This window comes from Bombina bombina, chromosome 6, assembly GCF_027579735.1.
Source record: "Bombina bombina isolate aBomBom1 chromosome 6, aBomBom1.pri, whole genome shotgun sequence".
NCBI lineage: Eukaryota > Metazoa > Chordata > Amphibia > Anura > Bombinatoridae > Bombina > Bombina bombina.
The window spans coordinates 510,802,613-510,946,791 of NC_069504.1; the positions used below are offsets into that span (position 1 = coordinate 510,802,613).

Here is a 144,179-nt window from a genome sequence, read left to right on the forward strand (position 1 = left end):
ATATGAGTGGTGGCACTAGGCAAGTGGGCCCAGAATAAGCTGTGAGCCTGAAACAAAAAAGCAGACTTATGTTTCACAGTCCAAAAAGTTGTTTTTTTTTTTTTTTAAATGTACACTTACACTACTATTAAACAAGATATGAGTGGTGGCACTGGGCAAGCAAGTGGGCACAATATATGCTGTGAGCCTTACACAAAAAAGCAGACTGATGTTTCACAGTCCAAAAAGTTTTTTGTTTTTAAATTTACACTACTGTTACACCAGATATGAGTGGGGGCACTGGGCAAGTGGGCACAGTATACGCTGAGAGCCTGGAACACATGCTGGCAGGCAGGCAACTGCAATTAGATTACACTAGCAGACTGATGTTTCACAGTCCAAAAAGTTTTTATTTTTTTAAATGTACACTTACACTACTATTAAACAAGATATGAGTGGTGGCACTGGGCAAGTGGGCACAATATACGCTGTGAGTCTGACACAAAAAAGCAGACTGATGTTTCACAGTCCAAAAAGTTTTTATTTTTTTAAATGTACACTTACACTACTATTAAACAAGATATGAGTGGTGGCACTGGGCAAGTGGGCCCAGTATAAGCTGTGAGCCTGACAGAAAAAAGCAGACTGATGTTTCACAGTCCAAAAAGTTTTTATTTTTTTAAATGTACACTTAGACTACTATTAAACAAGATATGAGTGGTGGCACTGGGCAAGTGGGCACAGTATACGCTGTGAGCCTGACACAAAAAAGCAGACTGATGTTTCACAGTCCAAATTTTTTTTTTTTTTTAAATGTACACTTACTCTACTATTAAACAAGATATGAGTGGTGGCACTGGGCAAGTGGGAACAGTATACGCTGTGAGCCTGACACAAAAAAGCAGACTGATGTTTCACAGTCCAAAAAGTTTTTATTTTTTTAAATGTACACTTACACTACTATTAAACAAGATATGAGTGGTGGCACTGGGCAAGTGGGCCCAGTATAAGCTGTGAGCCTGAAACAAAAAAGCAGACTGATGTTTCACAGTCCAAAAAGTTTTTTTTGTTTTTAAATGTACACGTACACTACTATTAAACAAGATATGAGTGGTGGCACTGGGCAAGTGGGCACAGTATACGCTGTGAGCCTGACACAAAAAAGCAGACTGATGTTTCAAAGTCCAAAAAGTTTTTTTTTTTTTTAAATGTACACGTACACTACTATTAAACAAGATATGAGTGGTGGCACTGGGCAAGTGGGCACAGTATACGCTGTGAGCCTGACACAAAAAAGCAGACTGATGTTTCACAGTCCAAAAAGTAGTTTGCTTTTTTTAAATGTACACTTACACTACTATTAAACAAGATATGAGTGGTGGCACTGGGCAAGTGGGCCCAGTATACGCTGTGAGCCTGAAACAAAAAAGCAGACTGATGTTTCACAGTCCAAATTTTTTTTTTTTTTTAAATGTACACTTACTCTACTATTAAACAAGATATGAGTGGTGGCACTGGGCAAGTGGGAACAGTATACGCTGTGAGCCTGACACAAAAAAGCAGACTGATGTTTCACAGTCCAAAAAGTTTTTATTTTTTTAAATGTACACTTACACTACTATTAAACAAGATATGAGTGGTGGCACTGGGCAAGTGGGCCCAGTATAAGCTGTGAGCCTGAAACAAAAAAGCAGACTGATGTTTCACAGTCCAAAAAGTTTTTTTTGTTTTTAAATGTACACGTACACTACTATTAAACAAGGTATGAGTGGTGGCACTGGGCAAGTGGGCACAGTATACGCTGTGAGCCTGACACAAAAAAGCAGACTGATGTTTCAAAGTCCAAAAAGTTTTTTTTTTTTTTAAATGTACACGTACACTACTATTAAACAAGATATGAGTGGTGGCACTGGGCAAGTGGGCACAGTATACGCTGTGAGCCTGACACAAAAAAGCAGACTGATGTTTCACAGTCCAAAAAGTAGTTTGCTTTTTTTAAATGTACACTTACACTACTATTAAACAAGATATGAGTGGTGGCACTGGGCAAGTGGGCCCAGTATAAGCTGTGAGCCTGAAACAAAAAAGCAGACTGATGTTTCAAAGTCCAAAAAGTTTTTTTTGTTTTTAAATGTACACTTACTCTACTATTAAACAAGATATGAGTGGTGGCACTGGGCAAGTGGGCTTAGTATAAGCTGTGAGCCTGACATAAAAAAGCAGACTGATGTTTCACAGTCCAAAAAGTTTTTTTTGTTTTTAAATGTACACTTACACTACTATTAAACAAGATATGAGTGGTGGCACTGGGCAAGTGGGCCCAGTATAAGCTGTGAGCCTGACACAAAAAAAGCAGACTGATGTTTCACAGTGCAAAAAGTTTTTTTTGTTTTTAAATGTACACTTACACTACTATTAAACAAGATATGAGTGGTGGCACTGGGCAAGTGGGCACAGTATACGCTGTGAGCCTGACACAAAAAAGCAGACTGATGTTTCACAGTCCAAAAAGTTTTTATTTTTTTAAATGTACACTTACACTACTATTAAACAAGATATGAGTGGTGGCACTGGGCAAGTGGGCACAGTATAAGCTGTGAGCCTGACACAAAAAAGCAGACTGATGTTTCACAGTCCAAAAAGTTTTTTTTGTTTTTAAATGTACACTTACACTACTATTAAACAAGATATGAGTGGTGGCACTGGGCAAGTGGGCCCAGTATAAGCTGTGAGCCTGACACAAAAAAAGCAGACTGATGTTTCACAGTGCAAAAAGTTTTTTTTTGTTTTTAAATGTACACTTGCACTACTATTAAACAAGATATGAGTGGTGGCACTGGGCAAGTGGGCACAGTATACGCTGTGAGTCTGACACAAAAAAGCACACTGATGTTTCACAGTCCAAAAAGTTTTTATTTTTTTAAATGTACACTTACACTACTATTAAACAAGATATGAGTGGTGGCACTGGGCAAGTGGGCACAGTATATGCTGTGAGCCTGACACAAAAAAGCAGACTGATGTTTCACAGTCCAAAAAGTTTTTATTTTTTTAAATGTACACTTACACTACTATTAAACAAGATATGAGTGGTGGCACTAGGCAAGTGGGCCCAGAATAAGCTGTGAGCCTGAAACAAAAAAGCAGACTTATGTTTCACAGTGCAAAAAGTTTTTTTTGTTTTTAAATGTACACTTACACTACTATTAAACAAGATATGAGTGGTGGCACTGGGCAAGTGGGCACAGTATAAGCTGTGAGCCTGACACAAAAAAGCAGACTGATGTTTCACAGTCCAAAAAGTTTTTATTTTTTTAAATGTACACTTACACTACTATTAAACAAGATATGAGTGGTGGCACTGGGCAAGTGGGCACAGTATATGCTGTGAGCCTGACACAAAAAAGCAGACTGATGTTTCACAGTCCAAAAAGTTTTTTTTGTTTTTAAATGTACACTTACACTACTATTAAACAAGATATGAGTGGTGGCACTGGGCAAGTGGGCCCAGTATAAGCTGTGAGCCTGACACAAAAAAAGCAGACTGATGTTTCACAGTGCAAAAAGTTTTTTTTGTTTTTAAATGTACACTTGCACTACTATTAAACAAGATATGAGTGGTGGCACTGGGCAAGTGGGCACAGTATACGCTGTGAGCCTGACACAAAAAAGCACACTGATGTTTCACAGTCCAAAAAGTTTTTATTTTTTTAAATGTACACTTACACTACTATTAAACAAGATATGAGTGGTGGCACTGGGCAAGTGGGCACAGTATATGCTGTGAGCCTGACACAAAAAAGCAGACTGATGTTTCACAGTCCAAAAAGTTTTTATTTTTTTAAATGTACACTTACACTACTATTAAACAAGATATGAGTGGTGGCACTAGGCAAGTGGGCCCAGAATAAGCTGTGAGCCTGAAACAAAAAAGCAGACTTATGTTTCACAGTCCAAATTTTTTTTTTTTTAAATGTACACTTACACTACTATTAAACAAGATATGAGTGGTGGCACTGGGCAAGTGGGCACAGTATATGCTGTGAGCCTGACACAAAAAAGCAGACTGATGTTTCACAGTCCAAAAAGTTTTTTGTTTTTAAATTTACACTACTGTTACACCAGATATGAGTGGTGGCACTGGGCAAGTGGGCACAGTATACGCTGTGGGCCTGGCACACACGCTGGCAGGCAGGCAACTGCAATTAGATTACACTAGCAGACTGATGTTTCACAGTCAAAAAAGTTTTTTTTTTTTTATTTACTCTAGTGTTACACCAGATATGAGTGGTGGCACTGGGCAAGTGGGCCTGGCACACACGCTGGCCCGCAGGCAACTGCAATTAGATTACACAAGCAGACTGATGTTTCAGTCAAAAAGTTTTTTTTTTTTAAATTTACACTACTGTTACACCAGATATGAGTGGTGTGGCACTGGGCAAGTGGGCCTGGCACACACGCTGGCAGGCAACTGCAATTAGATTACACTAGCAGACTGATGTTTCAGTCAAAAAAGTTTTTTTTTTTTAAATTTACACTACTGTTACACCAGATATGAGTGGTGGCACTGGGCAAGTAGGCCTTGCACACACACTGACAGGCAACTGCAATTAGATTACACTAGCAGACTGATGTTTCAGTCAAAAAAGTTTTTTTTTTTAAATTTACACTACTGTTACACCAGATATGAGTGGTGTGGCACTGGGCAAGTGGGCCTGGCACACACGCTGGCAGGCAGGCAACTGCAATTAGATTACACTAGCAGACTGATGTTTCACAGTCAAAAAAGTTTTTTTTTTTTTAAATTTACACTACTGTTACACCAGATATGAGTGGTGGCACTGGGCAAGTGGCTTGGCAGGCAGGCAACTGCAATTAGATTACACAGGAAAAATTAAAATTAAAAAAAAATGACGTTCTAGCCCTAAAAAGGGCTTTTTGGGGTGCTGTCCTTACAGCAGAGATCAGATGAGTCCTTCAGGACTGTAGTGGACACTGAATACACTAGCCTAGCTATCAATTTCCCTATTAAATCACCAGCAGCTACACTGTCCCTCCTCTCACTAACAATGCAGCTTCCGAATGAATCTAAAATGGCTGCTGTCCAGGAGCTGGAAGGGTCTGGGAGGGAGGGTCTGCTGCTGATTGGCTGTAATGTGTCTGCAGACTGTGAGATACAGGGTCAAAGTTTACTCAATGATGACGAATAGGGGGCGGATCAAACATCGCATATGTTCGCCCTCTGCGGCGAACGCGAACATGCTATGTTCGCCGGGAACTATTCGCCGGTGTGTACTTTCTTAATTTAGGTTCTAATGGTATCTTCATCTATATCACAATAAATAAATTCCCACTTTAAGGAGATGTAACTAAGATTAGAATATCAGGCAGAAAAAAAATGTAAATTAGGAGCGCCAAGGCTAAAAGTGTGTGTTAGATGCAGGGTTTATAAAGGAGTAAATCCCTTCAGAAAATTAGAAGTACTCGTTATGGACAAGATAAAAATAGCTATGCAAATTTAATAAGGTAAAAGATATGACAGATAATTTATAGCAGAAAATATTTACCTAAAAAATAAAAATATAAAAATCGGATGTCTCCAATGTATACAAATAGGATAAAAACTCCTAAATATTGCCACCACATAAAAGGAGAAAGGGCCAGTAATGAGCCACTAGTTACGAATAGTCCCAAAAACATAAGCATCCAAGGTTGGTTAATATATTGCCAAACAGTCCCAGATAAATGGATATCTATTATCTTATTCCGTCAGGGTAAAGTCCCGGTGTAATAGACTCACAAGTCCCTCCACTTCCGTGGGGATACTGGTGTGTAGCCATTAAGGTCACGTGTGTGGGAGCTGTCCTGATGCTTCAATCCTATTGGTTAGAAAAGTTTTCACAGCCAAAGTGATTTCCCAGATGATTTAAACTTTATATTCTTACTGTAATGAAGTGACGTATCCGCTCTTAAGTGCACTTAGCACGCAGGATACCTTGTGATACTTGTAAAGATTTCTTTTGACAGGGAGTCTATTTGGCCGGCTGTGCCACAGTCCATATCAGTTGCAAGACAGCAGTGTGTAGATACAGCCACTGGCTCCAGGTGTCTGTGCTGATTTGCCAGTCTCTTGGCTTACCTGCATCAAGGTTCCAACACACTGCTGCGCTCTCTATATTAGAGATATTGGATCCTCATAAAGTATAAATAATTAATACTGCAACTTCTTAGTAGACCATCAATGCATTTCTTCCTTAGTAAGGGCTTTTTCAAGATGAAGTTGTTGCAGTCACAGGCTTCTTTTAAAAGCTGTTCCAGGTTCCTTATTGGTTGGGCAATTTTAATTAGTATTAAAGGTGGTATTAAGAATCTTCAATTCAAAAAGATAAAGTGGTATTGGCAACATATTTTTATGGGCTGCCTAATGTGGGGGATACTTAGGTAGATTTAGGAGCTTGGTGTAGTACTCAGCGCACACTCCTCCATCTGCTTGTTTACTTAAGATTAGAATATCCTCTTGTTGAGGAGAAAAGTCAGTACCATGGGGATATGGATTTGAAACCCTTACTAGACATATTAATCCAAGAGTCCAATTTATCCCAGTTCCGATCCCAGCCGTGTAAAGAAGTAATTTTATTGATGTAATGCCTTAATTGTAGATATGCAGAAAAGTCATTATTTTCAAGCAACAAATTTTCTTTAAAATCTTAAAAAGTACTTACGCTCATAGTATCTGTACAGACACATTGAGTTAGTTTATTTTGCCCTAAGGATGCCCAATATAAATGTTATTATAAAATATTATCATTTGAAGTTAAGTTTTTGGGAATTTGTTTTGGATGACAGTGAGGAAGTGAGTTCAGTGAATAAGGATGTATTATATTTGTTTCCAAATCTAGTGGTGAGAAATAATCTGAATTTGCTAACCATCCTATCACAACTTTCCCCAAAGAGATGAAGCTATATATGTGGAGGTCTGGCAAAGGCAACCCACCATACTTTTTAGGTAGAAAAAGTTTCTTTAACCCCTTGAGTGCTAACGACGGCTCTGAGCCATCGCAGAGTTTCCCACTCAGGTGCTAACGACGGCTCAGAGCCATCCCTAGCACTTTCCCACCTTGGGGGAGATCTGTAGGCTCCCACCCACTCCTACCCCGGCGATCGGGGCTTCACGTTATGTGTGGTGTATCGTCACGCACAATGATGTGATGACATCAGCGCGCAACTTTATTTAAACTTAACAATGTTAAGTATAGGAAAAGGGGACATGCTGCTTAGAAGCCTGTATCTCAGGCATCTGAGCAGCTACAGACCCCCAAGACCAACCATTGGAAAGGCAATCGCCTATCCTAGTGTAAGTCTTGGGGATCTGGAAAAAGAAAAAAGTTACAAAAATAAAAAATCCCTTTGAACAGCTTAGCAACTAGGTGGGAAAGTGCTTAGCACTCAAATGGTTAAAGCTATTCTAGGTTATCTCCCCTGCCAAATGAAATGTAGCATGGTCAATTGCAAAGTTTGGAGATCTTTCCCTCTGAAAAAAATAGGGATATTATGTATTATATAAAGGATCTTAGGAAAGGAAATCATTTTAAAAAGAGATATACGCATAGAGAGAGATAATGGAAAATTATGCCATCGTTTCAAATCCTCCTTAATTTTAGTCAATAAAGGAATAATATTTAAGTTATACCAGTCCTTGGGGTCTAGTAAAATAGTTATCCCAAGATATTTAAAAGAGATTGTCACAGTTTTTAAGGGGTACGAAAGAGAAGGATTAGAGTTTTTGCTTAACCAAAAAAAGTCTGATTTAGTTGTGTTAACCCTATAACCTGAGAATGCACTAAAGATGTCAATAATTTGCATAAGGTGTGGAATATTTTTAGCCGGGTTAGAAATGTAAACTAAGAGATTGTCAGCATATAGTGCAACTTTGACTACTTTTTTTATTTATGGTGATACCATCTATAGGTTGGCATATAAAATTAGCAAGTGATTCTATGGCAATAATGAATAAAACAGGTGAAAAGCGGGCATCCTTGATTCGTGCCTTGATCAAGCCATATATTCTGAGTTAGTTGGCCATTGATCAAAAGTGAAGTTTTATGAAAATGTATATATGTGTGTAAATATATATATATATATATATATCTTTTCATATTTTAAAAAAAATAATGTTATTTCCGATCTTAAAGGGACATCAAAATCATATCAGAAATAATATTAATAATAGAAGACCATCTCAAGCAACATTACAACCAGCTACATATTTTATCTGCATATGCTCTTCACCCAAATATATTTAAAAGATGAAGAGAAATTAAATATAGATAAAATATATATATATATATATATATATATATATATATATATATATATATATAAAAAACCAAAGAATAATTTACCAAATTGCATGCTATTTATACATTATTCAACATATATTCTGCTTTCATGTCACTTCAAAATAATATTTAAATCAATACAGCTACACTATAATTTAGATTCAATATATATTTATTATACTTTAAAAAAAAAAAAAAAAAGAAATAAAAACATTTAAACAAAGTTTCTCATGGCCATCCCCTCCGCCAGCTGGCTAAATATATGGGCAAGGAAGGGCTCTGTCTGGGTCCCCTGATCTTGATCTATAAAAAGACAAAATAAAATATGTTATACAAATTCATTATCAAGATACAATTGTTAAAACCTAATATTAAGTTTTCTTACATTCGACTCCAGCCACCTCCTCATCTGGCAGCACCGGCAAAAAGGCTGGGGCAGGATCCTCCCTCGGTACTTGGTCGTCTGTCAGAGATGAAGCACAAACACAAATCATTGTTAGTATGAGGAATATATATAATATACAAGGCCTATATTATACACAAAATTGTTGGTGAAAAACTCGTACAAATATTTTAATTCTAAAACACAATCCATTACATTAACCTGCACCGTGAATGAACCTGTATAAAAAAAATTTTTAATTTTAAATACTGCAAACATTATATTATACTTGAAAATTACCTTGGATATCAGGGACTTCCACAACTGTCCCTGACTCATCTGCTGGACGACCCTCAAGCAGTGTCAATGGCAGCGGTGGAGAAGAGCGGTTGCTCCTAGGGGTAACCATTGACACTGGCCTGACGTACCGGGGGGATTCTTTCTCTTGGCTGCCTCAGATCTGTGAAAAGATAAAGTTGTATGTCAACATTAGATGCATGTGATATTTTTCTTTTGATTAATGTATCTGCAACTATATGCATGTAATCTTTATTTCCTCTGATGAAAATATCAACCTATTTAAAATTATATATATATATATATATACATGCAGTATTTATATATATATATATATATATATATATTATATATATATATATATATATATATATATCTAAATATATATATCTAAATATATATATATATATTTTTTTTTTTTTTCATGATTCAGATAGAGTATGAATTTTTAATTAACCAAATTTACTCGTATTATCAAATTTTTCTTCTTTCTATCTTTTTTTTAAAAATGTGTTTATTTATAATTGATTTATTTCTAAAATATTTTACCAAGAAGGATACATTGAGATTTCTCTTGTTTTCAAGTATGTCCTGGGCCCACAAAACATTGCATTGATACAATAGGGTACAAAAAAAATACAAAAAACAATAATAATGCACAAAATATGCAAAAATTTAACACAGAACAGGTAGGAAATATATAATAAACCATGACAGGTGCATTCTGTTTTGAGATATGTAGAGAGAGTTCTCTTAAAGGATTTTAGGCTTGGGGTAGGTTTGAAAGTGTGCGGGAGGTTGTTCCATAATTGTGGTGCTCTGTAGGAAAAGGAGGGTCGAGCTGCTTTCTTTTTTTATTGAGACAAGCTAAATAATGTGCTGGTACTGGATCAGAGATTATATGATGTGAGAATAGCCAGGGAGAGCATTCTGCTCAGGTAGGGTGGGAGCCTATATAATGTATATAAGCTAAGGAGGCAGCAAATTTTAGTTTAATCACCCTGTTGTCAGAGTATATGAATATTATGATGAATATTACATATGTATACATATATATGTATATTTTATACACTGTATATGTTAGATGAGACCTCAGGATTAATTGAACATGAGTTTGTTTAACACCACAGGGGGTCCCAACCCCCTTACCAGATGGGTTAGCTGGATGAATACACGTTTATCAGGATTGAAAATCAGCATAGCTTTTGAAGTACCACCTCCTATGGTGTAAAACACACAAACATTTTTTTTTTCCTACTCATTTGACTATATATGCAGAGTTTTATAACTCCCAAAACATTTGGTGTGAGAAAAGAATGTGTTCAAGGACCCCTCTGGAATTTCTCACCTAAGTTTTGTGATTTCAAAGGAAGATGTGTTGCAAATACACAGCTAGTGGGAAGGTGACACAGATAGAGTTGGATGCATTTTGCAAGGGGAACAATGCCAGTTTTCCATGTATGTTTGGAATTATTCATGATATATATATATTAAAATTAAGCACATTGTATTAGGTGGATGATTGCTGCAGGGGATATTTATATAGGAAATAAATTCAGAATTAGTATAGATTGAATGACCATTTTGGTAATCCCTTATTTGAAGTGTATATATATATATATATATATATATATATATATATATATATATATATATATATATATATATATATATATATATATATATAGAAAACATAAAAGATCTTACTTAGCCTCTGTGTGTTTAAGAACATGAATAGATGTTTATGGACCTGAAGAGAAGTGATTATTAACATTTATTTTTATTTCAGATCTACATAGACAGGATTCACTTGGAATACAGTACAATACTGAATTAAAAATAAGCTATTATTCACATATAAATGCCAGGATACCGATAAAATTGTAATGCATTTTAAGCTAATAATTAACAGTATTAAATTGCCTTAATATAATAAAATGTTAATAATATAACATATTTGGTATCAGAATAATCAGAAAATTCATTAAGATATAACTTATCCAAAACAAATATTGTGAATATACATGCAAACAGGTGTATAATATGTATTAATACTTTCCCCTTCTGGTGAACCGCAGCCGTCCCACAGTCTCTCCCAAGGTCTGTGTGAATATATCAGGTGTGCTAGCTGGAGGCGCTGGTTCAGCTTGTATCAGTCGTTGGTATCTTCCTTTCCTTTCCTTCCTCAGTTGTATAAGTCTAGGTGCAAAATAGTGGTGCTGAAATATCATACAATACACCATACAGAGGTGAATATCTACTCACAGTGTATATTGCAGGTTACCGGCTCCTTCCCAATATGAAAAGACAATATCACAGATTCAGTAAAAAAGTTTGTCTTTATTTGGCTCAACGCAAAAGCGTTTCAACGGTCCCAGCCGTCTTTCTCAAGAGCAATAAAAGTGCTTTACAAACCAAAGCATACCTTTCCGCTTCACAGGCGGCCTTTAAATACATGTCAGTTACGCTACCTGCTTCCCCATTGGAGGAGAGCAGGTTTACACCCGATTCAAAATTTCAATTGTAAATTTAAAATAAACATCTAAAAAAACATAAAAAACAATATTAATTATATTAGAAACTATAAGTTTGTTTTAAAATATAAAATTTCTGTAGATATCATCATTTTTGCCGGTTTTGTAGTTCCCTTTCAGGTAGTTTTCTGTTTCAAGTTCCCTTTCAGGTCTGGTATGTCAGTGAAGATCACATGTTATAGGTTGTCCAATGAAATTCAGTTTCTGGTATAGTGATGTTTTGTAGTTCCCTTTCAGGTAGTTCTCTATTTTAGGTTCCCATTCAGGTCTGATATGTCAGTGGGTATCACATGTTATCGAATGTCCAATGAAAAACAGTTTCTGATTTTCTCAAAATAAAAAGACATAAGTGTTATTCACAGATACAAAGTTTCTTATATGAATTCTGCTTATCCAAATATTTAGAGGAGGTAGAATAAATTGCCACTTAGAAGTATATTACAAGTTGGAATAGATACTTTTCATAATTAAACATTCATATTATAGATAGACTTCTATATTTATTGAATGTTAAATATTGACTCAGCGACTTGTGTGTTGCATATAATTTCTTGAAATTAAGTGTGAGAATTATATTCTTTTGTACAATATGTGTATATATAAACATTAAGTGTGATGATATGACATGAACTGTCTGTGTAAATACATATTTATTTTGCCCCCCTTTTTTTTTTTTTTTTTTTCTCTGTGTGTGTCCTTATAATCGTATTCACCTCAACAAGAACAAAAAATGTTACTGATTTGTTTAGGCCCCATATTTTCATCTTTTGAATTTATCATTTATTTTGTCCCCCCTTTCCTATGTTAAGAGTTTTTTAGACAAAGGCAGCAATTTTTGTGTCCTTATTTAGACCCCATTGGGCATATGTTCTAAGTGTATGTATCCATTTTAATTCTCTTTGGTCTAGTTGTTTTGCCAGATTACCACCCCTCCAATGAAGTTCAACCTTCTCAATTCCTATCCATAGAAAGGATTCTTTTGTGAAATGTTCACAATTGTTGCAGTGTAGCGGCACTCCGTGGTCATCATGATTCTTTTCTATTTTATTTTGATGTTCCATGATTCTTGTTTTTAAAAATCTGGATGTTTGTCCTAAATACTGGATTTTGCAGCCACATTGCAACAAATATATCACATTTTTACTTTTGCAAGTAATGAATTCTTTTATTTCAAATTTTTTTCCCGTAACTGTGGAGTCAAATGTTTTGTGTGTTCTTCTGGTGTAGTTACAACCTTTGCATTTGCCGCAAGTGAAGAAACCTGTCATGTTACTTATTTGTAAAGGTTTTTTGGGGGCTATGCCTTTTATGAGTGAGGGAGCTAATTTTTGTTTCAAATTTTGTCCTTTTCTGAAGATAACTGTGGGCTTAGCTGGAATTATAGGTCCTAGATATTCATCCTCTTTTATAATGTGCCAGTGCTTTTGTATAATTTTTTTGATTGTATGATGTTCTACATTAAATGTGGTCACAAATTTAGGGAAATTATTGTTAAATGAGGTCTCATTTTTGTGTTTGTTTTCTAACAGGGTTGATCTTATTTTATTTCCAACTTCATTTCTTTCTTTTTCTAAAGCTCTATGGTCATATCCCTTTTGTATGAATCTTTCTTTGAGTATTCTTGATTGTTGTTCGTAATCATCTATATTGCTGCAGTTCCTGCGTATTCGTAGGAATTGGCTTTTTGGTACTGACTTTAGCCAGTTAGGATGGTGGCAGCTATCATGTCTAATGTAGGTGTTAGTGTCACACTTCTTAAAGTATGTTTTGCTATGGATTTTTTCATCTATAGTGTAAAGAGTTAAATCTAAAAAATGTATTTCTTTTTTGTCATATTCTACTGATAATGTGACTTGCTGATTATTGTTATTAAGTATTTGTACAAATTCTATGAGTTTGGACTCACCCCCCTTCCATATGCACAGAATGTCATCTATATATCTATGCCAGGACACCAGGTCTGCACCAAATTCTTGATTATGCCATATATGAGTCGTCTCAAAAAAGTCCATGTAAATATTGGCATAACTTGGTGCAAACCTGGTGCCCATGGCAGTCCCACAAATCTGTAAATAGTAGTTCCCATTGAACCAAAAAAAGTTGTGATATAGAATAAATTCTATGGCTCTAAGTATGAAATCTAGTAATTTTGGTGATAAATCTTTATCTTCTGATAGTTTCCATTTAACTGCCTCAATCCCTTTTTTGTGATCAATTATGGTATACAAAGAAGTCACGTCCATGGTGACCCAAAAGTAATTTTCTTGCCAGGGTATATTTTGTATGATTTGTAAAACATGTTTGGTATCTTTTAAATGAGATTTTGCCTTCTGTGCATAGGGTTGGAGAAAAAAATCTATGAATGCTGACAAGTTTGAACTTAAAGAATCTATCCCACTGATAATCGGCCTTCCTGGTGGCCTTGTTGCATGCTTATGTAATTTGGGTAAAAAATAAAAGATTGGGGTCTTAGAATCTGTTTTATAAAGAAAATCAAATTCCTCTTCTGTTATTATATTTTGGTTAAATGCTTCCATAAGTAGTTTTTGAAGAGTGGAGGTGTATTCTTTTTTAGGATTCTTTGTTAAAATAATATATGTATTAGAGTCTCCTAGGATTCTGTTAGCTTCTTCCATATAATGTTCTTTATCTAGAATGACCACACCTCCACCCTTGTCCGCCTCCTTTATCACTATATCTTCTCTCTTGTTTAGATTTGTAAGAATATCCTTTTCTTGTTTTGTAAGATTGTGATAACTCTTATTTACTTTGTTGGTTAAATTGTCTATATCTTTCATTATCAATTTATTAAATACCTCTATATTGGGACCCTTTATGTGACTTGGGTAAAATCTTGAGGGGTTTTTAAATTTACTTCTTAGACTATCTTGAGGTGGTATATATTGTACAGATGGCTGTTTGGCAAAGAATCTTTTTACCGTTAAATTTCTCACAAATTTTTGTGCATCTACAAAGAGTTGAAAAGAATTAACTTTTTGTGTGGGGATAAATTTTAATCCCCTGGATAAAACTGATTTTTCATTGTCACTTATGGTTTTGGATGAAAGATTAAAGATCTCCTGTGTTACTGTCTCCTCTTTCTTTGATTTCCCTCTTCCTCCTCTATTTCCTCTATGTTTGGAGTTCTTCCCCTCTTTTTCTGAGGATGATCTATCCTGATTGGTGAATATTTTAAAACAAAGTGGGCCATACTCTCCTATTCCATTGCAATTACACTTATTTTATATGAGGTGTGAAAAATCTTGAAGTTGGATCTCATTTTGGTAACGTATATATATATATAGAGTATAAGAAAAGGGCTGCTAATTACATGTGATATTTTAAAGTCACTGCAGTTTAAAGATACAGTTTTCTGGGTTTTGTAAGATGAGTCATATGCATAGCCTTTACAGTTAATAGATTTAAAGAGCAGATTATACTTTTAAATCTGTATCTGATTTGCTAGGTAAATCATCTGTGCAAGTTCTGATATTGTAAGTTAATTCTGTATTAGGATAAATTGCAGTTAAATAGCAGAATATATATATTATCCTATTGTTTTATAAACACTGTTTAGAATTGTATTGCTTGGATGTTAAAGGTTTTTAGTCCCATTGTGTTAAATAAATAAAAGGCTGAATTGTGAAGGTATATCTTTCTGGGTTTTGTAAGAAGAATAGCATATCTTAAGAGTTGGTTTTAACGCATATAGATTTTGTTTCATTTCCTTTTATTGCGAATATACTTCAATATGTTTATGAATATTAACTAAATAAAAGAATTCAGATATTTATATTAATTGTATGGTCTAGTAGATGCATGGTTGATTAGGGTTTCAATTTTTAAGGAAAATTATTTTAAGATTGTGTTTATAACCCTGCCATAAACTTATATATTATTTGGATAGCACTACTAAGATTTTCATAAATATACTGACACTGTAAAGAACTTTTTTATTGGTGGCTGCTATTAAATTGGTGGTTGCCATTAAGCCACCAATCAGCAAAAAACAACAACCATGTTTTGAAATTAAAATGGGTCTGCAACAAAACTTATATTCTTGGAATGTCAAATAAAGATATTAACAGAATGAAATAAAATGAATAGGATTACATTACAAAGTCAATTAAAATGTAATGCTCTATCATGAAATAAAATTTGTGTTTTCTGTGTCATTGAAATATACATAATTTATAGGTATAATATACAATATAATAAATGCTACTTACAGGCTCTAATGACCGATTGGAGCCCCCTGTAGCAATCTTTTTCGCATCTCCGAAGGTCTGAAAACCTCCGGAGGCAACTCTGACGTGACCTTCTTATCCCGGACACCCTTCGCATCCGCCACATCATCTCATAGACAATGCTGTCCCTGTCCTCGTGTTGGATGCCCCGGACTTCTATCCTCTGCGGGAAATAGTAGTCCATCCTGTAGACTAGGATAACAAATTCACCATCGCTGAAACTTGGAGGTCGCGCCATCTTGAACTCCAATTTAAATCTAAAGTAATTTTTAAGTGCGACACAACTATCCCAAGTAGAGAGCTATTTGATGGTTATTGACAGTGGAAAAAAAATATTAATGTTTGATAGGCAGATTATAGTCATCATGTGTTCATGACCATTGCTATGCAATCCACATTGAAACTGTAATCATATTATAAAATAAGTGTCACCACTGACTAAGTTATGAAAACTATATCCTGTAACATCTTTTTTTTTCTCCTTTGCTAATTATTCCTTTATAAAACAAATATAAATGTATATTTACTTACATAGGTATATTGAATCAATGTTAACTAATTTGATTGAAGAAGTTATTGATTATATAACAATATTAATTTTATTAAAAAAACAAGTTCATTTTCTAAATCACTTATCTGAACATTTAATATTATATGCGTCGCCAATGACGGCCTTATGAATAGGATGTGCTAAAAGAATTGAATAAATGCGGCAATAAAGCTAATACTCTAACACATTTTAATTGATGATTGTGTAATTGTTAACGGCTGATTGTTAACATATTGACTAACTATAAAAGGGGAATGAAAATGGAGTCTTATAAGTGTTTCCTACAAAGCTTGAATGATAGAGCTGAGTAGTACTTATTGTTATTTTTTTCCGACTTTTTGGTATTATCTTTTTTGAACTGTATATGGCGTCTGGGAAGACAAAATCTGGGCGAAATATACTGTTTGATTTTAACTAAAATAGGATTTTAGTGACTATGGTTTTAGAGCATTATGATTTTATTTTTGGTTCCAAAGCCCAACAGACCTCTGCAGAAAACAAGAGACCTGGAGAGAAAAAGTTGACAGTGTCTCCACCAAAGGCGTTCATGTGAAATCGGTGGAGCACTGTAAGAAAAGATTCTCTGACATTAAGAGAATCTTGAAGGCCAAGCTGGTCAGGGAGAAACAGTCTGCACGCACTACAGATGATGGTGTGCCATATACAGCTGAGCTATCTTCATACAAGACTCAGCTGATGGAGAAGCTGGGGGCAAATATGACGCTCATTCTGGATTTGGTTGGGCATGATACTGACGAGGTGACAGGTAATTAAAGTTCTATATCATGCGTTCTTCATATCGCAAATGATTTTGTTTGAAATTATAGGCATTTTGTTTTATTGACATTATGATTGACAATTATATTAGAACTCATTTTTTTTATCTGTTTTACAGCATCTACCAGTGCTGATGCTGCCACTGATGGGGATGACATAGTCCCATTGGCCAATGGCCATCAGTATCCATGCTGAATCCAGCCACACCTTCTCCTCGACCTCCACACAGCCTGACATTATGTGCAGCTGAAGGAGCAAGAATTCGCCGAACAGCAGGTATGTTTTTTAATGTTAGATTTTGTTTAATTAAAATGCTCTTACTCGTATGATTGTAAATTGATTTTTAACTCTGTATATACACATTTGTTTTTTTCAGCTGAGGTACGAAGGGCTTTGGGACACCCTCCAACATCTTCAATCTCCTCCACAGGTAACAAAAACAGTCAATGCCATAATTTTATAATTTTAAAGTTAAAATGGTATTCCTGAAGAATATCACAGTATCTCTAAGAATAGTATAGTCAAAAGATAATATTCCTCATTTATATAGACCATGAATTTTATATATACATAAAAAAATTGTCCTATTGTTGAATATTCTTCTTTCTATTATTATCTTTATTTGAAAAATAATTTAAGCTTAGAAGGAATCACCTGTGTATTGCTTGATGATTGTTTGGCTACATTTAAACACCAATCATCAAGTGCTACCTATGTGCTTAACATTTAAAACAATTTAAACAGAGAAAAAAGTTAATTGGATTTATTTAGAAAGTTCCTTCAAATTGCATGCTCTATCACAATCTTTAACCTTCTATTTTAATAGAATATCCCTTTAACCTCTATAAACATCACCATTATCGCATATATATATATATATATATATATATATATATCTAGAGAGAGAGAGAGAGAGAGAGAGTGAGAGAGAGAGAGAGAGAGAGAGAGAGAGAGAGAGAGAGAGAGAGAGAGAGAGAGAGAGAGAGAGAGAAAGAGAAACTAACCCATTGTGTAGTTCATTAACAAATCTAGACAGGCCAGAAGACTTGTTTTTCCCACAGACAACTACTGAATTACATTGTTTCCAATGCAGAAAAGGATTCTGGGCTGGGTAAGATATACACAATAAGTTATTTTCTCTATATTTTGTGCATAGTGGAGGATTTAAAACTCACTTTTTGCCTCCCCCTAATTTTAAATGTTGTTGTATTTTGCCCAGAAATCAACTTCACCCAGCAGTGATTCAAACCTTCTCCCAGCTGATTAGTGGCAAACACCCCGAAACAGTCTGTCTGGGATGGTTCTGAATCACTGCAGTAACCCTAGCTAAGCTTATAAGCTGTGTGAACAGCGATGCTTTGGCATAAATGGAATCTGCATAAAAGCAGACTTGAAGGAAGTAAAAAAGTGTGTCATTGTGAACCTCATTTGCATATCTTACCCAGAATCCTTTGCTGTCTTGGAAACAATGTAATTCAGAGGTTTTCTGTGGGAAAAACAAGCCTTCTGGCTTGTCTAGATTTGTTAATGAACTACACAATTAGTTATTTTCTCTATATTTTGTGCATAGTGGAGGATTTTAAACTCACTTTTTGCCTCCCCCTCCAGGCGGCATCTTCTATCTTCATCCATCCGGCGCGGAGCGGGTCCATTTTAAGACATCCGGCACAGAGCATCCTCTTCCAGAATGAAGGTTCCTTTAAGGGACCTCATTCAAGATGGCGTCCCTTGAATTCCGATTGGCTGATAGACTTCTATCAGCCAATCGGAATTAAAGGGTAAAAAATCCTATTGGCTGATGCATTCTTGCATAGCTTGCATTCTATTGGCTGTTCCAATCTTGAAGAGCCGTCGATTAAAGAGGATTCTCCGCACCGGATGTCTTGAAGATGGAGCCGCTAGGCTCTGGATGGATGAAGATAGAAGATGCCGTCTGGATGAAGACTTCTGCCGGCTTGGATGAAGACTTCGGCCCGCTTGGATGAAGACTTCTTCTGCCGGCTTCCATGAGGACTTCTGCCGCTTCATTGAGGATGGATGTCGGGTCTTCAATTAACTGTCCCTTAAATAATCCATAAGTTTGTTGTGTTTAATAAAGATGTGTTAGGTTAGGAATAGTCGAAACAGAAATGTAGAAGAGTCAAGAAGGAAGGGCCGGGGGTAAGGGAAAGGGAACCTCTCTGTGAAAAAATCTAATTGCTTATTGTTAGTTTTAGATTTACCTGGTGATTCTATTTCTTGTCGGAGCGACTAGTTTCATATTGAGGTTACAGTTACCTAGGGTAAGTCATTTATTGTAACCTCCTTTGTTCCCAAATGAAGATAACATCAAGTATAAAGTCTTTTTTGCCCGCAAAGCAGGAATGTCTTTTCTCCAAGGACAGGACATAGCTCACCTCGGATTCCCATTGTTGAAGTGTGGGTGGCTGTTGCTGTTTCCATAGTCTAGGGATAATGCGTTTGGCACATGTAAGCTGAATTTGTAATAATTTTTTACGAAATGCGCAGCCCACATTGGGAATATGGTTAAGTAGAATCATAGGGGCCGAGAGGACTAATTGTGTGTTTAGTGTGCGATTAATGCAGCTTTCGAGCTCAGACCAGAATGCTAAGAGCACTGGGCAGGACCACCATATATGAGAAGGAGTACCAACCTCACCACATCGTCTCCAGCAGCCAGAGTTTGCCCCCGGGAATATCTCATACAGTCTATGTGGGGTCAAATACCATCGTGAGAGAATTTTATAATTTGATTCAGCCATAGTTAGAGAGATAGAGGCTGTATGAGTTAGGCGGAAAGCTCTCTTCCAGGCCTCTCTTGTGAATTGGGTTTGAAGTTCGCGTTCCCATAGCTGGGTAAATGTTGGAAGCCCATGGGTGAGACTGGGGTAGAGAGTTTATTAGGTCGCTGAATAAGTTTGTCCCAAATCATTAATGTCGTTTTAATGCATTCGTTATCAGCGATTAAGGGGGTTCTATGCAGCTTGGGTATCCAACAAACGTCTCTCATATTTTGTTGTTGAATTAGATTAGCCTCCATTTGGATCCACAACTTAAATGGTGAGCCGTGATTCCAGGCGATTATTCGTGTAAGATGTATCGCTTGATGGAACAGGAGTAGATTTGGCATATTTAATCCCCCTTCGTCTTTATCTAGGTACAAGGTATTACGAGATACTCTCGGTTTCTTATATGCCCAGATAAATGATTCCAACATACGTTGTTGGGTAAATAAATAATTTTTCGGGACTAAGATAGGCAGTGCTTGGAAAAAATACAAATATTTGGGAATCACCATCATTTTTATCGTATTAATTCTGCCCATCCATGATAGGTGACCTTGTTTATTCCAATTATGTAATAAGGAAAATATGTTAGTTTGAAGCTTTACAAAGTTTTCATGAAATAGGTTTCGGGATTCTTTGGAATGGTTAGTCCCAAATATCTGAGATAATTTGAAATTTGGAAAGGAGTATTGCATGTGAGGTATTCCGCATCTACATTTTTAAGGTGGGTATGTACTATACTCGACTTATTCATGTTTATTGAGTAATTGGAGAATTGTTTATATGTTTCTAATTCATGCAGGAGGGCCGGCATGGAGGTTGATGGTGACTGTAACGTAAAGATAATGTCATCTGCGAATAGGAGGCATTTCTGTGTTATATTACCAAACGGTATACCCAATATCTTCTCATTTTCCCTTATCTTGACTGCTAAGATCTCCACAGTAATGGCAAATAACAGAAGGGATTGAGGGCAACCCTGGCGAGTTCCATTCGAAATCTGGAAAGGCTGGGATAACGTGTTGTTCACTTTGACCTTGGCTAGTGGATTGTTGTAAAGGGCCTGAACTCTGTTTATAAATTTGTCAGAGAAACCAAATTTCGACAGGGTCGACCACATGAAGTGCCAGTCGACCCTGTCGAACGCCTTCTCAACATCCGTGGAAAGGAGAACTAGGGGATTTTTATTGTTATGTGAAGTATATAGTGTATGGAGTACTCTGGTAGTATTGTCTTTGGCTTCGCGCCCTTCTACAAACCCGACTTGGTCCGGATGGATAATTTTTTGGGAGTATGAGACTTAGACAATTAGCAAATTTTTTGGCGTAGATCTTGATATCTACATTTAGTAATTATATGGGTCTGTAATTACTATCGGCTAGATTTAGAGTTTTGCGTTAGAAGGGGTGCGTTAGCTACGCATGCTTTTTTCCCCCCGCAACTTTTAAATACCGCTGGTATTTAGAGTTCACAGAATGGCTGCGTTAGGCTCCAAAAAGGGAGCGTAGAGCATAATTTACCACCACTGCAACTCTCAATACCAGCGGTGCTTACGGATGCGGCCAGCTTAAAAAACGTGCTCGTGCACGATTTCCCCATAGGAAACAATGGGGCAGTTTGAGCTGAAAAAAAACCTTACACCTGCAAAAAAGCAGCGTTCAGCTCCTAACGCAGCCCCATTGTTTCCTATGGGGAAACACTTCCGAAGTCTGCACCTAACACCCTAACATGAACCCTGAGTCTAAACACCCCTAACCTTACACTTATTAACCCCTAATCTGCCGCCCCCGCTATCGCTGACCCCTGCACTATATTATTAACCCCTAATCTTCCGCTCCGTACACCGCCGCAACCTACATTATCCCTATGTACCCCTAATCTGCTGCCCCTAACACCGCCGACCTCTATATTATATTTATTAACCCCTAATAAGCCGCCCCCAACGTCGCCGCCACCTACCTACAATTATTAACCCCTAATCTGCCGACCGGACCTCACCGCTACTATAATAAAGTTATTAACTGCTAATCCGCCTCACTCCCGCCTCAATAAACCTATAATAAATAGTATTAACCCCTAATCTGCCCTCCCTAACATCGCCGACACCTAACTTCAATTATTAACCCCTAATCTGCCGACCGGACCTCACCGCTACTATAATAAAGTTATTAACCGCTAATCCGCCTCACTCCCGCCTCAATAACCCTATAATAAATAGTATTAACCCCTAATCTGCCCTCCCTAACATCGCCGACACCTAACTTCAATTATTAACCCCTAATCTGCCTACCGGACCTTGCCGCTACTCTAATAAATGGATTAACCCCTAAAGCTAAATCTAACCCTAACACTAACACCCCCCTAAATAAATCAACTCTTATAAAATAAATTAATCCTATTTAAAGCTAAATACTTACCTGTAAAATAAACCCTAATATAGCTACAATGTAACGAATAATTATATTGTAGCTATTTTAGGATTAATATTTATTTTACAGGCAACTTTGTATTTATTTTAACCAGGTACAATAGCTATTAAATAGTTAATAACTATTTAATAGCTACCTAGTTAAAATAATTACAAAATTACCTGTCAAATAAATCCGAACCTAAGTTACAATTAAACCTACTACACTATCAATAAATTAATTAAATAAAATACCTACAATTATCTACAATTAAACCTAACACTACACTATCAAAAAATTAATTACATAAAATACCTACAAATAAATACAGTTAAATAAACTAACTAAAGTACAAAAAATAAAAATAGAACTAAGTTACAAAAAAATAAAAAAATAATTTACAAACATTATAAAAATATTACAACAATTTTAAGCTAATTACACCTACTCTAAGCCCCCTAATAAAATAACAAAGCCCCCCAAAATAAAAAAATGCCCTACCCTATTCTAAAATAAAAATAGAATAGCTCTTTTACCTTAACAGCCCTTAAAAGGGCCTTTTGCGGGGCATGCCCCAAAGAAAACAGCTCTTTTGCCTGTAAAAAAAAACATACAATACCCCCCCAACATTACAACCCACCACCCACATAACCCTAATCTAACCCAAACCCCCCTTAAATAAACCTAACACTAAGCCCCTGAAGATCTCCCTACCTTGTCTTCACCACACCGGGTCCCGATCTGTCCAGAAGAGCCTCCGAAATCTTCATCCAAGCCCAAGCGGGGCTGAAGAGTGACGTCCATCCTCCGGCTGAAGTCTGGATCCAAGCCAATCGGATTGGACTTGAATCTGATTGTAGGTGTAATTAGCTTAAAATTGTTGTAATATTTTTATAATGTTTGTAAATTATTTTTTTATTTTTTGTAACTTAGTTCTTTATTTATTTTTTGTACTTTTTTGTTAGTTTATTTAACTGTATTTATTTGTAGGTATTTTACGTAATTAATTTATTGATAGTGTAGTGTTAGGTTTAATTGTAGATAATTGTAGGTATTTTATTTAATTAATTTATTGATAGTGTAGTGTTAGGTTTAATTGTAACTTAGGTTAGGATTTATTTTACAGGTAATTTTGTAATTATTTTAACTAGGTAGCTATTCAATAGTTATTAACTATTTAATAGCTATTGCACCTGGTTAAAATAAATACAAAGTTGCCTGTAAAATAAATATTAATCCTAAAATAGCTACAATATAATTATAATTTATATTGTAGCTATATTAGGGGCTATTTTACAGGTAAGTATTTAGCTTTAAATAGGAATAATTTATTTAATAAGAGTTAATTTTTTTCTTTAGATAAAAATTATATTTAACTTAGGGGGGTGTTAGTGTTAGGGTTAGACTTAGCTTTAGGGGTTAATAAATTTATTAGAGTAGCGGTGAGGTCCAGTCGGCAGATTAGGGGTTAATACTTGAAGTTAGGTGTCAGCGATGTTAGGGAGGGCAGATTAGGGGTTAATACTATTTATTATAGGGTTATTGAGGCGGGAGTGAGGCGGATTAGGGGTTAATAACTTTATTATAGTAGCGGTGAGGTCTGGTCGGCAGATTAGGGGTTAATAATTGTAGGTAGGTGGCGGCGATGTTGGGGGAGGCAGATTAGTGGTTAATAAATATAATATAGGGGTCGGCGGTGTTAGGGGCAGCAGATTAGGGGTACATAGGGATAATGTAGGTTGCGGCGGTGTGCGGTTGGCAGATTAGGGGTTAAAAAAATGTATTAGAGTGGCGGCGATGTGGGGGGACCTCGGTTTAGGGGTACATAGGTAGTTTAGGGGTGTTAGTGTACTTTAGAGCACAGTAGTTAAGAGCTTTATGAACCGGCGTTAGCCCAAAAAGCTCTTAACTCCTGGCTTTTCTCTGCGGCTAGAGTTTTGTCTTTAGAGCTATAACTCTCACTTCAGACAAGACTCTAAATACTGGCGTTTAAAGATCCCATTGAAAAGATAGGATACGCAAATGGCGTAGGGGGATCTGCGGTATGGAAAAGTCGCGGCTGGAAAGTGAGCGTTAGACCCTTACCTACACGACTCTAAATACCAGCGGTAGCCCAAAACCAGCGTTAGGAGCCCCTAACGCTGGTTTTGACGGCTAACGCAAAACTCTAAATCTAGGCGTATATCTTTAGGCTTGTCAGGTTTGTGCAAAACCGTAATTATTGCGTCTAATAGGGGTTGGGAGTAAGAATGCCCCTGGTCGATATATTGAAATAACTCTAATAAATGCGGGCAGATGTTTCCTATGAGTAGTTGGTAAAATTTTGTTGTAAGACCATCCAGGCCAGGTGACTTGCCAGAAGGAAGAGATTTGTTGGTTTTAATTATCTCCTGTGACGTTATCGGGGAGTCTAATATTTTCAAGTCATCCTCTTGAATTGTGGGGACCTCTATGGAATCTAGATAAGCTTTCATTTTAGTGTGCCTCCCTTTGTCATTTATAGTATTAAGATTATATAATGAGGAATAGTATAAGGCAAAGTCATTGGCTATGTCTTCATTTTTGGTATGGATTACCCCGGAGTGGTGTTTAATGTAATGAGTTTAAGAGCTAAGCCTCTGTTTTTTTAGAGATCTGGCCAACATATGGCCAGCTTTGTTAGAGTCAGCAAAAAATTTGGTTCTAGAGGTCATAGCCCTTAAGTTAGCATTTTCTATCAAAAATTTATTAAGGTTTTCTCTGGCTTCTTTTAATTTGGTGAGTAATTGAGTGGATTGTGGGTTTTGTTTATGTGAGTGCTCTATATTTGAGAGGGTAGTGGTTAAAGAAGTATATAATGCTGATCTTTGCTTGTTAAGCTTTGCTGAGAGCTGTATTATAATTCCTCTGACATAGCACTTATACGATTCCCAATTGTTCAAAACTGTAGTGTCACTAGGTTTGTTAAAGGTGAAGTATTCGTCAGTATATTTGGCTATTTGGTCTAGAATGTCATTGTCCATGAGTATACGTTCATTAATTCTCCAGTTTAGTCTGTGTCTGGGTTTAGTTGACCAACTAAAGGTAGATTTGACTAGGCTATGATCTGACCATGGTGTGTGTGAGATTTTGGAATCTACTAGACTAGTAAGGAATGTTTGATCACAAAATATATAATCCAACCTTAAATAGGTATGTTGTGGATGGGAGAAAAAAGTATAATCCCTAGTGGAAGGGTGGGCTGTTCTCCATGTGTCCATCAGTGTAAGTGATTGCAACAACTCAGCGTTACTCTTAATCTGGGCGGTTCTGATAAATGACTTGCCCGTCGATGTGTCAAGGGCTGGATTAAGTGGGAAGTTAAAATCTCCTCCAACTACAATCAGGCCTTTAGCTATATCTAGAAGTTTATTAATAACCTTGCGGAAGAAGTTATGGGTAGGCTTGATCGGTGCATAGATATTCGCCAAAGTAATGGGCCTGCCATAGTAGAGCCCTACTAGTATTAAGATCCTGCCTTCCGTGTCACTATATTGTTGCAGTAGGTCAAATGGTGTATTGCGTCTGAATAGTGTACAAACTCCATTATGCTTAGTAGGGCCTGAATTCAAATAATATTGATCATAATGTCTAGAGGGAAGTTTTGGTTCGTGAGCTTTCTTGAAATGGGTCTCCTGGATCATTACAATGTCCAAGTTTTTTTTATAAAAGTCATGCAGTGCGATAGACCGCTTTTCTGCCGACAGGAACCCTTTAACATTCTGTGTTGCAATATGTATAGTGCCTTCATGCGGCGGGGAAATCATTTTGACAGCTGCAAATGAGTGTTCAGTCAGGGTAAAATTAAATAGTAAAACACAGAGAGGTTAATGAGAAGAATTGGGGTGGGGGAGGGTTAGAAGGGTATTAGGTGGAAAAAGGTTCTTGAATAGAGCTAGTGAATAGAGGAATGTAGAATATGTTTGTTATCTAGAGATAGAAAGTTGAAAGTAGTGTAATATAATATAGGAGGCTGTTAGGAGAGCTGGATACAAGGTCGGCAACAGACTGACAGTAAAGTAAAAGGTACTTATATAGATAAGTGTAGATGCAGGTACTTCTAAACGGAGGATAATCTGAGACTTAATCTGAGACTTTGCCCCAGTTGTTATAGGGCCATAAGAGTGCTGCATGGGGTCTTCTACAACACTAAGGTAAGTGTGTGAGAAAAAATGAGAGAAACAGACCATTATGTATGGAGAGGGGTGTTGGCATACAAGACAATTTTGCTAACTAGGCATACCTTAAATTTTGGATAATATGAGGGACATCAAAGTCTAGCCTGCTCAACAAACCCACTAACTAATGCGGATTGATATTTTCCAGGTGACTAAATACTGCCACCAACTCGTCAAAGGTGGGTGGAACGTTAATTGAGCAGGACAGACCAAGCCATCATTTAGAACATTATATAGGGCACAAAACATATATAGCTAGAGCATTAATTTCAACATCAATAACCACATTATGTATAAACAGTTAAAAGTAAGTGTTTTGGGACATGAACTCTTCCCCAGCTGTAATGTGGACCTGCATATCAAATAATTAGTGCTCAGTAGAGGCTAATTGATGGCTATGAACGTTATGTAGGTTGTTTAGGGGTCAATACGAGTTACATATATTCATTCAATCTATAGAGAGCAAAACATAAACATGAAATCAATTCAAAAACAAGTCTAGAATGCATAACTATATTATATGTTAACAAGAATGTGCATCTATTGGAGGCTATAAGTCTCTTTAACAATTTCGTGAGGATTAATTAACTATGGGCCTTCAGCCCAAATTGAGAAACATATTATAATGTCCACAGCTAAACTTAGTACATTAGCTGCACAAGGTAAAATGACAAATGATATCAATATATTTATGTGTCCCTGGTCAAGGTGGAATGATATCTTCGTTAGTCTGGTTGATTTGTCTTCTCTTGTTTTGTTTCATCGACGGCTCCAAGGTCGTCTTTGAGGCTTGGGGATGTCTTGTCTTGCTGAAGATGAGGGCTGTGGCGGAGTGTCCTGTATTTCAGGTGTTGAAATATTCATAGACTGACAAAATTGTCCAATGTCCAAGGGAGAGGAGCACTCAATTTTCTTTCCATTTTTAACTGCTATCACAGATGTCAGGAAACCCCAATGATATGGAATCCGCATCGTGCGAAGATGAGAGGTGAGCATAGAAAATTCTCTACGTTTCTGAAGGGTCCGCACTGACAGATCTTGGAACACTTGTATTCGTTGACCTTGAAACATAGTTGTTTGTTGTTTCCTAGAATAGTTATATATTGCCTCTCTATGCTTGAAGCACTGGAAATGGAGGATGATATCCCTGGGTGGTAATCCGTCAGCAGGTTTGGGTCGTAGAGATCTATGGGCTCTGTCCAGGATTATTTCCTGGGGAGCTGATGAGTTATTCTTCGCCAGTTCTATAAAGAAAGCCTGCAGGTATTCTTGTATCTCATTGTTGAGAACCGATTCGGGGATCCCCCTAAGCCTTAGATTGCTCCTTCTTGAGCGATTTTCCAAGTCGTCTAACTTGTCTTCTAGTTCTGTTAGGTTTTGCTGGTGTTGGGAAGTTTTGGCGGCTAAGCCTGCTAGTTTTTGTGACGTGACATACTTGTGCTCTTCTAGGGAATCTACCCTATGGCATAATTCAGAAATGTCTTTTTTGAGGTCTGTACACTCATCCTTGATGCAAGATTTAACCTGCTCAATGAGAGCCTCCATTGCGCCGTAAGTGATAGGGTCTTCTTTGCCTGCTTCTAATGGAACTATTGGTGGATTTGACATGGTATCAGCTGCATCACATGAGCTATCATCTTGTGAAACTTGGGTAAAATCAGAGTCTGTACTGGGCTTGTTTTTCCCAGCGTGTTTAAAGAAGGAATTTACAGCCCCCAGATTCACTGGGGATATTTTCAGTGACTTGTATTTTCTTGTTAACTTCCTTTGCGACATGTTGAGAGGTTAGGAAGGCTGTTCAGTGTGCAAGATATAGCCGCTGGTATGTTATATACAACACTCAGTGGCGTAGCGTGGGTTATCAGCGCCCAGGGCAAGGCAAGTATTGCACCCCCTAACCCATTAGCACTGACTGAGTCTCTTTCACCAGTACAGTAGGGATTGACTATAGAACCTCCCTGTACCAACTCACTATAGTACCTCACTGTACCACCTCTGTATTGTACCTCACTGTACCACCTCACTATTGTACCCCCCAGCCCCCCCAATTCAGAATTCCTCAGTGCTCTGATTATGAAATAGTTGAAAATGTTATCACAAAAAGTATGGGAGAAAAAAAATACACATATAAATAAAGAAGACAAGATGAACCTTGCATGAATGAATATATATTACCATCTTAAAGCTATAAAGTATGGGAGTCTGCACAATATAGAGTATGGGAGTCTGCACAATATAGAGTATGTGAGTCTGCACAATACAAAGTATGGGAGTCTGCACAATATAAAGCATTTTGCGCCCCTAAGAATTATGCGCCCGGGGCAACCGCCCCTGTAGCCCCCCCCACGCTACGCCACTGACAACACTCCCCAGGGTCTTTTGCTCTCACAGAGCGATCATGGTAAAAGGAGATTGGATATGACCCACTGCTACAGGGAGTAGTGGGAAAGGGAGGGGGAGTGTGTGTCCTGTTCAGAAACTGCTTATAATATTTTCAATGAGAGCATTTGATTATTGTGAGCATGCACAAAAGTCCTGTTTCCCACAGCTCTAGATATGGTTCAGCAATTTGGCTGGGTGTTTAAAACCGATGCAGATGAAGAGAAGCCTGTATATTGGCAGCTTGAATGCTTTAGGGAGCGTGGTTAATTATAGTGGTTATCGTGTCTTGCTTGTCCTGGGGTTTGTGTCAGCCACAGCGTGTCTTAGTTAGGGCTAAATTAGTGAGAATGTTCACAAATAAGCTGCTTATAGTCATGTACGGTATACTCACATAAGTCCCTGTGATTCTGCCCCAGTTTGTCAGCAGCCGCCGCAGTTTGTATAACTCCGGAAGAAGCCGTTCTCTGAACCAGCAAGAGAGAGAAGCAGACTGCTGTGTCGTATCTAATTGCGCTGCTGTTCTATGCCCCTTCTATCACCTTCTGTTAGCGGTATACAAGCAGCCTTAGGGGATCAAAAGTTGTCCTATCCGTCCCACGTGGCCTGCGTGGCGCAGTTACCGAGAGTTCAAATTGCCTGCATTTGGCCTTAAAGTTGTATCCGGAGTTAAGGCAAACTGTAAATAAGCAGATGAAAATGTTCCTCTAATGTTCCGGGCTCAAGTTAGCTGCCCTGCATCTGTCTGTCACGATTTTAACAATCCTTAGCCTCCCTCATATCCAGCTCTCTCACAGAGCTTCAGTGTGTTGCAGCCATCTTAGTCGGCTGCTCGCCCCGCCTCCTCCTACACCATATATTTTTGTGTTTAAATTTAAAAAAAAAAAAAATATTATATAATCACGACTTTGGCATAAACAACTCACTTTTATTAAAAGGTAAATGAATCAATCATTTTAATTTCAGGAGTCATAAATAGCATGTGATAGTAAAGTAATTTGAAATTTAATTAGATTGTGTAAATGTATTCATTCTCATGTTGCCTTATTTTTAAAATATATGGCTTTTTCATTAAAGGGACACTGAACACCAACAAATAATTTTAAAACTCGGATAGAGCATGCAATAGTAAGAAAATATATAATTTTCTAATATTATGAATTTATATTTGCTCTCTAGCTATCTTTATTTGAAAAATAAAGCATCTAAGCTAAGGAGAGCTTTCATTTTTGGTTCTTAAAGGGACATTCTAGCCCAAAACTTTATTTCATGCTTTAGAAAGAGCATGCTATTTTAAACACTTTTCTAATTTACTTCTGTTATCTAATTTGCTTCATTCTCGTGATATACTTGGTTGGAAAGCATATCTAGATATGCTCAGTATCTGCTGATTGGTGACTGCACATAGATGCCTCTTGCTATTGGCTCACCCATGTGCATTGCTATTTCTTCAACAAGGGATATCTAAAGAGTGAAGCAAATTAGATAAAAGAAGTAAATTGGAATGTTGTTTAAAATTGTATTCTCTATCTGAATCGTGAAAGAAATATTTTGGGTTTCATGACCCTTTAATCATGGACAGCACTTGTTTAATGGTGGATGCATTTTTCAACAAATCATAAAAAAAAAAACAGGTTGAGAACAAAAAAAGTTACATCTTGTTTTTCAAATCCAGATAGCAAAATAATTATTATGAATTGCCGATATTAGAAAATCTCTCTCTCTCTCTCTCTCTCTCTCTCTCTCTCTCTCTCTCTCTCTCTCGTTCTCTCTCGTTCTCTTTCTATCTATCTCTCTCTCTCTCTCTCGCTCTCTCTCTTGTAATCTTAAACAACTTTCAAATTTACTTTTATCACCGATTTTGCTTTGTTCTCTTGGTATTCTTTGTTGAAAGCTAAACCTAGGAAGGCTCATATGATAATTTCTAAGCTCTTGAATGCCACCTCTTCTAACATGTTTTTTATTTGCTCATCACAACAGGGGAGAGCCAGTTCATGAAATCCATGAAGATAACATTGTGCTCACACCCGTGGATTGTGGTAGACATTCCACCAATTGGCTAAAATGAAAGTCAATATTTAATAAAGAAAATGTCATGTGATCAGGGGGCTGTCAGAATATGCTTAGATAATAGTTAATCACAGAGGTAAAAAGTATATCAATATATCAGTCTTGGTAATGCTAAACTGGGGAATGGGTAATAAAAGGAATTATCTATCTTTTATAACAACTAAAAATCTGGTGTTGACTGTCCCTTTAAGCACAGACAGGCCTGGGTGCAAGGATAATAGTGAAAATTAATTAAGAAATTAAAAAAAACCCCACAGAGTAAGTACATAACTCACACAGAATCTCTCAGCTAAGATTAAAATAAAAAATTGAAGGGTTAGTTACCGCAATTTGACAAATAGTACCTCGTCAATGTCCCTTCCAAAACATGTGTCCCCCTAAAGCTGCCACACAATGTAAACTCTCAATCCAACAAACTGTGAAGAAGTGAAGGGTGCACAGGTAAATAAACCTTCTATTTAAAAAAAAAAAAATTTTAGATGAGAGATTGTAAATGAGTGCAGGAGCTTCTCTGTGTATTATAAAATATATATATATATACAATAAAGAATATTAAAAACAGAGAGTGCCTTCCCTGCTATTTTTGAATATTAATATAATTAGAAGTGCACCCCGGAGGCTGATTCATATGGAGTGCTGGTTCCCTTCTACTATTTTTTTTTTTTTTTTAAATATATTTTTTATTTTAGATAAATGACCATGATAACAGCAAGAACAAGCAGGTGAATAACATCATTACATAACATAGTAATTTCAATGTATCACAATTTACAAAGTGGATACATCTAGAGGAGAGAGTGCTGAGTAGTATAATCCATTGTCCGTGAGTCTCCAAACTTCCCCCACCTATCCAGGTGGGAGTGCTACAAACCAATCTTCCATGGAAAGACAATTTCAGTTCCGTTTGTCTGGATGAATCAGCATTTTACATATATTACATAAGACTATAACATAACTGTTCTTACCAACATAATAATTTAACCATTGTATGTTTAAAGATATTAAATTGACCCCTTGAGATCTGTGCCGAGTTTAAAAAAAAAAAAAGGGGGGGGGAGATGGAAATGGGGGGGAAGAAGGAGGGCAGGGGGCGGTTTCATATCAGGGAAAGGATAGGGATAAGCAGGGTTATTCATATAATCCTAGAGTATTACAGTGTGAAGGTACTACAAGGACGTAACGGGAATCGCAACTAGATTTATTCTGGACCATAAGCCCAGATCATAATCTGGAGGTCTTCCGATTCATGCATGTGGGAGACATATGATTCCATTGTCTTTACAAACCTTAGAATGTCAACGACCTGTTCCCAAGAGGGTGAGACCTGCTGGAGCCACATTCGGGCTATGGCCAATTTTATTGCTAAAAATAGGTAAATACAAAATAGTTTCTGTGGTAAAGTCAGGTGCATGGGCAGAATGTGAAATAGGCAGATGCTTGGTGATATAAGTGTTTGAATGCCTTTTAAGGTGCAATACTGGAGTGCCTTTTGCCAGAGCGGCTGAATCTGCGGGCAAGACCACCATATATTTTGAGAAGAAAGAGAAAGATTTTTAATCATAGGATTAAAAAAGGTGTACACTTTTCTAGCACTCCTTCCTAAGATATAGTGGCTTAGGGTTAGAACAATAAATTGCAGGGAGAGGAAACGGTTTTTACCGTAACTAATTTAAAATATAACCTTTATTAGGAATAAGGATAAAACGGTGTCCACAAACAAACATACAAATGTGAACTAAAAACACAAAATGTTTATGAGGATGTAGTATTCAGCTTGTATATTGGAGTATAGGGATTGCTATAGGGGTTTATTCTTGACCTAGGATGACAAATCCATAGCCAGATAAGGACTCCCAGATAACAAGTTATAAATAAATGTTGGTACGTGTTTTCACAAGTGCTTGGTGTAATTGAACATAGGTAATCCACTTAAAGCAATCAATAGTACTTTTATATAACGTTATTGATTGAGCTTAGCATTACCAGTCTCTGCTTTAATACACTTATATACTCATGACACTCAATAGGGTTCTTATATAGCGTTATTAGCTGAGCATAGTACTGCTTGTCTTTGTTTTAATATACATTTAGCTGAAATTGATTGTTAAGTAGAGTATAGGTAATGAGGTTGCTGCCCAAGTGCTTGGTGTAACTGAACATAGGTAATCCACTTATAACAATCAATGGTACTTTTATACAACGTTGTAGATTGACCTTAGCAATACCAGTCTCAACTTTAATACACTTATATACTTATGACACTCAATAGTATTCATATATAGCGTTATTAGCTGAGCACAGTACTGCTTGTCTTTGTTTTAATATACCTTTAACTAGAATAGATTGTTAAGTAGAGTATAGGTAATAAGGTTGCTACCCATTAATTATTATAAACCTCTTGAATTCACAATTAACCGTTGGTATTCGTAACCAGTATTCTAAATTATCTTAATCCTACAAGTTTAGGAGTCACTAGATAAAATTAGTTTGCGCTAATATCCTCTTCTTATTATATATTTATCTGTATGCATTAGCTTCGCTATAATATGCATTTTATATTTTGAGCAAGTTTGTATTCCTGTGTTGACATGAGGGAATTGTGTTCCCCTCGTTTTAGTAGCTAGTATGTTTAGTAAATAGTTGTCAATGGATTAAAGTTCGTATAAGCGCAAACAATCTATACTGGTATATCTGAAATTATATGGTTACCCTCTCAGGTCTGCAGATAACTATTCCAATATTTAAACTATGTTCAATTGTATACATTAGAAAACCAACATTCGATGACAATATTGTAGTTTAAGTCAAAGATTTCCCATAAGATACCGCTGAATGAATAACTAACCCGACAGCTTTAATTTAAACTACAGCCCACATTAATGCTACATTATCGGCTATGTGCCGTTATTCTATGTGGGTCTGAGTAGTTATAAGCTGCTGTTAGGTATTTAAATTCCTCACAACATCTGCTAATTAAAATTTACAGCTAGGCGTCCCCAACGCCTCACATCCTCTCCAACATTTGGGGGAGTTGGCAGGCGAGATTTTAAATAGGCGGATAGGCATCATATGCCATTGTAGCAAAACTTTAAGAAACAATTCGTTCAAGGTTGTACAATGTATGGCTTTTTTAGTAAGCTGTGTTGCGGCCCTCCATTGCTGTAGTTCATGCGTGAGAGCTAGGGAGGTTTCCCAGTGTTTTATTGGAGGGGATTTATAAAAAAACGGAGGATTTAGGAGAACAAGATATGAAAGAGACAGCAACCTTGTAGGAGGAGACGGTGAATCCCACCTCGTCTCCCACCCGGTCTTGGCCCTCAGGGGTCCTCCATCAAAGCCCCATGATATGAGAAAACTGTGTAATCTCCAGAAATCAAAATGTAGGATAGGAGGTGAACTGTACTTCCGAAGGAAGCCTTGGAAGGTGAGCAACTTGTCTCCTATGTAAAGATCTGTTATCTTAGTTAAGCCCAAACTGAACCAGAGATTCGGATGAGTGTCAGGCAGAGATAGTAGCAACCTTCTCAGCGAATGGGATGGCAAGGGGTGAGGTGCAATATTGGGAAGATTATGAATCTTGTCCCAAAATTTCAGATTCGATTTTATGATAGGGTTATCAAAGAGGGCAGGTGGTCTAGAATGCTTGGGGATCCACAGCAGATCCCTCAGAACATAACCCACCAGAATAGATGCCTGCTCAATTTCGGCCCATCTGCTCTTTAAAGTCGAGCCCCATAGGGTCACTTGGGATAATCTAGCAGCTTCATGGTATCATAAAATGTTGGGAGCAGCCGCCCCTCCTGCCAATAACGGTTGCTGTAAGACACTAGTAGCAACTCTCGGGGCCTTATTATGCCAGATAAATCTATTGCAAAGCTGTTGGAATTTATGGATCGTGGATCTGGGAATTGGGACAGGTAATGAACGGAACAGATATGTTAATTTGGGGAGAAGGCTCATTTTAATGCTGCTATCCGCCCCAGCCAGGACAATGAGGGGACATTCCATGTTTCAGTGGATTTCTCAATGTTTGATAGCAAGGGAGTAAAGTTTAAATCAATCATAGTCGGTATGTTGTGAGATAAGCAAACACCAAGATGCTTAATGTGCGAAGTGGACCACAGGAACTTATATTGGTTTTTAAGAGTGTTGAGAGTTTCATCCGGGATATTTATTGTATAAGCTTCTGTTTTAAGAACATTAAGCTTATAGTAGCTAACTAAGGCAAATCTCTCCAACAAAGAAAATAGATGAGGCAGGGAGGTGAGAGGGTCAGAAATAAGTACTGTCAGATCATCAGCGAACAGTGCTATTTTCTGTTCTGTATGGTGTATATCAACCCCTCTGATCCGAGGGCTAGATCGAATAGCCTCAGCCAGCGGTTCCATTATAAGGGCGAATATGAGCGGAGACAGCGAGCACCCCTGCCTCGTGCCATTAGTTATTGAAAAGGGTTCAGAACAAAATCCCAGACACTTGACCACTGCTGACGGATTAGAGTAGAGCGCTGTAATAGATGTGATAAAAGGTCCCGGGGGACCAAATATCCGCAACACAGCAAACATATATCCCCAGTCCACCCTGTTGAAGGCTTTTTCAGCATCTAAAGACAGGGTGGCACAGGGCAGTTCCATTCTATGGACCTCAAAATAGACATTCAGGAGTCTTCTGGTGTTATCAGGCCCCTGACGTCTCAAAACAAAACCCACCTGATCAGAGTCGATTAGTACAGGTAACAGAGAGTTGAGGCGTGATGCTTGTATTTTAGCATATAGCTTGACATCGAGATTCAACAGCGATATAGGCCTATAGCTCTTGCAGAGCGTCGGGTCTTTACCTTGTTTCGGGAGGGTGATAATAGTAGCTTGTAAAAATTCAGCCGGAAAGGCCCCTTGGGAACTTGCCAGCGTGAAGAAGTGCAATAGAATGGGATTTAGTTGTGTTTGAAACTTTTTGTAAAATAGATCTGAAAAGCCATCAGGCCCTTGTGATTTGAAAGCTTTGAGAGATTTAATAGCCGCCTTAATCTCTAATGCAGAGATGGGATTTTGTAGGAGGTCTATTCGGTCTTGAGGTACTGTGGGAAGGTTTAAGGTGGTAAGAAAGGCGTCAATGACATCGGGAGTTGGGGGGGAGCATATCGTCCTGTTTTAGATTATAAAGGGAAGCATAGTATGTCGCAAAAGCGTTCCCAATGTCCTTTGGCATGGTAACATGTTGTCTTCCCACTTTCAACATAGGGATACGTGCCGCAGCCGTCTTTTGCCGTAGCCTGTTGGCAAGCAACCTATCGGCCTTATTGCCTTTATGGTAGTAAATTTCTTTAAGTCTAAGGAGCCTCGCTGCTGACCTCTCGTTTTCTAACCTGACTATCCGCGCCTTGAGGTCTGTTAATTGTTCAGATAGTGTAATAGTGGGGTTAGCATTATGCTCGTCTGATATCTTATAAAGGATCGCAAGGAGCCGTGCCATAGTTTCCCCTTTACGTTTCTTCTCATATGCTGCTATTTTTATGAATGAACCCCGAATATACGCCTTCAACGCAGCCCATAAAGTGAAATCATCCACTTCACTGGTGTCGTTCAGCAACAAGAACTCCGTAAGATCCTTGGCAATGGAAGCCTCAGTCCCAGGAGATGTAAATAAGTGGGGGAGTAACCGCCACGTTGAGGAGCGTTGTAATTCCATCGAAGAATGTAAAGTAATATGAACAGGATCATGGTCTGACCATGAACATTGGGGAATCCAGGCAGGAATTACACTATCTAGGAGACCTGGGTCACAGAAAAAGAAATCTATCCACGAGTACGAACGGTGTACCGAGGAGAAGTAGGTATACTCTCGGGCAGAGTTATTAAGGGCACACCAAATATCAAACAGATTGAATTGATATATCAAGTTCCGGAATTTATGTGAAAGTTCAGTTGCAGGTTTAAGTACTTTACGAGCCATATCTGACCGCCTATCCAGATGGGGATCCCAAACAATATTGAAGTCTCCGGCGAGTAGCAAGAGACCCTGGCGCAAAGCCTCCAATTTCTGGAGAAATTTACGCAATGATCGGATATGCTGTTTGTTAGGCCCATAATAAGAAGCCAATGTATAAATGACACCATCCAGCTTACAGATAAGAATTAAGTATCTACCTTGAGGATCTGCCTCAACAAGGATGTTCTCATAGGAGACGTCCTTATTAGTGATGTCGCGAATATAAAAATTTGGGTTCGCGAACTGCGAAACCCACAGGGACTCTTTCTGGCCACAATAGTGATGGAAACGTTGTTTCAATGGGACTAACACCTGGACTGTGGCATGCCGGAGGGGGATCCATGGCAAAACTCCCATGGAAAATTACATAGTTGATGCAGAGTCTGGTTTTAATCTATAAAGGGCATAAATTACCTAACATTCCTAAATTGTTTGGAATAACGTGATTTAAAACATCAGGTATGATGTTGTATCGATCAGGTAGTGTAAGGGTTACGCCCGCTTCACAGTGACAGACCAAACTCCCCGTTTAAAGGGACAGTCTACACCAGAATTTTTATTGTTTTAAAAGATAGATAATCCCTTTATTACCCATTTCTCAGTTTTGCGTAACTAACACATTTATAATAATATACTTTTAACCTCTGTGATTATCTTGTATCTAAGCCTCTGCAAACTGCCCATTTTTTCAGTTCTTTTGACAGACTTGCAGTCTAGCCAATCAGTGCCTGCTCCCAGATAACTTCTCGTGCACGAGCACAGTGACTGCTGCTATTATTTAACACAGTCAAAAAAGTTTTTTTTTTTTTTTTAAATCTACACTACTGTTACAACAGATATAAGTTGCACTGGGGTGACACTGTGCCCTGGCAGGCAGGCACTGAAATGCACATGTGTGAAGGAAACTGACTGCTATTATTTAACACAGTCAAAAAAGTGTTGTTTTTTTTAAATCTACACTACTGTTACACCAGATATGAGTTGCACTGGGGTGACACTGTGCCCTGGCAGGCAGGCACTGAAACGCATATGTGTGAAGGAAACTGACTGCTATTATTTAACACAGTCAAAAAAGTGTTGTTTTTTTTTAAATCTACACTACTGTTACACCAGATATGAGTTGCACTGGGGTGACACTGTGCCCTGGCAGGCAGGCACTGAAACGCACACGTGTGAAGGAAACTGACTGCTATTATTTAACACAGTCAAAAAAGTGTTTTTTTTTTTTTTTAAATCTACACTACTGTTACAACAGATATGAGTTGCACTGGGGTGACACTGTGCCCTGGCAGGCAGGCACTGAAACGCACACGTGTGAAGGAAACTGACTGCTATTATTTAACACAGTCAAAAAAGTGTTGTTTTTTTTAAATCTACACTACTGTTACACCAGATATGAGTTGCACTGGGGTGACACTGTGCCCTGGCAGGCAGGCACTGAAACGCACATGTGTGAAGGAAACTGACTGCTATTATTTAACACAGTCAAAAAAGTGTTGTTTTTTTTAAATCTACACTACTGTTACAACAGATATGAGTTGCATTGGGGTGACACTGTGCCCTGGCAGGCAGGCACTGAAACGCACACGTGTGAAGGAAACAGTCAAAAAAGTGTTGTTATTTTAAATCTACACAACTGTTACACCAGATATGAGTGGTGGCACTGGGCAAGTGGGCACAGTATACGCTGTGAGCCTGACACACACGCTTCCGAATGAATCTAAAATGGATGCTGTCCAGGAGGTAGGAGGGTCTGGGAGGTAGGTATTACTCAATGATGATGAATAGGGGGCGGATCGCTCGCCGCGGCGAATACGAACATGCTATGTTCACCGGGAACTATTCGCCGGAGAACTATTTGCGACATCACTAGTCCTTATGTATGAGAATAGCCGTTCCTCTAGATTTCTGGGAGAAGCTAGCGGCCTCAACCACTGGGAACAATTTAGATTGAATAGGTATCTTTGTACCCTTTATCCAATGAGTTTCCTGGATAAAAGCCAGATGGGCTCTAGATTTAGCTAAGGATCAAAGAAAAATGCTGCGTTTGGTCGGGGAATTGAGCCCCCTTACATTATGGGTTACGCAATAATATGGCATGGTTTTCCTGTGTCACCTTCTCCTGCTGGAAGGTTTTAGAAGGGGGGAAGGAGGATTAACGGGTAAGGAGAGGAACACAAAGGGGAGGGAGCTTGATGGGAATGGAAGAAATGGAGAGAGAAAAAAAAAAATCAAAAGCACTCAGCACAGCCTCAAAAACAATGGTATGAACAATACAGGAGATAAATAAATGCGGTATGTGTGAAAGGTAAACCGCGTATGTAGCCCCTGAAACACAATTTCAGAGTACTTTAAATGGGGGGGGTAGCCAACGCCAACAAGCAGTAGTAACTGTCAGTTAAGCAGTGAGAGAGTAGAATGAAAGAGGAATGGAGGAGAAGGGAGAGAGTTAGCGAAAAGAGCAAAGGAAGAAGGATAAGGAGGAACAACGAGAAAGAAAGAGATAGAAGGGAGGAGGGGAGAAGCATAATCCCTGGACCCGGAAAAAAAAAAAAAAGGGAATTAAACTGGTTGTAAGAGTTGTGTTAGTGATAAGAAAGGGTACAGTGCATCACTATAACAATAATAATTGGGGCAGGAATAGCAAATTAACTTTTAAAACAAAATTATACCTCAACCCTGTAGATCACTGTGTACTGCATATGAACCCATTTTGGAACAGACAGGATTAGCAGTACAATAGAGTAAATTACATCATACCTTACCAAGGTGACATATACATTATAATTCACAGTGTACAGCATATGAACCAATTATGAAACGAGTAAAACTAACAATATATATAATTTTGTAATTGAGGTTAAAAAACCAGTAACAAGCAACAGTAGTAAACTTGCCAACATGTATATCACTAAACCAGAAGCTTAAAATAAAAAAAATAAAAAAAAAAAGGGGGAGGGGGGAGGGACTGAGCTGGCTGTAAGAGTTGTGCCATTGACCAAAATGGTTACAATGCATCAATATGGTAGTGATAACTGGAACAGGAACAACAATTAAACTTCTCAAGAGAAATGTATACCATAATATTATAGTTCACGTTGTACAATATATGAATCAGTTGTTGAACAGATAAAGCCCGCAATATAACATTGGGAGTGAGGAAAGGAGAAAAAAAAAAAAAATTCAATTACAAACCACAATAGTTAAATTCAAACATACATCTTCTCCACATTAAGTTCAAAGTTTTATGCATATCACTAAACCATAAGTTGGGCATAAGAAGACATAATGGAGAAAAAAGAAAAAAAAAAAAGAAAAAGGGGGGAAGGAAATACATTTACACTGACTCATGTAGTTATTACATTAAGGAACAGGGAGCCAGAGGACTCCGTTTGTTAAAAAATGACTTGTAGTCTGAATTTCAATTTAGAGGAAAGATGGGTGTGAATACCCCACACTCCTTACCCTCCATGTTCATCCATCATCCTCCCCTTGAGCTTGGCTCAAATTAGCTGAGTCTTTGGAGTGTCTTTGTGGAAGTGGGTCCCATTGTGGAACCAGCGGATTCAACAAGCTTTGAGGTGGGGTACGGTGTGGTGGAACAGAGCTCCATATCTTCAAATTCCCTGACTCTGCTCTAATGTGGTGACAATATACTGTTGATTGTCCTTTAGAACAAAAAGTCTGGTTGGATGACCCCATCTATACTTTATGTTATGAGCTCTAAGAAAATTAGTAAAGTCTCCAAATGACTTCTGTTGCTGCAGAGTATGGTGGGACAAGTCTGCAAAGATGTTGATGTCTTTAAACTGATCTTGCAATGCAGGTTTGGCTAAGGAAGCTCTAACCAACCTCTCCTTGTAGGTGTAGAAATGTAACCTCACAATAATGTCCCTTGGCTTATCAGTAGCTAAGCTTCTAGGGCGTAGAGCTCTGTGTGCTTTGTCAATGAGCCCCTCATTTGGATTAGAAGGTGGTGCAAGGTGGTTGAAGAATTCAGACAGATATGTAACCAGGTCACCTGGGGCTACACTCTCGGGGATCCCCCGCAGGCGTAAATTATTATGGCGGGATCGGTCCTCAGCATCCGCCACTTTGTTTTCTAGCATAGCTAGTTGCTCTGCCAGACTTTGGGCATACGTAAGAACATTTGCTTGCTCCACTACCATGTCTTCTTGCTTCCTTTCTACAGTATCCAAGCATTCTGATGTAGAGGTTAGATCTCGCCGCAGATCTGCCAGTGAGGCAGTTATCTGGGTTTGAAAGGAGGAATGGTGCGCCTCGAGCAGAGATTGCAATGATGTTAGTATAAACGTGGGTGTCACAGTTGCTGGGGCAGAATCTTGGAGGGCCCAGAGAGTAGTGGCCACCATGTCTGTCATAGGTGCAGAGATGATAGAGCTGTCTTGCGAATCTTCATTAGTGGACGGTAAGACAGGGTTGAAGTGGTCCGCCACTGTCCTTTTGGGACCTGTAGGTAGCTTAGGTTTCCTTTTATTTGACTGCACCATTGATATAAATTTGAGGGACACAATGGATGAATAAAGCTAAAAAAGAGAACAGCCTAGATTGAAGTAATAAGTCAGTGCAATATGTACATATTAGGGTCCAGAGACCTGCGATCCTCCCCTCCCCACAGGTAGTGCAATTAGCAGTTCATTAGTAAATTAGATTGCAAACTCAATCTAATAAGTTTAGGTCCAGTATAATGGAAGGGCTAGTAGTTATTGATAGGCCCCAAATATAACTAATAGTGATAACAGAGACTCCAAAAGTCAGAGGTTAGAGTGAATGAAATTCCCCAGTCTGATAGCCAAGCAGCAAGGTAGTTAGAGGTAGGGCTGCAAATATATGTCTACATTCTGCCGTATGTGATAGAGCAGGCAGTGGCTTGTGGATTGTGGCCGGGTAGTATAAGAGTAGTGATAGGGCCGTCAAGTAGCGAAGCAGGGCCCTAGGCTACAGGGAGACCTGTATTTACAGGTTGACCTTCTGTGTTTTTTTTCCTTCCTTTTAACATGCAGTGGATGTTAGAACAATGTTCATATTGTGTAGTTGTACCTCACAGCGCCAAAACAGTTGCAGCAAAGCAGTACACTTTACATAAAAATGTTCCCCAGTGTCAGTAGGTAGTGGCTGCCTGGAATCTCTCACAAAGGCAAGAGGAAAGAACACACAGGTGTAAGGCCCTTTCACCAGCCCCTAATGGAAGATGGATGAGACCAAAAGAGGTCTGTGCTTAGATCTGTAGGACTGTGGAATAAAACAAAGAAAAGTGCAGTCTCTGTGACCTTTTAATGTGTAGGAGAAATCCGGATCAGGAGGGGTTAATATTGAAAAGGATTTGCTTTTGGTTGTCTTGTCCTATATATTTGTAAGGATTGCCTTTAACTTAAATGTGCCCTAGGAATGTGTCCCAGGACCTCCAGCTCCACGCCTCCAACCTGCAAACCGCAGACATCCAGGCTAGTAAGGTAATATAGGTGTGTTCAGTGTCAGGGTGTGAGTTTGCCTGAAGGGCAGAAAATATCTCTTAACACTGTACTGGCAGAAGAAAAACTTATAATGTAGGTCTAATGAACCTGCAGGGGAGCCTACAGTAGCCCTAGCAACACCGGGCAGTAGTACAGCATGTTTAGGCAGGCTCCAAAGATAAATGTACCTGTTTGTTAAAGGGCCCGGAGGAAGCCAAATGGGCCTGGACAGCGTAAGTTTCTCTTACCATTGTGCTCCGGACTGAGCACTCTTCGGTTGGGGCTCACTTCACCCAGTCAGACCGTGCCTCTGGTTGTGTGCGCCAGCTTCCGCTCCAATGATACCGGCTGTTCTGTGCAGATTGAGGAGCCGCAAATAGGTTAGCACCACCAGATGTACCCACGACACTCAGGAAGAAGAAGGCCTTAGGCAAAATGGCGGGTCTTCGCGCCAAAACCTGTAGACGACCGTTGAGAGCCAGACAGGCCTATATGGGCACAACTTGTGAGGGTAAGCTTGGGACTGGATCCGTGGGTGGCCAAAAACACTGCACACTCCTGTGTATCACGCCGACAATAGGCGCTTCCCTGGTCAGGAGGGGGTAAGCCTGAACTCCCCGGAACAAACTGTAGGTAGATATTCGGCCCCTTAGCTTGGAAGTTGGTGATTGTTTTCGGCTCTGGAGCGGATCCCCGACCCTCCGGAGCAAATGCAGGTAACTTTTTGCAGGCTGGGCTAGAGCTAGGTGAAAAGCAGGGTTAAGGTGTAGCCTTATGACTCTTTTTCCCCTCACTGGCTATGCAGGGTCACTTCCACCGGTGTTAACAAGCCAGATAGCCCTCAGATGACCAGACAGATAGGGTTAAAAAGTCACCTTAATTGTCCCAAATCAGAGAGCTCTCACAGCACACGTCTACTCTCGTACTTCTACTATTTTGGATACTTTTTCTTGGTTCTTCAGCACCTAGTAAAGGATTGTTCCTCACCCTGGGAGTTAATCTGGGACAATAAAGAATATTAAAAACGGAGAGTGCCTTCCCTGCTATCTTTGAATATTAATATAATATTAATATAATTAGAAGTGCACCCCGGAGGTTGATTCATATGGAGTGCTGGTTCCCTTCTACTATTTTACACACACATATATACATATAAACACACATATATACATATATATATATATATATATATATATATATATATATATATATTCCTCCAAACAAATGCACTCACAGAACTTCTTTAAAGTGAACAAAAACTTGTTTTTATTGGAACGTTTTCGAGGAGAGGTTCCCCTTCATCAGCCCTGATGAAGGGGAACCTCTCCTCGAAAACGTTCCAATAAAAACAAGTTTTTGTTCACTTTATAGAAGTCCTGTGAGTGCATTTGTTAGGAGGAATATTCATTACATTTTTTGCACCCAGGCAGATGACTCCAGGAGGGTAACACTGTGACTTGGATTGTGTTATATATATAAAGTTGTTTAAAGGGACAGTGAAGTACCCAAAAATGTTTTAATGATGTAAATAGGGAATGTAATTTTAAACAACTTTCAAATTTACTTTTATCACCAATTTGGATTTGTTCTTTTGGTATTCTTAGTTGAAAGCTAAGCCTAGGAGGTTGATATGCTAATTTCTTATATCTTGAAGACTGCCTCTAATCTGAATGCATTTTGACCACTAGAGGGCATTAGTTCATGTGTTTCATATAGATAACATTGAGCTCATGCACGTAAAGTTACCCTGGAGTGAGCACTGATTGGCTAAAATGCAAGTCTGTCAAAAGAACTGAAATAAGGGGGCAGTTTGCAGAAGCATAGATAGAAGGTAAACACAGAGGTAAAAAGTGTATTTCTATAACTTTAAAAAGAAACACAGAGTCAAGTATAGACAAAAAATGTTTTAATTTGAAGATATTCTTTTTAAAGATCTGTTTTTCAAAAACTTTACATTTGCAAGATCAACAAAATTAACCACTTTCAATCAATGGCAAGACAGTGATATACAATTTAATTTTGTAGATATTTAATTGGCAATTATTTCAAAAACATAATCCAAAATATATCATCTTTTGGATTAAAAACTATATTGTAAAGTAATAATGAATAAATAAAAATACTGTATGTTGCACTGTCAGTACTGACAACATTATTGCCCCCAAAAAAACGCCTGTATATAGTCTGCTCAAGCTTGGACTCTCCTAGCATCATTGTCCTCTAATTGAGGTAGATGTTCACCATATTTGGGGACATCTAAGCTCTCCAGCTCTATATCAGGGATTGTAAGGGCAATGTTGTGCAACATACAGCATATATGGAAAATCAAGGAGACTTTGGAGGGGGCGTACTGAAGAACCACACCGGAGATGTCCAAGCAGGGGAAATGGCTCTTCAATGCACCAAAGCTGCGCTTAATCACCAATTGGGTGGCGATGTATGCCTCATTTTTGCGCACCTCTTCCACTCCGTTGGGGTTGTGGACGGGTGTGAACAGCCACGGAAGACACAAATATCCAGAATCACCTGCGTAAAAGAAATAGAACATTGACATTTGCAATCAGAATGACTAAAATACGTAATATACATATGTTTGAGTATTAAGTGATATTTACCTATGAGGATTCCCTCTGGCATTTGTCCCTCCTGGAACTGATGGTAGATGGCAGAATTCCAGAGGATGAAGGTATTGTGGTTGGAGCCAGGGAGTCCAGAGCGTATGCTCATTATCCTCAACCTGGCGTCACAGATGACCTGGATATTCAGTGAGTGGTTATGCTTCCTTTCCCGGTATGGCTCCTCTCTACCCCTGGGAGGCTGCACCAATATATGCATGCAATCTATGGCCCCCAATACTCTTGGCAACCCAGCAAGATGATAAAACTGGAGCTTGACAGCATGCCACTCCTCAGGTGTATTGGGGAAGTGGACATGATGGACTAGGCGTTGGTGCAAGGCATTCCTGACAACCTTCAGATGACGTGAGAAGGTTGCCTGGCTCATACCTAGACCTGCCACAGCCTGGAATGACCCAGTTGCCAAAAAATAGAGGACCAATAGTAATTTTGCCATCCAGGGATTTCCCTAGTTCTTGCAGTGAGTGGTTTGAGAGAGTCCTTGATTTCAACATAGAGCCTCTCAATGGAAGCCTTATTGAGTCGAAATCGACGGATCACCTCTCGATCACTGAGGCCATGGAGACCAACCCTAGGCCGTAACACCCTTGGCACCCGCTGGCGTCTTCGTTGTCGCACAACCGCTGCCATCAACACCCGTCTTTCCCTGAGTCTCCTTAAAAACAGGACAAACTGTAATACGTTAAGTATGTCCATTGTCAAAATAATAATGAAATGAAGTGATTGAAAGCCCTTTTAATTTTTGCCAAGTTCTACAGCTGTGAATGATTGCAGTAATTGATTGAATAATTTATGCACCACACATGACGATTGACAGAATTTCGGTATTATTGCGTCATTTGATGAGCAAATTGATTGAATAATTTATGCACCACACATGACGATTGACAGAATTTCGGTATTATTGTGTCATTTGACGAACAAATTGATTGAATAATTTATGCACCACACATGACGGTTGACAGAATTTTTTGGTATTATTGCGTCATGGGACGAGCACAATGTTGTTTTTAAATGAATATTTATAGAATTAGATCATCCAGGTGAGTTCACCAGCTGTAATAAATGCAGGTGTATTGTTTGTGTAATTAAATAAATTACTTATGCACGACACATGAGTATTTAGCTATGGTTGGAATCATAACTCTGATTTTCTGTGTTTGGATGGCAGTGTTGTGGAGGCTTAAAAAGTCAGTGATTATGGTGTTTTTAGAATACCATATTAAAGAACAATGTGGTGTATTAACATTGACAGACATAACTTAGAAACAGAATGCAATGTAGAACAATATGAAATGCAATTAGTGTGCAACCGTTTCAAATCTCTTGCTATCCTTTGTGGCATTGAGAATGCCATTTTTAATTAATTTCAATGTATTTTGCATGCACAAAGGAAAACAGTGGCATGCAAAATAAATTGAAATTACTTTAAAATGGCATTCTACTTCACACAAAGGATAGCAACAGACTGAAAACAGTGGTAATATTTTATTCAGAAAAAAACATGATCACTGACCTTTTAAGCCTCCACGACGCTGCCATCCAAACACAAAAAATCAGAGTTCTGATTTCATCCATAGCTAAATACTCATGTGTTGTGCATTAGTAATTTACTGAATTGCACAAACAATATACCTGCATTTATTACAGCTGGTTAAGCTGCACAAAGTAGAATGCCATTTTAAATTAATTTCAATGTACTTAAGCAGCGCTGGTATTGGAGTGTGGTATGGAGCACAAGTTTGCTCTACGCTCACTTCTTGTCTTTTAACGCCGGGTTTATGAAAACCTGTAATACCAGCGCTGTAGGTAAGTGAGCGGTGACAATAACGTGCAAGTTAGCAACGCACCCCTCATAATGCAAAACTCGTAATCTAGCCGTTAAGTAGTAATTTTTATGCCATGATGACTATGACAGCCCCTAAGTACCTTTAGGTAATTAGGCAATTTCCTCTCTTCCTAAATGTTCATCACCATCCAGCAGTTGCAGGTTACTTCTCTACACTAGAACATGGTCTCTCCAGTTCTTAGAGCTTCCACATAGCAGCCCACAGGAGCTATTTTTAAACACTCAGCTGTCTACTACAAGAAGCTTCAATCCCCAACAGACTGATGCAACACACTCTGCAGAAGCACCACACAAATCTTGAACACAGCAAGAAATTATTCAACTCTCCCATACATAATATTTCCTACTCATCCAGGATGAGTGGATTTTTCAGTATATATATATATATATATATATATATATGTATATATATATATATGTGTGTGTGTGTGTGTGTGTGAAAAGAGTACAATAATACAGCACTTGGTAGTTAAATACCCCTGAAGCCTAATAATTAGATCCTCTAAAAGACCTAGACCGCTGCCCAGATACCAAACAACAGACCTACAGGGGGCCCCGCCCATGCACGCCTATTGGAAAATTAAGTAAAATTGGGGTGCAAAGATAGGAAATAAGCGTGGAAAGAAATCACTCAGAGGTATAAGGTTATGAAATAAATATAGATTTAAAGATGTAAATAATTATATACAATATGCACTAAAAGCAGCAAATCTCAAATAATTAATAAAACAATGGATAGTTAAAAGTCTGTTTAAACAAACTAGTATGTATAAAAGCACATACAATTCTAAAAACCATAAAATGCAGTGCATAAATTAATATTTAAAAGTTGTTAAACTTCTAGAAAGATGAATAAATGCAATATAAAAAATCAAATAAATTGAGTTAGAAGTGAGTAGGTATTCTCATACAAAAAGACGCTCCAATATATAGGTTTTCCAAAATTATAAATGATAATGATGATAATAAAAGTCTTGCACAGATATTAGTTCACAAGAACAAGAACATGCATAATAGTGCGATTGTCCTTAAAATGGTGAATAGGAGCCAAGATAAACAGTTCCCAGATTCCCAAGTGCAAGGAAACGTCTTTCCAAAACAAGATCAGCTGATGTGCTCAAACCCGTGATAATAAGTAATTTCCTACTTCCTAGAAATTACCCCAATCATATGAGGTAAGTGCCGCATAAAACAAACAGTCAGAGAGCTTTCCAGCTGAGTAGTGATTCACTTTCAGAAGCGCTATCAGGCTCAGATCCACTCCCCTCTCTTTCTCCACGTTACCAGGATCCAAGGAACAAGCAGAGGAAAACAAAACACATATAGGATAGTGCAACACAGTTTAGATAAAATAGCCGATTTTTATTATAACCTTAGTATAACATGACACATGAATGCTCTGACAAAGAAGGCATAAAAAGAATGTTAGACGCCTTTGAAATGTGTAAGGAGCAATCCAGAGTCATCCGGTGAGGTTATCTACGCTACTGGGGTTAATATTGATCCTTGTCACACTATTTGCACACCAGACTGTTTTGTTTATGAGAAGATCTGCTTCTATGTTTTTATTGATGTTTTATTAATTCCTCACATGCAAATTGAGGTTCGAACGTGTAAGTATGTTTTATTAAGGTTATAATAAAAATCGGCTATTTTATCTAAACAGTGTTGCACTATCCTTTATGTGTTTTTTTTCCCCTGCTTGTTCTATGGATCCTGGTAACGTGGAAAGAGAGAGAGAGAGAGGGGAGTGGATCTGAGCCTGATAGCGCTTCTGAAAGTGGATCACTACTCAGCTGGACAGCACACTGACTTTTTGTTTCATGCGGCACTTACCTCATATGATTGGGGTAATTTCTACTAAGTAGGAATTCTACTTATTATCACGGGTTTGAGCACATCAGCTGGTCTTGTTTTAGAATGAAGTTTCCTTGCACTTGGGAATCTGGGAACTGTTTATCTTGGCTCCTATTCACCATTTTAAGGACAATCACACTATTATACATGTACTTGTTCTTGTGAACTAATATCTGTGCAAGACTTTTATTATCATCATTATTATTTATAATTTTGGAAAACCTATATATTGGAGCCTCATTTTGTATGAGAATACCTACTCACTACTAACTCAATTTATTTGATTTTTTTATATTGCATTTATTCATCTTTCTAGAAGTTTAACAACTTTTAAATATTAATTTATGCACTGCATTTTATGGTTTTTAGAATTGTATTTGCTTTTATACATACTAGTTTGTTTAAACAGACTTTTATTCATCCATTGTTTTATTAATTATTTGAGATTATCTGTATTAGTGCATATTGTATATAATTATATACATCTTTATATCTTTATTTCATAGCCTTATACCTCTGAGTGATCTCTTTCTGGGCCTATTTCCTATCTTTGCATCTCTCTCTCTCTCTCTCTCTCTCTCTCTCTCTCTCTCTCTCTATATATATATATATATATATATATATATATATATATATATATATATACAGACTTTTTAAGTAATACTTTTTTTCCCACCTTTAAGTCACAATCTTCTCTGCTTATGTATTTCATTTTATTTGTTCTAAATTCCAAGTAGCGGTCTACATTTATTTAAAACAGGTTTTTTTTAAATCTTAGGAAGTGGGCCTTCGCTTTGATAAAATTTGCAAGACTGAGCCCCCAATAATAGATAGTTAAAAAAAATGGAAATGAAATTCAAAATTTTTCTATTAATGATTCAAATAGGGAATACAATTTTAAACAACTTTCCAATTTACTTCTATTATCTAATTAGCTTCTTAATTTACGTTTCCTTTTTTGAACAAATAGCAATGCACATGGGTTAGCCAATCAGAGGAGGCATCCATGTGCAGTCACCAATCAGGAGCTACGGGATATATTTAGATATGTTTTTCAACAAAGGGTATCAAGAGAATGAAGCACATGAGATAATAGAAGTAAATTGCAAAGTTGTTTAAAATTTCATTCTCTTTCTGAATCATGAAAGAAAAAAAATTGGGTTTCATGTCCCTTCTTTTTTCTCTCTAAAGAAAATTATAATTTCTATTTTTAGTTTTAATTTTGGACATTTACACGTGGTCCAAGGTTCACACACAGCTCTCAAGAATGTTTTATCTTGTACTCTGTTAATCCTGTGTTAAATGCAAGTTACAGTTCAAAACAACAAATGCAATGCAGTGTATGAGTGATTTTCAACCTCAATGCCTTTCTGCAACCTAAATCCCGCCCTTTGTTTTATTCCACCATGGCATGGCAAGTGTCATTATTGGCTCTTAAAAAATCTTCTGTGTTTTGCCAAATCAGCTGTTGCTTGTGGTTTCCATACGATAGTGTGAAGTATTATTGCTTCTGCGCCTCCCCTTATATGCTTTAGAGCCCCCCTGGGGAGGCTGCCTCACACTTTGAAAACAACTGTTTACATAAATTACATAAAACTATATTTAGATTGCACGTGCAAGCTGTATTATGACATGTAAATACTTCCTAAATTAAGAAATTGTTTAATTTGAAATACAAACCTTTTCCAGTCCCAAGCAGTTTGGTTAAAATGTTTTCTACCTGTGTATGTATACATACACACACACATACATATATATATATATCTCTGATGTGGATACAGCACTCTCTTTTTCCACAGTCAACCTCCGGGGTGCACTCCAAACAAATGTCATATGCATAAATAAAGCAAGGCACTCTCTGTTGTCAAACATAAACTCAAAGTTTACTTAGCGCATGTTTTTGGGGTCTCCCCCGTCCTCAGAGGGGAGATCCCGAAAATGTTCACTAAGTAAACTTTGAGTTTATGTTTGACAACGGAGAGTGCCTTTCTTTATTCATACATACATATATACACTCACCGGCCACTTTATTAGGTACACCTGTTAAATTGCTTGGTAACACAAATTGCTAATCAGCCAATTACTTGGCAGCAACTCAATGCATTTAGATATCTGGACATGGTGAAGACAACTTGCTGTAGTTCAAACCATGCATCAGAATGGGGAAGAAAGGCAATTTAAGTGACTTTGAACGTGGCATGGTTGTTGATGCCAGACAGGCTGGTCTGAGTATTTAAAAAACTGCAAATCTAATGGAATTTTCACACACAACTATCTCTAGGGGTTTACAGAAAATGGTCAGAAAAAGAGAAAACATCCAGTGAGCGGCAGGTGAGTGGACGAAAATGCCTTGTTTATGTCTACTCTCTACTGGAATTTTGGACCACTCTTCTTTCACCAACTGCTCCAGGTCTCTCAGATTGTAAGTGTTCCTTTTTCCAACTGCTGTTTTGAGATCTCTCCCCAGGTGCTCTATAGGATTGAGATCTGGACTCATTGCTGTCCAGTTCAGTACTCTCCAGCGCTTTGTCTTAAACCATTTCTGGGTGCTTTTTGACATGTGCTTTGGGTCATTGTCCTGCTGTAAGACCCATGGCCTCTGACGGAGATCCAACTTTCTGACACTGGTCCCTATATTGCACCACAGAATTATCTGGTAGTCTTCAGATTTCATAATGCCATGCACACAGTCAAGACATCCAGTGTCTGAAGCAGTAAAACAACCCCAAAACATCAGTGAACCTTCACCATGTTTGACTGTATTCTTTTCTTTAAAAGTCTCATTTCTTTTTCTGAAAACAGTAGAATGATGGGCTTTACCAAAAAGCTGTAATTTTGTTTCGTCTGTCCACAGCACATTCTCCCAAAAGGATTTTGGCTTCCTCAGGTACGTTTTGGCAAACTCCAATCTGGCTTTTTTATGTTTCTGTGTCAGCAGTGGGGTCCTCCTGGGTCTCCTATCATAGTGTGTCTTTTCATTCAGATGGCGACTTATAGTACAAGGTGACACATTTGTACCCTGTGCCTGAAGGTCAGATTGAATTTGTCTGGAAGTTGATCAAGGTTCTTTATCCACTATTCAAACAATCCTTTGTTGCAATCTTTGATCAATTTTTCTCTTTAGTCCATGTTCAGGTATATTAGCTACAGTGCCATGGGCTGTAAACTTCTTGACAATGTTGCACACAGTGGACACAGGAACATTAAGATCTCTGGAGATGGACTTGTAAAATTGAGATTGTCCATGCTTTTCCACAATTTTTGTTCTCAAATCCTCACAGGGTCTTGCATAAAATACACATGTGTATTATTGAAGTGCACCCAGGGCAAGGTGAGCTTAACAAGCTACTTATAGCTGGAGTGCTTCTACACCATTTGCAAATATATATATATATATATATATATATATATATTTATTTATTTATACATACACACACACACAGGAGCATGTGTGTATGTATATATATGAGTGCCAGACTTCCTCTGTGTGCTGTGTTAATTTGTTTTGTAATTTTCCCTATGGGCTTTGCACCCAGACTAGTCTGGGGTTAACTGACTGGGTCTCTGGGGATTGGGCAGCTGTCTGTGAGTGTTATTAAGCACCCAGGGCTGTGCATTTTGCAGGGTCATACGATGCGTACCCAGTCCAGTTTGAGAGAGCAGTCCTTGTCCATGTTTTGTATATGTCTAGGAAGATTACATAAGGCCTGTCCACTCTTGGTTAGTTGCCAGTTTGTTTGATTGAGAGCATGCATTGTATGGCTGTATCAAGGACCCAGGATGGGAGATACCTTGACGTGGTTCCTGGGCTTGACCCATTTGGCCAGATGCATTAGCTAACTCTTTAATTTTTGCTTTTAATCTTAGCTATATAGTTTGTATTTTTCCCTATGGGCTTTGCACCAGACTGGTCTGGGGTTAACTGCCTGGGTCTTTGGGGGTGGGGGGGCAGCTTCCTGTGAGTGCTATTGAGCACCCTGGGCTTTGCATTTTGCAGGGTCATAGGATGTGTACTAGGTCCAGTTCAAGAGTGCAATCCATTTCCATGTTTTTATATATATATTTCTAAAGGATTGTTATTGACCGCTATATTTTCTTTTTTTAAACACATCAAATGCATGTTTTTATTCAACTAAAAGTAAAAATGCATTTGGACAGTGCTTAGAGTATCATGAAATATATATATAACTATGAGAAGCTTCAGCAACAGTTATGAAAGAAGAATTGATCAATAAAATGACTAATAAATGCATAATAAAAAGACAATTCAAAAGCACTTACTTTGAATTTTAAATGAGTGGTACATTTTTTTCTAACTAATGGCAAATGGCAAAATTACAAGTTGTGCGGTATGGTGCGGTACAGCATACCACTGAAAAAATTGGCCATTTTGCGTGGAATATGCAGGTCTCCCGTATTACAAGTACAGCTATACCGCTAGAGTTTTAACCTTTACAGAAATCTCCATTTTGCACTCAAAAAATGACCTTGAGTGTAGGATTTTCATTGGGTCTGTATTACAGGTTGTGAGGTCCGGATATAACGCTAGCATTATAGTCTATACCACTGCGATCCATTCCACGATCTGAGACCAGTAGTTATGGATTTTGCAAAATAAAAATGTTTCACAAAACTCATAACTAAAATGTTACAAAGTATACTAACATCCATGAACTACCTATTAACCCCTAAACTGCCACCCGCATTGCAAATACTATATTAAACCTATTAACCCCTAAACCGCCGGCCTCCCACAACGCTACTACTATAATAAACCTATTAACCCCTAAATCGCCGCCCCACATCACTACTACTAAAATAAAACTATTAACCCTTAAACTGCCGCCCCCCACATTGCTACTAATAAAATAAACCTACTAACCCCTAAACTACCATACCCCACAACGCAATAAAGCTAATTAAACTATTAACCCCTAAACCGCCATCCCCCACAACGTAAATAACTAATTTAATCACTAAGCCTCCTAACCTAAGACCCCCTAAATTAACCCCAATTACATAAAATACAATAATACTAAGTTAAAATTAAAATAAAAAATCCTAACATTACTTAAAAAAAACAACTAAGATTAAATTAAAATAAATAAATATAAAATTACAAAAAATGTAAATATCTAAAATTACAAAAAAAATAAAGCAAATGATCAAAAATAAAAAAATCAACCTAATTTTATACCCCTTTAAAAATAAAAAGCTTCTCCAAAATAAAAACACCCCCTAATCTAACACTAAGCTACCAATAGCCCTTAAAATGGCATTTTGCAGGGCATTGCTATTTTAATTTAAAAATACAAATTAACCCCTAACAGTAAAGCCCCAAAACCCACCAAACCCCCTAAAATAAAAAAGCTATCACTAAAAAAAAAATAAGCTACCTATATGGGCATTGCCCTTAAAAGGGTCAATCAGCTCTTTTGTAACCCATTAAAATAAAAAAATCCCTAATCTAACCCCCCCAAAAAAAGCCTAAGTCTAACCCCCCCGAAATAGGTACTCACCATTCCTGAAGTCCAGCGATGAAGGTCTTCTTCCAGGCGGCAACATCTTCATCCAGCGCGGTGACCTCTTCGATATTCATCCAATAGGTTTTCAGTAGCTCTCATCCTTTCGGCTGATTTGAAATTTTCAGCCAATAGGAATGTAAGGTACCCCAAATATAAAACAGGTACCTTACATTCAAACTTCAGTGTGCGGCATCAATCGCATGAAGAGGATCCTCCATGCTGGATGGCTTTGTGGCCGCCCATCCTGTTCCGCGGCCCCCTCCACTCCGCCATCAACCTGGATGAAGATAGAAGAGGTCCCCTGCTGGATAAAGATGTTGCCGCCTAGAAGAAGACTTTCACCGCCGGACTTCAGGAATTTTGAGTACCTATTTCGGGGTTAGACTTAGGCTTTTTTATTTTTCTGGGTGTTTTTTTTCTTTAGATTAGGGATTTTTTTATTTGAATGGGCTGCAAAAGAGCTGATTTCCCTTTTAAGGGCAATGCCCAAACAAATGCCCCTTTAGGGGCAATGGGTAGCTTAGGTTTTTGAAGTGTTATTTTTTTTTATCTTGGGGGGTTGTGTGGGTGGAAGTGTTTACTTTTAAAGGGTGACATACTTTATTTTGGTAGAAGAGCTGATCGCTTTAGGGCAATGCCCTACAAAAGGCCCCTTTAATGGCTATTGGTATCTTAGTGTTAGATTAGGGGGTGTTTTTATTTTGGGGGGGGGTTATTTTTATTGGGGTATTAGATTAGGTTTTATTTTTTTGGTTTTGATAATTTGGTTTATTTTTTTTCTGTAATGTTAGACTTTTTTTATTTTTTGTCCTTTTAGATTTATTTATTTTAATTCAACCCCTTAGTGACCAGAGCACTTTTCAATCTTCTTACCGTTATGGACCAGGGCTATTTTTACTTTTCTGCTGTGTTTGTGTTTAGCTGTAATTTTCCTCTTACTCATTTATGGTACCCACACATATTTTTTATCATTTTTCTCACCATTAAATGGACTTTCTAAAGATACAATTATCTTCATCATATCTTATAATTTACTATAAAAAAATAAATAAAATATTAGGAAAAAACTGAAAAAACACACTTTTTTTAACTTTGACCCCCAAAATCTTTAACACATCTACAACCACCAAAAAAACACCCATTTTAAATAGTTTCTAAATTTTGTCCTGAAATTAGAAATACCCAATGTTTACATATTCTTTGCTTTTTTTTGCAAGTTATGGGGCAATAAGTACAAGTAGCCCTTTGCTATTTCCAAACCATTTTTTTCAAAATTAGCGATAGTTACATTGTAACACTGATATCTGTCAGAAATCCCTGAATAACCCTTCACATATATACATATATATATATTTTTAGTAGACAACCCAAAGTATCGATCTAGGCCCATTTTGGTATATTTCATGCCACCATTTCACCGCCAAATATGATCAAATCAAAAAAATCATTAACTTTTTCACTAACTTTTTCACAAACTTTAGGTTTCTCACTGAAATTATTTACAAACAGCGTGTGCAATTATGGCACAAATGGTTATAAATGCTTCTCTGGGATCCTCTTTGTTCAGAAATAGCAGACATATATGGCTTTGGCGTTGCTTTTTGATAATTAGAAGGGCGCTAAATGCCGCTGCGCACCACACTTGTATTATGCCCAGCAGTGAAGGGGTTAATAAGGTAGCTTGTAGGGTTAATTTTAGTTTTAGTATAGAGATCAGCCTCCCACCTGACACATCCCACCCCCTGATCCCTCCCTCACCCCTCTCAAACAGCTCTCTTCCCTCCCCCACCCCACAATTGTCACCGCCATCTTAAGTACTGGCTGAAAGTCTGCCAGTACTAAAATAAAAAGTCGCCAAGGGGTTAATCTTAGGGGTTTTTTTTAAGTAATGTTAGGATTTTTTATTTTAATTTTAACTTAGTATTTTTTTATTGTATGTAATTGGGGTTAATTTAGGGAGTGTTAGGTTAGGGGGCTTAGTGATTAAATTAATTATTTGCATTGTGGGAGAATGGTGGTTTAGGGGATAATAGGTTTATTTAGGTGTTAGCGATGCGGGGGCGGGCAGTTTTAGGGTTAATAGGTTTATTTTATTAGTAGCAAATGGGGGGCCGGCACTTTAGGGGTTAATAGTTTTTATAGTAGTTGCGATGTGGGGGCCGGTGGTTTAGGAGTTAATAAGTTTATTATAGTATTAGCGATGTGGGGGGGGGGGGGCAGTTTAAGGGTTAATAGGCTTATTTAGGTGTTAGCTATGCGGGGGGGGGCGAGTGTTTTTGGGGTTAATAGGTTTATTTTATTAGAAGTGATGGGGGGGGCAGGCAGTTTAGGGGTTAATAGTTTTATTATAGTAGTAGCGATTTGGGGGGCCAACGGTTTAGGGGTTAATACGTTTATTATAGTGGTAGCGATGTGGGGGGCCAACGGTTTAGAGGTTAATATGTTTATTATAGTAGTAGTGATGTGGGGGCCAGTGGTTTAGGGGTTAATAACTTTATTTAGTGTCTGCGAAGTCTGGGGGCGGTGGATTATTGGTATTTAGACTAGGGGTTTATGTTAGGGTGTTAGGTTTTAACGTAACTTTCTTTTCCCCATAGACATCAATGGGGATTGTGTTACGGCGATCGCCGTTCTGCGATCGCAGGTGTTAGTTTTTTTCTAACACTTTCTCTATATTGTTGTCTATGGGGGAAAACGTGCGCAAGCATGTCAAGTCAGGCCTTGGGTTTTGTGCGGAAGGGAGCTTATCGCACCATATCGGACAACCAAAGAAGGTTTTTCAATAACTTGTAATGGCAGAGTGCGATACCGCTAATTTTTTTGCGTTATTTACGCATTCGGTTTAGAACACAACTTGTAATCTCAGTGAAAGTTAGTACCATTTTTCTTCCTAATGCATCATGTGACAGCCTAAAGTCTGCTGCTTTTTAACTTGCCTTAAGGGCTCTAAAGTAACCTGCAGATTCATAAATGGGGCACATGTGCACTTGTTTTAAGATTGTGACATTATAAATATATCCTATATATATTTGGATTCTTGTTCCTTTTCCCCTCTCCATTGATCTAATTATGGTAGATTGGAAGGACAGCGTGTAATTTCCCAAAAAAATAAACTCTTCACTATTTAAATGATCTGAATGCAAACTTCATATGCTTTTAAACCGGGCAAGATATTTTGCTGCAAATGCACCAGCTTTGGTGCAAATACTTACTTGTTTATATTACTCATATAGGTAAGATGAATATGTGTTTTTTTTGCTTTATAAGTGGCAATGTCTTCCAGTTATTGACATGCAAACAAACATTGTCATCTAAACATTACAGCATCTATACCTGTTCAATAGTTCACATAGGTTTATTACAATGGTGCTTATTCTTACATAGATTACCAAAATATTAAAATTTTCAATGTAATTCACATGTATTGATATGCAACTGTTTATTCATTACGTTTTTATACTTATTTTAGTCAACTGGCAGTGTTCAAATATATATATATATTTTTTATAGTTTTAAATGTTCTATCAAGTGATGCAATTATCTATAACTAGTCCTAAAGCCCGTGTACACGGGCCAATTTTTTAGGTACCGCGGTTCCCCCCTCTTTTGCGCTCTCTCTCTTTCCCCCCCTCTTTTTTGAGTTCTCTCTCTCCCCCTTATTTTGCACTCTCCCCCCTCTTTTGCTCTCTCTCTCTCCCCTCTTGTGCTCTCTCTCCCCCCTCTTTTGCTCTCTCTCTCCCACCTCTTTTGCTCTCTCTCCCCTCTTTTGCTCGCTCTCTCTTCCCCCCTCATCTGCTCTCTCCCCCTCTTGCTCTCTCTCGCCCTCTTTTGCTCTCTCTCTCTCCCCTATTTTGCTCTCTCCCCCCCTCTTTTGCTCTCTCTCTCCCCCCTCTTTTGCTCTCTCTCTCCCCCCTCTTTTGCGCTCTCTCTTTCCCCCCCTCTCTTTTGCTCTCTCTCCCCCTCTATTTTGCTCTCTCTCCTGCCTCTCTTTTGCTCTCTCTTCCCCTCTCTTTTGCTCTCTCTCTCCCCCTCTCTTTTGCTCTCTCTTCCCCTCTTTTGCACTCTCTCTTCCCCTCTTTTGCGCTCTCTCCCCCTTCTCTTTTGCACTCTCTCCCCCTCTCTTTTGCACTCTCTCTCCCCCTCTTTTGTGCACTCTCTCTCCCCCCTCTCTTTTAAACTCTCTCTCCCCCCTCTCTTTTGAGCTCTCTCTCCCCCCCTCTCTTTTGAGCTCTCTCTCCCCCCCTCTCTTTTGAGCTCTCTCCCCCCTCTTTTTTGCGCTCTCTCCCCTCTCTTTTTTGCTTTCTCCCCCTTGCGCTCTCTCCCCCTCTTTTTTGCGCTCTCTCCACCTCTTTTTTGCGCTCTCTCCCCCTCTCTTTTGTGCTCTCTCCCCCTCTCTTTTGCGCTCTCTCTCTCCCTCTTTTGCTCTCTCTCTCCCTCTTTTGAACTCTGTCTCCCCCCTCTTTTGCGCTCTCTTTTAAACTCTCCCCCCTCTCTTTTGTGCTCTCCCCCCTCTCTTTTGAGCTCTCTCTCTCCCCCTCTTTTGTGCGCTCTCTCTCCCCCTCTTTTTTGCTCTCCCTCTCTCTTGCGCTCTCTCCCCCTCTCTTGCGCTCTCTCCCCCTCTCTTGCGCTCTCTCCCCCTCTCTTTTGCACTCTCTCTCTCTTTTGTGCTCTCTCTCCCACCTCTCTTTTAAGCTTTCTCTCCCCCCTCTCTTTTGAGCTCTCTCTCTCCCCCCTCTCTTTTGAGATCTCTCTCCCCCTCTTTCTCTCCCACTCTTTTGCGCTCTCTCTCTCCCTCTTTTGCTCTTCCCCCCTCTTCTGCTTGATTTCTTTCTTTCCTTCCTTCCTCTGTTTTGGTCTCTCCCGCCGGCCACGCCCCTCCCGCGCGCTCCCGCGAGGCCACGCCCCATCTTCACGCCCGCCGGTCACGCCCCCTCGTTGCGCCCGCCGGCCAGGCCCCCTCGTCATGCCTGCCATGCCCGCCAGCCACGCCCCCTTCACGGCACGCCTGACGCCAGTCACGCCCCCACCAGGCAGCTTCCGAAGTGCGCACTACTCTGCAGCTGAAGGCCAGGTATGTTTGTCACGTGCAGTCTCTACTGCGCATGACTGCATCTGACAAACATACTTGGCCAATTATTATATAGGATGTTTAAACAATAATAAAAATGTTAAACTTATTTTTCTCACTGTTCTATAAAATAACAACCCATTTTCTCTATTTATTTATTATTGTTATGTACAGTTTATTACATTTTCCTACAGTAGTGCTGAATATCTTCCCATTATTATTATTATTATTATTATACTTTATTTATGAAGTGCCAACATATTCCGCAGCGCTGTCCATGGATACAATTCATTTAAATAAAACAATACAAGACTTGTAAAAGACAGGACAAAATTTACAAACACATACAGGAGGGATTGAGGGCCCTATTCCCGTGGGAACTTACAATCTAGAAGGGTAGGAGGTTGAGAAACAGGAGGTGAGGACTGCAAGATTGAGAAGGATGTTAATACAGAGTTAGATAAGGGAAATGTTAGGTAAGTGAAGTTAATTTATTATTGAGTTGGGTGGTAGGCTTCCCTGAACAGAAAAGTCTTCAGGGAACATTTAAAGGAAGACAGATTAGGGCAAAGCCTGACAGCACAAGGGAGAGTGTTCCAGAGGGTAGGTGCTGCATGACAGAAGTCCTGCAGTCTAGCATGAGAAGAGGTGATAGTTGCGGATGCAAGGAGCAGGTCATTGTTGGCTCTTAGTGGATGGGCTGGAGTATACTTTTGTATTAGAGAGGATAGGTAGAGGGGAGCGGCGTTGGTGAGAGCTTTGTATGTAAGGGTGAGAATTTTGAAATTAATTCTACTGTGAATGGGGAGCCAATGAAGGGACTCGCAGAGAGGTGCAGCAGATCGACGGGAAAGGTGGATCAGCCTGGCGGAGGTATTTAGGATGGATTGAAGGGGGGAGAGGTGGGAAAGAGGAAGGCCAGCGAGTAGGTTATTGCAGTAGTCAAGGTGGGAGATAACAAGGGAGTGGATTATTGGCTTTGTGGTGTCGGCACTCAGAAAAGGGTGAATTTTGGAAATATTGCGTAGATGGTTGCGGCAGGATGTAGAAAGCGATTGGATATGGGGGAAGAAGGATAGATTTGAGTCAAGTGTGACTCCGAGGCAGCGGACTTGGGGCGATGGGGAAATGGTGATGCCGTCAACAGGGATAGAGAAGTCAGAAGTCGGCGTAGAACTTGAGGAGGGGATAAGAAGGAGCTCAGTCTTGGACATGTTAATCTTTAGGTGGTGAGATACCAGATAAGCAGTCGCTGACATGAGAAAGGACAGAGGGAGAGAGAGCAGGGGTGGAGAGGTAGATCTGGGTATCATCAGCATAGAGGTGATATTTGAAGCCATAACTGTTGATAAGTTTACCCAGCGAAGAAGTATAGAAGAGTATAGAAGTGTAGAGGACCCAGAACAGATCCTTGAGGTACTCCAACAGACAGAGGCATAGGAGAGGAGGAGTCACCGGCAAATCACACAGAAAAAGACCTGTGGGAAAGATAGGAGTGAATCCAGGAAAGAGCAGTGTCACAGAGGCCAAAAGATCTAAGGGTCTGTAGGAGGAGGGGGGTGGTCAACTGTGTCTGAGGCAGCTGAGAGGTCGAGTAAGATGAGTATAGAGTAGTGGCCAATATTTTTTGCAGAGAGAAGATTGTTTGTAACCTTGGTAAGGGCAGTCTCAGTTGAATGTTTTGGGCGGAAACCGGATTGCAGTGGGTCAAGCAAGGAGTTGGTGGACAGGAAGTGGGTTAGGCGATTGTAAACTAGTTTTTCAAGGAGTTTTGATGTTAGTGGAAGCAGTGATATGGGGCGGTAGCTTTCGAAAGAATTAGGGTCGAGGGAGGGTTTTTTGAGTATTTTCCATCAAAATGTTCTTGTTTTAGAGAGATTTATATTTGAATTACCATCTGCATTTTCTAATGCATTTTAACTTAAAACCAAAAATAGAATTCCTCATCCATGTCACAATACTGGCAGGTTATCATTTGACTTGGCTTTTTGTCTCTGTTTTTTTTTTTCTAATTCGTACAAATATTCCTTCATTCGTGAATTCCTAATGATCTTTGGTCGAGGAACAGATTCTTTGGCAGTGACATTTTGTTGCATAATAAACTCTTTCTTGTCCTGAATTATAGCTGTTTGCCTGTTAGTGCTCATTTTGATCTCTGGTTCATAGTTTCCGGTTTCTGAAGACACTATGTTTTCCTCTTGTGATTTATTTAACATTATTTTCTCCTGTTCATTACTAATTTCGTCATTTTTTACCCCAATTTTCCTTTCTGAAGCTGTCACATCAGTGTTACTTACATTTTTTTCTAGTGTCGGTAACTTTCTTAACATAGGTTTCCCCTTTTTATCCCTAATTTCTTCATCGTTTATGACATTTTTCATTTTTGAAGCTGTCACCTCAGTGTTACCTTCTTGATCAATGTTTTCCAATTGTGTCTCTTTATCAGTAGCTTTAATAGAATTGTTCTTAGACTCCAGTTCCTGCTGTAATTGTGAAACATTTCCAGGATTTGTGTTTTTAGTAATTTCGTTCTCCTGCGCAACAATGTCTTTATTATTAGCAGCTGTAGAATTTTCATAGTATGAGTTTTCTTCTCTTGCATCTTCTTGGTCATCTTCTTTTTTGTTATTTAATCCATTATCATCATCTGCTTCTAAAGAGCCATTATTTTCCATCACTGCATAATCAATTTCAGCTGTTTGATTCTCTAATTCTTCACTAATTTCTGTACTACTTTTTTGCAACGTGGTTTTGGTTTTCTGATTTTCTGATTGAACGTTCTGCAAATTTTGCGTGACATCCAAAGACATTTCTTCATTGTTATTTGTATTTGATACTATAATTTCTGTATTATTGTTCAAAGAACCTATGGAAAATGCAGAGCCAAGATAAACGTGTTATAATGATGTAAATGATAATCAATTATTTCAATTTATAATCACAATTTAATGTTTTTGCAGGCTTCATAGATTCTTTAAATTTTATTCATACACTTTACATTTTAAAATATTTCTCTGAGAACTGAAATAATAATCATATTGTTCATCGAAGAATCTAAGACTATGCTAAGCAATTTATTAGTTTGAAAAACAGTGCAAGCGTATTATATATTTCATTTGTTTTGCTGAAAACATAAGGAGCATAATACTTAATAAGAGAAGAATTAGAAGTAGCTGAGTGAAACATTAGAGAGAGGATATAAATCATTTTCAGTGAAACATGAATGTCTACCTAGTTTGAATGTAACTATTCAAACTAGGTAGACAATTATATTTAAAAAACTAAACTTATTAACCCCTAAACCACTGTCCCTCCCACATCACAAAACACTAAATTAAACTATTGACCCCCAAACCTAACACCCCCCCTAACTTTAAATTAAAATTACAATATAACTATCTTAAAATAAATAAAAATTTACCTGTGCAATAAAAAAACCTTGATTAAACTATAAATTAACATAACATAACTATTCTAATAAAGTTAAAAAAAACTACCAATTAAAAAATCTAAATTACAAATTTAAAAAAGCATAACACTATGAAAAAATAAAAAAAAATAAAATTACAAAAAATAATAAACACTACATTACGAAAAATAAAAAACTCTAAGATTACAAAAAATAATAAACGAAATTATCAAAAATAAAAACAATTACACCTAATCTAATAACCCTATAAAAATAAAAAAGCCCCCCAAAATAAAAACACCCCCTAACCTACAATAAACTACTATTAGCCCTTAAAAGGGCCTTTTGTAGGGCATTGCCCGAAGTTAAACAGCTATTTTATGTTAAAAAAATTACTAAGTACCCCCTAAAAGTAAACCTCTTACCTAACCAGCCCCCCAAAATAACAAAACCTAACTCTAAAAAATCCTAAGCTACCCATTGTCTTTAAAGGGGCATTTGTAAGGGCATTGCCTTTAAAAGGGCATTCAGCTCTTTTACTGCCCTTAAAAGGACATTCAGCTCTTTTACAACTGCCTAAAGCCCTAATCTAAAAAAAAAAAACTACCCAAAAAAAATAAAAAAAACTTTGCACTAACCCCAGAAAATCTACTCATGGTTCCTGAAGTCCAGACAGGTATGTTTATCCAGGCGAGAAGTCTTCATCCAGGCGGCGACACCTTTATCCATCTTGGGGACGTCTTCTATCTTCATCCCAGCGGCGCGGAGTGGAGCTATCTTGGAGGGCAATGTCATCCTGCGTGGAGCATCCTCTTCATACGGTCACCGCCGTACACTGAAGTTGAATGCAAGGTAGCCATTTCAAAATGGCGTACCTTGCATTCCTATTGACTGATTCATCAAATTCAAATCAGCCAATAGGAATGCAAGGTATGCCATTTTGAAATAGGTACCTTGCATTCAACTTCAGTGTACAGCGGTGACCGTATGAAGAGGACACTCCATGCAGGATGTCATCGCCCTCCAGGATACCTCCGCTCTGTGCCATCGGGATGAAGATAGAAGACAACCTGGAGATGGATGAAGGTGTCGCCACCTGGATGAAGACTTCTCACCGCCAGGATGAAGATGGATGTCCGGACTTCAGGAACCATGAGTAGATTTTCTGGGGTTAGTGTTTTTTTTTTGGGTGGGTTTGTTTTTTAGGTTTAGGGCTTTGGGCACTTGTAAAAGAGCTGAATGCCATGTTAAGGGCAGTAAAAGAGCTGAATACCATTTTAAGGGCAATCTCCATACAAATGCCCCTTTAGGGGCAATGGGAATGTTAGGATTTTTTAGAGTTAGGTTTTTTTATTTTGGGGGTTTAGTTGGGTGGGGGGGTTTACTTTTAGGGGGGTTTAGTAATTATTTAAGGTAAAAGAGCTGTTTAACTTTGGGCAATGCTCTACAAAAGGCTCTTTTAAGGTCTATTAATAGTTTATTGTAGGTTAGGGGGTGTTTTATTTTTATAGGTCTATTAGATTAGGTGTAATTTTTTTATTTTTGATAATTTCATTTTCTATTTTTGTAATCTTAAAGTTTTTTATTTTTCGTAATTTAGTGTTTATTATTTTTTGTAATTTTAGATTTTTTAATTTTTTTTCGTAGTGTTAGGTATTTTTTAAATTTGTAATTTAGATTTTTTTAATTGGTAGTTTTTTAAATTTTATTAGAATAGTTATGTTATGTTAATTTATAGTTTAAACAAAGTTTTTTTTTTATTTCACAGGTTTTTATTTATTTTAATATAGTTATATTGTAATTTTAATTTAAAGTTAGGGGGTGTTAGGTTTAGGGGTTAATAGTTCAATTTAGTGTTTTGCAATGTAGGGGGCGGCAGTTTAGGGGTTAATATGTTTAGTTTAGTAGTTACGATGTAGGAGGCTGGAGGTTTAGGGGTTAATACTTTATTATAGTGTTGACAATGTGGGGGGCGGTGATTTAGGGGTTAATAGGTTTATTTAGGTGTCAGCAATGTCGGGGAGTGGCAGATTAGGGGTTAATAACTTTTATTAGTGTCTGCGATGTCGGGGAGCGGTGGATTAGGGGTTAATAGGTTTATTTAATAGTCGCAATGTGGGTGGGCAGCAGATTAGGGGTTAATAGGTGTAATATAGTGTTTGCAATGCGGGAGGGTGGCGGTTTAGGGGTTAATAGGTAGTTTATGGGTGTTAGTGTATTTTAGTTATGAGTTTTGTGAAACATTTTTGTTTTGCAAAATCCATAACTACTGCTCTCAGGTGGTGGTATGTATCGTGTCGGTAAAGGATGTAACGCAAGCATTTTAGCCAGATCGCACAACCTGCAATATGGGCGCAATGAAAATCCTGCACTCAAACGTAATTTTTTTTGAGTGCAGAATGGACGTTGTGTTACAGACTAAAATGCTTGCCGTATAATTATACCGCCACAACTCGTAATATGTGTTCCCGGCCATTCAATGCGCAATGGCCAATTTTTCAGCGGTATAGCTGTACCGCAAAACTTGTAATCTAGCCAATTGTTATCTATTTTTATTAAGCTACCTATAGAGAAAATCGACTATGATGTTACTCTAACCTCTCCAGCTTTATCAACCTCACTAACTTGCTTTATCAATTACTACTGATTTGTTAGACCTCGCCTTTTTCTCCATTCTCTAGTGAAGCAGCTACATAGAATTACATAGGCACTGGTTATTCTGGTGAGGCCAATACAGCTGAAGAGGTTAGAGAGATATATTAATAAATACCAAATCAGCATTTTAAACTGTTTTGTTATACAACTCACAAAGACCATTTTCATGTTATTCTCAAATCATTGTGCAGCATATAAAAGAGCCCATGCAGCATATAAGAGCATCCATGTACACATAGAATAATGAGCATGGGGAGAGAGACCCACAAAGACAGACTTAATAAATTGAGTGAACTGTCTGTGTTAGCGCCAAATGCTTCACTCATCTGCATCTCTACAATTTTTACCTTGATGCTGGCTTTTTAAAATAATACTTTGTCATGTATTTCAGTATGCTTAGACATATAATCTGCTACATTAATGATCTTTTTTTGCATAAATAAAGGCATTTACCTGAATCTCTGTATACTTCTGTGTGTATCTTCTCAACTTTCATGGATTCTGTGAATGTCGGATTAAAGAAGGGTTTCACATTGGTTTCATTAGTATTTCTGTAATATAGCACAATAGGTATCTCTTCTGTTTGATTTGAAACATTATACTTTGGCAATCCCACTATAGATCCAGGAAATGTGAAATCATTTTCAACCTTTGGTGTTTTTCTTAATGATGATTCTTTGTTTTTATCGCAGAGCTCTTTCATCATAGCAATAACACTCATACATTGAGTCCTTTAAAGGAAAGAAAAATTAATTAAATAAGCACTATTCCTTTATACACTATATGGCTAAAGAATATGAACACTCCTACTAATTATTAAGTTTAGGTGTTTGAGCCACACCCATTGCAAAAAGGTGCATAAAATCCAGCACATAGCCATGAAATCTCCATAGACAAACATTAGCAGTAAAATGGGTCAGACTTCACAATCTGTCAAATTGATGGATTAAACTGGGTGCTACCTATAAGAATGCGTAGTTTAGTGGAGGTAGGATAATGGTCTGGGGCTGTTTTTAGGGTTTGGGCCTCGTAGTTCTAGTGCAGGACCATCTTAATGCTACAGGACACAAATTTATTTTTGACAACTTGGTGCTTTTAATTTTGTGGCAACAGTTGCGTGTTCTAGCATGACTGTGGCCCTGTACACAAAGCGAGGTCCATGAAGACATGGTTTGATGAGTTTGGTGTGGAGGAATTTGAGTGACCTGCACAAAGCCCTGACCTCAAACCCATTGAACATGGGATGAAATGGAACAGTGATTGCAAACCAAACCTTCTCGTCCCACATCAGTGTCTGACCTCACAAATGCTAGATTGGCTGAATGGGGACAAATTACCACAGACACACTCCTAAATCTTGTGGCAAAAAAGTAATTTATAACACCACTTTAGACCTTGAATGGGGGCACTTTGATACTAGTATTACAATCAATAAGATTATTATTTTTTATCCTGTAGCTTTTCACTGGATTTTCAGACTTTTCAAATTAAACATCTTGGACCTTTTGAAAACCTATTAAAATTGTTTAATGTGCTTAGTTTACATGTTAACAATTGTCTCATAAATAGGTAAATATATAACACATTAATAAACTGTGCAATTTTTACACAAATTAAATATCAGCATAGTAAATTATGATAACACTGAAGTGTTTGTAGGATGTTATTTATAAAATTGCCCAAAATAAAAAATAAATAAAATTGCACATATTATAAAAATGATATAAATTGTGAAAACAAAAAATCCTGTATTCCAAAATATTAGAGAGCATGTTTTATTTTCATTTTGATCGTGTATCTTTTTTTCAGGGTTTTTTTTTCTGTGCTTTAAACTAGATATTGCAATTATCTTTTTTTAATTCAATTTTGTTTTTAAAAATTCAAACAGCATTTTGGATTGTTGTTTAAAATTCAAAAATGTACAAGACAAAAAGGAAAACTTATCTGTTACCAGGAACTTGACAAGGAACAATCTATATTTTTGCCATCAATAGATAATAGAAATACTAAAATAATAAAAATAATAAAATAACATTATTAAACTATATGTTTTATATGCAAACCATATTTAAGATGTATTGTTTTTATTACAATACTTTAGGTCAAGGTATAAGAAAGGCATATTGCACATTCAGCAATAAAAATATTTGTATTCTTTGTTAATATTTTATTTTTAAACCATAAAGAGTTGCTATGCTCTGATTCTTATATTCTTATATCCTTATAGTAAATGATTATATAATGTACATAAAGAACATTTTACTACTACAAAAAATAAAAATGATTGAAATATCATACAAGAAAGTAGTCAGAACTAATTTACACATGTAAACATACTAAACCTAATAATTTCCATATATTTGTATAGGGCTTAAGCATAATTTTAATTTACTTAATAAATTATTTTAAAGTTTTTTTCTATGCTTACGATTGAGTAGAGAATTTTTCCAGTAATCTTGATTGATTTCTTTCAAAACCTTGCATTTGTGAGTGGAGTTTATCAAATTGTTCCTTTAGCAATTGATACTGACCTGTAATAGTTTAAAAAAATAATAATAATAATTTAGGGGTTGACCACAATCTCTTTGATAAACTTATCAAATATTTTTCTACAGAAAACCAGCATTAAAATTTATGGGGATGTTTGTGAATAAATCATTTGATTTTTTTTTTCTCTAAAAGATAGTAAATAATCCCTTAAATAGAAATGTGAGTTTCTTACAAAGATAAGATTTAACCATTATATAACATAAGATGTACATGAAATTTACTATGATCCAAAGACTCAATAAAACTGTACTTTCTTGCTTTTCAGAGTAAACATCAAACAATAGAAATTGCAATGTAAAAGTAATGCATATATACCCGCTGTGCATCACTTATAACTGTGGCTGTTATATTTATGAAAGCCTAAAATTGTAGGTTTTAGAACTTTTTGTGATGTGTGTTCTCATTCAAACATTCAAAGAGCCATTGTGTTTTAGGCTGACTATACTTGCATTTTGTCTCTAGTACCTGTCTTTTCACTTCTTGACATTGGGTTCCATTTATCAAATCTTCAACCTTTAATTCTTCTAATCTGTCTACCATTTTAGACTTATTTTCCATTTTCCAAAGTTATTAAGCACTCAAGCATCCCAAAATGCTATTCATCTTGTAACGATCGAATCTTATCGCCTAGCTTCGTTTTAATTTATCTCTGCACATATTTTGCGTGTAGCGATACTCAATCTGACAGGTTTCTAAGCTATCAAGCAGTCAACTTGATCATTTGCGCATCAAACAATGCTGTGGATATAACTTCAAATCCTTGACCTTAGAGCTCACGAATACCATAGAAAGCAATAGGCAATAAAATGCTGCAATTAGAGTATCAACTATAAAAAGGCAATGATCAACCTTGTTTTTTCATACACTTTTTGAACCTACAGCCGTGTGCATGCTCTTGTGTATTGTTCTTTAAAACATGAATATATTTAAGTCAATGTTTAGCTTTAGCATTTTTCTTAGATGCAGGACAAGGGGAATGGAAAGTGATAACCTAGACAGAATAATTCAAGAGCCACAAAGAAGCCGTTTTATAGAAATGATAAATTATCAATTAATAATTGAGTACAATGTTCATTTAATCTTGCTCAATAATGGTGTACATTAATGCGCTCATTTCAGAACGCTGCGTTTTATAAATACAGCACAGATTCCATTGTATGTTACTTTTTTGGGCGCCATTTTATATTTTGAAGTTAAAAACAAATGCATTTTACATACCATAAAATATTAACAAAAAACTACATGAAAGGATGGCTGAAATATGGATCGTGTGGTGTAAATTTACTTAATTTAGAAAGTAAATTTAATCGCACCATCGATGCACTCAAATTTATCAACCGCCCACTGTAACTCATGTCGGATTTGAAACGAATTAAAAAATTGTCATTTTTAATAACTTTGAAAGCCAAATGTTCAATTGCCAGTCGCTTGTAATGGCATTACAGACTTAAATCACGTGAAATCGACAAGTTGACACGTTGACTCAGCTCTCTCTCTGGACATATATTTTTATATTCTTAATGCTGTCTGCTGTACTTTGACTGTAGCATTATACTGATATACTGCATCTACACGCACATATGGATTCATTATCGTTAGATTGTGGTCTATGCATATTTAAAGTATTTGAAATGTACGTTATATTTATTATTGTGGTCGTTTTAACCTGGTATCACATCAAGATTTACATAATTATACTAGTCTGAGAATTGTCTTCATAAACACAAAGTTAGAGTTTTTATGTATTAGCTGCTTTTTTCAAATAAAACAAGCCTAGATTACAAGTGGAGCATAAATATATGAGTGCTATTGAGAGCTAACACCACTCAAGTTAAATCAATAACGCTCTTACGACTAGATTAAGAGTTTTGCGTTACAGTGCGGTATGGCTTTTAACGCTGAAAAATTGGCCATTACGCTGGCCAGGAATGCATATTACGAGTCGTGTCGGTATAGCTATACCGCAAGCATTTTAGCCTGTAACGCAACGTCCATTCCGCACTCAAAAAATTACGTTTTTCTGTGGGATTTTAATAGCGCCGGTATTACAGGTTGTGCGGTCCAGCTAAAATGCTTGCATTACAGCCTATACCGACATGATCCATACCGCCATCTGAGACCAATAGTTATGGATTTTGCAAAACAAAAATGTTTCACAAAGCTCATAACTAAAATGTTACAAAGTAAACTAACACCCATAAACTACCTATTAACCCCTAAACCGCCACCCTCCCACATTGCAAACATTATATTAAACCTATTAACCCCTAATCTGCCACCCACCCGCATCGCAACTATTAAATAAAGTTATTTATCTCTAATCTGCCGCCCACCCACATCGCCAAACACTATTTAAATATATTGACCCCTAAACCACTGCTCCCCGACATTGCAGACACTAATAAAAGTTACTAACCCCTAATCTGCCGCCCACCCACATCGCCAACAATATTTAAATATATTAACCCCTAAACCACCACTCCCTGACATTGCTGGCACTAATAAAAGTTAACCCCTAACCTCCCCAACATCTAAATAAACCTATTAACCCCTAAACCGCCACCCCCCACATCACCAACACTATAATAAAGTATTAACCCCTAAACCTCCAGCCCCCACATTGTAACTACTAAACTAAACCTATTAAACCCTAGACCGCTGACCCCCCACATTGCAAAACACTAAATTAAACTATTAACCCCTAAACCTAACACCCCCTAACTTTAAAATGATAATATAACTATATTTAAATAAATAAAATCTTATCTGTGAAATAAAAATAAACCTAACATTAAACTATAAATTAACCTAACATAAATATTCTAATAAAATAAAAAAATACCACCAATTAAAACCTAAATGACAAATTTAAAAAAAACTAACACTACAAAAAAAAAAAAATCTAAAATTACAAAAAACTAATTAACACTAAATTATGAAAAATGAAATACACTAAGCTTACAAAAATAATAAAATTATCAAAAATAAAAACAATTACACCTAACCTAATAGCCCTATAAAAATAAAAAAGCCCCCCAAAATAAAAACACCCCCTAACCAGCAATAAACTACCAATAGCCCTGAAAAAAGGGCATTTAGCTCTTTTACAAGTGCCCAAACCCTAATCTAAAAAAAAAACACCCAAAAAAACTAAAAAAAACCTGTGGTACCTGTCACAGTACCGGAAAAGGATAGGCAACACTATCATACTATTATATTTTATTTTAATAAAGTTAGAATGGAGCAATAACTAACGGCCAGATTACGAGTTTTGCGTTATGAACGGCTCAGTAATAACTTGCAAGTTATTTCCACCGCTCGCCTTTAATAGCGCTGCTATTACAGGTTTGCAAAAACCCAGCATTAGCAGGCAATATGGCAGTGTTGAGCTTCATACCGCACAAATTCCAGCACTGCTTTGAGATGGTTTTACGTGCTCGTGCATGATTTCCCCATAGATATCAATGGGGAGAGCCGGCTTAAAAAAAGCCTAACACCTGCAATAAAGGAGCGTAAAGCTCCGTAACACAGCCCCATTGATTCCTATGGGGAAAGAAAATGTATGTTTACACCTAACACCCTAACGTAAACCCCGAGTCTAAACACCCCTAATCTGCCAACCCGACATCGCAGACACCTACATTACACTTAATAACCCCTAATCTGCTGCCCCCGACATCCCCGCCACCTACCTACAATTATTAACCCCTAATCTGCCGCCCCAATGTTGCCGCCACCTACCTACACTTATTAACCCCTAATCTGCCGCCCCCAATATTGCCGCTGCCACTATACTAAAGTTATTAAACCCTAAACCTCTGGTCTCCCAAATCACTAACACAAAATAAATATATTAACCACTAAACCTGTCTAACCCTAACACCCCTAACTTTAATATAATTAAAATAAATCTAAATAAAAATTACTATCATTAACTAAATAATTCCTATTTAAAACTAAATACTTACCTATAAAATAAACCCTAAGCTTGCTACAATATAACTAATAGTTATATTGTATCTAGCTTAGGTTTTATTTTTATTTCACAGCTAAGTTTTTTTTTTTTATAAAACAATTTTTATTAGTTTTCCATATAGATAATACAGTAGTATAAAGGGTTTCCACAAAGTATATCATACAATGGTACAGTGGGTGTGTATTTTCCAGTCCATTCTTTAGTGTCCTGTGCAATCTCGTTATGAGACTGGGTTGGCAGAGTTCTTGCGTGGGCTGTGGAGTAGTGGGAGGGAAACCGTATAGTTGGGTTTTGACATAGAGCGGAAATATAACTTATCAAACTATAAAATGAAAATAAAGGTAACAACTGGAGACTGGCTTTTGTGACTATAAGGTGGTCAGGCTTCATATTGTTTTTGTAGCTAAGAAGTTTAGTTGGCGTCTTGGTAGTGGTCTGCATGTCTATCTTGTCTTAGTGTTAGGTCCTAGCTTTAGTCAAAGGTGTCTCAATGTTTGAGGGTTTTATTGAGCGTTGAGGGTGTTGAGGAGTGTCTCCCAATAAAACCTGACATCTAGGAATAGGTCTAGTTGGTTGCGTCTGTAATATCCATACTGTTCTAGTTGTATGGTTTCTGATACTTTTGATAACCATTGCTGGCTAGATGGGACGGAAAGAGATTTCCAGTTTTGTGCTATTAAGGCTTTTGCACTGTTTAGGCATATTGTCAACAGTGTCGATCGTATCTTACATGAGATCCCTGGTCTGAGATTAAACAGCGCTAGCGTGGGGGGTAATGTAAATTCGTTGCCCAAGATGTTTTTTAGGTGAAGTTCTATCGACTTCCAATAAGGTTTTATCTTGTCACAATGCCACCATATGTGCGCCATTGTTCCCAGATCCCCACATCCTCTCCAACATGATGCTGTAGATGAGGGGTAGATTCTATGTAGTCTATGTGGTGTTAAATACCACCGTGTTAGTATTTTAAAGTTTAGTTCTATAAATTTGGTGGAAGTTGATGACTTTCGGGCATTGTTAAAAATTTTCCTCCATTCCTTCTCATCTAGCTGTATCTTTAGATCTTGTTGCCAATGAGCAATATATGATGGGAGGGGGGTCAGTTCTACATTTTCTAGCATTTTTTTTGCAAGTGATAAGGTGCCTCTAGTGGGAATCGCTGATAGGCAGCATTGTTCGAAGGGGGTGGGTGGCCTCAGCAAGTTCTCCCTAGCTTGATTATTGCTTATAAAATTGTTGAGTTGGGAATATTTTAACGAGGAGGAGAATGCTCCACCCAGCACATCTGTCAAGCTATGTCTGGGCTTAAGTGATCGTTTATCTAAAAGTGTTATTATGGGAACAGAGTCCTGTAATTCCCAAGTGGCTTTAGTGTTCTTAAGGGGTTCATACCCTCCGGAGAGTTCCATATTCTGTGATATCGGCGTCAAGGGGGAGTGTTGTGAGGATAGTTTTGGGTGTTTTCGCACTAGGTAATCCCAGGTATCGAAAATGTGTCTAAAGATTGGGGAGGTCTGGCATACTGCAGGTCTTAAGGTTTTGGGGATCCAGCACACTGAACCGGGTTTGGGCGCTTTTAATATCTGAGAGTCTAGGGAAATCCATGCCTTAGCTTTGCTTTTGCTATGCCAGTCAAGGATGCGTTGCAAGGTCACTGAGTGGTAATACATTTCTAACTTCGGTACCCCTAGCCCCCCCCCCCTCTGGTCGATCTGTGTAATGTGGTCGCGTTTACGCGAGGCTTTTGTTTTCCCCAAATGAACGTGTTGATGCTTTTTTGGAGCTGTTGGATGTAGTGTTTAGGGAGGGATATAGGTACGGTTTGGAAAATATATATGATTCTCGGGAGAATCGTCATTTTTATGGCCTGTATTCTCCCCCACCAAGATAAGGGTTTATCACTCCAAGTTTTTAGGGTGTGTTGGGTAGCGGTTAGTAAAGTTTTGTAGTTGGCGTCAAATAGTTGTGAGATTTTTGGGGTCAGCTGGACTCCCAAGTATTTTAGTTGGGAGTTCTTTACTTTATATGGGCATATATTCTTAATGTGTTGTAGGTCTCTTTGGGGAAGGGAGATGTTTAGGATCTCTGATTTCTGCTTATTGATTAGGAAATTGGATAGGTGGCTAAAGGTGTCAAATTCCTCCATTAGGGCTACTAGGGAGCATGTGGGGGAAGTCAATGTGAGGAGAATGTCGTCGGCGAACATTGAGATTTTATAATGATTTGGGCCAATATTTACTCCCTTTATGTTTGGGTTAGCTCGAATATGAGCCACTAGGGCTTCCATGGTAAGCACAAACAGGAGTGGGGAGAGTGGGCAGCCCTGTCTTGTTCCATTTGCAATTTTGAATGGGTGGGATAATACTCCATTAACTTTGACTCTTGCTGAAGGAGCTGAATATAGTTGGAAGATTCTACCTATTATTCCATCTCCAAATCCATAACTGTGAAGTGCACTTCGAAGGAATGGCCAGGCCACCCTATCGAAGGCCTTCTCTGCGTCTGTGGCTACTGTGATCATAGGGATTTTGTGAGTGTTGGCATAATCTATAATCTGGGTAGTTCTAATGGTGTTATCTCTTGTTTCTCTAAGTGGGATAAACCCCGCCTGGTCTAAGTGGATCAAGTCAGGTAGGACCGAGTTAATTCTTAGTGCTAAAATTTTTGCATAAATTTTTATATCGCTGTTTAGCAGTGAGATTGGACGGTAGCTACTAGGCTCTGTTATCGGTTTGCCCTCTTTGTGTATTACGGTGATGTGTGCGTCGAGTAGTTGTGGAGATATGGGGGTATCTTCTTCTAGGGAGTTAAATACATTTGTTAAGTGGGGGGTTAGTATTTGCTTAAAATGTTTATAATAGGCGTTCGTCAGGCCATCTGGGCCAGGGCTCTTATGAGTAGGTAGGCTATTGATAGCTTTAGCTACTTCCTGCTCAGAGAAGGGGTCATCGAGGGCTACTCTAAGGGGTTCGTCTAATTTGGGTAAGTTTGCTTCTTCTAGGTATTTATCTATAAGGGTCCTCTTATGGATGCTGTTATCTGCAGGGATGTTGTAGAGAAGACTATAATATCTGCTGAATGTGTTTGCTATGCCCTTGCAGTCATAGTTTTCTTTGTTTGTGCTGTCTTGAATTTTATTTATATAATTGGCGTAGCTCTTCCGTTTCAGTGCTTTAGCTAGTATGGGCCCTGCTCTGTTACTTTCAACAAAATATAGTTTCTTTAGATAGTAAGCTTTTCTATGTACTTCAGTTGTTAGTAAGTTATTCAGGTTGTGTCTGATCTTAGTGAGGGTGTTAAGGGTGTCATTCGATTCAGGGTTGTGCATGTGATTAAGTTCCGCCACCTTAAGTTGGTCTAGTAATTGTTTGTATTCTGAGTTGTATTTTTTTTTGAGAATGGCTTTCTGTTTAATAAGTTCTCCCCTAACTACCGCTTTATGTGCTTCCCAGATCGTTATTGGGTGGGATTGGGGGGGTTTGTTAAAATAAAAGTATTCAGTTAGTGTTTTGTCTATTTTCTTTTTGATTTGAGGCTGTAAAAGCAGTGTATCATCCAACCTCCAGTTAAAATCTGTAATGGGTTTGTCAGGCCAATCTAGGGTCAGTGATACTGACGAATGGTCGGACCATGGGGTTGGGGTGATGTCTGAATCCCTAGTAAGTGATAGACCTAATTGATCAATGCAAATGTAATCTAATCTGGAGTAAGATTTCTTGGGGTTCGAGTAAAAGGAGTAGGTTTTCTGTGTCGGGTGGTGAATTCTCCAGGCGTCTAGGAGAGATAGGGATTTCAGACTTTGTGTGACTGTTTTGATAGTGTTTATGGTCTGAGAGCTTTTGGTCGTTGAGCAGTCTAATCTGGGGTTGAGTGCTATGTTAAAGTCTCCTGCTATAATGGTAGTTGCTTTTGCTATTTCTAATAGTTTCCATGTGACTTTTTTGAAGAATTTCGCTTGACCGGTGTTGGGTGCATATATGTTCGCTAACGTGATTGGTCTGTTGAAAAGGTCTCCAACCAATATCAAATATCTGCCCTCTGGGTCAGTGTGTGTGGTAATATTGTGGAGATGCATGGATTTATGAAATAGGATTCCCACTCCGTTTTTCTTTTTCTGTGTGTGCGAACAAAAGTATCCGGTTGGGAAGTTTTTAGAATGGAACTTCGGTTCCTCCTTGTGCTTAAAGGACCAGTCAACACATTAGATTTGCATAATCAACAAATGCAAGATAACAAGACAATGCAATAGCACTTAGTCTGAACTTCAAATGAGTAGTAGATCTTTTTATAACCAATTTCAAAGTTATGTCTATTTCCACTCCCCCTGTACCATGTGATAGCAATCAGCCAATCACAAATGCATATACGTATAGTCTGTGAATTCTTGCACATGCTCAGTAGGATCTGGTGACTCAAAAATTGTAAATATAAAAGACTGTGCACATTTTTTTTTAATGGAAGTAAATTGGAAAGTTGTTTAAAATTACATGCTGTATCTGAATCATGAAAATTTAATTTAACCTGAGTGTCCCTTTAAAATGGGTTTCTTGTAAGAAGATAATCTCACTTTTAGATTTAGAAAACCAATTGAGAGCTAACGATCTTTTTGTGGGAGAGTTTAGACCCTTTGTGTTTTGTGTCATGATCTTGAATTGTGGTGCGTTAATTAGAGTATATGTTTGGGTTTTAGCTGTCTTCTAAGCAGTTTAGTGGTAAAGGGGTGTATGTACTGTAATACACTCAGTGGGTTCTGTTCGTCAGTAAGTGTCACTTGCCAAGCCCGCTCAGACATAGCAGTTATTAGAGTCAAATTTCCAGTTCCAGTATAACAAACATTAATAAACTTCATAACATATAACTTATATACAACAATTGCATATATACATATACAATACCAAGTGTTTAAGGGTATACTGCCCCGTTCACAACATTTTATGAACATGAGAGTATAGACTGCTTCCTATACTGTTAAACAAGGTGTTTCAATTATATTAAACAAATTGGGATTACTTCGAAATTCTAATCGACTTTAAAGTTAGGTGTACTCACTCACTTGCTTTACCTGCAGACATTCTGAGTCAAGTTCTTATACCTGTATAAGAGGAAAGTCTTGGTGCTGGTATATCTGTAAGGTAAACAATTATTAAGAGCGATACAAGCTAAAACAGGTAATAGTGGCCATGCATGTTCATGTGGGGTTAGTTTCTGGGTTGAATTGGCTACTGGATGGTTGTGTCCTTTTCCTGTTTATTCTGTTCCATGTCGGCCTCTGGGGTTTCGGTATGCTGGAAGAGGTTGTTGGTTTCTCAGGTGCTGATCCTACCAGAAGCTGTGGTGTGGGTTGTGGGATATTCAATTTGCTACAGAACTCTTCTAGGTCATCAGGTGATTTGTATATTGCAGTGTTCTTACCTTGCAGAACTTTGATGCAAAAAGGAAAGCCCCATCTGTAGGGAATCTTCAGATTTTGTAGATGAAGGGTTAGGTATCTGGCTTCTCGCCTTCTGTTAAGGGTGATACTACTTAGATCTGCGTAGATTTGAATATTATCCCCTTCGTATGTGATCTGGCGCAGTTTCCTAGAGGCTTCCATGATTCTCTCCTTGTCTGTGAATGCTTGCATTTTTAAAACAATGTCTCTAGGAGGTTTGTTATCTTGCGGCTTAGGTCTTAGTGCCCTGTGGGCTCTTTCTACGGGCATGTCTGGCAATTCTTCATCCCTCAGCAGAAATTTAAAAAGTCCTTGTAGATGTTGTGGAATTTGGTTGGGGACAATTTTCTCTGTTACACCTCTCACTCTGATATTATTGCGGCGACCACGGTTGTCCAGATCTTCTAATTGTAGTTGCATTTGTTGAATTAGAGAGTCATGGGATTCAAAAGATCTGTTTTGTACATCAGCATTGTTGTAGATTTGGTCAATGTCCTCTTCGAGGTGTACTACTCTTTCTCCTAACTCTGATAGTTCTTTTTTAACCTCTCTTAGGCCATCTTTTATCATTTTTCCCACTTGTGAGATTAAAGTTGCAAAATCTGCCTTAGTAGGGAGGTTGTCAATGTCTGCTCTTGTAAGGGGTTCTTCTGACAGGGTGCCTTGAGCGTTAGGTCTAGTAGCTGGTGGCATGTCATCTGAATCTTGTGATGTGGGGGATTCTGGATCCGGAGTTTCCAGCACTTTGAAAAAGATAAGTTTAGTTGTTGCGGCTGTCTGAGTTTTCGCTGGCTTGTCTGACTTAGATATCCTTTTGGATGTCATTTTTATATGTTGTTCGAGGGATGAGTAATTCTATCTGGGAGAAGCTTAGAGTGGTATCTGGTGCCTGGGTGATGTGCTGCGTGTGGTGGTGCAGCGTTTTAAGCCTAGGCCTGCTCACATGTGATAATGGCGGTGCTCCGCTATAGCAAGGTGTCCAGTGACCTATGGGTTGTGGTATGCAGGGCGATTATGATTCTCCTCAGTAAGTGCACATTTTGTATGGCTATATTGCCTAAATATGGAGGGGATAGTGGCGTAAGTTTAGGCGTTGTTTAAAGTCTCTTCCCTCGTGGCAATATGTTAGGCTTGAATATGGTGCTAATGTGCCATTGCTCTGTAAGGTGGTGCTGTAGCCCTTAGGGCCTTGTGTGTTTCTATACAGTATGTTATGCTATTGCGTTTAGGCTTGTGTTGAAGTTTTCCATACCTTCGGCTTTTCAGGAGTCGGTCCTTCACCAGTGCCTTTGTATTTTTTATCGCATCCGTGTAGGCTTGTGAAGTGCGTCATACAACTAGGCCGAAGTTAATATGCTGTCCGCTTTCATTTACTGCGTTACGCAGCTTTCCGTTAGTTTAGCTCACTCGGGGTTTGGTCATTGTGCTCCGGGTGAGTTCCGGTGCAGATATCTGCTGTTGGAATTCGGCTAACACCTTTGTAGTGGTAAAGATGCTGCTTGGAAGCGTCTGGTATCACGGAGCTTTAGCTTTTTGCAGCCATACTGTGCGATGGCTGGCTCCGCCCCTCACAGCTAAGTTTTATTTATTTTAACTAGGTAGACTAGTTAGTAAATAGTTATTAACTATTTACTAACTATCTAGTTAAAATAAATACAAATTTACCTGTAAAATAAAACCTAACCTGTCTCACACTAACACCTAACATTACACTAAAATTAAATAAATTACATTAATTAAATACAATTAACTAAATTACAAAAAAAAATAAACACTAAATTACACAAAATAATAAAGAAATGATCAAATAAATAAACTAATTAGACCTAATCTAATAGCCCTATCAAAATAAAAAACACCCCCGAAAATAAAAAAAAACTTAGCCTACACTAAACTGCCAATGGCCCTTAAAAGGAACTTTTGCGTGGCATTGCCCCAAAGAAATCAGCTCTTTTACCTATAATAAAAAAATACAAACAACCTCCCAACAGTAAAACCCACCACCCACACAACCAAACCCCCCGAATAAAATCCTATCTAAAAAACCTAAGCTCCCCATTGCCCTGAAAAGGGCATTTGGATGGGCATTGCCTTTAAAAGGGCATTTAGCTCTTTTTCTGTACCTAAACCCTAATCTAAAAATAAAACCCACCCAATACACCCTTAATAAAACCTAACACTAACCCTTGAAGATCCACTTACATGTTTTGAATACCGGACAGCCATCCTCATCAAGCCTGAAGAAGTCTTCATCCAAGCGGCAAGAAGAAGTCCTCCAGACGGGCAGAAGTCTTCATCCAGCAAAGTTACCTGTAAAATAAAACCTAACCTGACTTACACTAAAACCTAACATTACACTAAAATTAAAATTAAATTAACAAAATACATTTATCTAAATTACAGAAAATAAACACTAAATTACACAAAATAAAAAAGAAATTATCAAATATTTAAACTAATTACGCCTAATCTAATAGCCCTATCAAAATAAAAAAGCCCCCCCAAAATAAAAAACCTAGCCTACAATAAACTTCCAATGGCCCTTAAAAGGCATTGCCTCAAAGAAATCAGCTCTTTTACATGTAATAAAAAAATACAAACAACCCCCCAATAGTAAAACCCACCACCCACACCCACCAACTTTGTTAATAACTATTTACTAACTATTCTACCTAGTTAAAATAAATACAAACTTACCTGTAAAATAAAAATAAAACCTAAAATAGCTACAATGTAACTATTAGTTATATTGTAGCTAGCTTAGGGTTTATTTTACAGGTAAGTATTTAGTCTTAAAAAGGAATTATTTAGTTATTAATAGTAGGTTTTCTTTAGATTTATTTTAATTATATTAAAGTTAGGGGTGTTAGGGTTAGGGTTATATTTAGGGTTAGGTTTAGGGGTTAATGAATTTATTTAGTGGTAGTGATGTGGGAGGCCAGCGATTTAGGGGTGAATAACTTTAGTATAGTGGTGGCGACATTGGGGGCAGCAGATTATGGGTTAATAATATTTAACTAGTGTTTGCGATGTGGGAGTATAGCGGTTTAGGGGTTAATATGTTTATTATAGTGGCGGCGATGTCCGGAGCAGCAGATTAGGGGTTAATAATTTTATTTTAGTATTTGCGATGCGGGAGGGCCTCGGTTTAGGGGTTAATAGGTAGTTTATGGGTGTTAGTGTACTTTGTAACACTTTAGTTATGAGTTTTTTGGTACAGCTTTGTAACATAAAACCCATAACTACTGACTTTCAGATGGCGGAACAGATCTTGTAGTTATAGGGTGTACCGCACACTTTTTGGCCGGACAGGCAAACTCGTAATACTGGCGCTGTGGAAGTCCCATTGAAAAAGGACTTTTTAAAAAGAGCGGTAGTTACGTTGTGTGACAGCCAAGAAAGTGTGCGGTACAGCTATACCTACAAGACTCGTAATAGAAGCTGTAGTGAAAAAGCAGCGTTATGAGGCTTTTTCACTCATAACGCAAAACTCGTAATCTAGCCGTAACTTTGGCATAGGCTTAGTAATGGATGGGGTGTTCAAGCAATATTATTTAGGTTGAGGCTTAAGGCCCCATAACAGTACAATAGTTTTGTCATAATTGTTGTTTTATCACCATGTTATCACCATGCCCTTGATCTCATAATAATGCCCATATTATGACCATGTTTATAGATAATCTATGTACTGTTATCCCATCTGTTGAGTAAAACCTATCGTTAATAAAAAAAAAAAAAGGCTTAACTCCAGTTTGTTAGAAGACCTCTTGAATGGATTTTTACTGTGGTTTTGAATCCTGAACAATTGCAGTCTATAAGAAAACATGGTTTTGCCTTTTTTTTTAAATGTTTTTTTTTTTATGAATATTGCATTGCTTAAATTTGTCAGATGCTTTGAGATCCCTTATTAACAGTTTTCTAATGCACCAGAAAATTATTTCACACCACTTTAAAGATTAATCTTAACAAACTTATTCACTTATAAAACTAATTTTGGCATGTTTCAAATGGCATGCCTTGGCTTTTTTAGAAACACTTCTTAGAGAGGGAAATTCTTTCTCTTTGAAATCTACTGAAAATTTGGTTGAAAGGGGACCCTCGTTGAGAGAAGCCTCTAAGTTTTACCCTATAAAGTCAAGAGGCGAAATTTTGGAGAAATTCCAAAAAAGAGTAGAACGAGACCTTACTCAGTTAGCTTATTGTGTGGACAAGGATAAATGGTAAACTCTTACACGAAAGGAGTTTAACACCCTTAATAGCTTGGGTGAGCATAAAGAGCTGATGATAAGGGCGGCTGATAAGGTGGGGTCAGTAGTAATGGATAGATCATACTTTATAAGTGAGTCATTGAGTCAATGATCCTCAACAGTATACCAAACTTACCCTCAACCCCACTGGACCCTTCCAAATGGATCTTAGGCAGTTAGTTGATGATGGGGCAGAAGAGGGTTTTCTAGATGAGAAAACCAGTAATGATCTTTTAGTGGATCATCCAGTAGTCCCCATCTTTAACTTCCTGTCTAAAGTGCACAATTCACTCTCCAATGAGGTAGGTAGACCCATCATCAGTGGCATAAACTCAATGTTTGAGCATCTCTCACAGTGGTTGGATGAGATACTCCAACCACTGGTTAAACAACTACCAAGCTATTTGAGAGATACAAAACAACTATTACTGGAGATGGAGTCAATCACATCGGAAAGAGAATATAACTGGCTGACAGTGGATCTTACATGCTTATATTCATCTATATAACACAATAAGGGCTTGGAAGCACTTCATTTTTTCTGAGAAGAAATCAACTCTATGAGGATAAATTTTGCAAGTACATACTACGTGTGGCTGAATTACTATTAACCCACAGTTTTTTTTTACCTTTGAGGGAGAATTTTACCTCCAGAGATGTGGGACAGCTATGGAGGCAAAGTATAAGGTTAAAGTGTCTAGCCACTGCAGATTCTTTTACATATTCCCTAGTGTCTCTTATGTGCTCCCTAATCCTGGATCTTAATTCCCTGGTCGTTTGACCTGTGTATTGTAAATTACACACTGAGTGTCATGGGAGCGGCGATATCAAGTACAGCATAACTACTTTATGAAGAACTACGGAACAAGCATATGCAACAACTAAAGCACAAAAGTCTAAAGGAACCTGCAGTAAACAGAAATCTGGTAAAGGAGGGAATGTAGGCTTCAGTGAGGAAGTAAGTGCTCCAATTTGAAGTATAGCGGTGTCACATATGAAGTTGAGTTGCGGAAGGTAACGTTCTCCACCTGCTTTTACAGTAATGTATGAACTGCATTTGTTCTTAGACGAAGTTGGTAACTTATAAGCTGTTTCACTTTGGACTGGTTTGCTGTCTAATTAATCTGTCTGCTTGCCCGCTCACTAATGCTTAATTGACACAGTGTGGTAACTACTTGGAGGATGATTTGACAGACTGCTGCACATAATTACTATACTGGCTCCTATTTTTGATGTTTCTAGGATCTATCGTATTTCCTAACAGCACATCTCTTTTTTTGGTGCTGCTTTAAGTATAAGCGCTGATTACTTTATGTCTCCAATATGAACTTATTATGGCCATATAGGTTGTTATGAAGTTATTTTTTGACGTAGGTTGTTTTCAGTGTCTGAAAGTATATAGGAGGTTGTGCCTGTATTTTGAATGACTGTTTCTGGGTATGGTTGAATTTATTATGATGTATATCTTTTTATTTTATCTGTCTATGCTCATCTTGTGTCAGTTCAGGAGTTTAGAACTGTACGAATGCAATAATTAAAAGTGTTTTGACATTTAAAAGAGTGCTGTACTCCTTGTCTTTTTATAGGACTATCTAACAGTTTAGGTTGTTCTCTCTAATAGTGCTGAATAAATAAATATATATATATATAATTAAATTAATGTTTATAGATAATCGCAATTGTATGAATGTTTTAAAATTAAAAATTAAAAATGAACAACAAAGTGAAATTCTTTATAAGCAATACCACACATTAATATTCTTAGTCAATTTTAAAAAAACCTGCACTTTATAACCACTGGAATGAACTGAATGACAAATTTAAATGTGGTAGCTCGCATGACTATATGTGCATGTGGGTTTGGGTTGGTGTATATATTTACTCAAATTGAATTGTAGAAAGAAAACATGAATTTCTTATTTATTGCAGATGTAGCTCAATTTCTTTATATAACTCCAACTTGTGCACTTATAATGAATTGGAATGTCATTGAAAGAGAAGCCAAAAAAAATTAAAAAAAAAAAACAGTTGAGTTTTTATACTGTAAAAAATGGTGGCCAGTAGCAGGTAGCAGGTCAAATCCAACTGATGCTTGACAGTAGAACACTGCATGTGAGAGGCTAAAGTATTGTACTGTTCACGAATGGTAACTACAGTTCTTAAAATTAAAGCAAAGGGGGCTTGAAATATTGTCATTTCCTGAATGAAATCATAGTTTAAAATGTATCTCAGTGGTTGTCATTTACTCTCCTGTACTTTATTATACAAAGATTTAAAAGCTTACATGATGGTTGCTCTGATCTAAATAAGAAAAGTGGTTATAAATGGAATAATATAATGTGTCTGTTACCAGCCTGTATAATAATGGTTATAGATGTGTCAACTAGACTTGATATCTTGGAATTAATGCCTAGGTATGCATAGTTGCCAACATTTAAAAATAAAATTCCAGGGACACTTTGCAGCAGAGTAAGCAAGCGGGTTACTGGAGTATTGACGACCTACTGTTCAACTGCTCCACCCACTCAGTTCTGCAATCAAAACACACCCATTTGAAAGTAATAGTATAATTTAGACTTATCCATAGTTTATTATACAGATTACAGCACCAAGCTCTTACACCTACCCAGCCTCTGGAACACATTCTGGGCATATGGTTATTTTAACAACACAGCATCAAAATTAGAAAGACAAATAATATGTGTACCCATTCAATAATAATAACAATATTCCATTAGGAATGAATTATATTTAAATAATACACTATATCTATTTATCATCTATCTATCTGTATATATGTATGTGTATATATATATATATATATATATATATATATATATATATATATATATATATATATATATGCAAACAACAAATGTTGTGCAAAAGAGATTTTCAGGGATATTTCCAGGGACAAAAAAAATCCAGGGACATACAACAAAATCCAGGGACTGTCCCTGGAAATCAGGGACTGTTGGCAACTATGGGTATGGAGCCTAGGCATGGACATTATAGTTATAAATATATATTATTTATATTTGTTGGAACAGACTATACACATTCTGTTCTCCATTTAGTTGATCAGAATCTAAGTGGATTTCCTAGAATGTATTTTTTTGTTATTTATAATAATATAGGTCTTATTCACTTCTCTATAATTATATGGAATAGCAATCCAGTGGTGTCGCTACAGGGGTGGCAGGGTGGTCATTTGCCCCCCCCTGAGAAAACCTTGCCCCCCCGGCTGCCCCCCTGCCACCAACCCCTGTGCAAGCATAATGTACTGATAATAATGTAGTTGTAGTGTGACTGTAAAGTGAATCTGATAGATAGATAGCTTTTTCTTTCTTTTTTTTAATTGTTTGTAAACCGCCGGTGTTTTCTGAGAGTCCTCACTGAAAATGAGTAATAAATTATGCGTAGCGCAGCAGCAGCACATGCCTCCACTCCACGTGTTCAGTTAGTTGGATTTAATTTTTTGAGCCCCCAGGCCCCACCAACCACACGTGCCTCGTGCTGGCCTGGCTCTACACGCAGCACCACGGCACTACAATACGCCATGCTTGATGGCTGTTGGGGCTATTTGCTTCTCTTCCTCCACTGAGAGCATTTGCTTGCACATCCCAGAATCAGGATGGTAGTATTTGCCGGAGCTGCACTGTGACTGAGAGCGGATGCCTAGAATATCCCTGAGTCTGGAACAGAAGTATAAGTATTTATTGGATCCTGGGTCGGAAAAGATTGATCCAAGGTACTTTGTTTATTTGTTCCCATGAGAGACACAGTGGGGTGTGTTACACATACAAGTCGCAGATATAGTACTGTTTTATAACTTTAGCATGCTGCCCGCTGCCCAGTGAATCACGCTGCTGTAATATTTTGATATTATGAAAATGCTAATATTAGGTATCGTCAAGACCCAGGTCTTATCAGCTGTTCAGATGCTCTATTAGGCAGTCAGTGAGGATGAGCCAGCCTTAGCCAGGTACAACTTTTTGGATGGATGGATCATGGTATATCCATTATGTGATTGTGAATATGCGCATGTTAAAGTGCACTATATATACATAAAGTTGGGGTATGGACTCAGTTAAAGTCGGATCAGAGCTTGTCATGGGTTAAGTAAGCTTGGACTGCTACAGATAAATACAACAGTTAAATACATAATGGAACTCTTTCCTACTTTTTGGTTAGACATCCAGTTCTAGCCAGTCCACTCCCAGAGTCCAAGGTCATGTTCCTACAGCACACTGAGCACAAGGAACATGACCAGAGACTGGGAGAGGACAGTGTGCAGGACAGAGAGCATGGGAAGGAGCAGCACCAACAGGCACTGGGAGACTGGAGATAATTTGGCTCACAGTGTCTGTCAGAGAGACTGGTCTGGAAGAGAATTTGGCTCACTTTCTGTCAGAGAGACAGACTGGGAGAGAATTTTTCTGACACTCAGTGAGCAAAATTCTCTCCCAGTATCTTTGACAGTGAGCCAAATTCCCTCCCAGTCTCTCTGACAGACAGTGAGACAAATTCTCTCCAAGTCTCTCTGACAGACAGTGAGACAAATTCTCTCCCAGAGAGACTGGAGGGAATTTGGCTCACTGTCAGGGAGACTGGGAGAGAAATTGGCTCACTATCTGTCAGAGAGACTGGGAATGAAATTGGCTCACTGTCTGTCAGAGAGACTGGGAACAAAATTGTCTCACTGTCTGTCAGAGAGACTGGGAGAGAATTTGGCTCACTATCTGTCAGAGAGACTGGGAGAGAATTTTGCTCACTGTCAGGGAGCCTGGGAGAGAATTTGGCTCACTGAGTGAGCCAAATGTTCCCCCAGTCTTTCTGACAGACAGTGAGCCAAATTCTTTCCCAGACCAGACTCTGACAGACACTGTGAGCCAAATTCTCTCCCAGACTTTCTGACAGACAGTGAGACAATTTCTCTTCCATTCTCTCTGACAGACAGTGAGACATTTTATCTCCCAGTCTCTCTGACAGACACTGTGAGACAAATTATCTCCCAGTCTCTCTGACATACAGTGAGCCAATTTCATTCACAGTGTCTCTGACAGACAGTGAGCCAATTTCTCTCCCAGTCTCCCTGACAGATAGTGAGCCAAATTTTCTCACAGTCAGGGTCTCAGGGTCTGTTCATTGGTCTTCATTAGTGACATATCTAACATAGGGGATTCATTACAGATCCCTGGTCACTGGTGTTTGCTAAAATTGCTTTAAACTTTTAAGAAAAGCTTTGACGTGTTTTCCTCTGAACTGAAGCCATACCTGAGGAAGAAAGAAAAACTCTTGACGGCTTCTCTTTTAAGTATTAGGTTAGTATAATAAGAAGGTATCATTGCATACCACATTACTCTGGTATTTTGAAATCCTATTTATATATATTTATTTAGTTTATTTTCAGTGGTATGATTTAATGGTGAAAATTATTAGTGCCCCCCAGTTTGAGTGTAGTATCTTATGTGCCCCCCCTATATATTGTTCCTAGAGTCACCACTGGGTGTGGCAATTAATTGTACTGTGTAAACAGGATTGCAAGATGTTTTTATGGCGTGGTGTTGTGCAAAAAATAATACAGGGAAGTTCATTACCACTTTTCCATATTCATTTGTATATGGTAGTGTCTATTAATAATTATTTTTGTTCTTTATGTTGATATGTGGAAAAAGCTGTCACATGTTTAATTTCTAAAAGAAGTTACATTCCAGTCATTCTAATAAATTAGTAAGTGGACAGTAGAGTGGATTGAGACTTAAAATCAGGGTTATTCCACCAAATATTAATTTCTGAGCTTTGCTAAGTTAAAATATGTTTACTGTGTTGTTTAAAAATGAGTATGAACTTGTTCTCTTTGCATTATTCAAGGTCTGAAAATGCTGCATCTGTTTTGTTATTTTGACCAGTTGTCATTTTCTGCAAATAAATGCTCTAATTGACAATATTTTGTATTTGAAATTTGTGAGAAATGTTGTCCGTGATTTATAGAACAGAGAAACTGATCATTTTGAAGTGGTCCAGCTCTGTGTGTGTGTATATATATATATATATATATATATATATATATATATATATATATATATATATATATAAATGTCAAAAACGAGAGCACTCACCAGGACTTAACACATTAAAGCAATCACAGCTTTTATTTGACAAAGTGACGTTTCGAGGATTCTAACCTCGTCCTCAGACTTTATATATACGTTTCAGACCTCTCACAGGTCCTAAGTCATGTCTATATTTTTTTTTACTAAAGCCTTTATATAAGTTTCATTCCTTTTGAAAATGTATCAACTTTGTTTTCTGCATTCTAATTTAAAAATCTATACAATTTGTTCTAGATAAATTATGTGATAATCTTTTTTAGATTAAATATAATCTATGCCATATATATATATATATATATATATATATATATATATATATAAATAAACAGCTGATAGAGATATAAACAGATAGATTGACAGGCATATATCTCTAGATAAATGGGTTGTTGATACATAGACACTTTTATTTACTATAAAAAGCATTAAAGAAAACAAAATCTTACTTTTTAAATCCTCAATGGTTTCATGCTTTGATAAAAGTTCACTTTGCAAACGGTTCTAAAAAACAAAATATAATCACATACATGGAAACAAAGCAAAATAAATGTATTTAAATGAATATATAATTTATGCAAATGTTTTGCTCTTCTCTAATTATCCTTTAACCTCTTAAGGACATATGACAGAATTTTTCCGTCATAAAACAATTGAGCAAACTGAAAGCTGTTATGCAGTCTTGATTGATTACCATTACTCATTTCTCAAATAAACTTTCAGTGCTAGATTGTGAGAGGAGTGGTAGTTTGCACTCGCGTATTTTCTCGCACTCAGAGATTCATGCTTTTTTAGTTGAAAGTAAAAAGTTTAAGCGCTTGCGTTCGCAAAGTCGCTGTAACACATAGACATTGAGAAGTTGTGAATGCAAAATCGCATTTCCCCATAGACTTCCATGGAGCTGAAAAAGATGAAAAAAACACCCACAAGTTGCGTAAACACTATCCCAGTTATTTAAAAGCGCAACAACATAAGTAGATAATATTGCATATTTTATAATCGAATGTTCTGCACATAGCAGAAAATGTTCTATTTATTCTTAAAGGGACAGTCAAGTCCAAAATAAACTTTCAAATAGGACATGTCATTTTAAACAACTTTCCAATTTATTTTTATCACCAAGTTTGCTTTGTTCTCTTGGTACTCTTAAAATAAATGTAGGTAGTCTCATATGCTAATTTCATAGACCTTGAAGGCCACCTCTAATCTGAATGCATTTTGACAGTTTTTCACCATGAGAGGGCATTAGTTGTGTGTCATATAGATAACATTGAGCTTACCTAGGAGTGAGCACTGATTGGCTGAAATGCAAGTCTGTCAAAAGAACTGAAATAAGGGGTCAGTTTGCAGAGGCTTAGATACTTATAACTGTTGGTTATGCAAAATTTGGGAATGGGTAATAAAGGGATTATCTATTTTTTAAACAACCAAAATTCTGGTGTTGACTGTCCCTTTAAAGAGATATTTAGATAAAGGGTAATCACAGAGGTTAAAAGTGTATTAATATAACCATGTTTTCAGTGCAAAACTGGGAAATGGATAATAAAGGGATTATCTATCCTTTTAAACAGTAAAATAATTTGAGTTGACTGTCCCTTTAAATTAGGAGTGAGTGCATGTCTACTACACTTGTGAATAATTATACATACATTATATATATATATATATATATATATATATACACATATATACATATATATATATATATATAAATACAGTATACACACACACACATATACATGTTAAGACATGTATGTATGTATCTCTATGGAAAAGCCCTTTGCAGTCCTTTTTTTTCTAACATCTGAGACCTCATATCTTTAAGCTCTTATTTTTTAATGCAGTTTTTTAAAATCATTTTTATTAGTGTTATTATGAGTGTACTCTTAATTTGTGTTTTTTGTGATACTTTTTTGTCTTGTGTATTAGTTAACCATAGCTCTGAAGCATTCTAGCATAAATCATGATTGCGCTCATGTGTTCGCATTTACTTTCAACTTGTAATACGAGCGGAATTTAACTTGCGTGCAAATGGCCGTGAAAACCCGATATTGCTCACGCACAAACAATAGCATGCCGCTCGTAATCTAGCCCTTAGTGTTATGGGTTATATGAATAATTTGGCTGCCTAATCTCCCATTTATCTACCAAGCTACAAAAATTTGCTCATGTAGGCTAGATTACGAGTGGAGTGGTAGTTTGCACTCCTGCTTGTGCGTTATCCCTGCTAGACTTCGGCTTTTTGCACACTTCAGGTTATGCACATATTACAAGTTGAAAGTAAAAAGTTTTCGCTTGCACACTAATCCGACAAACACAAAAATCTGATCTTCAAATATCATGACCACGTTTACGTATTCCCCCATAGACTTCAATGGAGCCAAAAAGTGAAGTAACAAGCTAACACCCTTACCTGCGCCCAAACCCGATTTCATTTTCTCAAGTGCGCTAACCCGACATGAAAAAATGAATATTTCACATTCCGATGTTCCTCACATAGAAGATTATGTTTATTTATTCATAAATAAATATTTCTATATATATATCTGATGTTTTTTTGGGTAAAATATATATCTATACCTATATATACAGATAATTATATATAGGTGTAGATATATATATATATATATATATATATATATTTAAAAAAAAGAAAATCTATTTATTGCATAAACATGATTTTACATGTTTTCTACTACTTGACTACAAAGGTCTTCAATGCACTTAACCCATTAGTATCCTGTAGCTTTAAGCGCCCTCTAGTCTAGGTTTCAAATATTCAATTGCATATAATATCTGGGAAGGAGGTATATAGGATAAAGGTTTGCGCTTTTACGTTTAACAATTATTCAAAATGCCTAAACATTTGTAATTGCAACAATTTTCTGGGCGAAGTGATGCATTAACTGACAGAAATGCAGGGATGCCAATATTTTTGCCCATGACTGTATATACAGTATCTATACACATACATATACATACTTAGGAATGTATATGTATGTATCTCTATGTTAAAGCCCTTTGAAAGCCTTTTTTTTTCCCTTCTAACACCTGAGACTGCTTACTTTTGAGCCGTTATGACTCATATTCATAGATCTGCTACTCTTTAAAGTGGGGAAGTGAGCTGTGTCTGTGTATATTGTTAATATATAGGGGCCGAATGATCAAACTCCGAATGGAGCTTGATGCCCCTGTTTCTGTGCGAGCCTTCAGGCTCGCTGGAAACAGTAGTTATGAAGTAGTGGTCTAAAGACCGCTGCTCCATAACATGTCCGCTGCCTCTGAGACTGCGGTCTTCAATCCGCCCAATCCTATACGATCGGGCTGATTGACACCCCCTGCTAATGGTCGATTGGCCGCAAATCTGCAGGGGGCGGCATTGCACAAGCAGATCACAAGAACTGCTTGTGTAATGATAAATGCTGACAGCGTATTTATCGATGTGCAGCGGACATGATACGCTACATTGTATCATGTCCGCTCGCACATTAATAAATAAAACCCTTAGTCTTTTTTGTGATTGGCTGATGGCTGTCACATAATACAGGAGTAGTGGAAATAAACATAACTTTGAAATTTGTCAGAAAAAAATCTACTACTCATTTAAAGTTTAGACTAAGTGCTTTTGCATTGTCTTTGGGTTATAACTTTGGCGCCAAATGTAACTGACTCTCCCATTTTTACTTTTAAATATTACTGTGTGCTTGCTAGTGAGTGCCAGGTTTTCTATGTGTTGTATTAATAATTTTTGTAAGTTTCACTTTGGGCCTGTCACCTAGGTTAACTGCCTGGGTTGCTGGGAACTGTGCAGCTGTCTGTAAGTATTCCTGTATGTGGGGTTCACAGTGACTTGGGATGTGTACTTTGTCCAGTCTGAGACTGCGGCCCATTTCTGTGTTTTATATATATATATATATATATATATATATACAGGACATCCAGTTCTTGGTAATGTCACTGTTGCGCCATATTTTCTCCACTTGATGATGACTGTCTTCTCTGTGTTCCATGGTATATCTAATGCCCTGGAAATTCTTTTGTACCCTTCTCCTGACTGATACCTTTTAACAATGAGATCCCTCTGATGCTTTGGAAGCTCCCTGTGGACCATGGCTTTTGCTGTAGGACGCGACTAAGAAAATGTCAGGAAAGTCCTACTAGAACAGCTGAACTTTATTAAGGGTTAATCAGAGGCACTTTAAATGATGACAGGTGTGTACTGACTCCTATTTAACATGATTTTGAATGTGATTGCTTAATTCTGAACACAGCTACATCCCCAGTTATAAGAGGGTGTGCACACTTATGCAACCACATTATTATTAGTTTTTTGTTTACTTCCCTCCACCTAAAAGATTTCAGTTTCTTTTTCAATTGAGTTGTACAGTTTATAGGTCACATTAAAGGTGGATAAAGTTCTGAAATGATTTATCTTTGTCTCATTTTTTACAGCACAGAAACCTGACATTTTAACAGGGGTGTGTAGACTTTTTATATCCACTGTATATATATATATATGTATGTGGGTGTGTGTCTTTATATATGTATTTAATTGGCTTTATCCATACATTTTTTTTTATTTCAAAGTCTTAAAAAATTTAAAGGATTAAAATAGGGGGACATTAAACAAAAAAAACTTTCTTTCATAATTCAGACAGAGCATCCAATTTTAAACAACTTTCCAATTTACTTCTACTATCAAATTTTCTTTATTTTTTTAGTTATCCTTTGTTGAAAAGCAGGAAGGTAAGTTCAGGAGTGTGCACGTGTCAGCAGTTCTATATGCAGCAGTTTTGCAGCAATGTTATACATTAGCAAGAGCACTAGATGGCAGCACTATTTCCTGTCATGTATTGCTCCAGACGTGCACTCTACATATCTAGATATCTCTTAAACAAAGAATAACATGAGAACAAAGCAAAATTTGATAATAGAAGTAAATTAGAAACTTTTTCAAAATTCTATTCTCTATCTGAATCATAAAAGAACAATGTTGGGTTTCACGTCCCTTTAAATCAGTTTCTTTTGTTTACCCTCTCATCCACGTATCTTGCATTTTGTTCTTCTGTTTCCAATTCACGCAAATGTTGCATTTTTTTCATTTCATCCACTTGTTTTCTTAGTTTTTCCTGTAAATTAGCTGTCCTTTGCTGTATAGCAGATTTCTCAGAGAAGATTTGCTTTGATTGCCTTTCTAGGAGTAAAATTTCATCCTGAAAAGTAGAAAGATAAGGTGGGCATATAAATCAGCTTGTACAGTACAGTATTACAATGCTTTATGCTTAATTAAAGGCAGCACATCAAAAACTTTCTACCTCGTAAATGAAACCCTTATTCCAGGTTTGAAGGCTATTTTAACATTTTAAGGAATCTGTCTTGTTTTGCTCAATTGCAGCTATAAAATAAAAAAAAAAATATACCCTTAAAAGGACATTAAACACTAAATAAATGCTAAACAGAATGATGCGTTCAAAGAAAAGATGATTCTGAGAATAACATGTAGATGTATTTTTTAAAGTTTCATTAGTTGTTTAAATAGTGGCAAAATCAGTGTAAAGTTTAATGTATTTAAAACAATGGGAGCTGCCATGTTGTAACTTAGGTTGAATTTCAAATAAGCAGTAGATTCTTTTTCTGACAAATGTTTTTTTTCTCTTATTTTCCGTCCTCTTCTATCATGTGATAGACATCAGCCAATCACAGACTAGTATACGTATACCCTGTGAGCTTGTGCACATGCTCAGTAGGATCTTGTTCCCTAGAAAGGGTGAATATAAAAAGCCTGCAAAATTTGATAATGGAAGTAAATTGAAAAGTGTCTTAAAATTGCATAATGTTTCTGATTCATAAAAGTTTATTTTTTAATTGAGTGTCCCTTTAACACAAAATACTAACTGTAATACCATTCAGTCTACACTTTGCCAGTATGTGATGTGACAGCAATTCAAAAATATTTTTAAAATAGAAAAATTGTTTAAATGAAAACACTCTCTACAACAGTGCATCTTCCCCTTTATCCTTGCTATTCTGGTTCTTGTTAGCATTTAAAGGGACATGAAACCCATTTTTTTCATTCATGATATAGAAAGAGCATGCAATTTTTAACAACTTTCTAATTTACTCCTATTATCTAATTTGTTTTATTTTCTTGATATTCTTTGCTGAAAAGCATATCTAGATATGCTCAGTAGCTGCTGATTGGTTGCTGCACTTAGGAGCCTCATGTGATTGGCTCACCCATGTGCATTGCTTTTTCTTCAACTATGGATATCTAAAAAATGAAGCAAACTTAATAATAGAAGTAAATTGGATTGTTTAAATTTGCATTCTCTTTCTGAATCATGAAAGAATTTTTTTGGGTTTAGTGTCCCTTTAACTTCTTAATTTTTTTTCAATTCCTCCTATCAGGTTAACCAATGGGGACTCCCTCCTCCTTTAATGAATATTGCTTTTGCCCTGGAAACAAGCTTTGCTTAGCAGCAAGTCAAACCTATCTTCTGCTGATGAAAGCTAATGAGCTCAAAACGGCTGTTATTAAATTGATTTTTGATTTTGCTGCAAATACTTCATAAGGGGATTGCTGTGGTTAAGCACAGTACTGGAAGCAAAAAAAACCCATGATGCATTGTATATCTAACTTGCATATCTTACCCATATCTTTATCTGCATATCTTACAAAGTAAACAAAATACTTCTGGGGAAAATCATGCATTGATTATTGAATAGATGTGCTAATTGTCTATGCAATGTTTTTGTGTTTTTTTCAAATATAATAATAAATATATCCAAGGCTTGACCTTGTGCAATGTATTAGATAAATCACTTCCCTTCATCAAACTAAATATATTCTCAGGTTCTGAGACTGCAGATTTATTACACACATAGAGACACACACTAGGGTTAAAGGGACAGTCTAGTCCAAAATAAACTTTCATGATTTAGATGGGGCATGTAATTTTAAACAATTTTCCAATTTACTTTTATCACCAATTTTGCTTTGTTCTTTGGTATTCTTAGTTGAAAGCTAAACCTAGGAAGTTCATATGCTAATTTCTAAACCCTTGAAGGCCGCATCTTCTCTCAGGGCATTTTGACATTTTTTTTACTACTAGAGGGTGTTAGTTCATGTGTGTCATAAAGATAACACTGTGCTCACGCAGGTAGAGTTCTCAGGAGCCAGCACTGATTGGCTAAAATGCATGTCTGTCAAAAGAACTGAAATAAGGGAGCAGTCTGCAGAGGCTTAGATACAAGATAATCACAGAGGTAAAAAGTATATGTATATAACTGTGTTGGTTATGCAAAACTAGGGAATGGGTAATAAAGGGATTATCTATCTTTTAAAACAATAACAATTCTGGTGTAGACTGTCTCTTTATGTCCTAAAACAGAAAACTCTCATTTAAAGGGCCATGATACCCAAATGTTGAAACACTTGAAAGTGATGCAGCATAGCTGTAAAAAGCTGACTAGAAAATATCACCTGAACATCTCTATGTAGAAAAGAAAGATATTTTATCTCAAAAGTTCCTCAGTAGCCACATCCCATTGTAAAAGACTTCTAAGCAGTGACTCATTATGTCTGTCCTGGGACAGCTAAGGGATTGAGCCTCGTGCACTCTCATGTTATTTCCTTATTCAGTTTAAGGAAGTTTACCATGAAATCTCATGAGAGTTAAGTCAAATCTCATGAGATCACAGTAAAAGAGTTCATGACCTCAGCACTGCTGTTGCTGATTGGCTGCTGTTCATTTCTTCATATTTTTTTTTACCTGCAGCTGGGCAGTAACTGAAAGATAACTTTTTACACAGAACTTGCTCTGCTGAGCTGAGCAAGTTGTGAGGTAAAATATCTTCCTTTTTTACATAGAGATGCTCAGGTGATATTTTCATCTCAGCTTTTTACAGTTATACTGCATCAGTTTCAAGTGATTTAGCATATGAGTATTATGTCCCTTTAACTTTTAGGATTCCTTTTAAGATTTATATAAAAGTTAATTAGCAGACTATATTCTTACTGCAAATCTGGTTTTCAAACTGTCTTAGATAAAATCATCCAGTATTTAAAGGGACATGAAACCCAAAATTTTTCTTTCATTATTCAGACAGATCATAGAGTCTTAAATAACTTTCGTTTTACTTCTATTTACAAATGTTCATCATTCTCTTGTTATCTTTAGTTGAAAAGCAGTGACATAAACTAAGGAGTATGCACATGTCTGGAGCACTATACGGCAGCAATTTTGCAAGAATGTTATCAATTTGCAAGAGCACTAGATGGCAGCACTATTTCCTGTCATGTACCTAGGTATCTCTTCAACAAAGAATACCATGGGAAGAAAGCAAATTTGATAATAGAAGTAAATTGAAAACATTTTATAAAATTGAATGTTCTTACTGTATCATGAAATAATTGTTTTGGGTTTCATATCCCTTTCCAACATTAAAATAAGTGATTTCTATTGAAGATTTATAAAGTCAGGGATACTTCTATAGTTCTTCATAGTGTTGTCCGTCCTATTTATCATCTATATGAGTAAAAATGGCAATCACCTCCAATAGTAACCACTAGGGAAATGTTGCGGAGGATGAATGGACTTTAATATCAGGGCAAAAAATCATTGTTTCTCTAAATTAATATTCATATAGGGCATGTAATTTTAAACAACTTTCCAATTTACTTTTATCACCAATATTGCTTTGTCCTCTTGGTATTCTCATTTGAAAGCTAAACCTAGGAGGTTCATATGCTAATTTCTTAGACCTTGAAGGCCGCCTCTAATCTAAATGCATTTTGACAGTTTTTCACCACTAGAGGGTGTTAGTTCATGTGTTTCATATAGATAACAGTTAGCTCATGGACATGAATTTACCGAGGAGTGAGCACTGATTGGCTAAAATGCAAGTCAGTCAAAAGAACTAAAATAAGGGGGCAGTCTGCAGAGGTTTAGATACAAGGTAATCACAGAGGTAAAAAGTGTATTATTATAACTGTGTTGGTTATGCAAAACTGGGGAATGGATAATTAAGGGGTTATCTATCTTTTAAAACAACAAAAAACCTGGTTTTGAATGTCCCTTTAATTAAAAAAAAAAGTTAGCCAAATATCAATGAGAAAATATGAGTATAAAATAGATAATATTTTATTTAAGTAGATAATATAGCATGAGACAATACAGCATGACTTTATTACAAGTATTTTTAGGTTTGTTCTGATTCTCTAATTATTTTTACTACTAAATATAAAAGTCACCCTTGGGTCAAATAAGACATTTGGGGTGCAATCCGATATATACGGCGCAGGTTTCGGCGCAAGCGTAGAAACCTGCGCCGCCCGTAGTTTCACCTCGCACATTGACCTATCACATAAACGGCGCAGCCAGTTCCTAAAGTGCCGTAAGTCGGACAAACTAGCGATGTCCCGATATCAGCGTAAGTACAAATTTCTGGAGTCGCCAGTGACCGCATAAAAAAACGAACTAAAGTATAAAATCTCCCGTTACTGTCTAACACGCCTCCCAAAAATAGCCCGGCACGTATATACCCCTCTAACCGCAATCCCCCCTCTCACTCCTAACAATAAATGTATTAACCCCTAAACCGCCGCTCCCGGACCCCGCCGCCACCTATATTATATGTATTAACCCCTAATCTGAGCCCCCTAAACCGCCGCCACCTATATTATATGTATTAGCGCCAAATCTGAGCCCCCTATACCGCCGCCACCTACATTAACTATATTACCCCTTAATCTGACCCCCCTACCCCACCGCCACCTACATGAACTATATTACCCCCTAATCTGAGCCCCCTACACCGCCGCCACCTATTTGAAATATATTAACTCCTAATATGATCCCCCTATACCACCGCCACCTATTGAAATATATTACCCCCTAATCTAATCCCCATACACCGCCGCCACCTATTTGAAATATATTAACCCCTAATATGATCCCCCTACACCGCCGCCACCTATTTGAAATATATTACCCCCTAATCTAATCCCCCTACACCGCCGCCACCTATTTGAAATATATTAACCCCTAATATGATCCCCCTACACCGCCGCCACCTATTTGAAATATATTACCCCCTAATCTAATCCCCCTACACCACAGCCACCTATTTGAAATATATTAACCCCTAAACCTAAGTCTAACCCTAACACCCCCTAACAATTATTATTGAAATAAATCTAAATAATAATATTATTAACTAAATTATTCCTATTTAAAACTAAATACTTACCTATAAAATAAACCCTAAGATAGCTACAATATAATGAATAATTACATTGTAGCTATTTTAGGGTTTATATTTATTTTACAGGTAACTTTGTATTTATTTTAACTAGGTACAATAGCTATTAAATAGTTAATAACTATTTAATAGCTACCTAGTTAAAACAATTACAAAATTACCTGTAAAATAAATCCTAACCTAAGTTACCATTGCACCTAACACTACACTATGAATAAATAAATTAATTAAATAAACTACAATTACCTAAACTAAAATACAATTAAATACACTAAACTATATTACAAAAAAACAAACACTAAATTACAAAAAATAAAAAAAGATTACAAGAATTTTAAACTAATTACACCTAATCTAAGCCCCCTAATAAAATAAAAAAGCCCCCCAAAATAATAAAATTCCCCTACCCTAAACTAAATTAAAAAAGTAATCAGCTCTATTACCAGCCCTTAAAAGGGCCTTTTGCGGGGCATTGCCCCAAAGTAATCAGCTCTTTTACCTGTAAACCCCCCTGTCCATTAAAACCCACACACCCCTACTCTAAAACCCACCCGATCCCCCCTTAAAAAAACCTAAGTTTAACCCCCAAGTGCTCCTTACCTGTCCTGAAGACCGGCGGAGAAGGTCCTGTTCCAGGCGGTGAAGTCTTCTTCCAAGCGGCGACATCTTCTTCTTCCAGGAACCAGCCTGCGCAGAGCGGAGGAGTTGAAGACCGATGACCGCGGAGCTGAAGACCGTCCACTCGGGAACGCAATTATAAATGGCGTCCCTTGAATTCCTATTGGCTGATTTGAGCCTTCAAATTCAAATCAGCCAATCAGATGAGAGCTACTTTAATTCTATTGGCTGATTTGAATAGCCAATAGAATTACAGTAGCTCTTATTCTATTGGCTATTCAAATCAGCCAATAGAATTAAAGTAGCTCTCATCCGATTGGCTGATTTGAATTTGAAGGCTCAAATCAGCCAATAGGAATTCAAGGGACGCCATTTTTAATCGCGTACCTTGAATTCCTATTCAGTGTACGGCGGAGAACGTATGAAGAGGATCCTCCAAACTTCATGGCTCCGGTCTTCAGTTCCAGCGTTGCCGATCTTCAGTTCCAGCATCGCCGGTCTTCAGTTCCAGAGTGGACGGTCTTCAGCTCCACGGTCATCGGTCTTCAATTCCTCCGCTCCGCGCCGGCTGGTTCCTGGAAGAAGAAGATGTTGGATGGAAGAAGACTTCACCGCATGGAACAGGACCTTCTCCACCGGTCTTCAGGACAGGTAAGGAGCACTTGGGGGTTAGACTTAGGTTTTTTTAAGGGGGGATCCGGTGGGTTTTAGAGTAGGGGTGTGTGGGTGGTAGGTTGTACTGGGGGGGTTTGTTCTTTTTTTTACAGGTAAAAGAGGTGATTACTTTGGGGCAATGCCCCACAAAAGGCCCTTTTAAGGGCTGGTAATAGAGCTGATTACTTTTTTAATTTAGTTTATGGTAGGGAAATGTTATTATTTTGGGGGGCTTTTTTATTTTATAAAGGGGCTTAGATTAGGTGTAATTATCTTAAAATTCTTGTAATCTTTTTTATTTTTTATAATTTAGTGTTTTGTTTTTTTGTAATATAGTTTAGTGTATTTAATTGTATTTTAGTTTAGATAATTGTAGTTTATTTAATTAATTAATTAATTTATTCATAGTGTAGTGTTAGGTGTAATGGTAACTTAGGTTAGGATTTATTTTACAGGTAATTTTGTAATTATTTTAACTAGGTAGCTATTAAATAGTTATTAATAACTATTTAATAGCTATTGTACCTGTAAAATAAATATAAATCCTAAAATAGCTACAATGTAATTATTAATCTTAGGGTTTATTTTATAGGTAAGTATTTAGTTTTAAATAGGAATAATTTAGTTAATAATATTAATATTATTTAGATTTATTTCAATAATAATTGAATTGTCGGCGGTGTAGGGGGATTAGATTAGGGGTTAATATATTTAAAATAGGTGGCGGCAGTGTAGGGGGATTAGATTAGGGGTTAATATATTTAATATAGGTAGCAGCGGTGTAGGGGGATCAGATTAGGGGTTAATACATTTCATATAGGTTGCGACGGTGTAGGGGGATCAGATTAGGGGTTAATAAATTTAATATAGGTGGCGGCAGTGTAGGGGGATCAGATTAGGGGATAATAAATTTAATATAGGTGGCGGCAGTATAGGGGGATCAGATTAGGGGGTAATACATATAATGTAGGTGGCGGCGGTGTAGGGGGATCAGATTAGGGGTTAATACATATAATGTAGGAGGCGGCGGTGTCCGGGAGCAGCGGTTTTGGGGTTAAACACTTTATTAGGGATTGTGGCAGGGGATTGCGGTTGACAGGTAGATAGACATTGCGCATGCGTTAGGTGTTAGGTTTTATTTTGCAAGCAGTTTAGGGAGTTACGGGGCTCCAATACTCAGCGTAAGGCTTACTACGCCTGCATTTTATGGCGAGGTGAAAATGGAGTAAGATTTCTCCATTTTCGCCATGTAAGTCCTTACGCTGTATATTGGATACCAAACTGCGCAGGTTTGGTATATCACTTTATGGGCCAAAAAACTACGGCCGAAGGGTGAAATATACAAGCGTAACTTCTATGTTACGCCGTATATAGGAAACCAAACCAGCGCAAAATTTGGCGTCGCCGGCTTCTGCGGACGACGCTGCATATCGGATCGGGCCCTTGGTGAGTTTAAAGTCTAATATTTTTTTATTGATATTGACCCTACTATTTTCTAAAAGTGCTGTTGGATTATAAAAAAAATTCAAACCCACATTATTTTTAAAGTGCTTCTGAGATAAAATACTGTGGTATTTACTGCATACAGATTACATCCTTACACATTATTGTAATTTTCTAATGTGAATCAAGTGGCATTTTGTCATTTTCTTTATAGTTCTAAGATAAATACAATGTTAAATAATTGTGGAAATTCCTTACCTGTAGCTGTATTCTTTGAGTTGTTTCATTCATGTAGATATATCCAAGAATTAACAAAGTAGTTAATAGAAAACCTAATATTAAATTTGTAGATCTTAATTTGTAATCAAACCCCATTACAGCCATAATAAATGCAGGTTCTGTGAATAAAAGATAATAAAATGTGAATTATATGTATTCTTTATTAGAAGAGATAGCTTATTGTGCCGCCATAGTTATTCTATGTTATCTATAAAGTGTCAAGACAATTACATATACAATAAATGAGGACATAAATCTATTTTTAGTTATCTTACATGCTAAAGGCAATATAAGGAGATTATTTAAAAGAGATCAGGCATTGAGCTTTCCTGCCTAAATACTGTTGATTAAAGGGACACTGAAACCAATTTTTTCTTCTGTGATTCAGATAGAGCATGAAATTTTAAGCAACTTTCTAATTTACTGCTATTATTTTCTTCATTCTCTTGGTATCTTTATTTGAAATGCAAGAATGTAAGTTTAGATGCCGGCCCATTTTTGGTGAACAACCTGGGTTGTTCTTGCTGATTGGTGGATAAATTCATCCACCAATAAAAAAGTGCTGTCCAGAGCCCTGAACCAAAAAAGCTTAGATGCCTAATTTTTAAAATAAAGATAGCAAGACAACGAAGAAAAATTGATAATAGGAGTAAATTAGAAAGTTGTTTAAAATTGCATGCTCTATCTGAATCATGAAAGATTTTTTGGGGGTTCAGTGTCCCTTTAACTGATTGATTGATTAGTCAATAAAGATTTTAATATAAAACTTGTCAATAGGAGGGAATTAGCACCAGGCCCGGAATACGACATGGAAACGCAATCCACTGAACCTTCTGCAATCACTGAGTAGGAAGAGGTGAAAATAGACATCATGTTATTGAAGTTTCAGGAAGAATTAAAAAGAAGAGGAACGTTTTCATTTGTTATTATTATTGAAGTGTTAAATATTGTATTAATCTGGGGCCTTGGATGGAATTAGAAACTATGTCTTAAATAAAGCATCTGGGGTATAAGGTGTGTTGCACTGATTCAGTCATTTAAAGGGGTTCATTTGGGTGCTGGAAAGTTACTATGCAATTTAGGGTGTAGTACAAGATTAATGTGGTAGGAGGTCTTGTTGATAAGGGGCTAATTGTATTGGTCAGACTGTACTTTTAGGAGCTAATACTTTAGGAGCCTAAGCAGTAGATCCCTAGTTTGTGATGAGGAGCTGGTATGTAAAGGGTTAATAATGCATGCTAGCACTAAAAAAAAAAATAGGACTTTGTAATACAGCATAAAAATAGAGCTGCTATTAAAATTTACTGTTGCATTTTTATAACAGTAGAGGGGTTAGTGTGTTAAATTGAAGTTGAAGGGGGTTGGGGAAAGCATTTTGGGAGGTAGGGGCTTATAATGGTAGTTGAACAGAGGTTTTAGAGCTATCTGCAGCAGGTGGAGGGTACACGAAGGATGAGTTTGATTATTGTCAGCCTTATCCAACAGCTAGGAGTTTAATTACTGTTGGGACTGACTGAGATGCAGGCCTGTTGCCGATAGGGTTAATTGCAATTGTACACATTACATGCAAACATCAGCTCTTATTTCAAATGGGGCAAGAAGGATGTTCAGTGTAATCACTTGTAAAAAATATTTGATTATTTAGTGCATGCACATAAGATTTTACCATAAATTATAGTGAGTATAGTATAAAGCAACCAACATTGTGATTTCACCATAAACCTAAACATACATTTACATCCAGTCTCAGAAATGTAAACTGTCAAATGCAAAGCAACCTGTGGAATGGATCATCTATCAAAATATCTTATTTACATAACAAATTCATAACCAAATATAGAGAGATAAATAATGTAAGATATTTTAATAGTTCTAAAAATAAAATATGTATTGACCGGGGTTTCTATTTTCAATAAGTTGATATTATATAATCCTTTGTGATGACCTCATTGTTCTATGTAAAGAGATAAAGCTATAAGTCCTAGCTCAAAATAAGTAATAAAAACACATTGGTTACTGTTTTGAAATGTCAGATTTTTGTGTCAGTCCTTAAAAAAGATATACAATTACTAGTCTTTATAAATTAAAGAACACATGGCTTTGTAAAAATATAAAAATTGTATATTTAAGTTTAATACTATATTGAGTAGATTTGCTTATTTTTTTATTATTATGAAGAAGTCCATGTATCATTAGTTTTTATATAAAATGTATATATTTTTTTTAATGAAAATGACATCTACATTGCTTGTCTGCCTTGCAAAATGTATATGCTTTTATAAACTTACAGTTATGGTACTCAAGTTTCAAACAAGAAAAGTCAGTATTTAAATGGTGACCTATATATAACATAAATGAATGTCACACCTTTTTAAACTCTGAAGGAAATGATGTAGTTAATTTTATGACTGAAACACTTTCATCTAAAAATATTATCTACACTTGTGAGGTGACTTGCAGCTTGTTGAACTTAAAGGGACAGTCTACACCAGAATTTTTATTGTTTTAAAAGATAGATAATCCCTTTATTACCCATTTCCCAGTTTTGCATAACTAACACAGTTATAATAATATACTTTTAACCTCTGTGATTATCTTGTATCTAAGCCTCTGCAAACTGCCCCTTTATTTCAGTTCTTTTGACAGACTTGCAGTCTAGCCAATCAGTGCCTGCTCCCAGATAACTTCTCGTGCACGAGCACAGTGTTATCTATATGAAATACGTGAACTAACACCCTCTAGTGGTGAAAAACTGTTAAAATGCAATCTGAAACAGGTGGGCTTCAAGGTCTAAGAAATTAGCATATTTACCTCCTAGGTTAAGCTTTCAACTAAGAATACCAAGAGAACAAAGCAAAATTGGTGATAAAAGTAAATTGGAAAATTGTTTAAAATGACATGCTCTATCTGAATCATGAAAGTTTATTTTGGCCTAGACTGTTCCTTTAATGACCCTTTTCTAGAATGCTAATGAGATACTCTAGAGAAGTAAAATAAAGCATTTTGTGACTAATCAAAAATGCCATAGCTATATTTATACTAATAAAGACACCTTTTCAAAAGCTGCATCATATTGAATGATAATAGTTTTTTTATTCATATTAACATGTAATTATATTAAAATGTATTATATTTGTACTTTTATCAGTCTGTATTTGAAGAAAGCACGTCATTAATATTGACACTTTTTCATATAATACATTACATAAAATCTCAGACTTCATATAAACAATTTGTTAGCAGTACAGGGTATGCTTATAAAAGTTTCAAAAAGAGCAAACGCACACAAATTCCATGGATCTGCTCAGAGAAGACAGGAAAGAGAAAAATGTGAAGGAGAAATCAGAAGCTTCTTCTGAATAACAATAACATAAAAACAAGAAACCTTAGAAACCAGGAAAGACAGAGGATCCATTACAGCAATATGCTATGAAGTTCTAGTAAACATGATTATAAATCTCTCCATGGATCAAGCACAGCATTATAACGCTATGGATAGAAGGGATATGATCAAAAGTACTAGTGCCCTGTTTTGTGACCTTATAATGAACAAACATGTTTCCAGCATATTCTATTATATTTACATAAAGTTTAATACAACTTACCATCAGACTAGATAGTATTGCTGTCCTCCTGCTGCATTTAGAACTGTGTTGTGACAAAGGTGCAAACAGTAAAGACTAACAAAACCTGCTTGTCCTATAAATGTCTAAACAGGTTAAACACGTTTATTTGTCAATATGTGAATTCTAACAATAGCTTTATGAATTGATCAGCCCTGGAAAAGAATGTAGCATTGTGTTTTTAATATAATTCATCGAACAACCTGTATGTAAGTACTAGACATTTCTAATTTGCTTAAAGAGACAGTATCATCTTATAATCATTTGTAAAATCTATTCTGTCTGAATGAAAGTTGTTTGATTTTTTTGTTGTATATTTTTTATTTATTTTAGATCAAGGAGATGCAGTGCTTGTGCAAGTGCCCTAGGCCCCTAGCCCACTTGTTTCAACCACCACATACTTTACAGCTTCTTTTATGACATTGTTTGGAATACTGCCAGCTGAAAAGCTTCCTTGGGTTGCTTGAACTTGATACAGTTACTCGGGAAACGATAAATGCAAACATTAAACAGGCATTTCAAATGTTAGTAAAAAATAACTGATATACTTCTTGCTTAATTAATTGTAATACAGGAAACTATATTTTATACATTTCTTTCCTCATTGTTTTTTTTTGCACTTTTATAGAACTGGGATGATTTTATTCTTACTTTAATGCTAACCTTATTCCAATCCGTTTGAATTCATACACAAAATAAATTGTATGCAGGGGCATAACTGTAGAGGTCTCAAATGTCTCTACTCATACTGGATCCATGCCTCTAGAGGGTCTGTCACAACATAAACAGCAATGGTGTCACTACTGGTGGGCAACGTGGGATTTGGGCTCACACCTTCATTAATTTTGTCCCCTGGTGCCCACTGCATAACAGGGCTCAGTAAAGAAAGCGTATAGATTTGCCTTTAAAAATATGGTAGCAGGGTCTCAAAGATGGCCGCCACTGTGTTGTGGTACAAAACAAACCTTTTACCATATTTGTACAGGAAAGCTGTGCAAGTGACCATCCTTTGGCGTGGATTAACCAAGGGAAAAGGATGACTCACAGTCACAGAGAAGCTCAAAGTTTGTGGAAAATGGGTGTCTATTATTAATGAGATATTTTTGTAATGTTTTGTGGAGGGCATTGATGAAATGAAGGGGTTGGGTGATTATGCAGCTTTTTTTATGATTTCAAATTGAAAAATGCATGAAAATGTATGAGTAAAGGGTGTTTGTAATTTAGGGCCTGATGATTAAAGGATTGCCAGGTCCGCAAGAAATGCTCATTTCAGTCTTGCTAGTCTCGCAAATTGCCTACAGGGCAAAATGTTATAACAAAGTGGGCTGACACCCACTGTACAGACAAATACTGATTTGTCTTTTATAGGAAAGTATAAGGCTTGCTGCCTTTTGAACAATCCAAGCACATCACCAGTGAATTTGAAGCTCAGCAGTGTGGAGGGGGCATGTTTTCAAAACATGTTTACGCAACATATAGGGCTAGATTATGAGTGGAGAGCAAACGTTTGCACCCAAGCAATTCAGGCTTACTGAGGTATTACAAGTTGAAAGTAAACGCGATCGATAGAGCGTAACCATGATTCATGCTAGAATGATTACTGCATCAGCACAAAACACATCAAAAATATGTTACAAAATATAGTTACACTCATAATAATACTATCTAATAAACACTTATTAAAAAATACACACAAAAGTTATATGGGCTCAAAGATATAAGGTCTCAGGTGTAATAAAAAAAAGGCTGTAAAGTGCTTTAACATTGAGATACATGCATATACATCTCTAAAGATTAGTGATGTCGCGAATAGTTCGCCGGTGAATAGTTCGCGAAAAGTTTGGTGAAAAGTGTCAAATTTCTTGAATTTTATGCTTTTATTACTATAAAGATGAATTTGAAGTGGTAATAGTGCAAACACAATAGAAAGAGAGCAGCAGATTTAGAGTAGAAACTAACAAGAAGATCCAGTACCACATAGAAAAATATAAATATATTAAACTCCTTGTTTATATTTTATATTTATTTTTTAAATTGGGACTCAACTGTCTAGTAGTGATGTCGCGAACTGTTCGCCGGTACCCAAGATGGCCGCCAATAAGGCAGATGGGGAGGGGTGCTACACCACAGCATATGTAAATATGCTAAAAAAAATAAAAAACCTTTTATTTTAGTACTGGCAGACTTTCTGCCAGTACTTAAGATGGTGGGGACAATTGTGGGGTGGGGGAGGGAAGGGAGCTGTTTGGGAGGGATCAGGGGGTCTGATGTGTCAGGTGGGAGGCTGATCTCTACACTAAAGCTAAAATTAACCCTGCAAACTCCCTACAAACTCCCTAATTAACCCCTTCACTGATAACCATAATACACGTGTGATGCGCAGCAGCATTTAGCGGCCTTCTAATTACCAGAAAGCAACGCCAAAGTCATATATGTCTGCTATTTCTGAACAAAGGGGATCCCAGAGAAGCATTTACAACCATTTGTGCCATAATTGCACAAGCTGTTTGTAAATTATTTCAGTGAGAACCCTAAAATTGTGAAAAATTTAACGTTTTTTTTTTAATTTTATCGCATTTGGCGGTGAAATGGTGGCATGGAAATATACCAAAATGGGCCTAGATCAATACTTTGGGTTGTCTACTACACTGCACTTAAGCTAAAATTAACTCTACAAGCTCCCTACATGCTCCCTAATTAACCCCTTCACTGCTGGACATAAAACACGTGTGGTGCGCAGTGGCATTTAGCCGCCTTCTAATTACCAAAAAGCAACGCCAAAGCCATATAAGTCTGCTATTTATGAACAAAGGGGATCCCAGAGAAGCATTTACAACCATTTATTCCATAATTGCATAAGTTGTTTGTAAATAATTCCTGCGAGAAACCTAAAGTTTGTGAAAAAGTGAACAATTTTTTTTTTATTTGATCGCATTTGGCGGTGAAATGGTGGCATGAAATATACCAAAATGGGCCTAGATCAATACTTTGGGATGTCTTCTAAAAAAAAATATATACATGTCAAGGGATATTCAGGGATTCCTTACAGATATCAGTGTTCCAATGTAACTAGCGCTAATTTTGAAAAAAAGTGGTTTGGAAATAACAAAGTGCTACTTGTATTTATTTCCCTATAACTTGCAAAAAAAAAGCTAAGAACATGTAAACATTGGATATTTCTAAACTCAGGACAAAATTTAGAAACTATTTAGCATAGGTGTTTTTTGGTGGTTGTAGATGTGTAACAGATTTTGGGGTCAAAGTTAGAAAAAGTGTGATTTTTTCAATTTTTTCCTCATATTTTATAATATTTTTAATAATAAATTATAAGATATGATGAAAATAATGGTATCTTTAGAAAGTCCATTTAGTGGCGAGAAAAAACGGTATATAATATGTGTGGGTACAGTAAATGACTAAGAGGAAAATTACAGCTAAACACAAAACACCGCAGAAATGTAAAAATAGCCTTGGTCCTTAAAGTGAAGGTAATGTTAATACCCGTAGAATTCATAAATGCTTACAATATAATCAGTTTACTATGATCACAAAAAAAATTTTTTGGAAAAAAATAGAGTTTTATTCATTATGTTTGTTCCTACCGTTACAGGGCAAACTCCTCCCATCCTTTACTTCCCATTTTATTGTTGTGTGACGTATAGAGTGGTCCCACCCGCTCTATACATATCTCTAATGTGCGGTCACGAAGTTACTTTCTAATGCGCATGCGCAAATCGACAGTTTCTCAGTCTACCGCGCATGCGCGTCACGGCAATACCGGTGTCTCCAATGCGCTAGAAGCATAGTACTCAATGAATAACAATAATTTGTTCATTGAGTACTATGTTTTTTTGTGAACGAGAGCCGATTTTTATTAGTTTGAGCCGTCCGTGACAGCAGATGCTGTTTCTTGGGTAAGCTATCCAATGCGCATGCGCTAAACGGGAGCGCGCTCCAGACACCATTTACATCATTGATAATGGTTGAGCATGCGCAGGCTAAGATGTGGGCGGGTGACATAGTTCCACGGCCGCCTATCCGCCAGGATTTCAATAGGTTATTTGAGAAAAGTGACCTAGGGAGAAAAAAAAATAAAAATTACGGGCTGATTTAGGCGATGAATATTGTTTATATGGATTACGGCTATAACGTTGTTTAGAGTGAAACTTATAAAAAACGATGAATGAAACTTGTATTGATTTTTGGAGAACAATATTACTGTGGATCGTAAACATGGTAAGTTTACCTTCACTTTAAGGGAAATAAATTGAAAAATGGCCTTGGTTCTTAAGGGGTTAAAAAAAAACTAGAAATTTGACTGTGAAATAATAGCAGTCAGTGGAGGGGGGCGGGATCGTGGGCGGGGATGTCCGGGGGGCGTGCACGGACATGCGGGGGCGGGCGCGTGCACGGGGTGGGAGCGGATGGGAACTGCTACACTACAGAAAAAGTTGGTGTAAATTTTTTTTAAAAAAGGAATAAAAATAATAAAAAAAAGATCTGGCAGGTGGTGGGGGTTGGTCTGTTGGGGGGGGGGGAAGCTAAACTACAGAAAAAAAAAATAAAACCAGATGGCCGCCAATAAGGCAGATGGGGAGGGTTAGAGAGCTGTTTTGGGGAGATCAGGGAGGTTGGGGGCTAAGGGGGGATGCTACACCACAGCATATGTAAATATGCTAAAAAACATAAAAAAATTTAAAAACCTTTTATTTTAGTACTGGCAGACTTTCTGCCAGTACTTAAGATGGCGGGGACAATTGTGGGGTGGGGGAGGGAAGGGAGCTGTGGGAGGAATCAGGGGGTCTGATGTGTCAGGTGGGAGGCTGATCTCTACACTAAAGCTAAAATTAACCCTGCAAGCTCCCTACAAACTACCTAATTAACCACTTCACTGCTAGCCATAATAGCATATTTAGCATGGTTGTTTGTTGGTGGTTGTAGATGTGTAACAGATTTTTCAGGGCCTGCCAGGGCACAGTGTCACACCAGTGCAACTCATATCTGGTGTAACAGTAGTGTACATTAAAAAAAAAATACAATTTTGACTGTAATAGATTGAATAGCAGTTAGTTGTCTGCAAGTGTGTGTCAGGCCTACAGCGTCTACTCTGCCAACCTCTGCCAGTGCACAGTACCACTCATATCTGTTGTCACAGTAGCTTGCATGCATAGTACCACTAATCGAAAAAAAAATGACAGGAAGAGGCCGGCCACCCCGCAGGGGCCGTCGTGGTCGTGGTGCTGTGATTCCCTTTGGCCCTAGAATAGTGCCCAGTGTTCAGAGGCCACGTACCCTGAACTCGAAAAGTTCTGAGGACATAGTTGACTGGCTAACACAGGACACCCAATCTTCTACAGCTTCCGCTCTGAACCTTGACGCACCATCCTCCTCCAGCTTAGGTTCGGGCACCTCTCAAGTTACCATTCGCCCGCCTGCCGCCACCACCAACACTAGCACCACAGCCGCTTCACTTGATCTGTCAGAGGAGTTATTTACACATCAGTTGGAAGAAATGAGTGATGCGCAACCATTATTGCCAGAGGATGTAGATAACAGGGATATGTATCAGTCAGGCAGCATTATATATATATATATATATATATATATATATATATATATACATACACACACACAGGTAGCCCTCAGTTTACGCCGGGATTAGGTTCCAGAAGGAATGGTTGTAAATCGAAACCGTTGTAAATTGAAACCCAGTTTATAATGTAATTAAATGGGAAGTGAGGGAGATAAGTTCCAGGCCCCTCTCAAAATTGTTAAAAGTAACACCTAAAACATTATTTTTAATGCTTTGAAATGAAGACTTTAAATTCTAAACAGGATTATAAACATAATAAAATAATCACACAACACAGAATATATAATTAAACTAAGTTAAATGAACAAAAACATTTGCTAAACAGCATTATAAACCAAATAATCTAAACAAAATAATCACACAACACAGACTTCACTAGCATTTTTCTGCAAACAGTTCTTTCTATGCATTTCAATCTGGACTGATTTATAGACAGGAAAATCTTGTTCCTTTGAAATCTGCTCGATAGCTCAGGTCTGGTTAAACTGATTAATTTCAGCTTGCTTGGCTTTGCTGCAACACAAACAGACAACTTCACCTACTGGCTATTTTAATAAATGCACTGCTTCTCAATGCTTTTCAATATTAGTCACATGACTGGAAAAAAAGGTTGTTATTCTGAAACTGAGTAAATTGAACCGTTGTAAAACGAGGGCCACGTGTGTGTGTGTGTGTGTGTGTAGATAGATAGATAGATAGATAGATAGATAGATAGATAGATACACACACACAAAACATGGGGTGGGGTCAGCACTCTCAGGCCGGACCGGGTACACATCCTATGACCCTGCAACATGCACAGCCCTAGGTGCAAACCAGCACTCAGGAAGCTGCACTGCCACCAGAGTCACAGGCAGTTAACCCCAGTCAGGCCTGGGTGCAAGGCCCAAACAAGGAATATTACAAAAAATAATATTTTTTAATATAAACACACAGAAAAAGTCCAGCACTCACAAGCTCTCAACTAAGATAAAAAGCAGCAATGGAAGAATTAGTTACCGCATCTGGCCAAATGGGAAAAGCCCAGGTACCTCATCAAGGTTTCTTCCAAATACACCTGGGTCCCTAAACAGCCACACAATGCAGGCTCACAATCAAACAACTGTGAAAAAATGGAGGGTGCACAGGCTTATGTAATTTCCCAAACATATACAAAACATGGGGTGGGGTCAGCACTCTCAGACCGGACCGGGTACACATCCTATGACCCTGCAACATGCACAGCCCTGGGTGCAAACCAGCACTCTCAGGAAGCTGCACTGCCACCAGAGTCACAGGCAGTTAACCCCAGTCAGGCCTGGGTGCAAGGCCCAAACAAGGAAAATTACAAAAAATAATATTTTTTAATATAAACACACAGAAAAAGTAATTAAATGGGAAGTGAGGGAGATAAGTTCCAGGCCCCTCTCAAAATTGTTATAAGTAACACCTAAAACATTATTTTTAATGCTTTGAAATGAAGACTTTAAATTCTAAACAGGATTATAAACATAATAAAATAATCACACAACACAGAATATATAATTAAACTAAGTTAAATGAACAAAAACATTTGCTAAACAGCATTATAAACCAAATAATCTAAACAAAATAATCACACAACACAGACTTCACTAGCATTTTTCTGCAAACAGTTCTTTCTATGCATTTCAATCTGGACTGATTTATAGACAGGAAAATCTTGTTCCTTTGAAATCTGCTCGATAGCTCAGGTCTGGTTAAACTGATTAATTTCAGCTTGCTTGGCTTTGCTGCAACACAAACAGACAACTTCACCTACTGGCTATTTTAATAAATGCACTGCTTCTCAATGCTTTTCAATATTAGTCACATGACTGGAAAAAAAGGTTGTTATTCTGAAACGGAGTAAATTGAACCATTGTAAAACGAGGGCCACCTGTGTGTGTGTGTGTGTGTATATATATATATATATATATATATATATATATATATATATATATATATATATATATATATAAAAGTGTATTAGAGCCCTTTGCAGTTAAGTTACTACTGAACATGTAAAAGCATATTTATGTAATATTCATTTTTAAGTGTTAAACTAAATATGTCCCATTCCTATGTTCTGCACATAGCAGAACATGTTATACATAGGAATATCTATTTAAAAATACATAGATCTGTATATATCTATATATAAATATATATATATATATATATATATATATATATATATATACATAGATATAAAGGTATATATATTTAAAGTATCAAAAAACCTTCAGGTATATTATTATTATTCCTTATTTTAAAGTGCCAACAGATTCCACTGCACTGTCCATGGGTACAAAGATAAAAGTACAATGGTGATAAAATACAATTTAAAACACAGGACAAAATTTAACAAACAAATACAGGGGGAATTGGGGGCCCTATTCCCATGGGAACTTACAATCTAGATATAGAATTATTTATTTATGAATAAACAGAAAATATTCTGTTCTGTGAAGATCATTGGAATGTGAAATATTCATATTTTTAAGTCGCGTTAGCGCTCATGAGAATATGGAATCGGGTTTGTGCTAGAGTGGGGTGCTAGGTTTTTTTCCCACTTTATTTGCTTCATCGACTTCTATGGAGGTATATGTTAACGCACACGCGATATTCTAAGTTCAGCGAAAACAGTTTACCTTTAACTCATAATACGAGTGCAAAAAGCTTACTTCTAGCGCAGTTAACGCTCGGAGAGGAGAAATATATAACACACCACTTGTAATCTGGCCCATAGTGTGCATTCATTAAATAAAAACATGGTTTGTGTTTTGTAATAGTTGAAATAATCTATATGTAAACTAAGTTTCATAGTACATGCAGTAGATTTCTTAAAACAGCTAATCTAGCCACTGAAAGGGAGACAGGTATGTGCGAAAATTTCTACTTAACCTGGTGGATATTGTTTAGAACATTAGAACTTCCCAGCAAAGTTTCCACATTATAATGCAGGTTACTGCTGTGGAACTCCTATGAAAATATCATGGAACTCCTATATATTAACTATCACATAAATTTCAAGTTATGCGCTAAACCTAGTGCGTAAATAACGGTAAAAATGTAGCGGTACCGCACTTTCCATAGCGCTGACATTACAAGTTACAATAAAACCTTCTTGTATTGTGCAATATGGTGCGATAAGCTCCATACCGCACAAAAGCCAAGTCCTGACTTGACTTGCTTGTGTATGTTTTCCACCATAGATAATGGAGAGAAAGTGTAAAAAAAACACCTGCGCTTGCGGAATGGCGATCTCTATAAAGCATTCCCCATTGATGTCTATGGAGAAAAAAAGTTATCTAAAAACCTAACACCCTAACATAAACCCCTAGTCTAAATACCCCTAATCCGCCACCCCCCCGACATCACCAACACTAAATAAAGTTATTACCGCCGTTCACCCGCATCCCCGACACTACATAAAGATATTAACTCCTAACCCACCGCTCCCAACATTTCCGACACTAAACAAACCTATTAACCCCTAAACCACTGCCCCTACATTGCCAATAATAAAGATATTAACCCCTAATCCGCCACCCCCAACATCGCTGACACTAAATAAACCTATTGTTGGTGATATTCACCCTGGACTGAATAACTCTTCAGACCACGACAGGTTAAAGAGGGTTCGTTTATTGAAAAACACACTGCAGTGAGGAGAGAATGAATACAAAGTTTTCTCTGGGGGGTCAGTCCCCTTCCCAGGCATTTATACACAGGAGACAGGGTATTCCTGGACTCCATATCTAGGCTAATACAGTTTATGATTTGCTAGCTAAAATGCAAGAGTTTTTACCAACTATGGTTATAACATAAGTAAAAAATACAGTTAGACAGAATTCTATTCACTAAGTTTTATTCTTCAAAGTATCTGGTTTAACTGTCTGACCGTATATCAAAAAAGGGCAAAGGTCAGGGATGAACTAATGTCTGCTCTTATGTTAACAAAGAGAGAGTTGTGTAAAAAGCATATCATTCTATAAGCTTACTAATTTATGGTATACATACACTCACATATATTTGGCCTACCAGGACAACAAGGAGCTTGAGTAATCTCATACAAGGATAAGAAGGGATTAGGGGTGTGATCCGATATACGGCGTAGTTTTCGGCGCAAGCGAGGGAACCCACGCCGCCCGTAATTTCACCTCGCAACTCGACCTATCCAATATACTGCGCCATCAGATGCTAAACTGGCGTAAGTAGGAAAAACCGGCGATCAACTAAAATGTGCGCAAATACACATTTCAGTCGTCGCAAGTACTTACGCCAGTATTTTGTTCACGTAAAGTCTCAATAAAGAGTAGTTTTGATGCAAATTAGGCTACAAATCGTAAAAATAAACCGCCAGTTCTAAAAGATGCGCCATGTAATTACGCCATTCAAAATTCATACATAAACCCATGTTCAGCCGCCATTTTCTTTAGTGTGTTTGGTTGGTTCTTGGAGCTACAGCACACTACAGTGAGTATAGTGATTATTAGTAAGAGCAGTGAGAGAGGCGCAATTCATAAAAGTTAGTTAGGTCGGATTTTTGGATTTGTGTTTGGTTAAGCCTGTACATTTACTTACACTTTTTTTACATATTGCACACATTTTACATACATACATATACAAAATACACAACACTTTTTTTTCTAACACCTCACACATTTTATTTATCTTTTACAGTGTGATAGGCTGAGTGTTTGGTTGTGATTGTGTGTGTCAGGTGATTGAAGTGTGAGTGAGTGTGAGTGTGTAGTTTGAGGATGACAGGGAGAGCTAGGTCGGAGGGAAGGAGGGGAGGGGAGTTGCAGGGAGAGGATTATGGACAGGAGGAGCAGCAGGGTCCCCGTCAGGGAGTAAGTGGAGTGGGGAGAGGGAGAGCCAGAAGGGAGGATGGGAGTGGGGTTGCTCCAAGACCAGGCACACTTAAAAGAGGGGATAGAGGGTGCACATGGGGATAGAAGGGGGGGAGGAGGGGGAGGATAGGGAGGAACCCACACCAGGGACATTCATGGGAGAAAGCCAGGCAGCCCAGGACAATGAGCGCATGAGGTGCCCGAACTTCTCTTTCGCTGAAAATCTAGGGCTAGTCCAGGCCATCATGGAGAAACACACTGCCCTCTTTGGCCAAGAGAAGGGCAAAAGAGTTGCCCGAAGGCATAAGGCTGCATGGCTGTTGGTCGAGGATGCAGTAAAAAGCATGGCCCATCAGAGGAGGAATGTCGATGGGCTAAAGAAAAGATGGAACGACTGCAAGAGGTGGGTGAAGGAGAAAATGGACCAAGAAGCCATGTACCAGAGGGGAACAGGCAGTGGTCCTCCCCAGGAGGCTGAATACAATGAATGGCAGGAGATAATATGCAGGTCCCTGAGCGTCACAGCAGTCCGTGGGCTTCCAGGGGCTTGTGACTCAGGGGCTGCAACATCAGCACAGCATGCTGGTGAGTAACATCCCACACACCAGTATTATATGTATTTTGAGATATAACATCGTTTAATGTCACACATTCATGTACACAATGAGGAGCATGGTATTTGACCTACTAACAATAACATCTACAATTATATTTCACATTAAAGGGACATTAAACCAAATCTTTTTATTTCATTATTCAGATAGAGAATACAGTTTTAAACAACATCCCAATTTACTTCTATTATCTAATCTGCTTCATTATTCTGATAGTCTGTGTTTATTAAATATCAATGCACATGGGTGAGCCAATCACACGAGGCATTGATGTGCAGCCACCAATCAGCAGCTTCTGAGCCTATCTAGATATGCTTTTCAGCAAAGAATATCAAGAGAATGAAGCAAATTAGGTAATGGAAGTAAATTAGAAAATTGTTTAAAATTGCATGCTCTAGCTGAATCATGAAAGAATAAAAATGGGTTTAATGTCCATTTAATGCTACTTAACACATTGAAATCTATGATATGAGGTGGAATAGTGAAATACTAACATGTCTCAGAGTAACACAGGCCACAAGCCACATGTAGAGTTTTCAGTAAATGGACACTATAGCCACCACAATACTTTTAGCTCAAGAAAGCACGTTATGTGCCTACATCAGGCTAAAGGAAATTGTGTGACCATAGTGTCACATAAAGAACACATTTTCTCCATCACTGACATGTACACATAACTATTGTATGAAACACATACATGTATACTTTGCATATTAAAAATCCCTCATATCACAAATCACAATGTGCACATGCATGTTATAGAGTTTGACATGAGAATGAGTATAGGCCCTAGCTCCACCATCCGCTTCCCTTGGAAGAGCTCCAGCATCTGAAGAGGAGCATATAGCTGTATTTGTCCCTGATGCAGCACCAGCTGTAGTAGTTCCTCATGCAGCACCAGCTGTAGTAGTTCCAGATGCAGCACCAGCTGTAGTAGTTCCTCATGCAGCACCAGCTGTAGTAGTTCCAGATGCAGCACCAGCTGTAGTAGTTCCAGATGCAGCACCAGCTGTAGTTGTTCCAGATGCAGCAGATGCTGAGGATGTTCCAGATGCAACAGCAGCTAGAGGTGAACTTGTGCCTAAAATCCCTGATGGTCAACAGCCTGTAGATCCTCTGTATTCTCCCATGGGCGACAAATACATTTCCCTCCAGAGGAGGCTCATAGCAAGCTGCGAGAGAATACAGAGAGACCAACACAGGTTTCACAGGAGCCAACAGACTTTACTCCAGCGTTCCATTGAGCTGCAACGGGACATGGCAGCCTCTTTAAATGGTATAGTCCCAAAACCAGTCTCAGATGATGAAAGTTATTTCGGATATGCAGATGCAGACTGACAACAGATAGCTGGAACAAAACCAACTGTTGGGTGTGTTGGTGGAGCATTTCACACACCAGCAGGACACTACTAGTATTCTTGTACTATAACTCACATCCACAATAGTTGTTTCTGAAGGGTACATATAGTAATATTCACTTGTAAGATGTAAATCAATGTATCTCACATCCAATATAAATTGACACATTGGTATATATAGTAGTGATGTTACTGATAGGGTGGGCATTATCAGGTGTTTTAAGTCTGCAGGTGAGAGGTTGTGGTGTCTGTGATTGGTTTGACACAATTGCAAAGAGGCAGCCTTCAAGAAGGTGTTAGAAATGATCATATGAGCCATCCTAGGTTTTGCTTTCAACTAAGAATACCAAGAGAACAAAGCAAGTGTTCTAATTAAATCTGAAAGTAGTTAGAAATAACATGCCCTATTTAAAAGAAGAAGGTTTTATTTGGACTTGGCTGTCCCTTTATATATTTTGGCATCAGTGCCAAGCTGTGTTAGCATTAGAATAAATTACACTCCAGTGGGTTCTAAAGAGATGAAGGAAATCAAATTTAAAGTAAATAAGCAAGTATATGTCCACAATGTTATAAAGTACCTACAAGCTCAATCCATTTGATTATGTTGTGGCTTGAAACTATTTCAAATACACAAATAAACCTTAGAAAACCAATATCATAGTATACTGTCTCTTTAACCTTAAGATGCTGCTTAAATGTATGTGTTTGTTAAGGCTTCCAGGGGAGTTACGTTGGTTTTTTAGTCAGTGCAAGGGCTCCTGCGCCTGCAATTTTTGCGAGATGAGAATGGAGTAGATTTTCTGAAATCTGGCGCGCGTAAGTCCTTACGCTGTATATTGGATACCAAACTGCGTGTGTTTTGTATGTCAGTCTATGGGCCAAATAATTACGGGTGAAGGCAGAAATATACACGTGTAACTTCTAAGTTACGCCGTATATAGGATACCAAACCCACGCAAAATTTGGCGTTGCCGGCTTTTGCAGGTGACGATTTTTATCGGATCGCGGTCTAGATTTAGAAAGAATAAACAGACATACACTAGCTACCATAAAACAATGCCCCCTTAAGCAAGACAGGCCTCCTCCTGACTAACAATTCCCACATAAAATTAACCCATTCAGACCTCACAAAGCACTGCAGAGAAAAACAGTTACAAACATTGCTTATTATTTTCAACAGTCCCTCCTCTGATGCTGTTAAACTCTGTGACAATAGCATCAAACAGCAATATGATTTAGTCGGATGAATTCCATCTCAAACAGCAGTGCAGAGGCGTCGTGGTCATAGCAATGGGGCACAAGCAAGGCTGGAGCTTCACAGGAGGGCATCAGTCTGCTGGTTGCGGGGCCGACGAGGTTACAGAGCTTGTGTAGCATTAATTTGAGACAGATTACTACGAGAGAAAGAAAAACAATTAGTATGACAAAGATTAGCAAACCTTGCAGTATCTGTACCCCCAGTTTACGCAGCCATCCTGACAGGCCAAAAGTCAAATCAAAATCCCAAAACACTAAACTTAATATCATGCAGGATAGTTAAGTAATAAAATTATAATTTTTCCATTTGTTCTCTCTAAGTATTGAGCTTTGGTTTTCCACATAATTAAAAGATAAGGAAGCATGTGTGTGTAAACAAAGTGATAACATAATGAGATATGGCATTACCTGAAACTCAACACATTGTAATAGGCTGTGGTTTAAAAGCACATACTTCATATATACAACATACATTTTATACTCTGCAGCTGGCATAACAAGTCTAAAATAGATTAATATAAAAACAATTTTTAGTGTACTGTCCTTTTAAGAGACTGGGGTTGCCACAGACATATATTATATTGCTTTGTAATCTGTATCTAATAGCTAAACATAAGTATATATGTATTTAAGCACAATTATATTAACACCTAACTACCTTGAATGCTCACTGCTATTGAAATGAATGCAAAACTAATAATCCATCTGAAAATAAACAAAAACAAAAACAAATAGAGAATGTATAGTAATGTTTCATTGTCAATAGTATAACATTGTATACATTGTTGAAATGCCTAATTTAATAGTATTTTAAACTAAACGAACATTAATACAGAGGTACCAAACTCATGGCTATGTGGTATGAAACCACAGATCCAACAGGCACCTGTACCATCAGTGTGGCAGTAACAATAAATGCATTGCCTTGTTCCCATGGGGTGGTATGGCAGACATAACTGGGAACACTGAGAATACCCAAAAATATAAAAGGATACATGGTGAGTTTGATATACATATAACAATTACACAGTAATAGAATAAATAAATCATACAAAAAGTAATTGCTAACATTTTGAGTGATTACTAAAAGCTTTAGAAAACAGAGTATTCCTTTACACACCAGTAAGAGCATCACTAGGGTGTAAATGCAGCATACAGAAATTATAATGAAAAATAAAAAATAAGTTTCATTAGCTTTAAACATTCGGGAAATATTCAAGCACTATCAGAGAATGATACTTCCCAAGGCTCAGTCTTTATGGATTTCCTTGCCGAGCGATAGGATCAGTCTGTGGTATACCGATTTGTAGTGAGATCCATGATTTAAGTTCTGTGACTTCAGTGGCTGTATTTGTGATAAATAATACACAGACAGGCTCCAGAGCTATTTTTCTGGAAAAACTTTCAACCATTATAAGGATCACCAGGTGAGATGGCATGCACTACACGATTATCATTCTTAAAAGGGACATTAAACCCAAAAATTTTCTTTCAAGATTCAGATAGAAAATACAATTTTAAAAAACATTAAAATTTACTTCTATTATCTAATTTGCTTCATTTTTTAGATATCTTTTGTTAAAGAAATTACAGTGCACATGGGTAAACCAATCACATGAGGCATCTATGTGCAGCCACCAATCAGAAGCTACTGAGCCTATCTAGATATGCTTTTCAGGAAAGAATATCAAGATAATGAAGCAAATTAGATAATAGAAGTAAATTAGAAAGTTGTTTAAAATGGCATTCACCATCTGAATCATGAAAGAAAAAATGTGGGTTTAATGTCCCCTTTAACTGTGCAGCAAGTACCTGGATATGAAAAGACTTAAGCATTGATGTTAGTTGTATGTCATAGTCTCCAAAATCAACATCACAGATGTCATGAGATGCAGGACATATGCAGGACACAGCAATGATGGTACAACTCTATTTTATTACAGAGCATAGCAATACACATCCAGACAGGTTGATTGTACTAAACTAACTGCGACACAGACACCGGACCTAAGCCCCGCCCCACATGCTAGTGACATCACATCCTGCTATCATCACATCTTCCCCTTTTTCAAGGCAAAGCATACATTTGCATATATTAAATAACAAGGTACACCAACGGGGTATACAACAACATTTTGTTTTAGAACATTATAAAAACAGATAGATTAGAAAACATGAACAAATAAATTACATCCTGACTTGGACATCGGGGTAGACTACCCTAGTCCACAGTGACCATGGGATTATTCTGCCCCATACCTCCGGTCACTGTTCTAGCTAAAGTCAGTCCCTGTATCGGGCCGGAAGCCTCACCACTCTTCCGCTTGATGTAACTTTGCAATGAACTGTCCTCTGATACAGAAGATGGTGAACAAGAGTGCTGCTGGAGGCAAAGATATATCCCCGCTATGATCTTGCTGAGGGGAAGGCACTTCTCTTAGAACAGGAGATCCCACCGGCGGTGGTACTGAGGGTATCCGGTTCCAGACTCTCAGGTACAGGCTGAAGATGTCTTCGGTTACGGCGTGTAACCGTCCCTTCCCCTCTGTAAGGACTGTGTAAGACCTTGGTTCTGGAGAGCGGCCCACTACCGTAGCAGGCGTCTTCCATTTCTTCTCATCATCCAGTTTAATTCTGACACTTTGGCCCGCTTTCAGTTCCTGTAAAGGCCTGACAGAATGTCTCCTGTCGTAGAAGAAACGATAACCCTTTTTGGCCTCTTCATCCCTCCTAAGGACTTCGTCCCGAGGAACAGGGCCAGGCGGCTTGAAGACACCCACTGAGGGTAAAGTGGTGCGAATCTGGCGTCCTAGCATCAGCTGTGCCGGGCTAAACCCGGTGGCTTGAATGGGCGTCGCCCTGTTATGACAAGAGGGCTAGGTACGGTTCAGATTGCTTTAGGATGAATTTTGTTGTTTGAACTGCCCTTTTCAGCCATTCCGTTGGCCTGCGGATAATGTGGACTTGACGTGGAATGTACAAAATCATATTCCCTGCTGAAAGCACTGAACTCTGTAGAAGCGAACTGCATGCCATTATCACTCACCAGCTCCATTGGAATGCCCAGCGGGCGAACAAGCTCTTCAGGCGAATGATAACGGCCTGACTTGTGATATCATTCAGGGGTGCTATTTCCAAATACCTGGAATAGTAGTCGATAACAACAAGAAACTTTTTTCCCGTGCAGTTCGCACAAATCAGCAGCTATTTTCTGCCACGGCCCCGCAGGCAGCGGAGTAGACATTAAGGGCTCCCTTCTCTGAGTAGGCCGGCGTTCCCGGCAAAAGGCACATTTAGACACATGATTTGCAATGTCGGAGCTGATCCCAGGCCACCACACAGCTGTAGCTGCCCTTTCTCTGCACTTTGTAATGCCTAAGTGGCCATCATGAATCCTGTGTAACATCTCCTTCCTCATGCTGACAGGAATTACAATACGGTCTTGGAACAGCACCAACCCCTCCAGCTCCGTGAGCTGCGACCTCTCTGGCTGGTAAGCATTTAAAGACATCCAGGCTGCCCGGCTCTCGGGCCAGCCATCTCTTATGTACCTTATAACTTCTTGCAGATCTGTGTCCAAATATGTCTCTTTCTTTATCTCTTCCAGTTTCCTTGAAGAAATGGACTTAGAGGCCAGAACTGAGTCAAACATACACTTTTACATCCGACTCTGTGGAGGATTCTTCAGCAGCAGCCAGCGGGAGCCTGGACAGTGTATCTGCCACAACCAGCTGCTTCCCCGGCACATGCACTGCCTGAACATTGAACCTGAGTAGTCTCATTAAAAGTCTCTGGCATCTCAAGGGTGTTTTGTCGATGTCATAAGAATTGATAAGAGGGACTAGCGGTTTGTGGTCAGTTTCCAGACTAAATTTCTCCAAACCCACTAGATAACGCTGAAAGCGCTCACAGGCCCAAACTGCAGCCAGGCACTCTTTCTCATTTGAGCGTATTTTGACTCCGCAGCCGTCAGTGTGCGGGAACAGTAGGCGATGGGCTGTAGTTTGTTGTCATTCAGCTGCAGGAGTGCAGCCCCCAACCCATAACTGCTTGCATCAGCACTAACCACAGTCTTTTTTGAAGGGTCGTAGAACCCCAGCACTGGGGCAGACCCCAGGCAGGGACTTAGCATGCAGGAACGCTTTTTCTTGTGAGGGTCCCCAGACCCAGGCAACATCTTTCTTAAGCAACTCTGTGATAGGGTGCAAAACTGTAGATAAATCTGGAAGAAACTTGCCCACGTAATTTACAAGGCCCAATATCTGTCTCAGCTCATGTACATCAGAAGGGCTTTTCATCTGTTCGATAGCCCGAATTTTCTCGGGGTCCGGCTTGATGCCATCCCCGTTGATGATATGCCCAAAGTAGCATAATTCAGTTTTCCTAAAATGACATTTTTCTTTATTCAGCTTCAGCCCAGACTCTTTGATAGCCTGCAACACACAACTCAAACGCTGATCATGCTCCTCCACTGTAGACCCATACACTAGAATGTCGTCCATGACGACTGCTGTGCCCACGTGCCACTCAGGAGAGAACTCATTTCCCTCTGAAAGATCTCAGGAGCGGAGGATATCCCAAAGGGAAGTCTGCAGAAACAGAACCGACCTACCGGAGTGATAAAGGTAGTCAGTTTGCGGCACTTTGGATCCAGGGGGATCTGCCAAAAGCCGCTAGAAGCGTCTATGTGGAAAAGAACTTCGCCCCAGCCAACTTCGGGGCTATATCTTCCAGTGTCGGCAGCACAAATCTCTCCCTCTTCACTGCCTCATTCAACCTTTTCAGGTCCACACAGATGCGCACCTTTCCGTTTTTCTTTGCAACTGGAACAATGGGGGCACACCAATCAGTTGCTTCAACAACCTCTTCAATAACCCCCATAGACTTCATGCGCATGAGCTCTTTCTCCACTTGAGGCATGAGCGGGAACGGAATTCTACGAGGAGTAGAAATACTGTACGGGACTGCGTCACTTTTAAGTGCTATACGGACAGGTTTGCAGCTCAGTAGGCCCAACTCGCCAAACATATCTTCAGAGATCTCATTCACTCTGGCCACGAGGCCCAAGTCACAGGCTGCTTTTCTGCTCATTAAACTGTTAAACACACTGACCTCGGATCACATGCACCCACATGGTGAACTTCCTTTGTTTGTACTCACAGCTGGCAAGAAATTTCCCCACACAATCAATGCGGCCACCAGGACTATGAACATTTGTAGTAACCTTCGCCAGCTGGGGCTGTCGAGGCAGTCTCATAAATTCAGCAAAAGACCATTACAGTGATATCAGCTCCTGTGTCAATCTCTAAATCAACATTGGCTCCCATTACAGTAAAGGTAACTTTCCCAATCTTCCTCTGAGCTTGTCCGTTCCACAACAGACCCCACTAAAAGACACTTCCTGACCCTCTTGGTCACTGTCCACTGCATCTCCTTAATGTATTCAGTTTTACACACCACTTCAAAATGGCCTATTCTGTTACATTTTCTGCATCTTTTATCTCTGGCCGGGCATATAGCACTCTGATCATGAGCCCGGTAGCACCGTGTGGCATCGGCCATGTTGCGCCCATCCACTTCTAGGCCTTTCCAATACTTTAGATCTACCGCTCACAACTGTGCCTTTCACTAGTAATTTTCCTAGACTGTTGCACTTCATCCACAATACTCTCAGACCTCAGATCAGCACTTTGCTTTTTCACCAGTTCACTCTGGCGGGCCATCCTAATAGCCCCGTCTAATGTTAAATCAGGCTCTAACTGGCAGCTTCAGGGAGACTTCAGCATCTGCAATTCCAATAACTATTCTGTCTCTGATTTGCTCTTCTTTAGCAACACCAAACTCACAGAATTCAGCTAATTCATACAGGCTTGCGCAAAAATGACTCCACAGATTCTCCCACACGCTGATTACGTTTGTGAAAACAAGCTCTCTCATGAATCACATTTCTTTTGGGCACAAAGTGGGCACTGAGTTTATCCATAACTATATCAAAGTTAACTTCTTCCCCTTCTTGGAAAGTAAAAGCATTGAACACTGGCTCTACATCTTTCCCCATAGAGTATAAAAGAGAATTAACTTGTACTTCACCACTCTCCTTGTTCAGTTTGGATGCAATCCTGAAGCGCTGAAACCGCTGACGCCATGTGGGCCAAAGCTGCAGGCTGAGAAAAGTCAAAAGGCTCAGGTGGGGTAAACTTTGACATCGTCATCATCAGAAACAGAAGCGTAGTCCCAGAACTTCTGACACCATGTCATGAGATGCAGGACATATGCAGGGACACAGCAATGATGGTACAACTCTATTTTATTACAGAGCATAGCAATACACATCCAGACAGGTTGATTGTACTAAACTAACTGCGGACACAGACACCGGACCTAAGCCCCGCCCACATGCTAGTGACATCACATCCTGCTATCATCACAACAGATATTATATTTACAGCCTGTTTCTGAGCAATGTTAAACTAATAGTCACCAGCATTTACACAGGGGGTATTGTAAAATACAGGGGTAATTTATGTTTCTCTTTAAAGGGTCAATACAATTGAACTTTAATGATTTAGATAGGGCATGTTATTCTAAACAACTTTAAATTTTAATTTTATCATCAACTTTTCTTGGTTCGCTTGGTATTCTTTGTTAAAGGCTAAAACTAGGTAGGCTCATAGGCTGATTTCTAAGAACTTGTAGGGCTGCCTCTTATTTCACTGTCTGGCTGTGAAAGGCTAATTACTGCACTGCTAGTTAAACTGTGCTACCTATACAGCATTCACTGACGCAAGAGTCAACACTAATTGGTCAAATTGCAGGTTTTTAAAAAAGCACTGAGATAAGTGGGTAGTCCTGCAGAGATTGGATACTAAGGCCTAGATTTGGAGTTCGGCGGTAAAAAGGGCTGTTAACGCTCCGCGGCTTTTTTCTGGCCGCAACCATAAATTTAACTCTGGTATCGAGAGTTAAAACAAATGCTGCGTTAGGCTCCAAAAAGGAGCGTAGAGCATTTTTATCCGCAAAAGCAACTCTCGATACCAGAGTTGCTTTACGGACGCGGCCGGCCTCAAAAACGTTGCTCGTGCACGATTCTCCCATAGGAAACAATGGGACTGTTTGAGCTGAAAAAAAACCTAAACACCTGCAAAAAAGCAGCGTTCAGCTCCCTAACGCGAGCCACCATTGTTTCCTATGGGGGAACACTTCCTACGTCTGCACCTAACACCCTAACATGTACCCCGAGTCTAAACACCCCTAATTCTTACACTTATTAACCCCAAATCTGCCGCCCCCGCTATCGCTGACCCCTGCATATTTTTTTTAACCCCTAATCTGCCGCTCCGTAAAACGCCGCCACCTACGTTATCCCTATGTACCCCCATAATCTGCTGCCCCTAACATCGCCGACCCCTATGTTATATTTATTAACCCCTAATCTGCCCCCCACAACGTCGCCGACACCTACCTACACTTATTAACCCCTAATCTGCCGAGCGGTACCTGAGCGCTACTATAATAAAGTTATTAACCCTAATCCGCCTCACTAACCCTATCATAAATAGTATTAACCCCTAATCTGCCCTCCCTAACATCGGCGACACCTACCTTCAATTATTAACCCCTAAACTTCCGATCGGAGCTCACCGCTATTCTAATAAATGGATTAACCCCTAAAGCTAAGTCTAACCCTAACACTAACACCCCCCTAAGTTAAATATAATTTTTATCTAACGAAATAAATTAACTCTTATTAAATAACTTATTCCTATTTAAAGCTAAATACTTACCTGTAAAATAAATCCTAATATAGCTACAATATAAATTATAATTATATTATAGCTATTTTAGGATTAATATTTATTTTACAGGCAACTTTGTAATTATTTTAACCAGGTACAATAGCTATTAAATAGTTAAGAACTATTTAATAGTTACCTAGTTAAAATAATAACAAATTTACCTGTAAAATAAATCCTAACCTAAGTTATAATTAAACCTAACACTACCCTATCAATAAAATAATTAAATAAACTACCTACAATTACCTACAATTAACCTAACACTACACTATCAATAAATAAATTAAACACAATTGCTACAAATAAATACAATTAAATAAACTAGATAAAGTACAAAAAAATAAAAAAGAACTAATTTACAGAAAATAAAAAAATATTTACAAACATAAGAAAAATATTACAACAATTTTAAACTAATTACACCTACTCTAAGCCCCCTAATAAAATAACAAAGCCCCCCAAAATAAAAAATTCCCTACCCTTATTCTAAATTAAAAAAGTTACAAGCTCTTTTACCTTACCAGCCCCTGAACAGGGCCCTTTGCGGGGCATGCCCCAAGAATTTCAGCTCTTTTGCCTGTAAAAGAATAAATACAATACCCCCCCCCCAACTTTACAACCCACCACCCACATACCCCTAATCTAACCCAAACCCCCCTTTAAATAAACCTAACACTAAGCCCCTGAAGATCTTCCTACCTTGTCTTCACCATCCAGGTATCACCGATCCGTCCTGGCTCCAAGATCTTCATCCAACCCAAGCGGGGGTTGGCGATCCATAATCCGGTGCTCCAAAGTCTTCCTCCTATCCGGCAAGAAGAGGACATCCGGACCGGCAAACATCTTCTCCAAGCGGCATCTTCGATCTTCTTCCATCCGGTGCGGAGCGGGTCATCTTGAAGCAGGGCGACGCGGATCCATCCTCTTCTTCCGATGTCCTCCCGACTAATGACGGTTCCTTTAAGGGACGTCATCCAAGATGGCGTCCCTCGAATTCCGATTGGCTGATAGGATTCTATCAGCCAATCGGAATTAAGGTAGGAATTTTCTGATTGGCTGATGGAATCAGCCAATCAGAATCAAGTTCAATCCGATTGGCCGATCCCATCAGCCAATCAGATTGAGCTCGCATTCTATTGGCTGATCGGAACAGCCAATAGAATGCGAGCTCAATCTGATTGGCTGATTGGATCAGCCAATCGGATTGAACTTGATTCTGATTGGCTGATTCCATCAGCCAATCAGAAAATTCCTACCTTAATTCCGATTGGCTGATAGAATCCTATCAGCCAATCGGAATTCGAGGGACGCCATCTTGGATGACGTCCCTTAAAGGAACCGTCATTAGTCGGGAGGACATCGGAAGAAGAGGATGGATTCGCGTCGCCTGCTTCAAGATGGACCCGCTCCGCACCGGATGGAAGAAGATCGAAGATGCCGCTTGGAGAAGATGTTTGCCGGTCCGGATGTCCTCTTCTTGCCGGATAGGAGGAAGACTTTGGAGCACCGGATTATGGATCGCCAACCCCCGCTTGGGTTGGATGAAGATCTTGGAGCCAGGACGGATCGGTGATACCTGGATGGTGAAGACAAGGTAGGAAGATCTTTAGGGGGCTTAGTGTTAGGTTTATTTAAGGGGGGTTTGGGTTAGATTAGGGGTATGTGGGTGGTGGGTTGTAATGTTGGGGGGGGGGGGGGTATTGTATTTATTCTTTTACAGGCAAAAGAGCTGAAATTCTTGGGGCAATGCCCCGCAAAGGGCCCTGTTCAGGGCTGGTAAGGTAAAAGAGCTTGTAACTTTTTTAATTTAGAATAGGGTAGGGAATTTTTTATTTTGGGGGGCTTTGTTATTTTATTAGGGGGCTTAGAGTAGGTGTAATTAGTTTAAAAATTGTTGTAATATTTTTCTATGTTTGTAAATATTTTTTTATTTTCTGTAACTTAGTTCGTTTTTATTTTTTGTACTTTAGCTAGTTTATTTAATTGTATTTATTTGTAGCAATTGTGTTTAATTTATTTATTGATAGTGTAGTGTTAGGTTAATTGTAGGTAATTGTAGGTATTTTATTTAATTATTTTATTGATAGGGTAGTGTTAGGTTTAATTATAACTTAGGTTAGGATTTATTTTACAGGTAAATTTTGTTATTATTTTAACTAGGTAACTATTAAATAGTTCTTAACTATTTAATAGCTATTGTACCTGGTTAAAATAATTACAAAGTTGCCTGTAAAATAAATATTAATCCTAAAATAGCTATAATATAATTATAATTTATATTGTAGCTATATTAGGGATTTATTTTACAGGTAAGTATTTAGCTTTAAATAGGAATAAGTTATTTAATAAGAGTTAATTTATTTCGTTAGATAAAAATTATATTTAACTTAGGGGGGTGTTAGTGGTAGGGTTAGACTTAGCTTTAGGGGTTAATCCATTTATTAGAATAGCGGGTGAGCTCCGATCGGAAGTTTAGGGGTTAATAATTGAAGGTAGGTGTCCGCCGATGTTAGGGAGGCAGATTAGGGGTTAATACTATTTATGATAGGGTTAGTGAGGCGGATTAGGGGTTAATAACTTTATTATAGTAGCGCTCAGGTCCGCTCGGCAGATTAGGGGTTAATAAGTGTAGGCAGGTGTCGCGACGTTGAGGGGGCAGATTAGGGGTTAATAAATATAATATAGGGGTCGGCGGGTGTTAGGGGCAGCAGATTAGGGGGTACATAGGGATAACGTAGGTGGCGGCGATTTGCGGTCGGAAGATTAGGGGTTAATTATTGTAAGTAGCTGGCGGCGACGTTGTGGGGGGCAGGTTAGGGGTTAATAAATATAATACAGGGGTCGGCGGGGTTAGGGGCAGCAGATTAGGGGTACATAAGTATAACGTAGGTGGCGGTCGGCAGATTAGGGGTTAAAAATTTTAATCGAGTGGCGGCGGTGTGGGGGGGAGCTCGGTTTAGGGGTACATAGGTAGTTTATGGGTGTTAGTGTACTTTAGGGTACAGTAGTTAAGAGCTTTATAAACCGCGTTAGCCAGAAAGCTCTTAACTCCTGCTATTTTCAGGCGGCTGGAATTTTGTCGTTAGAGCTCTAACGCTCACTGCAGAAACGACTCTAAATACCAGCGTTTAGAAAGATCCCATTGAAAAGATAGGCTACGCAAATGGCGTAGGGGGATCTGCGGTATGGAAAAGTCGCGGCTGAAAAGTGAGCGTTAGACCCCTTTAATCACTGACTCCAAATACCAGCGGGCGCCCCAAACCAGCGTTAGGAGCCTCTCACGCTGGTTTTGACGGCTACCGCCGAACTCTAAATCTAGGCCTATGTAACCACAGCAGTAAAAAAAATAACCGTGTTGATCATGTAAAACTGGGGAAAGGGTAACAAGGGAAAATCTATTATTTTATTTTTTAAACAATAATAATGTCAATACACTGTCCCTTTAATTTCAATAAAACATTTCCCCTGCTGATTTTATTAGTCACAAATCTTTAACACATATATCTGCAATTATTACTCCAAGGCAGGTATACACTTTCTTGTTCCCCTCTAGACAACACTTTCCCTAGTTTACACAGTAAGTCTTTCCTAATGAAATTATTGAACAGTTTTGGAACATGTCATTCTTTTTCAGGGACCTACAGCTACACTCAAAAGGTTCTATTATGTGGTATGATATACCCTTATTCCCAACTAAAGTAATCATTACAGCTTTTGACTATATTTACAAGAGGCTATGTGATTTCTCTAACAAGAACTGAAAGTCAGTCAGAGGCTGCATTCTTCTTAGTTAAGCAGTCCCCTCTCCCCCTCCTTTTTCTAATAGCACCGCAGCTCCTATGTTTTTACTGTCTGACTGTTCAAAGTCTTATCTGTGTCACATTTTTTCTATAGTTAAAACATTTTATTCCACTTGAAAAATTAAGTAAAAGAAATTAAACAACCCTATACAAACATCTTCATTAAGATATACCTGGTTTAATTGTATTCATCCACTAAATATTATTTTAACTAAATATTGTCTTTGCATATTTATTGCAGGCTGGCCAGTTCTGCAAATCAATACAAGACAATATGTATATATAAGAAAATTGTGGCAAATATTTTACCATCAATACTTAATTTCAGTGGAGAACACAATAAACCTTATACACACAAAAGTTCAAAATACAACATTTACCTTCAACTACACATTGTGCACTATTGCTCTGACAAAATCATACAACAGAGCCACATTGGACACTGACAATCAACCACTAATTAAAACTTCAAAAAATATTCACTCCTAAGGTGGAAAAACCCTACCATACAAACTTCTAATATCTCCTTACATACCTCCAGCACCTATTCAATATTTATACACATTTTCATGAGCATTACATTCTGATAAAGGAATACATTTCCTCTCAATTATGCCCATTTTTACAATACAATTACTTTGTCCATGGGTACTCCCTGATTAACAAAACACTAAAACATGATTTACCCTACTTAAAATGTCACTTAAGGAATATAAAGCACAGTTTTTAATTTATTACTTAATCTTTTAATCATTCTAAACACAAACTTTTCTAACAAATACTTTTACCAGTCCCTATCAGTATTCCTATACCCCTCCCTCTTACATGCAGCTCTTGTGTCTGTGTTTTTGTGCTGCTGGAGTGAGTGACCAACATCTTTTCTCATGTGTCCCACATTTCCACATTTGAAACATTTTATTCTTTTACCCCTTGCACTATTTTTCTTATTTTGTTTTTTGCTCTTTTTCTTCCCTTACTGGGAGATTTAATTCTAAGTTTTCAATTTCTTTTGATAATTATCCTATAGTGAAGCCTTTAACTAATGACTCACGCTGTCTTTTTTACTGCCTCAGTATTCCATTTAAAATATGTTTTCCACTCTTCTGATGTAGGGTTGTTCTTTTTTGAAACCTCTATTAAAACATTACTTAGGATATTTATTTTATCTAGGTTCCAAGAGCTACCCTCTAATCTGTTATTCAGGACCATTTAGTATGATACTTATTACAAAAAGGGCCATGGGTGTTGATTGATATATTCTGCTGGGGAACCTTTTAGCCATTTAAGATTAGTGGAACAGCCTTTAGAGGAATTATGTCTCATTTTAAATCGACTTTTTCTATATATTTTTTAACGATTTTTTTTTTAAATGTCACTTTGGATTTTTACTTACAATTAACACAAATTCTAAAAAAAACTAAAACAACAAAACCAACAAAACAGAACAAAAAAGAATTGTATTGTATCAGGGGAACCTTCACCCCAACCTGGTGACACTACACCACATGTCTGCCACTTAAATGACTGCTGCAGTCTTACGTCTACCCAGGATAGCCCCTTCACTAAGACTAACAATATTTTCTTCACTGGGAATACTATCAGTGCTAATACAATAAATAAAGCTGTCTAATCAGGGCTTATCCAGGAGGTTTTCCTAAACAAATAATCAGATAACAGATAACTATGTTTCCTCTTAGGGTGTCTGTAAGGTCACAGTTTTGGATATAGGTTTGTCACAGTTCCCCTTGCATTCAAACACTGACTGGTTAACATCTGGTGGACTTGCAGTCAGGTTGGGGCAGCTAGAACTGCAAACCCAGTCTCCTAATCCCAGTTGCCTTTTAATAGACACCCTCCTAGGTCACAAGTTTTTACTTTTACAAAAACAATTTACACAACACACAACATTAATAAATCAATAAAGGAGCCCTTAGGATAGCATCACCCAGAACGCCAAAATAGCTCTGACCCCTTACCCAGAGACACTCAATTACTGTTACTCTAAAAACAGAAATGCTCTAACCATTCAATTAAGACCGGTCTTAATTGAGTGCCCCTGGAGCAGAAAGTCTTTGCCACTTGGACTGGTGTCTGAGATTGTGCCATCCTGTTCGTGACGCCATGTGTTGGTGATATTCACCCTGGACTGAATAACTCTTCAGACCACGACAGGTTAAAGAGGGGTCCCCTTCCCAGGCATTTATACATAGGAGACAGGGCATTCCTGGACTCCATATCTAGGCTAATACAGTTTATGATTGGCTAGCTAAAATGCAAGGGGTTTTACCAATATGGTTATACATAAGTAAAAAATACAGTTAGACAGAATTCTATTCACTAAGTTTTGTTTTTTTTTTACATAAAGCCTTATTAAATGAACATGAACAAGAGTACAGCCTTTGACATTTGAAACGATTAACAGTGCTGTCTAAGTCAAAATGGTTGTGACACATCAAATCCAATCGAGTCATTATGAAAGATAAGTTGCTTACAGCGTAATTGCAGTATTTTGTTCATCATAGCATTACCAGTTATGCATTTTATGAATATACAGAATCGTGACTGAAGGACATTGGGCCATGACGTCTATATGAAATGAAACAGCTCCAACCATTTCTCCATGCCGATAGGAATAGTGAGGTCCAACATAATCAGCACTGTGTGAGCCTTGATTTTACAGTGAGAGGAACAGGGACAGAAGAAAAGGGAGGAGGATAAATCAATAGGGATTAGAGGGGAAAGGAGAGTATGGGGGGGGGGGATCAGAGAGTGGACAGGAAGGGGGAGAGAGAGAGAAAAAAAAGGGGGGGAAGAGAAGTTTACACTTCCCATGTTCATTAACAACATTTCGCCTACTCCTATGTCATTTTCAAAGTCTTAAAGCTCCCTACCTTCCCAGATCAAAGTCATGTATGTATGTGTTTTGAGTTTCCCAATTCTTAGGTAATGATACCTCTCCAAACTTAACAGGTACCTGACCCTCCGGCCCTCCACTCCTCAATGCTTGGCGCTTGTAGTGACTTCCAATGTTTGGGTATAAGTCCCTTCGCACAGTTTAACATTAGAAGGAACAGCTGGCGTTTTGCTTCCATAGCGATCCTGGGTAATTCATGGTATAAAAGGTATTTAGGGTCAGGAGGGAGAATAATTTTCAATAATCTGCTACACTCTTGGAACACTTCCCTCCCAGAAGGGCTGTATCTGGGGACAATGCCACCAGATATGTAAAACAGTTCCCTCTTCTCCGCAGCCCCTCCAGCACTCCCCTCCAGTAATGTGGTAATATCTTCTTCAGTCTCTGCGGGGTGAGGTACCACCTGCTCAGGAATTTGAAGTGCATTTCCTGGAGCCTCGCCGAGACCGAAGCCCGCTTTGCTCTATGGTATATGACATCCAAGCTTTTGTAATCAGGTTCAAAACCTAATTCTCTCTGGCCACGCCACTACATAAGAGGGTACCGCGAGTTTTCGCCCCTATCGATCATCTTGTACAAAATTGAGATAAGATGCGCGGCATAGTTGCAGCCGTGCAAAGCGCCTCAAAGGGTGTTTTCTGTCTAGTCAGCGAGTCCCTGTTTCGGATGTTTGCTGAGATAGTGGTTAAATTGTGCTGTTCTAAACCACGGAAGAAAACCAAATCAGGGTCCCAATCGGCGCAATTCCGCTTGGGGTTTGACTCTGTTACGTACCAGGTCCCCGATATAGCGGTCTGGGCTAATGTGTAGAAAGTAGGCCGGAATTATAGGTTGTTGTTTGCTAACCCATTCTCTGGGTTTTCGCAAACTGGTAATACTGTGCGAGACAGGAGTGGAGATGCGTGGTTCAATTTTAATTAGTTTGGTCCCCATCATGCAGTACATCCGCTATAAGAGGATACTGGGATATTGCTTTTGATCGCAGCTAAGGGCTAATCCATGCTAATGAACCCACATTGCCCCTCGTCAGAATCTCCCTGTCCAAGCTTATCCAAGCCTTATCAGCAGAGCCGAGCACCACTCCACCAGGCGTTGCAGTAAAATAGCCTTATGGTATTCGCTCAGACGAGGTACACCCGCCCCTCCTCTGTTTCTAGGGAGGTACATTGTTCTTTTTGCTTATCCTAGGTCTCAGTCCATTCCAAATGTATGTTTCAATTGCTATCTGGATCTGATGGAGTAGGGTGCCCCGCAGACGCCAGAGGAATGGCCTGCATGATATACAGGATTCTGGGCAGCACATTCATTTTGGCCCACATGGATTCGTTCCCATCCATGAGATGGTTTGGTTCTTCCATGCTGCGAGATCCTTTATAATTTCATCCCGAATGCGTTTATAGTTTGTGTTAACAATCTCTTTGACAGATGGAGCCAAAACAATACCCAGATACCTCAAATGTTTTGAAGGCGATTTCAGAGATACCGATCTCTTTGGATTGCGAAGTCATCTGCAGGCATTGAGATATTTAGATCTCAGACTTAGAGAGATTAAGTGAGAAATCCGATACTCGATCCAAATTCTTCAAACTCGGTCAAGGGATGCCTGCAAGGGGACAGATCATTGTCCGCCAGGGTCAGGAGCATGTCCATCAGTGTACATTGCCAATTTGTGCTCCATTAGAGATTCGGAAGGGGGTCTGAGAAGACTCCGTTCACCCTCACCCTGGGCATTTGGGTTGGAGTATAACGAGAATACATAGTTTATAAAATGTGTTCCAAAGCCCATCTTTCTCAGAGTATGCATCATAAAGGTCCAATTGACCCGATCAAAGGCCTTCTCCGCGTCCGTTGATACCAGGACCAACGGAGCGGATTGGGCCTGTGCACTAGAGATCAGCTGTATCACTCTGAGAGTATTATCACGCGCCTCTCTGGTGGGGATGAATCCTGTCTGATCGGTTGAGATCAGTTGGGGCAGAATTTCTTAAGGTGCTTCGCTATTACCTTAGCCAATATCTTAACGTCGGAGTTAAGTAAGGAGATTGGTCTGTAACTGCCAGGGCAGATTTTTCTGGCTTGTCAGGCCTTAGGGATAACTGTGATAAAGGGCTTCAAGCATCGAGGCCCAGCAAAGCGGGGACCTCCGAGAGCTGATTTAAACAGTTGGAGCATACGTGGGATCAGAATAGTTGCACATTTTTTGTAGTAGCGTGTACAAAACCCATCTGGGCCTGGGCTTTTGCCAACTGGAAGACTCTTGATTAGCCTCCAATATCTCCTCCGAGGTAAGGGGAGCCTCCAATTGGGTTCCCCTGCTCTATGGACGGATGCGGCACCCCTGCATTTTCAATATTAGTCAGAGATCTCCTGTTCGGAGGCCTGACTGTTCACCTGATCTTCATGCACTCCCTCCATTGGTGTAAAATTGTAAAGAGTTTTATAAAAATTGCCAAAGGTGTTTGCGATAGACTGGCCATCTCTATGCGTCACCCTCTGCATGTCTGTTAGCCCGTAGACATACAAACAAAGTCCTCTTCTGTGCCAATGCTTGGGCAAGTAGTTTTGTACCCGCTTTGTTACTAGGTTCAAAGAACCTTTGATGCAAGATAAGTGCTTTTTTTTGCTGCTCTTCTTGCAAAATGACGTAGTAAGGCTGATCTAGCCTGAGCCAGGTCTTCCTGCAGTGCCTGGCTGTTGGGTTGTTTCTTTGTGCGCTAATTCTTTTTGTGTGACCTGCGCCAATAGTTTATTGTAGACCTCCCTCCTGGATCTTGCGCAATGCAGGTGCTATGTCCAATCAGAAAGCCTCTGATAACACTCTTGTGGGCTTCCCACAACAACAGAGCTATCCATTTTGTCATCCGCATTGAGGTTAAAATATATCCTCTATGTTGTTATGTAGTTTTTGCATAAAGAGTTTGGTCATCCAACAAGGAGTTCATCCAGTCACCAAAACATAGGAGGGTCGCTGGAGTGTTTGGGCCAATTAATGGAGCATTTACGGGAGCATGATCTGACCAAGCGATTGTATTAATACTACAACCCGTAGTCACAGCAAGACCTGCGGAGTCAGTGAAGACATAATCGATTCTTGTGTATTCCTGTGGGGGTGCGAGTAAAAGGTGAAGATTTTAGTGGAGGGGTGAAAGGTACGCCAAATGTCATGTATACAAGATCTTTAAGAGATCTCGTTAAGTGTTTAATGACCTTGTGGGGGCGCTGGAGAGGCCGTCCGAGGTATCTAAACTAGGATTCAGGGAGACAATTAAAGTCTCCTCCCAAGTAAAGGATCCCCTTTCTGTATTCTAGGGATCTGGTTTGGCAACCTTCTTGAAGAACACGTCTTGTGCTTTATTGGGGAAAGTAGAGGTTGGCCAGGGTCATGGTCCTGCCATATAGCATGCCTGTAACAATTATATACCTGCCATTGGGGTCTTTTACGGATGCTGATCAAGTTGGAATGTACAGTGTGGTGCATTAATATGCCTACTCCATTCTTTTGGAGGGGTGGCCTGACGCAAACCATGCTGTTGGTAGTGCCTACTGAACCATTTGGGTTCCCTATGCTTAGAGTAGTGGGTTTCTTGAATGAAGGATAAAATCGCCCTCCCATCCTATGCATGTCTCTAATTACTATTGACCATTTCTCTGGACTATTGAGACCCTTAACATTTATAGTGAGAAGGTCAAAGGTGGGAGGACTGTTTGGTGGAGGCATATTTTGCCATTAGGGAACAAAAAAAAAAAGGAAAAAGGGGGGGGGGGAAGAAGGGGGGGGGGAGGGGAGGGGTAGGGATAAGGGAGGAAATAAAGGAGAGTAAAGGCTAAGGATGGAGTGTTAATGGAAAGAGGGGTAGGGGTAGAGAGTGACAGGAAGTCTCAGTAGTAATGAAGAGTCAGGAGAGAGGGGATATAGAAGAATACTCTGAGAAACAGAAAATATAACAATAGGAGGTAGTAACCTCAATGCTCTTATCAATGATATATAAACAATGTAATTGAACTTTGTAGGTAAAGTAACCCAAAAACAGTAAACATTGTTAGAACTTAGGGTAAAGAAAAAGCAAAAAAGAAAACCACAGGTGAACACCCAAACCGATTGATAATTCCAAACCCACCCAGTCCTATAATGTGCCCTAGGAGCTTCCAGAGCTAACGCCCCAAGAGCCCCAGACAGCCGTTATACTCCCTGAGATCTCATTTGAACCTTTATCTATAGTGTCCCCTCTTACTTGTGGTAGGAAAATGTGTGTGTATGGTTGTGTTTTTTTTTTTAATTTTTAAAGGATATTTTGTTGTATTAAGTTAGTTATCGCCATTCGTGAGTCTCCAGCAACAGCACATAAGGGTTATACTGAGCTTTTGCCCACTGCTTTCCGTCATTTACCACAGTCTTCCCTGTTATGTTTATCTCAAATCCCTCCCGGCGACCTTTGAATCAACCTGCTGTGCAGCTCAGGGTGGCCTATGTCAGGAAGTCCACTACCCAAACGGATGTGAGAAGATACATGGGAAACATTAAGAGCAATATAGGACATAACAATCTGCATAATAAGTGATTCTGTAAAGAAAACAAAAAGTATAAAAAACAGTAATTATTATGATCACAATCCGGGGTCACATAATCAACACAACTCAGGGATAAACATAGTGCCTTCTAGTCCATGATAGGCCTGCCCTTACACCCGTCCCTCCACAGCAGGACAAACCGGTACCATAGTTGACGCTAGAAGTTTTTGAATAAGAGGGCAGAAAAGTACAGCCACAATTGGAGCATAAGACACTAACAGTAGGACGAAAAACGTAACTTTTATCAGTCTCAGGTGGCTGTCAGGCTCCAAGGTCCAGTGTGGGATGTTCTGTGAAAAATTCAGTGTTCACAAATTTTGTTTGAATATCTAACTGGGGCCCAGGCCCACCCTCGTCATGGCCAGTCCGGGACCAGGTTGTGCCAAGGCCGCAGCGACATTAGGAGGCCTGATTTGTAGAATCCGAATGTTTGGTTTGAAGGTGGGAAGATCATTTGGTGACTTGTAAATCGCTGTAGTGCCATTTTTGGATGCAATGATGCAGGTAGGGAATCCCCACCTATATTGTATTCCCATGGCTCTTTAAGACTGGATGTGTGATGTGGTTGCAGATCCCTTCGTTTCTGAAGAGTGGCCGGGCACAGATTCGTGAAGACTTGAATATCAGCACCATCATATGTTAGGGGGTCTTTATTCCTAGAGAGACGAAGGATCTCCTCTTTGTCTCTATAGGAGAGTAGCTTAATGATTATGTCCCTAGGGGGGGGGCCTGGCCGGTGGTCTAGGCCTAAGAGCACGATGCGCTCTTTCAATGTGTATGTCAGCTGCGTTGGGGCATTCTTAAGAAATTTTAAAAAGTCCTGTATATATTGGCCTATTTCAGGAGGATTAACTGTCTCAGGCACACCACGGAGCCTCAGGTTATTGCGCCTGCTCCTGTTCTCCAAGTCTTCAATTCTGTCAGTTAGAGTCTGAACTGTTGCATCCTGAGATTGAATACAACTGGCCTGGTGTTGAACATCTGATCTGATAGTTTCTTGCATTTCCTCCACTTGAGAGACTCTGTGGTCTACTGCAACTATGTCTTTTTTAATTTCCCCAAATAAGAGTTTAACGTCCAACATAGCTTCTTTAATGTCACTTTTAGATGACAAGTGCTTTATGTCATCCTTAGTAACATAACAAGATTGTAAGGGGTCCATATTGGATGTCTGCACAGCAGCTGTTTGTCTACTGTTTTCAAGTTGTTCTCTATGTGGACCAGGTACAGGGTCAGGAGTGATTAGATAGCTCTTCATGTTAGACGATTGTGAACCTTTCCCCGGCTTTGCAATGCATCTGTTTGCCATTCCTAAGTGCTGTGCTCTGTAGTGTAAAAGGGGAAGCACCTCTCTGTCCTTCCAGCAAGATATATACACAGCAGGCCTTTAAATATCAATAATACGCTATCTTGCCTGAACGCGCATTCCCCTGTGTTTCACCTGTAATAGTTTGCACAGGGTCTCCCCCACACACAGACAATATATGATCTCCTGTGGTCCAGCGGCTGTATGCCTGATTGTAAGGTATCCTTACAGGCCAGGACCGTTTTAACCCCCTATCAACAAGTCCCCTGAGACTACCCTCACCTCTCTGCTAGCAACTTCCAGAAATTTATGTTTTTCTTTCTAGGTCATAGACGCTCCGCTTTGTAGTTTTAATGAAATGACAGGTCAGAATAGCTGGCTCTTTGTAACCGGCACACTTTTATACAGGCACGCTCCGGTACTTACTGATCACCTGTTCCTTCTTACGCCTATGGCTGGTGCCGGTAACGGGAGCCGGGGGTATGACGAACCCAACCCCGGCTGGATCGATGATCCACAGTCACACTATGTTCAGACTGGGCGCCCTGCGAGTATTAAGCGGGTTATGTGTAAAGCCAGTAGTCGGGCACCATGACCCGAGTGCTGTGCTCACTAGTCACAGAGTAGCACTGATGTTGCTGAACTGCTAAGACAGGCTCAGTTCCGATTTAGGCCTTACTGCGCGCAGTTCAATGAGTAGGTCTCGGGAGCCATCAGATGTGCTGTAACTGCTGGTTCACCAGTTCCCCACAGTCATGGGTGCTGAATTAACTGTTCCACCTAGTTCCAACTTGCTGTGGGTTACTTAATACCTTTTGATATGAGCTATGAGGCTTCAGAGCCAGATCAGTGTGCGGCCATCTATTAGCGTGGCCAAGCTCCGCCTCCTATTCACTAAATTTTATTCCTCAAAGTAGCTGGTTTAACTGTCTGACCGTATATCAAAAAAGGGCAAAGGTCAGGGATGAACTAATGTCTGCTCTTATGTTAATAAAGAAAGAGCTGTGTAACAAGCATATCATTCTATAAGCTTACTAACTTATGGTATACATACACTCACATATATTTGGCCTACCAGGACAGCAAGGAGCTTGAGTAATCTCATACAAGGATAGGAAGGTATTAGATTTAGAAAGAATAAACAGACATACACTAGCTACCATAAAACAATGCCCCCTTAAGCAAGACAGGCCTCTCCTGACTAACAATGCCCGCATAAAATTAACCCATTCAGACCTCACAAAGCACTGCAGAAAAAAACAGTTACAAATATTGCTTATTATTTTCAACACTATTAACCCCTAAACCGCTGACCCCCCACATCGCCAACACTACAATAAACCTATTAACCCCTAAACTGCTGCCCCCGCATCTCAAATACTAAACTAAACCTATTAACCCCTAAACTGCTAAACACCCACATCGCGACACACTAAATTAAACTATTAACCCCTAAATCTAACACCCACTAACTTTAAATTAAACTTACAATATAACTACCTTAAAATAAATAAAAACTTACCTGTGAAATAAAAAACTAAGCTTAACCCCTTAGTGACCAGGCCACTTTTCAATTTGTTGACCATCTGGGACCAAGGCTATTTTTGCATTTCTGCAATGTTTGTGTTTAACTGTTATTTTCCTCTTACTCATTTATTGTACCCACACATATTATATACTGTTTTCTCGCCATTAAATGGACTTTCTAAAGATACCATTATTTTCATCATACCTTATAATTTACTATAAAAAAACTTATAAAATATTAGGAAAAAATGAAAAAAAACATACTTTTTTTAACTTTGAGCCCCAAAATCTCTAACACATCTACAACCACCATAAAATACCAATGCTAAACAGTTTCTAAATTTTGTCTTGAGTTTAGAAATACCCAATGTTTACATGTTCTTTGCTTTTTTTGCAAGTTATAGGGCAATAAGTACAAGTAGCACTTTGCTATTTCAAAACCATGTTTTTTCAAAATTGGCGATAGTTACATTGTAACACCAATATCTGTCAGGAATCCCTGAATAACCCTTCAAATGTATATATTTTTTAAAAGAAGACAACCTAAGGTATTAAACGTGGGGTATTTTGACTTTTTTCATGCAACCATTTTACCACCAATCTATGCCAAAGTTTTGGGGGGGGGGAAATAATTAGATTTTTTGACAAATAGCAATTTAAGAATACATTTACTGATAAAATGGTAAGGGTTACTGCCAAATAACACCCTAATATGTCTTCAGTAGCATCTCCTGGGTACAGTGATACCACCCATGTATAGGTGTGTCGGGTTCTCTGTGGGCTAAAAGCCCTTATTTTTAGAGAGCGCATTCCAGTTTTTCAACTTGGAATTTTCACATCGGTCATCATGCACCCATGTCCTATTTGGGACATTTCTGAAGCTGGCCAATGGAATTTACCCCCATCAAACCATATATTTTTGAAAAGTAGACACCCTAGGGTATTTCAAATGCTGGTATTTTAACACTTTCCATGCACTAATTAAACCACTAGTCTTTGTCAAACTTTTGGGTAGTCATTTTTTTGTGTTATTTTTCACACACATTGTACTTTAGGCATGTATTTTCAGTTCCTGTTATGTGTTACTGCCAAAAACCACCTCAATATGTGTTCAACAATATCTCCTGAGTAAAGTGATACCACCTATGTATAGGTGTGTCGGGTTTCTGGGGGCTAAATGGCCTTATTTTTAGGTAGCGCATTCCAGTTTTTCAACTTGGAATTTTCACATCGGTCATCATGCACCCATGTCCTATTTGGGACATTTCTGAAGCTGGCCAATGGATTTATCCCCATCAAACCATATATTTTTGAAAAGTAGACACGCTAGGGTATTTCAAATGCTGGTATTTTAACACTTTACATGCACTAATTCAAACACTAGTCTTTGTCAAACTTTTGGGTAGTCATTTTTTTGTGTTATTTTTCACACACATTGTACTTTAGGCATGTATTTTCAGTTCCTGTTATGTGTTACTGCCAAAAACCACCTCAATATGTGTTCAACAATATCTCCTGAGTACAGTGATACCACCTATGTATAGGTGTGTTGGGTTCTCTGGGGGCTAAATGGCCTTATTTTTACGTAGCACATTCCAGTTTTTCAACTTGGAATTTTCACATTGGTCATCATTCACCCATGTCCTATTTGGGACATTTATGAAGCTGGCCAATGGAGTCTTACCCCCATCAAACCATATATTTTTGAAAAGTAAGACACCCTAGGGTATTTCAAATGCTGGTATTTTAACACTTTCCATGCACTATTCAACCACTAGTCTTTGTTCAAACTTTTTGGGTAGTCATTTTTTTGTGTTATTTTTTCACACACATTATACTTTAGGCATGTATTTTCAGTTCCTGTTATGTGTTTACTGCCAAAAACCACCTCAATATGTGTTCAACAACATCTCCCGAGTACAGTGATACCACCTATGTATAGGTGTGTCGGGTTCTCTGGGGGCTAAATGGCCTTATTTTTAGGTAGGGCATTCCAGTTTTTCAACTTGGAATTTTCACATCGGTCATCATGCACCCATGTCCTATTTGGGACATTTCTGAAGCTGGGCCCAATGGAATTTACCCCCATCAAACACCATATATTTTTGAAAAGTAGACACCCTAGGGTATTTCAAATGCTGGTATTTTAACACTTTCCATGCCACTAATTCAACCACCAGTCTTTGTCAAACTTTTGGGTAGTCATTTTTTTGTGTTATTTTTCACACCACATTGTACTTTAGGCATGGATTTTCAGTTCGTGTTATGTGTTACTGCCAAAAACCACCTCAATATGTGTTCAACAACATCTCCTAGTACAGTGATACACCTATTGTATAGGTTGTGTCGGGTTCCTCTGGGGGCTAAATGGCCTTATTTTTAGGGTAGCGCATTTCCAGTTTTTCAACTTGGAATTTTCACATCGGTCATCATGCACCATGTCCTATTTGGGACATTTCTGAAGCTGGCCAATGGAATTTTACCCCCCCATCAAACCATATATTTTTGAAAATTAGAACACCCTAGGGTTTTTCAAATGCTGCTATTTTAACACTTTCCATGCACCTATTCAACCACCAGCCCTTTGTCAAACTTTTGGGTAGTCTTTTTTTGTGTTTATTTTTCACACACATTGTACTTTAGGCATGGATTTTCAGTTCCTCTATGTGTTACTGCCAAAAACCACCCAATATGTGTTCAACAAATCTCCTGAGTACAGTGATACCACCTATGTATAGGTGTGTTGGGTTCTCTGGGGGCTAAATGCCTTATTTTTAGGTAGCGCATTCCAGTTTTTCAACTTGGAATTTTCATATCGGTCATCATGCACCCATGTCCTATTTGGGACATTTCTGAAGCTGGCCAATGGAAATTTACCCCCCATCAAACCATATATTTTTGAAAAGTAGACACCCTAGGGTTTTTCAAATGCTGATATTTTAACACTTTCCATGCACTAATTCAACCACCAGTCTTTGTCAAACTTTTGGGTAGTCATTTTTTAGTGTTATTTTTCACCACACATTGTACTTTAGGCATGGATTTTCAGTTCCTGTTATGTGTACTGCCAAAAACCACCTCAATATGTGTTCAACAACATCTCCTGAGTACAGTGATACCACCTATGTATAGGTAGTGTCGGGTTCTCTGGGGGGCTAAATGGCCTTATTTTTAGGTAGCGCATTCCAGTTTTTCAACTTGGAATTTCTTCACATCGGTCATCATCGCACCCATGTCCTATTTGGGACATTTCTGAAGCTGGCCAATGGAATTTACCCCCATCAAACCATATATTTTTGAAAATTAGACACCCTAGGGTATTTCAAATGCTGGTTATTTTTAACACTTTCCATGCACTAATTCAACCACAAGTCTTTGTCAAACTTTTGGGTAGTCAATTTTTTGTGTTATTTTTCACACACATTGTACTTTAGGCATGGATTTTCAGTTCTTGTTATGTGTTACTGCAAAAAACCACCTCAATATGTGTTCAACAACATCTCCTGAGTACAGTGATACCACCTATGTATAGGTGTGGTCGGGTTCTCTGGGGGCTAAATGGCCTTATTTTTAGGTAGCGCATTCCAGTTTTTCAACTTGGAATTTTCACATAGGTCATCATGCACCCATGTCCTATTTGGGACATTTCTGAAGCTGGCCAATGGAATTTACCCCCATCAAACCATATATTTTTGAAAAGTAGACACCCTAGGGTATTTCAAATGCTGATATTTTAACACTTTCCATGCACTAATTCAACACCAGTCTTTGTCAAACTTTTGGGTAGTCATTTTTTTTGTGTTATTTTTCACACACATTGTTACTTTAGGCATGGATTTTCAGTTCCTTTATGTGTTACTGCCAAAAACCACCTCAATATGTGTTCAACAACATCTCCTGAGTACAGTGATACCACCTATGTATAGGTGTGTTCGGGTTCTCTGGGGGCTAAAATGGCCTTATTTTTAGGTAGCGCATTCCAGTTTT

General features: G+C 38.2%; 1 protein-coding gene across 1 annotated transcript; it reads right to left on the reverse strand.

Annotated features, from left to right (window-relative positions):
• Nucleotides 1-59,482: 59,482 nt before the first annotated feature.
• On the reverse strand, nucleotides 59,483-104,676 carry LOC128663198 (Golgi membrane protein 1-like). The gene is made up of 7 exons (XM_053717408.1): nucleotides 104,582-104,676; nucleotides 100,956-101,095; nucleotides 92,753-92,932; nucleotides 88,169-88,223; nucleotides 67,834-67,936; nucleotides 65,859-66,136; nucleotides 59,483-62,207 (listed from the first exon to the last, which is right to left on the reverse strand). Exons 2-7 carry the CDS (start codon nucleotides 101,079-101,081, stop codon nucleotides 61,294-61,296), a joined length of 1,656 nt encoding a protein of 551 aa, XP_053573383.1. The 5' UTR covers nucleotides 101,082-101,095; nucleotides 104,582-104,676; the 3' UTR covers nucleotides 59,483-61,293.
• Between the last annotated feature and the right edge of the window lie 39,503 nt (nucleotides 104,677-144,179).

Coding starts and splice junctions, on each gene's coding strand:
- LOC128663198 (XM_053717408.1), bottom strand. CDS start 101,081: ATGGCTGTAATGGGGTTTGATTACAAATTAAGATCTACAAATTTAATA. Junction 92,933..100,955: donor CTCAAAGAATACAGCTACAG/GTAAGGAATTTC, acceptor TCTACTTTTCAG/GATGAAATTTTACTCCTAGA. Junction 67,937..88,168: donor AACCATTGAGGATTTAAAAA/GTAAGATTTTGT, acceptor AAACTATTACAG/GTCAGTATCAATTGCTAAAG.